Source organism: Chionomys nivalis, chromosome 9 (assembly GCF_950005125.1).
Source record: "Chionomys nivalis chromosome 9, mChiNiv1.1, whole genome shotgun sequence".
In the NCBI taxonomy this organism is placed as follows: Eukaryota; Metazoa; Chordata; class Mammalia; order Rodentia; family Cricetidae; genus Chionomys; species Chionomys nivalis.
The window spans coordinates 26,752,019-26,896,197 of record NC_080094.1 but is presented as its reverse complement, the minus strand read 5'-3'; the positions used below and the strand labels follow the sequence as shown (position 1 = coordinate 26,896,197).

General features: G+C 46.1%; 3 protein-coding genes across 3 annotated transcripts; 1 reads left to right on the top strand and 2 right to left on the bottom strand.

Annotated features, from left to right (window-relative positions):
- The first annotated feature begins 31,325 nt into the window (after positions 1-31,325).
- Positions 31,326-39,447, top strand: Cst7 (cystatin F). The gene is made up of 4 exons (XM_057781745.1): positions 31,326-31,443; positions 36,403-36,575; positions 38,069-38,185; positions 38,949-39,447. The coding sequence occupies exons 1-4, from the start codon at positions 31,353-31,355 to the stop codon at positions 39,024-39,026; spliced, it is 459 nt and encodes a 152-aa protein (XP_057637728.1). The 5' UTR covers positions 31,326-31,352; the 3' UTR covers positions 39,027-39,447.
- Positions 39,448-42,477: 3,030 nt separating this feature from the next.
- Positions 42,478-62,731, bottom strand: Apmap (adipocyte plasma membrane associated protein). The gene is made up of 9 exons (XM_057781587.1): positions 62,572-62,731; positions 58,443-58,559; positions 53,257-53,372; positions 49,196-49,288; positions 47,946-48,062; positions 46,705-46,879; positions 46,073-46,207; positions 45,478-45,670; positions 42,478-43,570 (listed from the first exon to the last, which is right to left on the bottom strand). The coding sequence occupies exons 1-9, from the start codon at positions 62,661-62,663 to the stop codon at positions 43,361-43,363; spliced, it is 1,248 nt and encodes a 415-aa protein (XP_057637570.1). The 5' UTR covers positions 62,664-62,731; the 3' UTR covers positions 42,478-43,360.
- A 16,129-nt stretch (positions 62,732-78,860) lies between these two features.
- Positions 78,861-127,951, bottom strand: Acss1 (acyl-CoA synthetase short chain family member 1). The gene is made up of 14 exons (XM_057781320.1): positions 127,607-127,951; positions 119,096-119,192; positions 100,738-100,937; positions 98,660-98,835; positions 98,178-98,330; positions 92,543-92,690; positions 91,395-91,532; positions 90,047-90,139; positions 88,885-88,997; positions 88,408-88,534; positions 87,546-87,673; positions 87,368-87,431; positions 82,095-82,213; positions 78,861-80,576 (listed from the first exon to the last, which is right to left on the bottom strand). The coding sequence occupies exons 1-14, from the start codon at positions 127,917-127,919 to the stop codon at positions 80,397-80,399; spliced, it is 2,049 nt and encodes a 682-aa protein (XP_057637303.1). The 5' UTR covers positions 127,920-127,951; the 3' UTR covers positions 78,861-80,396.
- Positions 127,952-144,179: the final 16,228 nt, after the last annotated feature.

Below are 144,179 nucleotides of genomic sequence, written 5' to 3'. Positions count from 1 at the left end.
CCAAGCAAAACCCAGGATTGCTACCTTTGTCTGCTACACATTCTATGTTTTTGCCAGAGATCAAAAGCTGACTGAAGATTGCAGAATTGTTGTGGTTTTTTTTAATTCAAAGTAAGTAAAATAAATTTAAAAGATCTGGAGAATAGTTGGGAAAGTGAAGAAGAGTTTTGAACTGAAGTGTAACATTTAAGAGAAATTGGTCTCACCAACAACATATCCATTATTTAAAAAATCATTTCATGTGTTGCTGCATTATTGTAATGTACATTTCTACCTCTGCTTAAGATACTTATATTGTTTATGTATTGATATATATATTTACCATATTGCAATGTATACTTGTACATTGTTTACATTTGGAGGTCATTGTCCTCATTTATTATTGCACAGTTGTTTATTGTCTTAGTCTTTAAGTTAGATAGGTATTGAGAATTATATAGATCAATAGTCATCTATGTTTGTCATCTATAATTAGACTAATCAGGTTCTTTAGATACATAGAGATTATATTCAGTATAGATAATCTTCAACCTCTTCAAAGAGCTGTAGAAAATGGCCTTTAATCTAACTCAGAGTTCCATGGTAGTAAGACACAATTGCTCCTGGCAACACCAATCTATTCCCAAGAGAATGTTGAGCACCAAAGACACTCCACCTGGAGCCTTTCTTCTTGACAGAACTGGCCTTTGGGCAAAGAAATGCCCATACCTCAACCATTGACAGAGATACAGAGTATCCGTAAATGGATAAAACAGGACTGTCATATCCTGCCAAGACAGGGTAAGAGAGTTGTAAAAAGTTTCTTGCCTTTGAAAATTGTATGTCAGTTACGTTAGGCCCAGCCAAAGTTGGTTGCTTCAACGCTGCAAACGTGACTTTGGGTGATTGCCCAGGTAGCCAGTTGTCTCTGTGATTTGTTGCATGTTTTGGAAGTTGTTTGATTGCACTTCCTAATTACTCAGGTAACATTATTATTTCCCTTCTCATATCTTCGAAGGGGTTGAAGACTACATAAATGTAGTTACTTTCCTTTCATGACTCGGCCAAGTTATTTATTATACAAGACTTAAGCTAGTTAGAATAGGATATTTGTTCTTATTGTATATAATTTTGTAGTAGTTTTAGAACTCTGTTATTTAAACAAAAGGGGGAGGTGCTGCAGGAGCTCCTTCTGCTCCTTTAGCTAATAGCCGCTGAGATACCAGCCCACTGGGGCGTGGTCTCTCTTTAAAAAAGCAGTGGCAGCTCTCCACTCGCTCTCTTGCTTCCATCTCCTAGACTCCCTTCCTGATGGCGCAGAGGGCTGTTGTCTGGGACGGTGATCTGTAAGTTTTTCCCCTTTAAATAAATAGCTATTCTATTAATCATAATTCTAAACTGGTGTGGGATTGTTTGTGACTTACACCTTCAATGTGTATCCTATGAAAGTCTCTATTCTGGAAACTGAGGCTCTACACATCCTTTCCCTGTTTGAACTGGCATTATGTTTAAGGAAATCAAATGGTTCTCACTTTGGTTTGGGTATTCTTGAATTTTAGTTGCCAGAGTTTGCGTAACATTGGTCCAATACGAGACTCAAATTCCCTTCCTCACTGCAGGCTTCCAGACCTTAGTAGTTCCCCAGACATTAGCACAACTGATGCCATGATGGAAGTACCATCCAGGCCTTGGAAGCCAGCATGTAGGCAGCAGCACCACCTGCTAGAATGACAACAAAGACATAATCTATCAAAGTCCAAAGTTCTGGGAAAGTCCCTAAATATAAGAATTTTGCATTTTGGCTTCTTTTGTTTGACTTTTGGCTAAATTTTCTCGCTAATTACTGTGGATTGTAAACCCAGGATGTGGTTTTCAGGCTTAAAAGCTCACCCTGAAAAAGGCTTAGGACTGCACTCAGATCCCCAACACCCAGTGTAGTTGCCAGCTGGCTAATAAAAGGTTCTTATTGGCTTGAGCCATGCCTGAGAGGTCTCTCTGGCAGATACCTCACAAATGTAGCATCAGGAATTCCACGTGTGCAGACTTGAGTGCTGGCCCTTGACTCCACAAATCAACATACCAATGTAAAATGCTTATCACTGTCAGAGGCCAATCCTATCATTCCCTCTAGTGCTGCTGGTAATAGGCTGGTCTCAGTGGGCCTCTCTCTCCACATCTGCATACCCAGGAAGCGGATAATTCTATTGTCCCCTTGTCACTCAATGATGAGGCCTCACAGTGTTTACAGATGTAAACAATTCGTAAAATGGAACTGGCAAAAAAGATGAGAGTTCAGAGAAGAAGCAGGAAGAGCTACTGCCGGGGTCAGATGTGATATCGACCAGCATGGAGTTAGGGAAGGGTAAGCAAGTGACTGTGCAGTGTGGGCACCAACCCCCATCGAGAGACTCTACGTGGGCAGCAGATAATTTCATGAGGAATGTGGTGGTAGCAAAAGAAGAAAGATGGCACCATCTAAACCTTCACATTAAAGAAACTATTGCAGAGATCTCCCAGCACCAAAAGTACATACAAAAGGATTAGGTGTTGATCCAAAACACACAGAGGATGATGATTAACAACATAGAAAATATGTCTGCCTTACAGAGCGATGACATAAGAAGTCAATCACTGTTCAAAGTATTCTTCATATGCTTTTCTCCATAAACAAAGGTCAAAACTCACAATGTCTAAGATTTTAAACTGCAGTGTACTATACTAAGAATAATTGTTTTGTATTATTCTTTATTTACAGATTACTGACAGTATGGTTTTTAAGATTGATTTTTTTATTTAAAAAATTTTATGTCACCGGGCAGTGGTGGTGCATGCCTTTAATCCCAGCACTCGGGAGGCAGAGGCAGGCGGATCTCTGTGAGTTCGAGGCCAGCCTGGTCTATAAGAGCTAGTTCCAGGACAGGACCCAAAAGCTACGGAGAAACCCTGTCTCGAAAAATCAAAAAAAAAAAAATTATGTCTATATGTATGTGTAAAGTGTGTGTGTGTGTGTGTGTGTGTGTGTGGTGTGTGTTTGTAGGTGCACAGGGAGTCCATAAGAGGGAGTGGATCCCTGGATAGCTGTAAGCTATGTAGAAGTGGGTGCTGGGAACTGAACTCAGGTCCTTTGCAATAAGAGTATACACTTTTAACTGCTCAGATATGTCCCCAGCCTTGAAGGATTTTAATGTTTGTAGAACCTCATTAAGGTTCACAAGGGGCTGAGATGACTTGGGGGGTAAAGTGCCTGCTGGATAACTGTGAGGACCTGAGTTGGTGTCACCAGAACTCACATAAAGCAGCTCATGACAGAGGGAGTCTGTAAGCCCTGCTGTTCCTCCAGCAAAATTGGACCCACTTTTATAAAGAGGAAAAAGAATGACTTTTATTCCTAAGTTAGGATGGGGCTTATTTGAAAACAGCAACAAGGTTTGAGAGTTTGGTTAAACAGGAATACAGAAAATGGTGTAGCTATGGAGCAGTTAGTCAATCCCATGGTGAGCGTCAAAAGACCCCCTGATGTGCTCATATTGAGTTTATTCCTCACACTCTAGGGAGGGTCCAAAGTCAGGCCCAGAGCCCATTCCTGGGCACCTACTCAGTACCATGAATCTAAACCCACCTCTGGGGCATCAAAGCCTATGCAGAGGAACAACCAGATACTATGAGCTAGTTGCCGTCTTGGGAGGGAAGGCATTAGGAGGTAGCAGAAATTAAGGGTCCAATGCGGCAGAGGAAAGAGAGAGAAATGAGGAGATATGTCCCACTTAATAATTTTCTGACCATTTGTGAATTACCCCTGAATTGATATGCATGCCCTCAGTATATGAGAACCCCATGCCAGAGAACTGTCACTTCTGTCTCCTTCACAAGTCATGACCATCTTTCCTTGTCACTTCTTGATCATAAGCAATAGAAACAGCCCTGAGAAAAGACCACCTATAACTTCTAAAAATGTAGATTCCGCTTGGCCCACAGACTCCTAGCCATCCACTAATCCAGAGACGGCCTCCATGGAAACCACGAAAGTCAGTGCTCCTTCCATCACCCCGTGGTCCACCTCCTTCAGGTCATCTAGGATGCTGTGAATACTGTTGCCAAGTCCTTGGCCTTGCAAATCACACACCTCCTGGGAGCTGGTAACTACCCAAGGTTTCATGAGACTCGTGAGTATGCCGAGCAATGTGTGATAACTCCTCCAGACTCCATAAACCTGATGTTCTGTGGTCTTACCTGACCCTCCGGCTGGCCTTGCCCCTTCTATAACAATCCTTGGACTACCCTCCCTCAAACCTACAGTCAGATCTTCTGTCTCCTGTGGACACAGACAGCAACTATCCACAGTACCATGGAGCTGAGGAGCAGAGCTATGAGGACTGCAGCAGTAGATGCCTCCAGTTCTGGAAAAAAATAAAAGGGGGGGGGGATGCAGAATGAGTCATTAGAGAAGCAACCTGGGGCTTACTTCAGAGACAAGGACATCGTCCCCTGTTAACATGGGCCTGTAGCAATCTAAATGGGTTTGGTGTCAATGTTAGGATTGAAAGCAGGCAATCATGCAGTTCCTGCTGCCAGCATGCTTCCCCTATACCATGCTGGGGTGTGCCACTGTCAACGCTCTGACCCAGCGCCATAGAAGGGACACTATGATCCTCACTGCTGCCTCTTTCTTTGTTGAATGTGGGCTTCTGCCACTACCTGGTCTGTGGGCAGGTCCCTCAGGTATCTGCTGCTCCCAGGGCTGCAAGTGATAAAGGCTCCCAGAGCTGAGCTCAGACCTACAGTTATTAAGGAAACATCATGACTAAATTGGTGGCACTGTGCCCTCAACTGTTAGTACATCCACACGTGGGCATCCCATCCCTTTTTAATTAACTCACAAATAGTACAGCTGGTTCATGGAACCAAACATTTGCCTAGCCCCTGCACTGCACATCAGTGAACACCAACCACAGAGCTAAAGACAAGCAGCAGCTGCAGAAGGAGCATTGTGCCCATTGCACAACGAACTGCCAAGGCCTAAGAAGGCACACGATAAAACACAAAACAGGCTGAACAAAAAAAGGATAGGTTTGAATTCCTGTAAATGACTCAACAATTCTATTTCAGAGTTCCTCTGGGCAGCAACTATTGTGGGACTCCCGATAGTCTGAGTAAGCAGGGTCTTCTTTACCATCCCCTTCCTGGCAGACTCTCCCTACAAACCAAGGATGACTTTTATAACAAAAATTTACCACCGAGTTGTTTAATGTGTCATTGTACCATGAACTTCTACCGTTTTTAAATGTGCCACCAGGGGCTGGAGACCTGGCTCAGCAGCCCAGCACTTGCTGCTCTGTTGGAGGACCTGGGTTAGATTTTCAGAGTCTACATCAGAAGGCTCACAACTCTGCCTGTAACTCCAGCTCCAGGGGATCTCTGCCCTCTCCTGGCTGTCATGGGCAACTGCACATACCCACAAGTAAACACACATACACATAATTAAAAATAAAACAAATCTTTAAAAATTAAATGTGTTTCTGCGGTAAAAGAAGACAAAATACTCTTCAGGCTGTGGTGAGAACACTTGTAGTGTTGTGTCCTTGAAAAGACATTTAGTTTGTCTCGGAGAAATTTGCACACAAGGGACTTCAGTTTACAAGAGCCGCAATACGGCTGAAAACCAAGCACTCTTTTTCCTTGCAGAAACCAGATACTTTTACATGCAAAATACTACGTGTGTTATGTAAGATGTCATCACTTTTACAAGTCTGTGTTTTGGACTTAACTGTTTTCTCACTTTATAATGTGTACTCTTTTACTGTATAAGCTATTTTATTTATAAGTATATCAACTCATTGATTTTTTAAAAAACAGTCTGGAAGCCCTCAACAACTGATAACTGGGTCCCCTTATCTTAGGATAGTCTGTGTAGACTGTGTATTTTTTAAATCAGAAGTGGTCTTCACCCTGTACTTCTCAGCTTACTGATTATAATGGATAAACACCTGCTTTGGTTTTGTTACACTGGCCTTGACCTCTACTGCAATGTGAATTAGTTACCCTGCTAAGTAGGAAGGTGTGTACCTTTTATTTGTTGTTCTTCACATTTGAATTGTTCTGTAAAGACAATGCTTTATTGACACCTTTTACAGACCTTACTGTAGCTTTTTCCATCCATGTAAACAAACTGTTTTCCTACTACACACACACACAATGCGGAGATAAGGGTTGGCAGAGGATGGACTAATGAGCAGGGTAGTTTCCTAATGGGATCATTTCAATGGTTACAGGTCCATTCTGACTATACACATGGCTCAAACGGAAAATCCTCAGCCTCCCCACTTCCATTTCTTCTGCATTAGGCTTAAAATACTTACAGATGAAGAAGCAAAGCATCATGATTTATTTCCACTTTCACCGCAGACTTAACTGTTTCTTCCACCATAGAAATCTATGAAAGAGAAATAAATTCAGTTTGAAATTACATTTAACAAAATTTATATGTAAATTAATCTCCGCCATGACTGATCTGCCATGACTTGTTAGCACTCAGACTTATTTCTGTCGGCACCATAAACAAACTTCCACCCCTTGTCAGTCATTTAGCTATTTCCTAGTGATGAACTAGGAACTCAGGATCTACCTGTTCTGTTCATGAATGCCCAAAGCAGTAGTACACTCTCCCCATAAAGTCTGTCTGTTACAAAATCGGTCTCAACCTGGCACCTGAGAAACTGGTTTTCAGGAAATTTCTAACCATTCACTCAGAAGAGTGGTGCACACCCTAAGCTGTGTGCATAATCAGTGTGGCTTATGTCAAACACCTGCTTCTGTGTGAGTCTGGGTTATTGGTACCTTCTATGAACACGACACCTATGCGACATCTGCATTCGTTTCTAATGTTCTTCATGGGCTCACATGTCACATGCATTCCCACAACTCACTGTCAGAAAAATTGAACAAGTTCTGTGTGACTCTGGAGGAGACCTTGTAGGCTTGGCTCTCCTTTCCTCGTAGGCACCCACCCTCCACTTCTCTGTAATAAATCTTATCCAGGTGTAACTGTGTGCTGAGTCCTGTATACCCTGCTAGAGAATCACCAGACCTGGCACCACTGTGGGAACTCACGCATCATGAGAAGCGTCGGGAGCTTGTCATCTATCGTCTTCCAATCATTTCACTTTTGTTGTTTGTTCCTGTGTCTTCCTGGAGCTCATGGGCAAAAGCACATCATTCAGTGAGTTCTCCAGTGGTCCAGATGTTAGGACAATTGCTCCAATCTTCTTCTCAAATGATTTTGCTCAGTGTCTTCCTTTGGGTTAGATGATGACTGTGAATCAATTAGTCCCTTTTCATAAGGCAGTTCTGGAACATTTTCCAGTTTATTGCTAGTGACCGATACATGTTTTATTTGCTGTTGGACAATGCTCTTGTACACTGTAAAGATTTGTCACTCATATTAGTTTAATAAAATGCTGATCGGCCAGTAGACAGGCACGAAGTATAGGTGGGGCAACCAGACTAGGAGAATCCTGGGAAGAGAAAAGGCAGAGAGAGTCAATCACCAGCTAGCCGCAAAGGAAGCAAGATGAGAATGCCTTATTGAGAAAAGGTACCAAGCCATGTGGCTAAACACAGGCAAGAATTATGGGGTTAATTTAAGTTATAAGAGATAGTTAATAAGTCTAAGCTAATAGGCCAAACCATTTATAATTAATATAAGCTTCTGTATGTTTCTTTCTTTGGGACTGAACGTCTGTGGGACTGGGTGAGACAGAAACTTCTGTCTGCATTTTGTGATGAACTTTGCTTCCAAATTATAGATGAAAAGTTTAATCCCTCCCTGTAAATAAAGCATTGAAAAGTTCAAAAGAAAGCCCTATACTATTCAATTAGTCCACAAAATTGCTATTCTGAGCTGGTCAGTGGTAGTGCATGCCTCTAATCCTAGCACTCAGAAGGCAGAGACTGGTCTACAGGCTCCAAAGCTACAGAGAAAGTCTGTCTCAAAAAATGCTATTCCAATTAAATTTACACACTTAACTTCATATTGTTTTGATAATTCAGCAATTAGTTCAGAGGTTCAGAGTACATCATGTGAGTTCTGGAAGTTATGATTATCCTTTTGATTATTTTGGTTTGCATTTACTTAAAGAATAAAAATTATATCAAGTTATTTAAATCTAAGAATAATAACCAGAATAGTGAAAGATCCATCAATCTAAATATGCCCTTTTATATAGTTGCATCTTATGTGTGATTAAATCACATCTACAGAAGTCAGGCAGCCAGTTAGTAAGGATTAAGGTTAAAGTTGGAACTTTAAAACACTTACAAATCTTATTTTTATCACACTTTTTCCCAAGTGTTGATACATTTACTATAGGACATACACAAACTTTGTCTATGTGAGAGGGGGAAATAATGAAAAAGACTTCAGATTAAAATTATGGATGAATTATTGCTGTGAAGATGGTGAGCCCAAAATTAACTCTGGAGGAATTTCAACATGAAGAAAACAATATTGGTGACAAGTGAAAACATTTTAAGCAATAGACCAGAGGACCAGGTTGAGTGCTGTGCAAAACTGTCCTCCAGGCCTAGCATGGTTGTGGCGAGTTAAGTTCACAGCAACTGTGATGAATGCACAAGGTTGAGCACATCAACTTCCTACCATGGAGACAATCCCCACTTCTTCCTGAAGGTTCATAGGCAATTAGTAGTTGTTACAGGGAAGGGTTCAGGAGACCACGACAGGCCCTGAGGATCTAGAGGCAGTTAATGGTTCTGGGAGAGGGAAATACATTTTCGTCGGTGGTATGACCACAGGTTAAGGTGCCCAAGGTAATAACCTCTTATGCTTCTTTGAGAAACTCTAATGAAACTCATTTGAATACATATACATACGCTCACATACAGGCACAGGTGGGACACATGAACCTCAACCCTGGGGAGCAATTTACAGCTGACAGTGGCTAGGAGATGGAAACTCAGTTTTCTTTAGGAGTGTGGTCCATGGTAGTAGGCTGAGCGTGCTCCAGGGGATGGTCCCACACCCATGTGTATATGGGAATCACTAATTACACTCAATGATTATCTAAAATAGGGGCTATACTCAGCAGCAGTTAGGAGCACTTGCTCTTGCAGAGGACTGGGGTTCAGTTCTCAGCACCCACACAGTGACTCATAACCATCTGTGACTCCCGTTCCAGTGGATCTGCCCTCTGCAGGCACTAGGCACTTGTGGTACGCATATGTACACTCAGGCAAAGCACACACACACACACACACACACACACATTGTTTTTACAAAGTAAATACATCAGGCTGGGGTTGGGGTGGAAGGAGAGAGCACTAAAAGAGACTTCTGGGGTCATTTCAGGGTCAAGGTAAAAACTTGGTACAAGGGAATGTCCCAGGAATCTACAAGGATGATCCCAGCTAAGACTCCTAGCAATAGTGGATATGGAGCCTGATCTGCCATCTCCTGGGACCAGGCAAGACTTCAAATGGAAGGAGCAGAAAATCAACCCAGACACATAACTTTCGATTTACATTCTGTCCCAGCTATGGGATGTGCTGGGATAATGGTGGCCTAGAGATTAAGGGAATGGCAAACCAATGACTTATCTAGCCCAAAACCCATACCAGGAGAGTAAGCCTACCCATGAATGGCCTGAAACACCAGGACCTACAGGTTGGCTGATGCAGAGACCTAGGACAGAGCCAACCATGACTAGAGGACAAAATGTCAATGTAATGATACCTAACGATATTGTGCTATACACACAGATTGGTGCCTAGGTCAACTGTCATCAGAGAGGCTTCATCCAGCAACTAATGGAAACAGATGCAGACCTACAGCCAAACACTAGGTAGAGCTTCAGGAATCCTACAGAAGAGGGAGAGAAAGGATTGTAGGGACCAGAAGGATCAAGGCCACCACAAGAAAACTTACAGAATCAACTAACCTGAGCCCATAGGGGCTCACAGAGACTGAACCAACAACCAGGAAGCCGCTTGGGACTGACCTAGGGACTCTGCATATATGTTAACATTGTGTGGATTGTTCCTCTTGTGGGCCTCCCAATAGTGGGATCAGGGGCTGTCTCTAACTCTTTTACTGGCTTTTGGAATCTATTCATATTGGATTGTCCTGCCCAGCCTTAATACATGAAGGGGTGCTTAGTCTGACTGCACCTTGATATGCCATGTTTCATTGCTACTCATGGGAGACCTGCCCTTTCCTGAAAAGAAACGGAGAAGGAATGGTTGTGGGGGGCGACAGGGAAAGGGGAAGAGACTGGGTGGAGAAGAGCAAGGGAAATCTACTGCCAGGATGTAAAATAAATTTATTTAATATTAAAAATAAAAAATAAATACATCATATTTAAAGTCAGGTGTGAGCTGAGCATAAAAGGAGGCAGGAAGTTCGCAGGCAGGTGCGTGGGCAAAGACCAAAGGTCAACCTGAGGTGTTATTTTTCAGAAGCCATTCACCTTGTTATTGTCCACCTTGTCCTCTGTGGCAGTCTCTCACTGGCACCTGAGTCACCAACTCAGCTGGACTGGCTAGCCAGCTAGCTCCAGAGAAGACTGTCTCCCTCTTCTGAGGGCAAGGACAACCAGCACAAACTACCACACCCAGGCTTTATGTAGTTTCTGGGGATCACATTCAGGGCTTCATTCTCAAAACCAAGAACATTTTATCAACTACCACAGCTCCTCAGGTCCAAGGTATTCTTCAGAAGAAAAGCTATTAAGATTGTATGCTTTTGTAGGGTGAGTTGCATGCTCCTGCAACTGTGTTAAACTCTAACTCCAGAACCTGCTAATGCAACCTTGTTTGGAATTAGGGTTGTGTAGTTATTCAGCATAACTGGGATAAATTCCTGATAAAAGTAACAAGAGAGCTGAGTTAATTATTTCAACTTCCTAAATCAGTGTTCACACTTACTTGGCCATGTGAGCTGAGCACAGGGCACAGTGGCAGCAGAGAGCAGAGCGTAGCAGACACCGCTGTGCACACACATTGCAGGGGCCAAGGAGAAGAGGCCGTCTATGAGATATGTCCATGGGTTAGAGCCATTAAGAGCCACTGTCTTATGTCCAGAAGTTTCCAGAATCTCCCAAAAACCAAGGCTGGAGAGAAGAGCAAACAAGAATCCAAAACAAGAGTCTATATGGGACATTTCAGATTCACACCATAATACGGATTTTTGCAGATGTAACCAAGATGAGATTAGAGTGGGCTCTAAACTGGTGACTTTCCTATGCAAAGTGAAAAAGACACCCAGGAGGGTTTGACAGGAAGACCGGCAGATGATGTAGTAATGGTGAGTCCACAAACCAAGGGACCCCTGGGATTGCCAACCAGCATCTGACGCTAAGAGGGAGGTACATACTCTAAGAGTTCATTTTACCCAACCCTGACAGGACCTGGATTTTAGACTCTTACAACCCCAGTCTGTGAGACAGTACATTTGTTTTACTCCACCAAGTTTGTTCCAGCAGCCCTAGGAAACTCAGTCTCTCCCTTCCCCCGCCCACTCCACCCCACTTCCGCCATGGAATTGACCCCTGGGAAAGCAACACGACTGCTAGAGATTAAATTGCCCGGTATCCTTCAGTAATAAAGAGGAGGAAACCACGACCTAACCTGCTTCAGATGTGACAGGCAGGCGAGGCTGTTAGCTGCTTTACAAAACAAATAAGGAGACAGAACTACACTGTCTCCCACACCTAGCTTAAGAAACTAAGGAGTGAACACGGGAAGTTCACAAAAAGGGGGAGGGCTCCCTGAAGCGAATACTTGTGTTACGTAGAAAACAAAGATTTCAGACATTCACTGCACTACCCCCTTTTCACCTAAAATAACAATGGCCCAGTGGCCGCGGCCTCGAATTTCACCAAAGTCCTCCACGCCAAACAGGAGCAATGCCCACCAACGGCTTCATCCAGAGACCTTTGTGCCGAAGCAGCAGCTCGTCAACGGCTTCACCCAGTGGCCTTTGCGCTCGAATGTAACGGCCACCAACTGCTTTACCCAGAGACCGACTGTTGCTGCCTCGTGCAATGTCCGCCCACTTCTTTATCCAGAGGCCTTTGGGCCCCAGTCAGCAGCAGGAACAGAAGCATGTAGTGCCTATTTCTCCCAGATGCCATTGCGGCGAAAGACTAACGTTATCACTTCCGCCAGAAATGCACTCCAACTTGAGATGGCAGCGAGCACACAGCGAGCCTCAGGTTCCCAGGGGAGCAAGAGGAATTGCAGTGATGGCTTCCTGGAAACATTCAGTGACTTGGAATAAAGTTCATGCCTCATGAAGAGCTGTGTGTTGTGTTCCAATGTTCTCCAGAATTCCAGATGTGCCAAATGCACAGCTGTTTAGGTTCTAGGAAAGAGAGAATTTGCTCATTTGTGGTAGAAAGTGAAATGTCAGCAATCTAGCACAGAAAATGAAGTCTAAATTTCCAACAGCGTCGTTGAGTCGTTGAATAAGTGCTGGGGCACAGATAAACAGTTGAACACGTGCGCTGTGCCCAGTCAGCGCTTTCTTCAGAAGAAAACCTAGTTTATCAAAAGCAGAGTTCCCAAACTGTTCAGTATAGTCTTTATTCTCAGAAAAGTTCAGAAGATCCAGACACCATGGTTATCGATTATCACCATAAATAAATCATGGTTTGGAATACAAACACTTGGAGATAAAGGCTGCTGTCAGAGCATATTCTCCGACATCTGTGGGACCTGAATCCTGGGGTGACATTCTGGGTTGTCCACTAAGCAGCTATATGGGCACAGACAAAGTAACTTCCCTGTATTGCCTGATTCTTCTTTATAATGTCTAAATGTAGCCTACCTCCAGTGACGTTACCACATGCACAGTGCTTAGAATAATGCCTCATGCCTGTATGGTAGGCCCTGGGTATGCTAACTCATTTTTTTCTTTTTCTTTTTAAATAAATAAATAATTCTTTATTAAATAGATTTTTTATTGAATTCTACATTTTTCTCTACTCCTCTCACTGCCTCTCCCTCACCCCTCAACCCTCCTTCAAGGTCCTCATGCTCCCAATTTACTCAGGAGATCTTGTCTTTTTCTACTTCCCATGTAGATTAGATCTATGTAAGTCTCTCTTAGTGTCCTCATCGTTGTCTAAGTTCTCTGAGATTGTGGTTTGTAGGTTGGTTTTCTTTGCTTTATGCTTAAAAACCACCTACGAGTGAGTACATGTGATAATTGTCTTTCTGTGTCTGGGTTATATCATTCAAAATAATGTTTTCTAGCTCCTTCCATTTTTCTGCAAAATTCAAGATGTCCTGAGTGGGTGTGTGTCAGGAGCCCTCACTGCTCTGGCCGTACATAGGTCTGAGGAGCATTGCATGGCACAAAGAAGGGTAATTATGCAGTTCCTGGAAAATCTATTGTTGGGGCGGGGGGGAGGTGAGAGTGGTTGGGAGTCACATTCCCTGGCCCACAGGGTGAAGGTAGGAGTTGCTTCCTGTGAGTTCCCTGGGCCTTCTCCTCTCCTGAGTCGCTCCTGCTGGACCAAATTGACTCTGATGGTCACAAAATCCTTTGTGGCCTTGGAAATGAATCCAGAAAATCTCAGAAGAGGGAAGTTAGTAGAAGGACAAGGCCGGTGGACCAGATATTTTGGGTGATCTGCCATGACTTATACTCCCAGCACGATGGGGAGTATGAGGGTGCCGCCTACCTCTGCCTCCCCAGTGCTGGGATTAAAGGCGTGCGCCACCACCGCCAGGCAACATTTTTTTCATTAGGTCTAGGCACTGTTCTATTGCTGTGAAGAGACACCATGACCAAGAAAACTATTATAATGTATTTAATTGGGGGCTTGATTACAGTTTCAGAGGTTTAGTTCATTATCATGATGGTGGGGATCATGGTAGCATCAGGCAGGTGCTGGAGCAGTAGCTGAGACCCTTATATCTTGATCTGCAGGCCCGAGAAAGAGACACTGGACCTGGTACTAACCCGGTGACACAATCTTTATAATAGTAAGTAGTCATTTATTTATTTATTTCTCTCTTTTTTTTCCTAAGCTGTCTATTCAAGTCATTATCCCACTTGTTGATTAGCAGTTTTCTTGTCTTGGTATTTAATTGCTATGTTCTTTTCATGACACACACACAAGCAAACATATAAATGGGTAGAGTACAACGTGTTGAAAGGATAACAAGAAAGGACAAATGATAGATGGTAAGGAAGGTCTGAATGCAGATAACAGACACTTAAACCATAAAAGATGTCATAAAGCTAACCATTTTTGTTGCTTTAACTGTGCCATGTCTTTTGTGGTAGATGTCTTAGTTTGGGTTTTTATTGCTGGGAAGAGACATCATGACCACAGCAACTCTTATAAAGAAAACATTTAATTAAATGACTTTCTTACAGTTTCAGAGGGCAGTCCATTATCAGCATGGTGGGGATCATAGAAGCATACAAGGCAGATGTGATACTGGATCTGAGAATCCTTACATCTTGACTAGGAAGCAACAGGAAGTCAACTGACAGTCACACTGAGGGAAGCTTGAGCAAAAGAGACCTCAAAACCATCCCCCACAGTGACATACTTCCTCCAACAAGGCCTCACCTACTTCAACAAGCACTTTCTTATAGTGGCTTTGGTTGATGTCAATATTGAATATTTGCTCTCCTGGTATAAAGAAGGGGATGATAAAAGGGCCAGCATGCCTTTAGTAAGTAAATGCCTATCCAAATAGGGGTAGTGATGACATATGAACAATTCCAAACTAGCAAACTGTGTTGGGCAATGAGGTCCACGGAAGCTGCATGAGGGATCTTCGGCCCTTTGTTAGAAGAAAAATCAGAGCGGCAGCAACCTGGTGACAGGATGTGGAAAAAAATTGTATAGTAGGGGACATTAAAAGGGCCTACAGCATTCCCAGGAAGACTAAAGCACAGAAGACAAGATGCCCAGGGTTAGACAGAGCTCCGGGAATAATCCATGCTCCCGTCGCACTTTGTAATAAACCTGGCCAGACATAGTGAGGAAGTTACAAAAGATTGAGGGTTGGGAGGGGAGAAAGGGATGAGAAGGGAGAGGAGAGAGAGAGAGAAACAGGGAAACAGAATGAACAGATGGAGAGAGAAGAGACATTTCAAGAGGAAATGCACTGTTTTAAAAAGAAAGGGAGAGGATACCCTCCATGACTTCTGAGGAGGATTAAAATACGTTAGTAAATATCTTTTCCACCTCAAACTTCAGTTATAGATTCAGCATAGAAATTCTCGACGACGGAAGTGCCTTCTGTGTGCTCTGATGTTTGCATAGAGAGTTTCCTCATTCTGACAATGTGCCAGGGGTGAGGAAAACAAACTCCTTTCTTCTCTCAGGGCTGTGAGACCACTAGAGAGGAGCAAGAACTTGGGTGCTTGAGATGTTCCACTGTGTGGTGGGAAGGGGCCTGGCCATCACAGACAATCCACCGTGTTGAGAGCTTGAGTGTCCAAACCTCCACATCTACACCCCAAAGGGTACTGATTCCATGCTCCTTTTAATGTGGTAATAAGGCATTGTGATTTAAGACCTTTCCATGATCTGTCTCCACAGCCGACACCTGCTCACATCTATACCTACAACCTGATTGGATGATCTCTCAGAGAACCGCTTCTCTCACAGATGCTATTTGGAGAGCTTCGGCAGCTGGAGGTTGGAGAAGGTGTGCGCTTTCAGGAAACCTGACATAGCCACTGCCTTTAATTTTTAGTTTCCTCAGTGTAAACATCTCTAGTGCCTGAGTTGTCCTCTTTCGTGTGTTCCCAAGTGTCGTGACTTTAGAACAACAAACAGAAAGCTCCCTCAGTCTCCTCTGAAACGGTTCATTAGATAGGCTAGCTGAAGGCCCGCTGCCCATGTCTTTTGTAGCAGTCCCCATGGTTTGGAGATAACTTGAGATTAAAGCTTGCCAAGGAAGGTCCAAGTGCTGGAAATTTAGACCTTATTACCTTATTACCCCTTATTACCATGAAATCTTTACCTGAAAGGCTGCTCTGACTCTGGCTTTATAAAATGGCATCCTTATGGGCTGTGAGACTAAGTTCTTGGGAATGGTCACATCTGCTTTGAAGATTCGGCACAGACTAACTGATTAAATTTGATGATTCTTGAGAAGTGGAGTGCTACAGTTGAAAGCCCAAAGTGCCTTTGGCCAACAACAGTCCTTTTTATGGACATCGATGATCCTCTTTTGTGTGTGCCCAGGCATCTTTGCAACAATTAGGTCAAATATTTGCAGTGGACGGAGAAGCCACTAGCTGCCACCAACCCTAAGCTCGACTTGCTGTTAAGATACCATGTGAAACCTCTAGCAGAATTGTCCCCGCTGCTATATGCCATTTGCCTGATGTGTCTGATAACTGCATTGCTTTGGGCTCTTTTTTTCCTGTAACCATAAATGTTATATAGCCACAGGGGAGTCTTGATCACTTGGGGCAACCTGAACCCATATTCCCTGGGATAATCACTCACATTTGACTTCAAATAAAAGGCTGTTCCTTGTGGAGTAAGACCTGTGTTTTGCTGTGACAACCACAGCCACTAGATGTCAGAGTTGACCTGAAAATGGCCACTCAGCTCTTGCCGAGACACAGAAGGCCAGACATGTATGAGCAAGCATCCCAAAGCTCTGTCTAATAGATGAAGAGAAAAGGCCACGAGGTGTGTGCTGTGTTGCACTACTCCTGGGGAGACCTGAGCAAAGGCTGACTCCCTGCAGAGAGGGAACAGGCAGCAGATCATAATAAGGAAACGACCAAAGTCCAACGTGTTCAACCCATGACTTCAATTGGGATGGCAGGGAGGACAGAACCCTCCCATGGAGCAGAAGGGCAAAGGCTCACTTGATCTTGAACAGAGACGGGGAATGTGGGAAACAGCTCTCCTTTGGTACAGGACTTGCATCTGCAGAAGAAGTAAACAGCAATGTGAATGGGGTTCGCTGAGCTCTCTCATCCATATGGGAGTGTTCATTTCCCAGGAAGGAGGGATGGACATGTGACACCTGATCAGGCAAAGATAACCCAGGTGACTTTCTGATGGCCGCCACCCTGGGGAGCTTATCTGCATAGTGAGATCCTCACTGTTTGTGTCTTTCTCTTTCCTTCTCTATTCCTCAGGCCTCTCTAGAGGAACAGAATTTAAACAATGAATATATGTGGGATTTATTAGGATGACTTACCAAGCTGGATATTATGCCAGGATCCGAAAGAAGTAGATTCTAATGACATGAAGAAATGAACTCGCCAGGAAGAGCAAACAGGCAAAGAGAGAGCAAGTTTCCTTCTTCCTGTCCTTTAAGTAGGCTGCCAGCAAAAGGTGTGGCCCAGATTAAAGGTTGGTCTTCTGAAGCACGATTAATAAAAGTTCAGAGACTGATATTGAGGTTCAACTGAAGACCAGAAAAACAAAATAGCCAGTAGGTGGCTCTCACCTCGACCTCAATCCAAAATGGTGATCCTGCCTCCAGGAATCTCAAAATGAGACTGTGTCTGAGAGCTGTCTCCTCCCATTTTATAATCCTCTCTAGGGTTGGAATTAAAGGCATGCACCACCCGGTTTCTATGGCGGTGTGGTTATTAGGATTAAAGATGTGTGTTACCACTGCCTGGTCTGTAAGCCTGACAAGTGGGGCTGTTTAACTCTCTGATCTTCAGGCAAGCTTTATTTATTAAAATACAAATGAAATGCCACTACAATCTTCCCACATCCAAAGATCTGGACTAAAAGTAGATCTTTCCACTTCAAATGATTTAATTAAGAAATAAACTCCTGGCAGTGGAATTCATCTCTACGGCATGTACTGGCTTTGGGGGATCCTATTCTCTTTGGATGCTCACCTTCCTAAGCCTGGAGGTAGCGGGGAGGGCCCTTAGACTTCCCACGGGGCAGGGTACCTTGCCCTCTCTTAGGACTGGAGGGGGGGTGAGGAGGAAGGTGTGGGTGGGGGAGCAGGAGGGAAGTGGGAGGAGGGGAGGAAGTGGAATTTTTGATTGGTATTATTTATAAAGTAACAGAAAAATAAGAAACTCCTCACAGGTGTTCCCAGTTAACTCTAGATATAGTCAAGTTGAGTGCCAAGAATAGCCATCGCCCCTTCCTATCCCCTCTCCAGCAGCACCAGCTTTGTTTGAGTTTCTTTGCAGCCATGAATTGCTCTTTTGAATCCCGTGACGTATTTATATGACTCTGAAGGTGAGCATATCAGCCTAGACAGAAACCAAGGAGTTGTAACTAGGGTTTTAACCATGGAGACACTGATTTAAGCATCTTTAAACAGTGTTTTAGGGCTGAAAGAAAATGACAGCTCTCTATAAACTCTAAAACATGAGTTTGTTCTTGGTATTAGATAAATTAAAATTAGTTAGCATGGGAATCTGATTTTCAGCCACCACATGAACCATTTTCTGAGATTTAGTTTATTTTTTGTTACTACATGTACATGCATGTACCTGTGTGTGTGTGTGTGTGTGTGAGAGAGAGAGAGAGAGAGAGAGAGAGAGAGAGAGGTATGTTTTCTATGTGCTCTACAGAACAGATTAGTTAACAAAAAAAATAGATTTATTATACCTCATATGGTAAAATAAAACCTTTGTTCCATAAATTCTTCTCATTATGAAACAAACAACCAAATTTTGGACCTGTGAGAAGGCTTAGCTGGTAAAATGATGTTATCAGGCCTTGTGACCTGAGTTCCATCCCCAGAACCTATGCTGTAGAAGGAAAGAACAGAATCACACAGTGTTCTCCAGCTTCTATATGTTTTCATTGGTCTGGTTGCACATATATTAGTAAACACACACACACAAAGAAATCATAAATGTGGGCTGGAGAGATGGCTCAGTGGTTGGGAGTACATACTGCTTTTGCAAAAGCCATGGGCTTAGTTCCCAACACTCACATCAGACAGTTCACACTGACTGTAACTGACAGTCCCCAGGGAAGTGACACCCTCTTTTGGCCTCCAAGGACACCTGCATGGTCAGGCACACAAGAACACACACATACATTCAGAGACACACACAATAAAAATACATATTTTAAAAACGCACACTTTAGAAAAAAAAACATTGTGGTTTCCTGTAGCCTTCTTGCCTTCCCTCAGTTGTCTCTGGTGCATCCCATCTGAGGAACATTGCTGGAGACACCGATGTGTGCCACGCAGCCTCGGAGGTGAGCAAACTGCCACTGCGGAGCTTTGTGGAGAGCAACAGGTGACGCAGTGAGAGTTCACAGGAAGTTTCTTACATCATCTTGACAACATGCCCTCCGCAAAGACATGGCTGTTAGCGGTCCAGATCACACAAGCTGCAAAAGCAAAGCTGGTAGTTGGGTTGTGGGTAAGCACTGGTAAGCACAGCCCACTGTGTACCCACTGAAAGTGCCTTTTCTAATCCTCTCGCCTCAGGTGGAAGCATCCTGGAGGACCCTTCTTGCCTCCCTCAGTTGTCTCTGGCGGTCATTCAGGCTGGCGGTCTCACAGTTTGCTATGCTTTGGTTATTTTGTTTTACTTGATGTTTAGATCTCTGAGGCTGAAATTCCATCTGTTTCTTTCACAAGTTGTATGTGGGCATAGCAATGGCATTTCTGAGCAAGGCCTCATCTGTGCAGGTACAGGTAATGATCAGGATGTCTTTCCTATATGGAAGCTTATAGCCAAGGTCCCCATGACTGCCATGAGAGTGGTTTCAGAATCTGGGATGTCAGCTAGTGAGCCCTCTGGTCCCACTGGGGATGGTGCCTGGAACAGGCCACCAAGTTCTTCTGAACACACCCCAAAGCAGGAGAGAGAAGAGAACAGGGTGCGGGAGGAGAGGAGAGAAGCACTCCCAGCATATGTGATAGCCAAGAGCATGCGATCAGAAGACACCTTGCAGACTGGATGGGTACTTGGACCCTGCTTTGTCTCTCACCAAACTATGCAGCTGAAAGCCAGACTCCCTCCTCCTGAGGGAGGTCACTGCTCAGATAGCTGACCCTCTGAAGAGTCTCTCTGAGACGTGTGGGCCCATTTGACATCACTAGTTTCGTTCTCTGTGAGTTCATGTGGATGTTATCTACAGTCACTTTGTAATTTGTAGAATGGGTCCCTTTACTTGAGTCAAGAACTGTTCCTACCAGTAGGTGACAATGAACCTGGACTTGGCATGCGTCCTTTCAGATCTTCTGTTGTTGCTATTGTCACACACTGGAGAGAGTCATTTGGGAAGTGGGATTATCAATTGAGAAAATGACTCCAAAAGACAGGGCTGTAGACTAGCCCATAAGGCATCTTTCTAGTCAGTAAAGGAGAGCCCAGCACATGTGGCTGGTGACAACCCTAGACTGGTGGTCTTAGGTTCCATAACAAAGTCGGCTGAGCGATCCATAAGGAGCAAGCCAGTAAGCAGCCCTCCTCCAAGGCCTGTGAACCAGCTTCTGCCTCCAGGGTCTCTCTCTGCTGAGCTCCTGCCCTGACTTTCTTTAACGATGAACAGCCTGGAGCCCCCTTGTCCTTATCACACTTCACTCCTCTTTGGGAGAAGGGGTAAGTAGCAACAGCAAAGAAAAGAAAGTAGACTCCCCTCTGGGAACGTTTAGAGCTAAAACTCTAACATTAAAAAGCAGAGGTGGCTGAGAAATATGATACACTTCAAGGGCACAGAAAAGCAAGAACAAACACATCGGGTGCAAAGAATGAAGGATCAGAGCAGAAAAGAAAGAAAGGGAATGGAAAGGCAAAAAGTTAGGGAAAGGAAGATATTTATTTCAAAGGACAAAACACTGACACAGCCACTAAGGAGCCCATCAGGAAGGGCGGACTCTAAGCTCAATCAAATCAGAAGAAAGGGTGACGTCACTCTGACCCAGAGGCTCCTTACGTGTAGGCCCATATTTCTATATGGTATGGCAGTTGTTGTTTTCTATAATGGTCTCTGCTGCAAAAGGAAGTTCTCTTGAGGAGGGATTATGTGCACTTATCTGTGCACATAAGAACAAATATTTAGAATGTTAGGGACTATGTAGGTTCACCTCCAAGACCTGTGACAGCACTAGCCCTGCGCTTTTGGCTAGGTTTGCAGTCCCAGTGTGGTTTCCTCTAGTTGAGCAGGTCTTAAGCCCAATTAGAGAGCTGTTGGCTCCTTCCCTTTTTAGGAAGCTTGCATGGAACCTTCCGGTACTGTGAAAGTTAGTGTTTTGGAATATTATTTTAAGAGGTGTTACATTCATTTATGCTGTGAGATATTTGTCTAGTGATACAAAGATGTGTTGCATTTGTTTAACTCTGTGAAGCTGGGTTATTTTTCCTGTCTAAAACACATGGTTGGTCTAATACAGAGCTGAATGGTCAATAGCGAGGCAGGAGATAGATAGGTAGGGCTGCTGGGAAGAGAGAATAAAGAGAAGGAGAAAAAGCAAAGAGAGGATCCGGGGGAAGGGGGCAGAGGAGAGAGGATGCCAGGAAGTCAACCACACAGCCATACAGCCACACAGCCATACAGCCACACAGCCATACAACCACACAGCCATACAGCCACACAGCCATACAGCCACACAGCCACACAGCCACACAGCCACACAGCCACACAGCCATACAGCCACACAGCCATACAGCCACACAGCCAGCTATAGAGTAAGAAGGAAAAAAAAGGTATATAGAATAGAGAAAGGTAAACACCCAGGGGCAAAGGGCAGATTTAAGTTAAGAAAATTTAAGTTAAGAAAAACTGACTAGAAATAAACCAAGCTAAGGTCAGGCATTTATAAGTTTCCATGTATTATTTGGGAGCTGGTTGGTGGGCTCCCAAAGAGCAAAGAATAAAAAAAGAACAAGCTAGTCTTAAAGGAAGAGGTATTCAGGTCAGTTCTAGCTTAGGGTTCTCTGGGCCCTAAGTCTGAAGTCTATGGTCTCTTCAGCAACAAGAATGTACCCAAGATCTTTTATTAAGAAAACTATAAAACTTTGATAAAAAATCAAACAGATAAATAAAAGGAGAAATAGTCTATGTTATAAACCTAGGAAGACTCAATATTGTCAAGAAGTCAGTTGTTTTGTTTGATCAAACCCAGGAATTAAACATTCCACAGAAGCATTCTAAAAACAGTGAGTACTATTGTTTTTCACATGACTTATGACTCTAAGACTCTAAGGTATCCAAAAGTATTAGCCATCCCTAGTTGGATAAGATATATACAACTGCCCAATAACTGTGACTTCAACAGGTTGCAGGCGGAAGTTGAAATAAGGCCCTTCCTTTCTTCATGGTGATTAATGGAGGGAGAACCATCAGGGGGTTCCCTTATGATGAAAAAACAAAGGAGAAAACAGGAATTCTACTGACTTCTGTTGACCACACAGATCTATGGCTCATTTGACCTATACCTTAGGAAACGCCTGTTATATTTTTCTGCACTCAAGCCTGGTCTGCATTTATAAAGAGGCTAGAAAGCATGGCAGGAAAAAGCAAGCCTTGTGTTATCCTGCAGTTCATCTCTTTTTAGGGAGAAGGGTGCTCATTTCTTTCATTCTTTATGTTGTCTGCTTCCATTGGCATGCACATACTAGCTAATTGTGGGTACAGGCTTTCAAACAGTTGGCCACTCCCAAATCCAGCCAAGGAGGATCTCAGGCTGGCACAGGAAAAGGCAGATGCTTCTGTCAGTTTGATACTCCTTGGTCATGTACTTTCAAGATTCTTTAGCTAGGTCCATTGAGGGGTATCCCAACTGTCATACCCAGCTGCTGGTGGCCATATCAGAGGAACAGCAGGGGGCAATTAAACTTCAAATCAGCCCACTAGGAAGAAAAGCACTGTTGGGTGAATCTCAGCTAGGCAAGGCTCCAAAGGCTTTGGCTCCAGAATGTCTCTTGCTACTGCTGTGATTTACTGCTGCTTTTTTCTCTGGTATCTGGCATGGTGTGAATGGGTGTGGGGGATTCCCACTACCTTTAATGTAGTGTGATTTTCTCATGGAAATATCCCCGTCTACCTATGGGTTATTATGAAGATGATTTCCTCTTAAGTTGTACTATTTAAGTGAAGTGATGATTTTATACAATATAATAGTGTTAGTTTAATTAGAATTTTGATGTTTAAGGGTTTTTAACAAATGCAGTAAGGGATTATGATAGAGGTTAGTTTAGTCAGAAAATTAATGTAGGTAAATCCTATATAGGATATATATAGTATCGCCTCCCACCCCTGATAAAGCAAGGGCTACAGAGGGTAGAAAATAAGAAAACAGAAGTAGAAGTACCATGAAGCTAGAACTTATGAGTTTCTCTTGAAGAGCCATCTGTGTAGGCAGAGTTTTTGTCAGGACCACCAGCTTCAAAATAAAGACATAGAGACTTAATATTAATTACAAATGTTTGGCCAATAGTTCAGGTGCATTACTAGCTAACTCTTATAACTTAATCTACATTCGTCACGTGGAATTACCTCTCTTTTATCTTGTACCTCCTGTTTCCTCTGTGTCTCACTGGTCACTCCTTTGACTCTTCCCTTCTTCTTCCCAGTCTGGTTCTCCCGACTAATCTTACCCTGTACAGCTACTAGCCAGTCAGCTTCTTTAGTAACCCAATCACAGCGACATAAATTCACAGAGTGTAAAGGAATATTCCACAATATAGATTATAGCTTAGGTTAATGGTTAAGGAAAACAATTGAACCCCAGAATCTAGGCTAGCTCAAGTTCGTTTAATCTTAATGTTGAGAGATGTGTTCATGGGTTTTGGTGTGTATCATAGCTAAAACAACGCTTTAAATATGATTTAAGTTTAGGTTAAGATGTTTTTGTTAATGGATTTGAGATAGAAAACCTTGGGGAATAATTTAAAGTTTAGAAAGATACACTTTCAGGCTGGAGAGATGGCTCAGTGGTTAAGAGCACTGACTGTTCTTCCAGAGGTCCTGAGTTCAATTCCCAGCAACTACATGGTGGCTCACAGTCATCTATAATGAGACGTGGTGCCCCCTTCTGGGAGGAATGCTGTACACATAATAAATAATTAAAAAAAAAAGAAAGAAAGATACACTTTCAATAGTTGAGAGAGGGACTTGTTAAGGTCAGGGAACAAAAACAATAGCAGCCTGGCTATTGCTGGCTGATACACCTTTCTTGCTAGGATAGGTTGATGATCAAAAGCGATGACAAATTTCTTGTACCCATTTCTGCCCTCAGCTTCCTGATATGATTTAATAAAAAAAAATGTTAATAAGTGGGTATGTGCCCTTGGGACTTCAAATAGAACTGACTGTTTTTCATATGTAAAAGTTTAGATTTGTCACTATCCTGAGTGAGGTGAGCCAGACCCAAAAAGAGGAACAGGGGATGTACTCACTCATATTTGGTTTCTAGCCATAAATAAAGGACATTGAGCCTATAATTCATGATCCTAGAGAAGCTAAATAAGAAGGTGAACCCAAAGAAAAACATATAGGCATCCTCCTGAATATTAAACTTCATCAGGCGATGAAAGGAGACAGAGACAGAGACCCACATTGGAGCACCGGACTGAAATCTCAAGGTCCAAATCAGGAGCAGAAGGAGAGAGAGCACGAGCAAGGAACTCAGGACCGCGAGGGGTGCACCCACACACTGAGACAATGGGGATGTTCTATCGGGAACTCACCAAGGCCAGCTGGACTGGGTCTGAAAAAGCATGGAATAAAACCAGACTCACTGAATATAGCGGACAATGAGGACTACTGATAACTCAAGAACAATGGCGATGGGTTTTTGATCCTACTGCACGTACTGGTTTTGCGGGAGCCTAGGCAGTTTGGATGCTCACCTTACTAGACCTGGATGGAGGTGGGTGGTCCTTGGACTTCCCACAGGACAGGGAACCCTGATTGCTATTAGGGCTGACGAGGGAGGGGGACTTGATCGGGGGAGGGGGAGGGAAGTGGGAGGCGGTGGCGGGGAGGAGGCAGAAATCTTAAATAAATAAATAAATAAATAAATAAATAAATAAATAAATAAATAAAAAGTTTAGATTTGTGACTCTTTTAGGATTTCTAAGATTACCTTTTGAGATAAAAAATAAAATGATTGTTCCTTTCTTTGTAACTGCAAAATGCAGCCTGCCAGTAAAAGAACTGGCTAAGGAGAATATCTTGCTTGCTTAAACTTTGTTAATCAATAATGAGTTGCTTGGACATGAATGGATGTGGGTTCTTGGGGATAATTTGTTTTTCACCTGTCATCCATAAAATGTTTAATTGTGTAAGAGATATGGAAAATATGCTGCTTGTTACTTGTATTCATTGAAAAATAGAATGGAGCCACATTGTAATTCTTATATTGCTTGAAAGATTCTGCTGGGGGAAAATAAAGAAGCTAGAAAGAAGACATCAGACGGTGGTGGAGAAGGAAGACATCAGACGGTGGTGGAGAAGGAAGACATCAGACGGTGGTGGAGAAGGAAGACATCAGACGGTGGTGGAGAAGGAAGACATCAGACGGTGGTGGAGAAGGAAGACATCAGACGGTGGTAGAAAAGGAAGACATTGGGAAATAGAAGAAGGAAAATATCAGGGTAGAAGAACAGAATAGAAAAAGTGAGTGGATCAAACCCCAAAAAGAGTAATAAAATGAATAGCTAAGCTTGGGCCCTCAGAAAAGTCCTCGTGTGTCTGTTTGTCTGTCTAGTAGTCCACCTACTCTGCATCTCCTCTTCAGTTTCTCTGGCCTGCTGAAGACTTGTATTCATCAGCACCCCAGAGAATTAAGTTTTACTCCCTCAGATAAAAAAGTCAATTGTTTGATTAATCCCCTGACTCCACGGCTCCTCTTCAATTCCTGAGCTGCTGAAGGATGGTCCTCACAGCTACATTCCAATTCTCTGGGATCGGCAAAAAAAAAAAAGGAAACACACACACACACACACCTCCAACACACAAGTCTATATGGCTCATCAAGAAAAACCTCATAAGTCCCAGTTGAATGATACTTCCTTATTCCTATTTTTTACCCTCTGCAGCCCTTGCTTTATCAGGGGTGGGGGCGATACTATACCCTTCCTTTACCTATATTAATTTTCTGACTAAATAACCTCTATCATAATCCTTTACTGCATTTGTTAAAAACCCTTATTCATCAACCAGGCGGTGATGGCACATGCAAGCCTTTAATCCTGGCACATGGGTGGCAGAGACAGGCGGATCTCTGTGAGTTCGAGGCCAGCCTGGTCTATAAGAGCTAGTTCTAGGACAGGCTCCAAAGCTACAGAGAAACCCTGTCTCAAAAAAAAAAAACAAAAAAACAAAAACAAAAAAAAATTAATTAATTAAAAATAAAAAATATTTAAAAATCTTAATCATCAAAATTCTATTTAAACTCTATTACTGTATAAAATCATTACTTCAATTAAACAGTACACCTTAAGAGGAAATCATCTTCATAATAGCCTACAGGTAAAAATGCCCAGTAGGATGGGATATTTCCATGAGATGATCACACTAGATTAAAGGCAGTGGGAATCCTCCACACCCATTCACATCTTGCCAGACACCAGAGAAAAATGGCTGCAAGCATGTAAAGTCACAGCAGTAGCAAGAGCCATTCTGGGGACGAGGCTCTCGGGGCCTGGCCTACCTGAGATTGACCCACAGGAGCCTTATTTCCTGGTGGCCCGTTCTCACAAAGCTCGTTTGCCACCTGCTGCTCTGCATGGCCGCCGCCACCCAGCGATTGCTTCCAAGCAGGAAACAGTAAGGTCAGCCATCATCCAAATTCTCCTTCAGAAGGCTGGTGTGAAAGAAGATGAGAACATGACGTAAAAACTGGCAAGACCCCTAAAACAGCAGTTCCAAGAAGGTCTATGAGCTCATTAGCACTTCTGTTCTTGCCATAAATGTCAGAAGGAAGTCTGCATTTCCTGCCCCCTCCACTGTTCCCGGTGTGACCAGGAGTTTTACAGGTAGGCCAGCTGTGTGAATTCCCCGTGCCTCTTCCCAGTTCCTTCTACTGGTGCTAAAAAAAAGCAGATGCTTGACGGAACGACTTCTTGGAACCCACTCCTGCCATCCAGGAGCACTGCAAAGCTTCTATAGACAACTCCAAGTTCTTGTGTGAATCTGAGGAATGAAATTCATGGACAAGAGGGTTTAAGAAAGTAGGTTTGTTACTGGGTGCTTAGGAGAAAGAAGGCAGAGTCCACCTGCATGGAGAGAGAAAGCCTCTGTCAAACTCAAAGAAACCACCACCACTTGTATCCACTTCAGGACCATGAGACAAGTCAAAACTAAAAGGGAAACAACAGCTAAAACCAAGCAATACAACCTGAAAATCCCAGTGACCCATCCCAGAAGGTCCACAGTGCAGTGGAGGATAACCTGGGTATCTAGACTACCACAGAGGAACCTGAGTGTGCTGGACAGGGGTCTAGGCTCCTAACCCACCATAGAAACACCTCTGAGGTTGCTGGATAGGGTCAGAGTCATACCCATGTGGCATCTCTCTTGCCATCCTAAATACAGGAACAGTAGTACCAAAGCAGCTGCCTACAATGATACCTCAAGTGAAGGTGGATTTTTCTTTCCTGCCAGCCAGCTCCCAAATAATACCACACAGAGACTTTTTATTAATTATAAAAGCTCAGCCAATAGCTTAGGCTTGTTGCCAACTAGATCTTATAACTTAAATAAGCCTATATGTTTATTACTCTACGTTCTACCACATAGCATTTACCTCTATCCCATTTTGTGTGTCTGACTCGTTCTGCATCAGTCTGATTTCCCTGACCTTCTTTCCAGCATTATGTCTGCCACAAAAATCCTGCCTAGCTATTGGCTATTTAGCTTTTTGTTAAACCAATCACAGTGACACAGCTTCACAGAGTTTAAAGGAATATTCCAAAAACATTTCCCCCATTTTGTCTAAAGAAAAGGGAAAGATTCATCCTTTTATGAAGTAGATCAGTGATGACTGGAGCAAACAATCTCATTGTTGTGAAAAGCCCTATGTTAACAAAACATTTTAAATGTCATATTCAGTAGGTCTTTCAAGTGTTTGAAGACCATCTATCTAAAATATATCTTTGTATGGTCTAGAAGATATACCTCACATGACTATAAATTTGACTGTTATAGATGATATTTCTTTATTATCCTCAATATCTTTCAAGGACATAATAAAACTATAAACAATAAGAACAAGTATCAGGTAAGAATTGCATTTACAATGTCCAGTCCTTTGTATTTGGCATATTTGGAGAAAATACTCCATTATTTATTCAATCTTGATGAGTCCAAAGCTCTGTACCTAATTTACCTTTTCTTACAACCATGCAAAGGCATAACTATATAGTCTTTAACTTCATCAAGGACCTCAGAAGTATATAATACTACTTGAGTAAACAGGAAGTAAAGTACAAGTCATTCCAAAACTATAGAAATGACAGAGACATCTGGCTGCCTGGACAATCACCCAAAGTTCCTCTGTAATTTGGGGCCATCCAATCTTTGGCCTACAGGCCTAGAATATCTGACAGACTTTTCTATAAAGTAGGAATTTCAAAGGACTGTCTTGCATTATCTTGGCAAAGTTTGACATTTTTCTTTCTGTCTTGCATGTCCAGTTTGTACAGTAAACTGTCAGCATTCAAGGCAAGAGCAATTTCTTGTTCAAATGACTAGTTTTGCCTCATCGAAAGTAAACTCCATATGGAGTTTCTTCAATGCTCATCCTTTTATGAAGTAGATCAGTGATGACTGGAGCAAACAATCTCATTGTTGTGAAAAGCCGTATGTTAACAAAACATTTTAAATGTCATATTCTGTAGGTCTTTCAAGTGTTTGAAGACCATCTATCTAAAATATATCTTTGTATGGTCTAGAAGATATACCTCACATGACTATAAATTTGACTGTTATAGATGATATTTCTTTATTATCCTCAATATCTTTCAAGGACTAATACTTTACATTTTTTAATGAGCTGCATAGGTAGACTATCTTAAACAAAAAAGAAACTTATATAGAGTATAACAAAAAATCTTAAATTTGTATCAATATACAAAACTTCGTATCAATGTAAAATATCTGAGATTAGTGGTTGTTCAAAAGTAGACTCAACAATCCACCCTTATATTCCATCATTTTTATACTATACCTCCCCTTTTTCTCTTCATAAAGAGATCCCTGAATCTAATATCTTTTGTTCAGTTTTTTTTCTGACCATGACCAGTAACAATTTGTAACCAACCCCCTAAATGATGACCAACATCCATGACCCATTGAATAACCAAAACCACACATCCCACCTCTTTGGAATGTAGGTATTGTGTTCTCTAGACATCTTCCTGTTGTTTGAGGGTGCTGGGATCTTTAGGGGACCCTGAGAAATTTCAGATAATGGTCAGATCCTGGCTATAATCATCCATGGGGTTGGATCATCTCAACCAGCAGCCTTGAGGCTGTTCTGGATGTAGAACTCTGAGGAAACTGCAATAGAGGCACTCTGGATCACCTGGACTACCTGTTTTTATTGATGTCTGGTCCCCTTGTTCTGAAAACACATAAACTTTAAAAGGCAGCATACATAACTTCAGTAATACAAGTATGGAATGTTTAGTATACACAAGTCAGTTAAAGATGATTCTTGTTTTATGTTTGAACAGGTAAAATACATGCCACTTGTCTTTATTTTTTAAGTTTATTTTTTTATGTCCACTGGACTCTTCCCATATCCTTCATCCCAACCCACAGGATCCCATTCTTTCACATCAGTGTTCTCATTTCAAAAGCTTCCTGCAGGGCTGGAACTTCTATCCAGACAACTGAGGAATGAGATTGTGTATGTGATTTTTCAGCAATCTTAGCCTTACAGCTACAGGAGACAGTTCTCTTCTATGACTCCACAGAAGCTTTCTGGTCCTTTATGTAGCACATGAGCTGGGAACTCAAATCCCTGGATATGTCCTTTTACTGCATCACACTGTCCAGCAATGTGAAGACCAAGCAGCCAGTCTTGTTTGATCTACTTACTGCCAGTTCCCACTTAGACCACTGATGCTCTGATTACTACTGGAAATACGAAAGCCCTCTCCTATCCTTCGGGGCTATGTTCTGATATATAACCCCTTAGTGGATGTTTGAAACTGAAGTTAGCACTAGCAATGAATCCCATGTACATTGGAGATCTTGTGTCCCAGACCTTAGCAGGCAAAACTAAGGACCTCAAAGCCATTCAGGGAAGTGGTGTGGGAAGTCCTTCTGTGTATGTGTTGCCTTTATTGGTTAATGAATAAAGCTGTTTCAGCCAGTGGCTTAGCAGAATAGAGCTAGGTGGGAAAACTAAACTGAATACTGGGACAAAGAAGGTGGAGTTAGTGTGACGCATTGTAGTCGCCAGAGGAGAAAGATGTGAATGGCCAGTTGGAACCTTGCTGGTAGGCCACGAGCCTCATGATAAAATATAAAATAATAGAAATGGGTTAATTTAAGATGTAAGAGCTAGCTAAATATATGTTTAAGCTACTGGCCAAACAGTATTGCAAATAATATAGTTTCTGTGTGATTATTTCAGGTCTCCGTACACTGAGGCCAGTTAGAGCTTGCTCCACTCCTGCTTTATACTAAGAAGGCTCCCAATACTCCAGCAGTTTCCCAGGAGGTAACTGAGGCACATGGGTTCCTAGTGTAGTGACAGCAGGTGTCACGAAGCAAAGCCTGGGTTTAGATTTAGATAGCTGGCTACAGGCACCTACACCAAACCATGGGCTGGGCAGGAAGTAGAGTCATGGCCAGAATAAGACCTTTGTCCACACAATTTCCTCTCCTTGCACGGCTTTGAGGCTACAGTGGGCCGTGATCCGTAACTCAGCTCACACGGTGTGGGGTTTCTGTCAGAGGTACAGAAGCTACATGCCAATGCTCCCCCTCAGGAACTCCAGGAAGTACGAACAGATTTCCTGCAGGTGAAGCCACTCACACCAAGGGCGACAGGGTTTCTTGTTTCTCGAGGAGGGCTACTCAGAACGACAGGATGCAGGGGGCAGGGGTGACTGTAAATTTAGAGAAGGAGAGTCAAGTGATTCTGCTTCCAAAAATCCCCTGGGTTCTTCACACCAGAATCTCCTGCGTGTGATGGGCGGTGGAAAACTCCCTCTCCCCCTGGGCAGGAGGTAGTGCTTTGCTCACAGGTCTCACTTCTCTTCCTCCTCCCCCTGCAAACGATCACAACTTGGCAACTTCTCTATAGGAAGTGGTTGTTCTTGTGGCCCCAAGTCCTGGAGATGAAGTGCTTCTGGTTAAAATGATTCAACAAGAAACCACGCCCCCATCAAGGATATCCCACCCTGTCTTGGTCCTAAGGCTCTGCTTGCCAAGCACGTCTACCCTGTCAGCCTTGCCCACCACATGCTGCCGTTCACCCAGTCAACCATGTGGCTGGCCATTCTGCTTGCCCTCTGCTGCCTGACTTCCGACTCCCACGGGACACACTCCCCAGGTAAGAGAAGGGTCATCTGGTCCTACCTCAGGGTGCTGTCTCGACCATCGTGTAGTAGTGGAGGCATGGGGACCCTAGCCTGCCAGTCTCGCAACTTTTCCAGGACACTCTTAGAGTCTTGGGAAAGACCCTAGGCAAGGGGCTGTGGATCCCAGCAGTAGCTACTTCCAAGCTGAGTAGATATGAGAGATTAAACATAGCAGCAGCCGCAGGAATCGGGAGAACAACTTCTGTTCTGTTCTGGGCTAGGGCCCACCAGAGAGACAGAGGCAGAGGTAAGGGGTCTCAGTCAAGCAGCCTGTATCTGAAAGCTTTTCTCTCCTGACTGTGACTTTCCTACAGGGACCCCAATAAGACAGTCATCCTTCCCGCAGTCAGCATGATGGTGGCCAGTGAGGGGTGGAGGCCGCCTGTGTTGTGAAGCTGAGGCACAGGCAAGTTAGCTGACTTGCTAGCCCGGCCATGAATGTCTGTTTGCCCACAGAGAGCTGGATAGTATCTACCCCTGCAAGCAGATTCAGCACATAGATTAAGTTTGGGGGCCCTGCCTCTAATGCACAAGAAGGCTGATAGCTGACCATCTCCCGCCAAAGGAGGACAACACACACATAGGCCTAAGACTTCTGTTATTCTTCCTGTCTGAAGTAGGCTAGGTCTAGTCATAGGGGATCAGGCGGAGGGTTCTGGGAACACACAGTGAAAGGGAATACCTAAGAGACACCAGGAATGTGGGATCCCCCCTTCATAGCAAATCAGATGTCAAGAAGTCAGTGGAGTGTCTGTAGAGTGCACAGCCTCAGAATTCAAGACCCGGTGTGTTTGCTGTGAATCAGGCTCTGTGGAAATAGCACAAGAATGAGAGGGGGCAGCTTCTGCTCTGAGTCAAGGACAAGCATGGCAGCCCAAGGGGTGGATGGCAAACAGGTAGTTAACAGCACTGGTGGGAGAGACAGATGAAGCACAGGTCAGGCTGCAGACCTTGCCTCCCTCTGCTCTGCTCCTTGCAGCCTTCACGCTTGCTAGGAAGCCCTTCCTGCCACCCCGTTCCTTTGTCCCAGTTGTTCAGGGAGAGACATAGGCAGAATCTGGGCGTTCATTCTACAAAACCCTCTTAGCCTATGAGAGAGGTCTGGGGAGGGCACTGGCGCCAGCTGTCTCACCTGTCCCGGGGTTTCATTATTCATACTCAGTGTTTGGAAAATGCTGTGCTTGCCTCCTCTGGGACCTCACCGAACAGAGCAGTCACATCTACAGTGTGATCGGTAATACTGGTGGGCAGCCTTTGGGGGAGAGATCTGAGAGCTGCCAGTTCCCCATCTCTACCTGTTACTTTCCCACTGGTGTGAGGCAGAAAGGAGTCCTCCCCACTCCTCCTGCCCACAGCAGCTTCTCTGGGCTATCCGCTTCTGTCCTCTCCGTTCCAGACCCAAATGAACACCACCTTCACACTGGAAGCTGAGAACACCACCACAGGCCCCCTACCTACCAGCTGGGGATTCTTGAATATCTAGCCTGCCCTTTGAAGTGACCAGTAAACTGGTTCTGACCTGAGAGTCTTAGAAAAAAATGGCTCCGTGATAACATTCAAAAGTGCTCAGAGGCCTGGGGTACTCCCAACCATACCCACCCTTGCTTGCAAGTCTGTGGTCAGGCCTTGGCTCTGCTGTGTTAATGAACACCACCTTCACCCACACGTACCACCCTTCCTGACACTTCCAGTAAGGGCCTCAGCCACAACATGGGGTACGCTCGGGCCCCTCTCTCAGGACTCAAACAGCTGGGAACCTTGGCTGATGGCCATCACACATACATGAGCACACGCGCACACACACACCACCTTCCCTACTTCCTGTGGGATTCTAGACCCTTCCATGAGCCCAAGGCAAGGGTAACAGGGAGGCTGATTATGTCTGATCTGAGCACATGGCTTTGTTCTGTGCCCAGGAGTTAAACTGCCCATACCCACATGCAGGGCCCAGGAAGGTATCCCCAGTCTTCAGAATTTAGGAAATTGCCACATTCACTGGCTGTTGGTGAGAATGGAGAGCCTTCTTTCTCAATGTGTCACCTCTTCCAAGAAGAAGGTTCCCTGCTGCTGCTCACCCGCTCCCTCATCCCATGCCCCTCTCCAGTAGGATGTTTGTTTGCTTAGGCAAGAAACTCAGAGTCATGTTGCCACGTGCTCCACATAGCAAGGGCTATGGGCATAACTAGGCCTGGGGATGACAGATTCCCCCCAGAAGGCTCTAGAAGCTGGTGCAGGCTGGGTCTGGGCCTGAGCAGACTACTGGCCCAGCCTGTATGCTAGGATTTTCAGTGACTACCTTTGTCCTTAGAGATCCTTGCTGTGACCATATTGTACCTGACATGGTACTGAATAACACTGGCACTATTGCCTCATACCAACTGCCTCGTTTACTCTTACCCTGAGGTCAGTGTCGTCATCAGCCTTATTACAGATGGAACGTGGAGGCTCAAAAAGGTTGCTCGCACACGTCAGCAGAGCCAATAAGAACAGCCGGGATTCTAGGTTGTGTTCCCGTTGGTAACGACAAAATTAATCCTATGAAGAACCAGCGTCCATGCATGAGGAGGCAATACTGCCTCAAAGAATCCCACCCCACCCTCACAACTCAGGGCTTCAAAGCATAAGAATGACCCACAGAACTCATGGCAAAGACACAGACTTGAGGGGGGTTGCTGGTACAGGTGGGGGACCCTAAGAGGTACATTACATGGGTGACTCACCTGCAGCTGGGCAGAGCCCTCCCAGTCCTCAGACTTCCTTTGGCCTCTCTACGAACATCATAAACAGCCAGAGAGCATGCTGGGACAGCCCAGAGGACACTGCAGGATCCAGCTACGGGAAATCTGCAGACCTGATCCAGTCGCAAAGCCCTATTGGACGAGCACACTAACGGCATGCTCCTTTCTTAAGGATAAAGGGCTTAATGGCCCGTGCCTAGAAAGCCTAGCAGCAACAAGCTGTAACTGAATCTTGTGTCTCTAGCTTGGGAGCCTTTTCCTAGAAACCCTGCCTGCTCACAAAATGGGATACCCCAAAGTCCTCTGTCCCACAGGTCACGACTCTTCTGCTTTCCCACCCTCCCCTCCACCTGTAGTGGGCTGCACAGAGTGGGCTGCAGATGACACTTGCCATACTGTCCCAGCTCCCCCCATTCAGCTCCTAATAGCAATGGGAACAGCCGTCTCTAGTGCTTCACTGGAGATTCTGACAGATCGCTGACATCTGAAGGACCTCCCTGCTGACATGAGCTACCTCCACCTCTCATATTCGGTGTGACTGGAGAAGGACCAACAGGCCTGACCACCACCCCTCCCCCCACTCTGGGCATCAAGATTCTAGCGGCCACATGGACAGCCTGCTTTAAAGACCATGTTTAATATAAAGCCCGACTCCTTCCCTGGCCTCAGATCCTGAAACCTTCCCCCAAAGCTCCACAGAAGGCTTCCAGTGAGGCCCAGACCCTCCTGCCTTCTGATCCTGAGCTGTCATTATTCCTAACTCCCCTGCCAAGGTAAAAGGCATTTCTCCCTCCACTTCCACTAGGCCTCAGCGTCCACCTACTCAATCACTGGGATGGAGGAGCATCTTGTCTTCAAAGGGAACCTGGGATCTACGGTTGCTATAACAACAGCCAGCACCTTCATCTTGGTGTGTCCAGATATAGCCACCCACACACTACTATCTCAGCAAAGTCTTAAAAAGATAAGCTTACCAATGAAAGCCCTCTATCCCATCCCCCGCTAGCCTTGGGCTTTTTGCTTGGATCACATTTTAATTGTATTCACATAGTTATTTACGTGTGGGCACATGTGGACGACTGCTGGGGTCAGAGAATGACCCAAGCGTCGGTTCTCTCCTGCCAGTATCAAACGTAGCTCAGCAGGCTCCACAGCAAGCGCCTTGACCCACTGAGCCATCTCAGCAGCCCTTTTTGATTTTCATGGGCAACTCACCCCTGACCCCTGAAGAAAAAGTTGAAAATAAAAGAGAAACCCAAATTCAAGATGTTAAGAATCACAAGCCACTTTTTGTTGTAGGAAGCCAACTGGTTCACTGATTCTTTTCCTGATGATAAACCCCAGACTCTGAAGCTAAGTGGGTGAATGCAAACACCTGGCCAAGCCCTGCCCCCGTGACTTGGGCCACCCTGGCAGCTGGGATCCTGGGAACTGATCCTATGAATGAGCTAGGCAAGGGGCTGAGTCAGGGTCTCCAGTGAGGTAGGTCTTCAGGACCCGTTAGCTCCATGCCTCTGGGAGCTGGGATTCCAGTTCTACCTGGCCGTAAGACAGACGTCCCTTTTACCATTCTCCAACTTTTTACACACAAATATGGACTCCTTGGTGCTGGAAAACAGGTCTAGGTAGAAAGCAGCTGACCACCCCTCACACCCACAGCAAACCAGACTCTAGACCCAAAACTCAAGGGATAAGGTTTCCTCAACAGGAGGGAGATCTGGATACCAGTACCCCGGGAGCCAGTGCACAAGAGGTAATGGGGTCTCTGGTGTGTCTAAGCAGACAAAGACGCAGGCCACTCTGAGAAGGTGGAAGAGTGCAGAGGGTCACTAGGGGAAGTACAGCCAGCCTCAAAACCCAGACTGGGCAAATCAACACATTTCTTGTCTGGAGTTCTACTGCCTGGGGCCCCACATCGAGAATAAACCTGGGTTCTGGAAAAAGCCATGTAAGCAGGGACTAGGGGACAGGAACTATATATGCTATTGTACAGTCCATGGCATCTGTCCTCAGCGTCAGGTAAAGAACATAATGAGGATGGAGTAAACAGGAGGCAGGCACAGGTGAAGGTGGAAGAGGAGCAAGGGCCGCAATGCTGAGAGGAGTGGGTACCACCAGGGGATGAGACATGACCCATGAATCCAGTGTTTCGCTGTCATCAATGTCTTTTTCTGGTTCGTTTGTTTCTTTCAGATTTTTGTTGCAAAGACTTGAACACCAGTGTGAAGCCAGGATTTCCCAAAACAATAAAGACCAATGACTCAGAAGTGCTTAAGGCAGCCAGGCACAGTGTGGAAAAGTTCAACAACTCCACAAATGACATCTTCTTGTTCAAGGAGTCCCGGGTCAGCAAGGCCCTGGTACAGGTGCGGAGGACCAAGAGCTGTCACCTCAGGACGGCTCTGGCAAACTGGGTCACATAACACATTACCTACAGCATTGGGGTAGAGTTGCACTGCAGACCAGTGTCCCTCAGAGCTGAGCATGGCAGTTGGGGACCTTTCCTTAGCAAAACCACCACGCCTCTGGCCAGAGTCCATCAATAGCAACAAGAAATGGCAGCAGAGTAATAAGGGCCCTACAAGGGTATGCAGAGGCCGACAGCCCAGCAGGGAGGGCACAGCAGGACCAATAGGAGCTGCCCTACCAGGGTCCAGGGTCTGGGCCATCTCCTGTCTTTATCCCTCATTCATAGTCCACAAAGCCATTGTACTGTTTTCCCACTGCATCCATTCATTTTCCTCCTAGAGCTGGGCCACAAACTCACTCTTCCTCCAGCCCGCTCAAGACCCACCATTCAAAGTCAGCCTTCTTAGTAACTGATTATATCCACTCCGAACTTTCCTTCCCTGGTTACCCCAAAGGGGACAGCCTGCCTTGCTAATCCTTGTGTCCCCAAACCAAGTGTTAACGTCAGGAGGGAGACACCTGGCAACCTCTCATTGGCTGTACATAAAGGCCCCATGCAGACCCTGCTGACATGTCAAGCTGGCTTTAGAAGACTGCTGCGGCCTGCAGGGAAAAGGCTACAGAAAGGTGCTGCTCTGAGGAGGATGATGGCTTTACAGCATTCGTGTTTGATCTGGGTTACGGCATCAGGGTGGCTTCTATATTCTTCTTTTGGCAACTATAAACTTTTTAAGAGTGCAATGTTCTATTAGAAAGGGATTATCAGCACTCCAAGGACCAGCCTCAGACAATGAGATCTCTGGGCCCAAGAGCCCAAGGTCCCCCACAAGGGACATGAGCATTCTCCTTCGTATTCTCGTGATGTTGTAGGCTATTTCACAAACTACTTGCTTAAGACTGGAACCAAAAGTTCAGGAACTTTCCTCCAACCATACAGAAACCACAAACAACAAAAGCGCTAAGTCATGGCTGTGTCCAAGAGGAGAAGGTCAAAATAATTAGTTCCCACAGGAGTGGAGAAGTCAGCAGGCTTGACACCCATTTAAACACCACGGCAGGTGACTGGGAGCTGTTGCATAGGTTGAGATAACAGAAAAGAGGGAGAGGGCAGGTCTTTCTCTGTGGCTGTGGCAACCCCACCCTCACGTTTCTCCAGAAAGCAGAGTACCAGGCAGAAGCAGCTACCTAAGAGGGGGCTCTAAGGCACTGCCAGCAGGCAAGGAAGGGGGATGGCTGAAGTCTGGATCTGCTCATATACAGCCTTCCTCTGGCAAGTCCTGAGCGTGCCTCCCCCCCCCCTCGTGCCCAGCTCCACAGCACTCTCCTGACCTCACTCCTCAGCAGCCGGAGAGGCAGTGACCCCTCAGCAGCTGGAGAGGCAGTGACCCCCACCCCCATCCCTTGCATCCTAAGCCAACTAATCTAGTTCTTGGGTCTTTGGTTTCTTCAGGTGGTGAAAGGCCTGAAATACATGCTGAACATGGAAATCAGGAGAACTACATGCAGGAAGACCGCGCACCCCCATCTGGACAACTGTGACTTCCAAACCAATCCTGCCTTAAAGCGGGTAAGACAGAAGAGCTTGTGTACCGAGCCCTGGTCCCCATCACCCAACTCACCTTTCAGGACTGTGGTCCCTTTCTAGCAGCGTACCTCCACACCTCATTCCCAAGGAGACGCTCCCTCCCAGCCATGAACACGCGATAGCAGGGGAAGGTGCTCTCTCAAGGGGCACAGGGCTGACAGGCAGTATCCTCCCGCCCCTCACATGACCTAATCCACCTGGCTTTCACTTCCTGAGGCCTCTGCAAAGAAATACTCTGAATAGGGATAGGGAGATTACAGCATGTAAGGTTTTCAAATAATTCAGAAATCATACATAACACCTACATACATAGAACATTAGATATATATATATATTAATCATATATACATACAATTCATGTGCTATATTACTACATATGATCTCTACAGGGAAAAAGCAAGAGCTGTGTGGGAAACTTCAACACAGCTATAGATAGATAGACTAGATAGATAGATAGATAGATAGATAGATAGATAGATAGATAGATAGATAGATAGATAGAATATTTCATAACTATAGGTGAGAAACATACACTCTTGAATCACTCCAACTTTTAGTAGGTTTGGAGATTTTTAAGATAAAAACTGAAGGTGGGGGTGGAGGAAGCTGTCTGAGCACAGAATATGTTACGCACACAGTCACAGTTCCCAGTTGTCTGGCATGCACAAGGGGTACCAAAAGAGCTGCCCTGGGCAGGCAGAGTCTCTGGCAGCTGGTTCTCAGATAAGTCCTTTGCTTATTTCAGGTTCTACACTGCTACTCAGAAGTCTGGGTCATCCCCTGGCTCCACAGTTTCAAGGTACCTGTTCTCCGCTGCCACTGACTTCTGCCTCTTCAGCAAGACCAGGGCTGTGATAAACTTACACACGTGTGCCTCCTCCTCCTCACTTTCCACCCCAGCCTGGCCATCCTAAAGCCGCAGGGCCTTCTTCCCAATGAGCAGATGGAAGAGCCGGCTGGTCATCAGGTGACCAGGATGGGAGAATGCGGTGCCCTCCTGGCCAGATTAACTGTATTCATATTTTCTTCTAAAATCAACTCTTCTGGTGCTGCACACCCAGAGTCAGGATGTGGGCATGGACAGGCTCCTTTGATGGCATCACTGGAGTATGGGTAGAGCAAAGGAGACCGTCAACAAGGCACAAGTGTGGGGGCTTCCTGACACTGACTGAACAGATTCTGTATCCATCTCTTGTCTACCATTAACATCAGACCACTGCTGGTGAGAATGGTTTGTCATAAATAAAAAGCTGATCATCTCAAAGCAATACTGTGTATGCCACCGTTTATAGGAAGCCAGGAATGTGGGCAGCCTGTGAATTTAGCCTCGGGAGGCTTCACATAGTGATAAGTTGTAAGCACAAGTGTGCTGAAGACCTAAGCGCCTGGCCCAGACCTGGTCATCAACAGGGTAACAGCACCCAGAGAACAGAGAAGAGGCATTTGTGAAGGAACAGAGCCTCTACCCACGTTCTCTGCTACCATGAAGGCTAATAGTTGGGAGTGTTCAACACATGGGGAGCAGGCTCAACACAGAGTAGGGTAAATGTTGGGACCCCTCAAAGCCATGCACTGGAGACAGATGGAGCCTAGGTGAGGGGGGTCTGGGTGGGGATAGACAGGCTGTGTGGGGCCCTGGGAGAAGGAGGAGGTAACCAAGAGCTGCAGGACACTGGCAACTTGGGAAAGACACCAGCAGGGTTTGAGCTGCAAAGTGCACAGGGACAGAGCAGAGTAGACCCAGAATGGGCTGGCAGCCGGGTCTCAGCGCCTTCATTCCCAGGGAACCCTGACTGAGTACCAAGGAGCTCCATGGTGGACAGAGGGGCCACTCACTGGACATCTTCTCTGGGCTCTCCTCAAACTGTAAATGCAAAGCAGAAAGATGTGGGCACCCGGAAGCAATACAGACTTGACAGCAACTGGGAAAGCAAATCTGCATCCAATGCACTTGGCAATATAACCACTGTAGCCCTGAGACGGGACAGCAGTCATCTGTCCCGTGTCCTCCAGGACAGTGATAACAGCAATGCCACAAGGCAGTGACTTCACTTGGCATTTGTGGAGTCACTAAAGCCAATTCTTGAGAAAGGTCCTTGACCCCACATATGAGAGTCACAGGGCACATAGCCAGAGCCTTTGGGACACAGCTGTGTGATATCCACAGTAAAGCAATAGGGGAAGGGTCTCATCCTGGTTTTCCCAAGTATCAAGGACAGCACATCAAGGTCTGGAGAATCCTGACAGAGTTCAACTCTGATGTTCCAGAGCTTTCTCCAGCCTTATCATTGCCACACGTTCCTCACCAGATACACTGTGCCAGCTCCTTGCCTGCATGCTTCAAATATCTGCTCAGCTTAGCATCCCTTGCAGGTGGCAGAGGGAGCTGACCTACAATTATTGCTCCATAAAACACCACTCTCACCCCTGCCCATGGGAACTCCTTGTACCACTGCTGCCAGGCCACCATATGTTATATGATATTTTGTTTGTGTTCTGATAAATAAAGGGCGGAGCTAGCCATAGAAGCCAGATGGTGGTGGCACACAGCTTTAATCCCAGCACTAGGGAGGTGGGGACAGTAAAAGGAGGGGTGCAGACAGGATCTCAGCCCTTTTGGACTGAAGAAGGAGACAGGGAGGAAGCAAGTGGCATCTGCTCCCAGTTCTCTGATCTTTCAGGTTCTTCCCCCCAATATTTGACACTCAACTTTTTATTGATTAAGATTAATTAGATTAACGCCTCAACCACATACACTCAAGGCATCTTAAGGGACTCTGCTATCGTACCAAGGCCCTGGCTCAAGCCTAAAAACTACAACAGCCACTGCCTCCAAAGCCTTGGGAAGGCCACCTGCCTCCTGTCCAGCCTTCCAGAACACTCTTCAATTATAACAAGGACTCCAGCTTAGTCATTTCCTGGTTGAGACCCTGAGCGGTCACCAACCCTTGAGCCTCAGCTCTCATCCATACAAGGCCATCCATCCCTGCATCACTGATTCAACATGTACAAACTGGGTGTATGGTACACACGGTTTCAGCTACATAGGAGCTGAGGTAGAAGAATGGCTCGAGCCCATGAATCCAAGGCCAGCCTGTACAACATAGCAAGACCATGTCTCGAAAAAATTGGTAAGACAGTGTATGTGGAAAACTCTTAAAATTATACACAACTACTCTGTAAGGATGGATATGTCGACCATAAAAATCTCAAAAGGCGTTTCATTACATCAGGCAAAAAACTGACTCCTGACAGTTTTGAAACAGTATTGAGGCAAATTATTAATTACCTGATTAATCTTCTGAGCATATTAATAACTCTGAGAAGATGCCCTTTATGTTCACAAGAAAAGCATACCACATATTTAAACCTCCTAAGACAACCCTCTTTAGCACCTCATCATGTCAAATAACCAGATGAACACAGGAAATGACACTTGGGAGCTGAGAGAAACAGCTGAGTCAAAATCAAAAGTTCTTTGCTAAAAGTACAAGAAAAAAAGTTATACTTTCACCAGGGAAAACTTAGTCCTAAAGGTAAAATTCTCTTCTCAAACCAACTGAGTCAACTTACAGGCCCAGAACATGCAGAGTTCTTACAGACTCGGCTATTCATGCACACCTAAAGGAGGGGACACATCACTGCTATTAAAAGTATTCATGTGATGTTCAACTTTCTCTCCTATAATGTTCTGTAAACAGTACTGACAGTTGTTTAGTGTCATTGGTCTGAAGTCCTTCTTACCACAAACCTACTGTTGCTTTACTTCTACAAAGCCAGTCCCGGAGAGGTGACGTAAGATTAGGAAAGACAACTCATCAAACTCCAGACATGAGCAGTGTGGGGAGGGAAGGGGGCCAGCCAATGGTTTTCATTTACTGCAGCTACTGACTCTTTTTCAATTTTTCTATCATTAACTATTCAAACTACCTTCCTATCAAATGATTTCCAACTCTTCAGAGAGCCAGTCTCTTCAGCGTTCTCACTCCAGGAGAAAAGAAACGTGTGCCGACAGCAGAGAAGGCCAATACCAACTTACCTGGGATGGATCAAAAGGGGGAGGAGCCATTTGAGGACCCTGGGAGCCCTGAGGGGTCCCCTAGCTTCAAGTCTAAGGAAATCAGATAACTGTTTGGCCCTAAAACAATCCCCTTACCAAAACAGTTTTCATACTGACACTGTTAAACAATTAAAGCAGAAAAATAGAAAATTAAAGTAGAGAAGAAATTCCCAGGCCACTTCATCAAAAGGAAGAACCAGCAGCAAAGTGAGATTTATATTATTTATTCTTATCAAAATTAAGACCAGTGTATAAACATACTTGCCAAGAAACAGGCAACTCTGAGCTTATGACATTAGCGCAAACATCACATCAACAGGCCGCTCCTCACATTTGTAGGTCTAAAGGTAAGAATCAAACTATAAAAAGGACATTTCGTAAGCACCCTGTGCAGGGGCAGGCTCGCTGGGTCACCCAATTCCAGTGGAGGAGGTAGTCACAGAAAGAAACCCAGTGCAATCCTCTCGGCCACTGAAACAGGAGTCTTGAAAACGCTCTGGCATGAAAAGAGGCTGAGTCACAGCATGCAGAGGTTCGGAGGGAACCCCTTTACTGTGGAGGAAGATCCAAATATTCTCACACATCTCACATGGCCCTGAGAACAAAGTTTCAGCTTGCGTGACCCCAGCCAGCAACCTCAACATACCTGCACTGGCACTTCCATGCCACTCCCAAAAGTGTGACCCCACTTTTAGAATGAAGACACTGAATGTGGCAGACAGAGCCAATCGCAGCAGAAGGGTCCCTGCATAGCTGATCCCCGACTCTTATCACCAAACCCTGAGCCCTGGGACAAGTGTCTGAAATCTTCCAAGCCCTAGAGAATTTGTTACTTAGCATAATTTTTGTAGAGGAATGGCTTTCCATGAATTGTCTTCTCTACAGCAGATACACTGCTTCCCTCAAAAAGTGACATCAAGTCCAGGTGAGAGGCACTCTTGGAGACCCACACCTTCTCCAGGTTGCAGCAGCGACTCCCACACGCCCAAGGACTAGCAGGAACACAGGGACAAGGCTATGTCCATGGCGCCCTCCAGGCCGATGGTGGCTGATGTGATGATTCCTGGCATGCACAGTGGGAGCAGCTGCTGGGCTGGCTAAACGGACTGGAGGCTGAGTCTGCAGATGAAGGGGGATCCAAAGGAACCCAAGTACAGGTGTCCGTCATGTTCATGGGCCTCACTCACATAGGTGACCACCAGTCCGTCAGGATCATGTAGGCTTCTCCGGAAGGCACCGCTGTCACTGACTTCTAAGACCAGGCTATACCGTGGCACAAACTTCATCACCGTCTCCTGACTGAAGAGCTGGAAGAGAAATATCAGGGAGAAGAGCGTATCTTCTGACTGCGAGCAACTTACCACACAACTTCTCATTACCTAAGAGTAGCCCAGCATCTGGGGATAGGGAGGTCACACAGAGCAGGGGCAAACTCCCATGCAGATCAGACTAAGAGGTCAAACCTGCATAGGGACAGCAAGCAAAGGCTTAGCTAACCACAGAGAGATGCAAGATCACATTTCAAGAGATCACCACACTGAAGTCGAGCTGAGAACCATCTTTGCTCACCAGAATACTAGGTCAAAATCAGTACAGCTTAACCCCAAATCCTCTAGTTGGGTTTAAAATACTCAAAGAGTATAAGAGGCACTAAATGGGAGTTTTTTGTTTTTGTTTGTTTGTTTTGTTTTTTAGTTTGGTGCCTGTCCTAGAACTAGTTCTTGTAGTCCAGGCTGGCCTCGAACTCACAGAGATCTGCCTGCCTCTGCCTCCTGCATGCTAGGATTAAAGGTGCGTGCCACCACCGCCCAGCCGAGATGGGAGTTTTAACGGCCTTTCACAGTCACAAAAAGGCTGGGAGGTTTAAGCGAGCAAGTCCATCCTATGATATGACCTTTTCCTTGAAGCCTGGTCTGCAGTCCTGTGGGCATACCCCTGCACAGTGACGGGCTGAGCACCTCTGAGCACAGCTACAAACATTTGCAGCCTTATGGAGCTCAGGAAAAGCTTAAGCAGAGAAAAGACCCTGGAGAGGAGCAACCTGTGTAGAGTTAGGACCGGGCTGAGTCTCTCAGGGAGGGCAAGAGCTATAGCATGGCTGTACTGTGGGGAACTGGTTAAACAGTAAACACATCTATGCATGGCAGCAAGCACCTGTAGCCCCAGCACTTAAGAGACGCAGGCTGGTAAAAATGAGCTGTAGTCTAATCTAGGCAATTATGTAGTAAATCCTGTCTCAAAAACAAAAATAAATACATGAAAGATAAGGGGACCCAGGCATCTCACTATAAGACAAGGAAGGTACAAAGACGGGGAAAACTAAGAAAACTAGAATAAAGCCCACAGGGCTCAGTTAGACTACAGTAATCTGCATGAACTATGGCTTCTTAAACTAGTAGGATAAATGAATGTAGGTGCAAACATACGCTTGCTTCCTAGCTTGGCCCTGAGGAACCTACAAACAGTGTTGACCAAAAAGATAAACATTTGGCACCCAGAAGCCCAAGTACTCCCCCAGAGAAACGGCCAATTCCAGGACAGAGAAAAATGCAATATAGGTATGTTCATTCCTCAGAATTGAAACATTCCCTTCTGGAGGGGAGAGAGGGGCTCCTAAGATCTGAGAAGCCAAGGAAAGTCATGAGGCTCACAGGGTAGGAGGAGGGCAGAAGCAGGTTGAAACAGCCACTATAGACAGACAGAAGCAGGACTAACAGGTAGGAGGTGGCTCTGAAGTCAGGAAGGTGAAGAGACAAAAACACTCAGAAGCAAGGAAAAGGGAAGAGAGGACGGAGACTCAAATGTTTCAACTTGTATTCTAGGCTAACGAATAAAACCTGTTTATAGTACTAGGGGAGTCCTTTTGTCAGTAAAGTGCTTACCACTCAAGCACCCAAGCCAGAAGTGGCAGCACACACCCAATGCTGGGGACATGGAAACAGGAAGAAGCCTGAAGCTCAAAGGCTCGACAGCCCTGCCTACCTGATGAACTCCAAATGAGAGACCCTGTTTCACAAAATACAGTAGACGGTTCCAAAGGACTGACCTGTATGGTTGATATCTAGCCTTCACACACATACATGTACTTAAAGTAGGTATGATAGGTACCAAATATTCTGACTAGAACTGTAAGTTTGAGCGCTATTCAGGCCAAGGGAAGGAGACCATCAGACTCATCTCCATCTTGCTTTCGGGAATCAGTTTTCATAATTACCTTAAAAATCATTCTCTTAATAAAAGGCTTCTCAGATAAGAAATCCAACATGGAAAACCCGGGGTTAGCACGAATTGTCGCAGCAGCAACCCAGTACCCGCCAGAGCTGCTGGGCCGGATATTGTCAGGAAATCCAGGCATGTTCTCCACAAACATATCTGCCCCTCCTTTCATCAGGCCAGACACATAGACTCTGAAAAACATGCCCAAGTAGGCAATATACAGTATAAAAAAATTTAAGGAAAAAATTTTAGGCAAGCACAAAACTGGTCTTAGTTCAAATATTCATACGGGAAATACTATCCATGCATCTGTAGTGAATGCAAGCACAACGGCTGGCACACATCTTGAGGACCACACAGGCAGGAAGAACCAAAGCCTACCGTACAGCAAAATAGACTGCAGGCTACACAGACGCCATGACCTCAAGACACACTCTGGACTGTGACCCTCGCAAAGGCTGGGACATGAGGAAGGAGGCCCACCCGAGAAGGGACCCGAAGCATTCCAGACACTCATTCAACTCGCTCCTATCCTGCCACAGCCACGACAAGCTCTGGAGAAGAAGTGACAGCTCTGTTCACACCACACACACCTTCGTATCCTGGCCATGGTTGTTTCGGCAACCAGAACGAAGTCTTCCTCAGGAGACAGCTGAACGCCATTAGGGAACCGCAGCTGGTCCAACAAAACCTTGACTTCTTTTGTCACGGTATCATACTCCAGCAGGCTGGGGAAGGCCCAACACCACAGTCACAAAAGGGAAGACCTGAGACCTCCCGTGGGCTTGGGGAAGGGGAGAGTGACTCAGTCTCCCACTGGAGTGATAAAACCCAAGTCAGGGGTCTGTATGGACCTGATCCCAAGCTGGCTAGTAAGGGCCCTTCCTGTTCACACCAGATCCTGTATCCCTTTACTGACCAGAGAATTAGGTCAACACAGTGAGGGTCAGCACACCAACCTTTAGGGGCATGACCTGAAGCTTAGGCCTGCTGGGGGGCCTCAGCCACTCTGTCTAGAACCCCTATGAACAGACTTCACTGTATTTGCTCTGAAGAAGGGAGATCACACTGAGCCATCACCTGACTCCAGAGCCACCACGGTCTTCTTCCTAGACGCTGACACTGTGCTGAGACCCTACTATGGCTTCCAGCAGAAACAGGGTCTGTTGCCCGTCACCCGTGGCTAATCTACTAGCTGAGGGGAAGGCCTGAAAGAAAGACTTGCCGCCCGTCATCAGTGCCCTCCATCACCAGGAACAGGTAGTCCCGCCTCTGCCACTTGCTGCTGGAGTCCGTGAAATAGATCTTCCTCCCATCCCGAGTGACGGTGAGATCATTCACAAAGGACATTTTCTTGCCCTCAATGGGAGTCTCAGAGGACAACAGCAGTTTCACTGCACCTGAAGTCACAAAAAATAACCAAAGATGTGCTGTTATTTTAGGAACTTGTTCCTTGATAATGTCACAATGTTAATCAACTCAACCAAAGTCAAGAGAAAAAAGTAAAATGAGCTTTTCTAGTTCCTAGTGAGAACCATTATCAGCCACTACACGGAAATCTTATGTTTTAAGATGAAACTTTACCAAAGGCAGAATTATAAAGATGAAGAACACATTTTTAATTGATAACAATAAACTTTTTTTAAAAGCTATTTAGAAAAAATTATGTAAAAAAAATCTAGTACTATGTCAGTTGGAGAGAAAAAAATCAAAATATTCTATTCATCTGCTTTTACATTAAGCAGCAACAAAAGTGAGTTTTTCAAACTAGCTAGGAATGAGGGACACAGTGCAGTCCTAGGCAGGAGAGGAAGAGATTGGAGGAAGGCTTAAACTCAGTAACTGGAGGCCAGCTTGGGCAATACAATGAGAGCCCTCAATTAAAAACTCAAATAGCAGAAGGGACATATATTGAGTACCAAACTTCCTAACTAGACTATTAGTTAACCCCGTGTAAGAATCCACAGGCAAGGTCCACTATTAATCTTCCCTACGATGTGGAAAAACAGGAACAGAGAGACCATATAACCTCCCCAGTCTTAACCACCAGAAAGTAGAGACCAGGCTGCAGCGCCCATGGTCAAGCCCCAAGCACAAATCCTCCATGCTGTCCTCCATAGAGTACACAGCACATATTATAATACCAGTTCTGGAAATATCATGTGCAGTTGTGGGAGAGAAAGGAGAAGGAACTGTCTAAGGGGGGGAAAGATTCTCAAACAGGAGGCTGAGGAGTAAAAGTTCTGAAAGGCAGTGGCTGAAAGAGATGCCGAGAAAAACTGGTCAGGGATCAAGGCAGGCTCAGAAAGGGAGCTCTCTGCTGGCCAACACAATACTCGTGCTGTTAATGTAGTAAGAAAGCACGGTAGTGGTCTGTAGACTATATTTAACAACCTTATTAAACATGCTTTATGTGTATACTGTTTGAAAGAGCTGAAAATATCGAAGAAACAAGTTGTCACATACGTTTCTGAGGATTTACTTCGAATAATCCCTTGTATGCATCAACCACAAAAAGAGTCCCATTGGGCCCAGCCCGGATGCCCAGGGGTCTTCCACAGGTAGGTTCATCATCTCGGGTTTCTAGGAAGATAAACAATAGGAATCAGCGGCTGCTCAAAGATTCTACCTGTGCCCTCTTCAGTGTCCAGGTATCTCTTCCATACCTCCCTAAACAGACACCATGTTATACAGAGCAAAAAGACCACAGCATTAGAAATGGACCGGCCCCTGCAGAGGCTCACTGCAAGATGTTCAACATGGGTGCTTACTGTAGGTGCTACCACAGCGTGTACTTACAGAATGAGCACACTATAAGGTGCTTACTGCAAAAGCTACTGCACCACAAGGGGGCTCACTGTCCAGTGCTCGATGGAGGCGCTGAGTGCAGGGGCTATGTGTGCAGTGGACAGGGGAGACGGAAGAGGCAAATACAGAGTGTGAGCATAGGTGTCCATGGACACAACGCTTCCTGAAAAGGTCCCCGTTGAAATGGTAGACGGGTAGACGGTCACTTCTCAGAGGACCCTAAGTGACTTTTATTTTGATTTTGTATGTTTATGCTTCTTTTATTTTGAAACGAAAATGCATCATTTTTATAAAACATCCCAGCTACCAAAAATAATAATTAGGCTATAAATCGTAATGGTAGAACACTTGCCTGGTAAACAGGAAGTCCTGGATTCCACCAGAATACCACAAAAAAATAAATAAGAAATTTACAGTAAGTTAATTAAAAAAACCAATGGTAAGAAACCTGTGGACCAGTTTTTAAACAGTGTGATTGTCTGCTCATCCTTTCCAAGTGTAAAAATTTAAGGGTTCTCAGACTAACACAACTGAAATCCCTGAGGAGCTACTAAGGACATGTAAGCCCCGGACAGTCACAAAGCCCCTGCCTTTACAGAAAGCAGCACCCACAGCAATGAACAGCTGAAGTTCCCACAGGGCAACCAGAGACTGAATGGGAAGAGGAGGGGGTACACCACCAGGAAATACACAGCAGGTACGTGACCAAAGCCCAACTGGAAAGCCAGGACACCAGAGTCACTACCATGGACTCCACTGGGCACTCTGAGGTCAAATGACCACCTGGCAATAAAAAATGGAGGTGACACCAGTGTGTCCTGTCTGTCAAATGATCAGCAGCTTTCCAATTATGAAAGTGACATCCAGGAGAAAGGGACAACCTTCTGAATGATGTGTCACCAACTTACTGCAAGGGCCTGAACCAAATCGAGCGATGGTCTCCACTTCCCCATTTTCAAGTTTTACAACTCTGCCATCTGCTGTGCCAGTAAACATCACATCTGTTTAAGAAAACAGAGGGAAGATCATTAAAGGGCTGGCTGAGAGCTATGGCCACACTCTCTTCTGTACAGCAAGCAATTGGTTGTATTTCAACAGCCAGAAAGGAAACAGCAATTCTGAAGATGAAGGAGAAATGATGTATGGGAAATTTTTAAATCCTTAAAATTTAAAATAACAAGCCAGCAGTGGTGGTGCATGCCTTTAATCCCAGCACTCCCAAGGCAGTGGCAGGCTGATCTCTGTGAGTTCAAGGCCACCCTGATTTACAGAGTGAGTTCCAGGACAGCCCAGCTAGGGATACACAGAGAAACCCTGTCTTGAAAAAACAAAATAAACAAATCAATAAATAAAGTAACGAAACTATGGAGGCTCCCTCAAAGGATACAACTGTCAAAAGCTGTACAAAGTCTGTACAAAAGCAGTATGAACAGACCTATGTGTGTTATAGAAACTGAATAAATAATTAACAACCTTGCAAGACAGAAAGTATCAGTCCCCAATCAGCTGGCTCAATGATGAATTCTCCCATAAGAAATTATAGCCAAATCTCTAAAATTTGCTTCAGAGGACCAAAGTTGAAATAATACATCTTAACTCATTCTCTGAATTACAACTTCTGCACTGCCCTAAAGACATTAAGAGAAACTACAGAGCAGTATCTCACAAACATAGAGGCAAGAGGTCTAGAGACTGTATGTTTCTAATGCTGCAACATTCTGAAAGGGCAAACAATGCGGAAATTCAAGTCACTAGTAGATGAGAGTTAAAGAGGGAAGAACACGGGTGATTTTAGGATGGTGAAAATATCCTCTACGATGGCATTATACAAGTGTCCAAATCCACAGAGCTAACAATGCTAAGAGTGAACCCTAATTTAAAAAGACAGTAGGAATAATCACCCACTATGGTGGGAGATAGCAACAGTAGAAAGGCTAAACCTGTGTGCTGAACCTAACACCCATTCTGATAAAATCTCTACTTTTTGTTCCGTTACTGTAAGTCTAAAACAGATCTTAAAAATAGTTTGCTCTGGTCAAAAGTCCAAGGCCAGGGAGCTATTCACAGGTCCTAGAGGGGAACCTACTGTTGTTTTGATAAATAGAAATTGTGTCAAACTGCCTTCTAAATATGTATGTTTATATACATAGATTAGCACTGCCCTCAGCCTTGGCCAGACCTTTCCTTTGCAGGGGACGACGGCTAATGCTGCACTGGTGTTAGGAGTCTCAACTGGGAATAAATGACTGCGGAGTGCTCAGCCCTCAAAAGTCATCCAGATCACCCCCTCCAACACTCAGGAAACATCCCAGAAGAGGGGACAGAAAGAATGTAGAGCCACAGGATGGAGGAGTATGCTGTGAAATGCTTTCTTCTGCATGTGGCACAGCTGCTGCATTCATGAACTACAGTCACCTTCACAAAACGGGGCTTGTCAACATTTCATCAGGGACGAGGGAGGGACTCAGAGTAACCCCTTGAGGAGATACTGCATTGGTGGCTGCTGAGGGAGGGACTCAGAGTAACCCCTTGAGGAGATACTGCATTGGTGGCTGCTGAGGGAGGGACTCAGAGTAACCCCTTGAGGAGATACTGCATTGGTGGCTGCTGAGGGAGGGACTCAGAGTAACCCCTTGAGGAGATACTGCATTGGTGGCTATGAGGGAGGGAGACGTTTTCTTCAGTGATGCAGCTATGCCGCCCACACTCTCTCTAGGAAATAACCCCGCCAAACTCTTTTAGGAAGCACCCTAGTTAAGCTCAGTGGATCATTTAAAAAAATAAATAATAAAAACACAAGCAAAAATATGTGAAAACATCTTCCCAACTCACTGGGAAGAGCAAGGCATTCAGAGGGAGTGAAAACAGGAGAAAGAGGGTGAAGGCGTAAAAATGGCATATATACATATATATGTGTGTGTGTGTGTTTGCAATTATTAAAGAATAATAACAATAAATATACAAAACTGGAACCATTTTGAGCATCTTTGACAGAGAGTAAACAAAGTAGGTTTTACAAATGTTGAGAGCCATGCAGCCTAGTATTCGGTTAGCATATGAATGCCTATCCAGTGGGTTTCCTTGAGGCAAGACCCAGGGAGATGGTTTCTCACTTGGCGAGGACCAGTTGACCTGGGGTAGCACAGGACACTGCTGGATTTGCACGGATTGAAGGCTCTTTCCTCTTTCATTATGTTGTTGATTCTTTCAGCAGTTTTTAGTTTCACTTCGTCACATGAAAACAAATGTGACAGCTGTAATTTTCCCTGAAAATTCTGTCCTTTCTTGAATGTTTTCCCCTACGACTTAGCAAGGGCTAATGCTTCTCAAATTTCTTATCTGTAACTATTAATTGCAAGTCCTAATCCAGAGAACTTTTCTAACTCAATAGAGGCAGTCAGGATGATTGGGTCATGCTTTCATAATTGTTCTAAGGAAAGGCAGGTAACACCACCTTGTGGAGAAAGGGACTCAGAACAGTACTGGCAGGAAACAATGGTACATATGAGGAGACAGCACCTGGAACATGAGCCCCGTCGCACAGTTCTGGGAAGATTAAGGCGATGCATACACAGAAAAGGGCAAAAGCCTCAGGGACACACACAGTGCCCACTGGTGAGGTTAGGGGCCCTGGATACCAAGCATATGGAATCAATGGTGGGACGTAGTATGCGGCAAGAGGAAAAACTTCAATGCAAACTGTGGGATGGGCAGACCTACCGTTAGCACACACAGGAGCTTACATTGGTGGAAGAAAAACGGGATGGTGGGATGGGAAAAAATGCCTTGTCAAAGTCTGCCCTTTATAACTTATGCCAACTGGCATAGGTGCTGCAAGAACAGGATGTGCCTGGTTTGATATTTAGTTAAGCTTGAAAAAATGTTAAACTCTATATCTGGAATGAGACTATGTAGGAGGTGAGAAAATGTGTTTAATAAATAAACTTTGAGGTTAAACAAACTCTCAAGGTTCATCCTGGACTCCTACTTGCAAGCAATTCAAAATTCACTGTCTAGAAAGAATTTCTGCACTATTTCTGCTACAGAAGTCGATATCAAAGAAATAACAACTGCTGAAAAACATTTTTAAAAATGGACCACTTAAAAACAGATAAAATAAGGCACGCTAATTGATGGCTATTCTCCTCGAGCGCCATCCTGAGGCAGTTAGCACCTGCCAGTCTCCCCCAGGATACTCTCCAAACAAAGCTGCACCAACAGCAGCAGCAGGTGTTCTGGGTGCCAACTTCTAGTTCACAACCACAAGAATAGAAGCAGAGAGGTCCCCTTGGATTCACACCAGAAATGGCACCCAGTACACCCAGCTCCTCAATATGGAGAAAGGGAGAGGGCAGAACAGGTGCACTCACTAATGCAGCGAACAAAGACCACCAAGCAACACTTCCTAAAACAGATGGGTTCCATTCAGTGAAAACAGTGAGAACCACTCCTCTTCACTTCGAAATAAAACCTATGCAAAACAAAGGTAAGCAAAGACCTAGGGTGCTGTCAGTAACACCTATCTAACTAAATAAATGAACTCAATAGCAGTGTCTGCATTGGCCTTTTGCCTCCTCACAACACTGAGCACAAGAAAACATTCTGTGGAAACTAATTCAAAATCACTCCCACGTAGCCCAGCATGGTGGTATGCACCTTTAATTCTAGCACTCAGGAGGCAGAGGCAGACAGATCTCTGAGTTTGAGGCCTGGTTTACAGATAGAGTTCCAAAAGTCAGAGCTACTCAGAAACACTGTGTCTTAAAAAACAAAACAAACAAATAAAACATACAAAAATGGAATGCAAACCAGACAGAGAGAAGAAAGTGAGTTGCTCCCTTGAGATGTTCACAGCTGAGACACAGCCCAGAGCTCCCCAACTGGATCAGCTGCAGCTGATCCCACTCACCCTGAGTAACAGCAGCCTGGAAACCAGCCAAGTGCATTCCCCAGATCCTTCTTTACTTACCCCCAATATTTACCAGAGACTCTGGCCCACTAAGTTGGTTCTCAAATAGCCTTTCTGCTTGTCGCAACTTTGTATTTGGTTGCAGAACACCAAACATTAAAGGGGGTTCTTTGAAGCTGTAAAACAATACAATTGCAAGGATTGAAGCTGTAAAACAATACAATTGCAAGGATTTGTGTGTTAAAATAGTCATGAAAGAAAAATTTCCTGAGGACCCGTGGCATGTCTATCTCCCTGTTCTGACACACAGATTCCTATAACACCCTTGAATATCAGAAAAATAAAGGTTAAGGGGGGAAATTCAAGGATATCAGGAAAGATTATAGTAGGAAATAATTGTGAAAATACAAATATTGCATGTCCCCATACCTCAGACACCCTGAGGATCTCAGGACAGATAGACCTCCTCACACCCTCTGATACAGAGAGCCCTCTAGCGAGTACCTATAGCGTGTGCTGTCTGCCTGACACAGGGAGGGCTCTGCGGACCTTCCACAGCTGATCACCTTCTTGTTTCACATGTAAGGGAAGAGAGGGAGCAAGCCACAGAACAACAATCCAGAGCTCGTGACCTCACACAGGTACATTCTGCTGAGCCCTGGACCATCCTCCCCACCCACAGAGCAACTCCTGCAACTTTCCTCCAAACCCATTCCCATCCACAGGCAAAAGTGCCATAGTTCCCAGCTACTGCTCAGGCCACTTTTAAAGAGAGACGACTGCACCGTCCTCCCAAGTCCTCTTCTGCTGCCTCTGCCCCGGCCAGTGTCTTCTCCCCTCTGCTTCCCATCTCTACAGTCTATTCTCAATCAAGCAGTTCACAGCACAGCGCCTGCCTGCTGATCCCTGCGAATGGCCCTTCTCACTCAGAACCAGAGTCCTTGGAGTGGCTTCTCATGCTGCTACCTTGTTTCTTCTGTTCCCCATGCCAGCCCCCTTTGTAGGGTCCTGAGAACCAAGTATCTTTAGTCCTTAACTCACCCATAAACTTCTTTCTTCCTTGGTGAAGCCTACTCTTAGCACCCAGCTTAAAGTTTGCCCTCCCTGACCCTGGCCCCACTCCTGCTCTAATCTTCCCATCACACTTATGGCCTTCTCATGTACTTTTGGATTCAGTTTCCTGGTGTTGGCCTCTCTGGCCCACTAGAAGGGATGCTGTGTGGACCAGGGACTCCTTCCTGCTTCCCTCTGCTACATCTCAAGAGCCTGGCAGACAGGGAGTTCCCAATGCTAAGGAGGAGGAAGAGTAGTATTCCCATCCTCCCCATAGCCTTGCCATTCAGCAAGGAGAGGCAGCTGCGAATGTGGGGGATAAAGCGCTCTCTACTCTGCCTGCCTCTCAGTTCACAACAATGTACTTTACTCTCTGTTGCCACTTCTGACACCCCCACACCCAGATTAAACTGTCTCTTCTTTCTCCCTTTGCTCAGGCTCTCAACCATGGCTTTCTACCAGCAAGAAAAAGACAAACCCTTTCAGCTGTTTAACTAGGAAGTTTCAGTGCCTGTCTGCTTTGGCCAAGGAGTTCAGTTCGGACCCAAACACCAAGCTGAGCTCGCAAGGCAAACCATGTTTGAGCATAAACCCTCCCCACCTTGGCTTAAGTCCTTCCACCCAGGAAGTTCTCAAGAAGCATTTGCGTGTTTATCCCTGTCCACAGGCAGCCTGAGGGCAGTCCCAGTAGGGAAATAATAAGAAAATTTAAAGCCAAGCATAGTGAGTGCCTCATGCCTCCCATCCCAGCACTCGGGAGGCCAATGCTGGAAGATTGCCACAAGCTTGAGGTCAACCTGGACTACAAAGGGAGACTTTGTCTCAAGGCTTGAGGGCAACAAGGACAGGGATAGGCAGACTTGGATACAAAAGGGCAAAAAGCAAGCAAGGTCCCCATAGCAGTAGTTGGCAGCAGAGGACAACCACCAGGAAGCCCAAATCAGACAATGTCTTGGGGCCTCACCTGGCTAGCCAGGCCACAGGCATCAGTTAAAGTCAGACACTAGGTCGTCCTTGAGTCTACGGCTGTACTGTTCCTGTCGTTATTTATCTTTCTGTTGGTGGTGGTATAGTTTCTCACCAGAACTGTGTGTGCTCGTTCCTCTGGGATCAAGCTTACTGAACCCCTTCGCAGCTCTGTCAGCTCTAAGTGTGCTGAGTCTGTACTACACAAATGTCCACATGCAAGACAGTCGTGAGCCATGCCATCTTAGATCTTTGCTCCACAGCCTCCACTGCAATTTACATCCCAGGGCCTGGGAAAGCAGATGAGTTTCTGCTCAGAAAGGAAGGAAAGGAATGCTTCTCATAAAGAATATGGGTGGCTCTAAGTACCGAAAAGATAAACTTGTCTGCATCTTAGCCCTTCTTGCCTCACCAGGCTCCCCTACAGCACAACCAGTGCTCACCTTGAACAACTTCAGATCCTCACTGAGCTGTTTCTCTGCCTACCACAGCCACACACCCCTTCTCAGCTAACTTTCATTGCCATTCTTCCCACACACAAACTGGCCTTCCCTGAGAGCAAAGGATTTCAGTCACCTGCTGTGTGCCGCTCCCCTTCACAAGGCTGGCTCTAACCCAGCTTCTGATCACCACTGCGTGCACTGCTAACTCCCCTGTCTTAGTCAAGGGGGCCTAGGTCAGTTTACTGGTAGCAGAATGACAGAGCTTTCTACTGTCAGGGCCTCTGGCTGGGCGGAGGCTGCGCACGCCTTTAATCCCAGCACTCTGGAAGTAGAGGCAGTCAGCTACCTGTGAGTTTGAGGCGTGCCTGGTCTACAGAGCTAGCTCCAGGACAGCTAGGGCTATTACACAGTGAAACCCTGTATCAAAAAATAAAAATAAAAACAAAAAACAACAAAAAACAAAGGGCCCCTGACCTCTGAGAAGACTACCGTAAGTCCTTAAGCCTGAGGCTCAGACAGAAGTGTGAAAGAGTACCCACTAGTAACAGATAATTAGAACCAACCCCGGAAGCTGGCTAGGTCAGCATTCCCTCTGAAGCGTAAGATGCTGATGGAGGAAGGTCATTTGTCAATAAACAAACTGCCTTGGCCCATTTGATAGGCTACCCCTTAGGTGGGTGGAGTGAACAGAATAGAATGCTGGGAGGAAGAGGAAGTGAGCTCAGACTCGACAGCTCTGCTCTCTGGAGCAGACGCCATGCTCCCCTCTCCCCGGCAGACGCGATAAAGCTCCGACCCAGGATGGACGTAGGCTAGAATCTTCCCGGTAAGCGCTCCTTGGGGTGCTACACACATGAACAGAAATGGGCCAAGCAGTGTTTAAAAGAATAGAGTTTGTGTGTCGTTATTTTGGGGCATAAGCTAGCCAGGCAACCATGAGCCGGGCTGTGGGAAGAGGCCCGCAGCTCCTACTACAAGATGCAAGCTAATCCTATGTCCAGGGCACTATACACCTTTGTTTGTGGCCAGCGAGTATTTGGGTTTTGGTTTTACAGTGTTCAGGATCAGATTGAAGGTCTTTGCACTTGCTAGGCAAGTACTCTATCCACATCTCCCAGACCCTTCAGTTACTAAAGTTTAGTCATTCTTTTTTTTTTTAAGATTTATTTATTTATTATGTATACAACATTCTGCCACCATGTATGCCTGCACACCAGAGGAGGGCGCCAGATCTCATTACTGATGGTTGTGAGCCACCATGTGGTTGCTGGGAATTGAACTCAGGACCTCTGGAAGAGCAGGAAGTGCTCTTAACCACTGAGCCATCTCTCCAGCCCCAGTTTAGTTATTCTAAATCCAACAAACAAGTGACTCCTGCCCTCATGTCCACCTCACATCAGAACCGAGTCCTCCCTTAGCTGCTGAACATGTTCTAAGTAAATTGATTCCAATTTAAAAATCTTAATAAAATCCAACACAGAGCTGGGCAGTGGTGGCACACGCCTTTAATCCCAGGCAGAGGCAGGCAGATCTCTGTGAGTTCGAGGCCAACCTGGTCTACAAAGGGAGTTCCAGGACAGGCTCCAAAGCTACAGAGAAACCCTGTCTCGAAAAACCAAAAAATAAAATAAAATAAAATAAAATCCAACACATTATTCAGCAGTGTTTATGGTCTTTGCTCCATAGTTAGACAAAGCTATGTATGACGTCCTGAACGCTTTACATGAAGTACTAACTCATCTAAACTTCAGACTTTACTGCCACTAGTATGTCCAGGGGAACCAGGAGTCTTCAAAGGCTTTTGGCATGATGACTTGGAATTTCACTATTGCAGAATCTATGTAAATTCCCTAGGTGAATTTGTCAAACTTACTCAACCAAATGGAAGAGCTAGGATTTCCTTTGATTTCTAAAGGTGGGAGATACAAAAATATTAAGAAATTAGAGATTAAGGAATTGAGAGAGCTCCTTCACAAAAACCTCAACCTACCTCGTTCCCTTACTCTCCAGGCCAAACCACACAACCCTTCTACAAGCTCCAAGTTCAGTGTCAGCAAACACCACACAAGCCTTACTGCCCCGCTGTGGTCACAAGCGTGACTACATGGTAAGGTGTTTTCACCTCACAGACCTCCACTGGTGAATTATAACTTAGCAAAAACAGATACTAATTACACATCTTAAAAATTAGTTACTTATAAAAGTTACATAAGGTGATTTAAATCACTGCAGTGCGCTTCTGCTGCTTCAAATGAGCTAAAGTCAGTTACTTCTAACGCTTACGCTTCTTTAATTCTGATTTTCGTAGCTGGTTTCTGTTACAATGACAGAGACGATTTCACACATATTGAGTTTGTTATTATTCAGGCATCTGTACTGGCTGCCCTTGGGGTCCTGGCAGGATACATCCTCAGTTGCAGCCACTAACAGCACCTCCTGTGAACATTCACTGTGTTCCTTTTTAAAAGGTGGGCCGTGCCCACCTCCCATCTCCCTCCCTCTCTCCCGCTCTCACCCATTACTCTTGTCCCCAGGGACCGGTATCTGCCCTCCCCCCCCCCCGCCCCTTTACTCTCCTCTTCAATAAACTTTCTGTTGCACGGTGAGACTCCTTCCCACCGTTTCTTTTTTAAGTTATAACAGAGTTATAACTAATTCAACATGAAACTCAAATGTTAAAGAAATAGAGTTCTCCTACACATAACCAAGTTCCAAACCACACTGATTCTATTGCACACTCCCACTTGACGGGGGGACCCTTTCCCAACACTGCTGAGCACTTACCTAAGAATCTGGGGATCTATGGGGGACTCCAATAGCATCATGGCTCCAAGCAGGGGAATGACAAGGGAAACAGCCAGCATCAAGAACGTCATTCGGAAAACTCTGCCACTAAAGGAGCTGCCAGAAACAAAACAGAGTGAAATTCAGCACAGCCACACAGTGACAAACCTGTCTGCTCTGGAGCCTACTCTGAAGCACAGCCACTCACCCAGTTTCCCCATTGCAAGGTCACTGGCCTTGTGATTCATGGCTTAACTTTAGCGGTTTGTCAATCTTGGCAGACAGGACTATTTCTTTGTGTACAATCTTGCAGCTGTGTGCAATACTCTGGTCAGTTATACTCCAGATATTCTTTCTTTTAACAAAATTTCAAAAGAAAATCTCAAAGAATTGATGTATACAAAATGCAATGGGAAAGCCAGGCACAGCTCACAATCTATAACACCAGGACTCAGAAGCCGGACGAGGGAGGATTTAAGTGTAAGGCCAGCCAGGACTACATCCCAAGATTCTGACTCAGGAAAGACAGGAGGACAGACTTACAATGATGCAATGAACATAGTCACATATTCAGAGAAGATGAGCAAGGGAGGGTGTGTGTGAAATTTTCCTAAGGAAACAGGAGTCCTGCCAACTGAGCCCCTAATTTCTCAAACTTTTATACCTGCCGATTTTAGGAAACAAAGGAAATCCTTGCGCTTCCTTTGGTGGAGCTCAGCATGTGTTCCTAGGGAATGCACATAGATTCTACAGCTAAAATTCCAAAAAGCTTTATCAGCCTAAGAGGTACCTCTGGAATCTGGGCAGCTTCCAGACAAACAACAGGAATGACCAGAAATCCTCACACGCATTATCAATCTTACCTGGATTCTAAAAAGTGACAATCTTTAGCCTCTTGCTACAGAAACTTCATAGAATCATTATCTGCTTGTATAAATTATATTGTAAGTTTACTAACCACTTAATATCCAGATTAACTTAACAGGGAGGGCAACAGAGGATAAAGGCTCTTGCTGCCAAGGCTGATAACCTGAGTTCAATCCCCAGAACCCACATGGCAGAAAGAGAGAACAACATGCACACTGTGGCATGGATGCCTAACACCTACACATTCACACATTTACACACACACACACAGAGAGAGCAGAGAGAGAGAGAGACTTTTTAAAAAAAAACAGGTTAACTTAAGCAAAAAAAAAAAAAAAAAAAACCTAAAACCATAAACTTCCAAGAAAGTTTCTCTCTGTAAAATTTAAATGTAAACTTAACTTCAAATTTTAAAACCCTTAACCTGGTGATTGAGAGCGTGTGATGCTCTACTTGAGTGTCACTGCCCCTTCACATCATGGTAAAAGGTTCAATTCTGTCCAAAATAAGTTCAGCCAGGACTCAACACAACAGCGCTTATAGTTGCAAAAGTAGCCAAATTCCAGAAATGCAAGGAATGGGTGTCCCATGTCTCCCATCTTATCAAGATCTGGGCAAGCACCTTCTATTATTTTCTTTCTATGGTCCTGGTGATAGAAGCCAGGGCTTCTTACATGTCAAACCAACACTCTTATCACTGAGGGACATCACTGGCCCCTTGAAAAGACTTGCTGGGATCTAACACTACTAGTTTCTTACAGTTAACAGGATCAAACTGGAGAAGAATTTAGAAGTCCCCTGTTGGGTGCTCCCAACTGAACACTGTTCACAGTTTTGTTTGTTTGGTTTGGTTTGGGATTGGGGTGTTTGTTTAAATACTTTAAACAATGTCTGGAGATTCTGGTCTATGGGTCCTGTGGGCCTGGAAACACATTTTCCCATCAGTGTTCTTATGAGGAGCTGGACATGGTTAATCTTATTCAACTTCCGCCTGGACTTCATTATCCAGCTTCTACTAGTGTTTTTGCTGGTCAAGTTTTAAGAAAACTCAGAGTACCACTGTCCAGTCTAATCTGCCACGATGATGAAAATAAAGCAGGCACGGACTAGGCATAGCTACTAAGCACTTGAGATGGAGAGGGTGTGCCACATAAATGGGGCAAACTGCTCTTGCACACTTATTCTGCACTCACTTATTTTGGCCTAAGATTAACATTTTGATTCCTCACTACTGATCCTGGGAATTCAGAGTCCACTTCAAGCCCTCCATGTGTTCTCCATGTGTCTTTCCTCAGAGACTGTGCACCTGCATAAGTTCAGCTTAAAGAAAGAAGAACACCTCCAACTCTGGTCTCACTCACAGAACACCACACACTCCTAGCCTATACTCACATAGTCAGGAAAGCTGGCAACTTATTTTCCAGGTGCAGCTTGAGCAACCTACTTGTTTGTCCAAATTTCTTAAGAAGAGCCTAAAGCAATACTTGCTCCCTTGAGGGCATGGGCATCCTGAATTGCCTGCAGTCCCTATGGAAAGGTCACAGTCAAGTGATGCAACCTGTTTTGACAACTTACAAAATCCTCTGCCATTTCACCAACCAAATCTGAAGGGCATTCTCCAACTCTCCCTGTATTTGCACACCAGACCACAGGGCCTTGAATCAGAGAAAAAGACACCAAGAATCCAAGAAGGAACTGTGAACTTGGTAGGAAAAAAATCTATAGGCTCCAAATCCAAGGGGTACAAGCAACCTTGGGTGTCAAGAAGCACAAAAGCCCAAGAGCAACAAGTCCCATGGTTTAAAGGAGGAAACCACAAATGTGCTCCTTTTCACACTCCTTCCTCCTAGGATCACTTTTCCTTCTGAAAAAAGAAGAAATTAATGTCTTAATGGAGCAACTAAAAATAAGTTAAAAGACTCATTTGAAAACACACTCAGGCAGTCCTGAGTGAAAACATCGTAATCCCAAGTCTCTTCTTCTCCATCTTAAATTGGAAAATGGGAATTAGACCTGACAGATTCTTCTCTAAAAGCCCTCCAAAGTTTACTGAAAACCTGTTGTCGAATTCTCGATGTATCCTTCACTCTTAAGTAGGTGCGTGCATTAAAAAGCAAAGCCTTCTCTTCCTAAACAGAGGGGTGTTTCAAAAGATAGCTTCATCGTGTAAGGATTACTCTTTCTATAAAGGTCCTGAAGCACTGGGAAAGCAACGCCATGCAGAAGCTCTAAAGGGCAGTTGTTCTAGTTTCCACAGCCAGCCTTGGTCGCTCCTTGCTTGGCTACATCGTTAACTAGTAATTAATTCGCAATATCTACAACCAGCAGGGTGAGCAATCTGTCCCCAAATCTACCCACATTTAGCAAGGTGAATCCTAGAAAATGGGACCTCAAAGCAACCTAAAATGGCTCGTCTCCCCAGTCAAGACCCACGCTAGCACTTCCCCGTTCGTTCACAAACGTCTTTCCAAAGCCAAAGCATGGTCTGTGTTTATCTTATCATCATTAGTCAATAGAACCGACCATCAGCAGCAGAAACTGTCTCTCACCCAGTACGTACCACACGCCTCATCACACAGCTAGTGACCAAGTAAATACTTCCAACATTTCTATCACATTAAGCTAACTGCACAACTTCAAGGCTGATCTAGAAATTCACAACATGAAATTTACGTCACAAAACTGGAAAGTGATTTTTAAATGTCTTATATTAAGGTTTAAGGAGCATGCTTCAGCTTTTAGCTAATAGAACATTCTTTAAAAAAACTTAAGGCTGGGGTAAAAAGGAAATTTAATAATCATCAGTAACTACTGTCCCTATCAGAAAAACTGTCAACAATGTCATGTTGGTTCTCTACTTCGCAGCGTGGAATACACACTGCGCGGCGGCAGTAGGTGCAGAAGAGGATCCCCGCAGGAGGGAGACCCCCGTATCTTTTCTGACTTCCCTTCAAGGAAAGTGAAAAACGGCAATGCAAAAGCAGCAGGCAGGGCAGTGGCCAGGTGGCTGTCCCGGGAGTACCAGAGGATCCGGCAAGGGCAAGTCGGGGAGATGCCAAAAGGCGATGGCTCCAGCAGCTGGGGTGCGAGGAGGGACAGGGAAAGGCCGCAGCAGCGCGAGGGGGACAGCTCGGGTGCGCGCGAGACCTCGCCCCGCGGATGCGTCCCTGAGGTCAGAGCCCCGGTCCTCGGTCAAAGTGGGGTTAATGAAGGGGATTCTCTCGTCCACAGAGAGGACGGTCCCAGTCCAGCTCCGGCCTACCTGCCCTCCTTGACCTCCGGGGCCTGGCCATCATCCGTGACGACCTGCGGCCGCGGGGGCCGGCGCTGCCGCAGCCCATCTGCCTCGCTCATTCTGCAGGTGTACCACGGACTCCGCCGCCTGCGCCCGCAATGAGCGGAGCGGCGCGGTGGCCAGAACCGCCCCCACCGGGCGCGAGGAAATGACGTAGCGCCTAGCGACGGAGCTGCATGCCGGTCCCGCCCCTGTCGGGAGATTGGCACAGCCGGGCGGCACAGCCTCGGCGAATGGCGAAGGGGGCCTTCTTCACCCCACCAAGTCTGGATGCCGAAGCCGCAGCCGGGGTCTCCCGCACCTCTGAGTGTTGGCCTTGATGTCTGCAGTAACACGCGTGCCACTGATTCTTAACGAACTGTGTGAAAAATTACGCGTTCGTCCTCTTGGAGTGCCATAGTCCCCGCCTAAAATCATTCTTTCCTGAGACGATTTCCGGAAAGATTCAAAATGTTTCCTTTTGGTTAAAATCAAATGCTGACTACTAGATCTTCAAGTGGTTTATACAACAGAAATTTGATAAAATTTCTTAAGGGAGTTATCTTTAGGTAAAGACAGGCCCAAATAGATAAGACCGCTAATAGCGAAATTTTAGGACTACTGAAGTCAGCAGCCGGTGGTGCTTCCACAGTATTACAACGAGTCAAACATACTTCAGGAGTTGGGGTGAGCAGACCACAGGTAAAGCCCCCCCCCCCCCGCTTTCTGGAACTAATGGGAGTCTGACTTCAATCAATATACATTTTAATACAGTGATGACTTTAAAGGAAGAAATTTGACCTTGTGGACGGGGATTATGGTGGTAAGATTGGGAGGAAGAGGCAAGGAGAAACGTCCTCCAGGCAGCAGAAACCAAGTCCTGTTACTTAGGGCACTGGGAATGATCTCTAGGATACACGTGTTCAAAGTGCAGTCGCTGAAGTTCCCTTGTTGCACGTGAAGGTTTTGCAGAAACAGACATGGCGTTATCTTTTCAGCACTAGATGGCGCTAGAATGCCATCTTAATCTATTCCTTCTAGGTTGAGGAAGTGGAGATTCTTACACTTATTCATTAGGGTTCCAGGGTTATATAATTCAGGCCTAGGCACCATCATTGAAGGCAGACAGTATAAAAATCGTATCGTGGGTAATTTTAACAAATGCTGTGTGGTCTGGAACCTTCCTGCTTGCCTGGATGGTTTACCATTTCTGATTCCATGTCTCTGACCTTGTCATATTCTTTTTCCTTATGATAAATTTTTCTTTCACCTCCACCTAAGCCACTTGTTTCTCGAATTCTAATTGTTCTTAATAATAAAAACCAGGAGTCAGATAATGGGGGGGGACTGAAAGACCAGAGAACAGAGCAGCCAGCCACTAGTTCTTACCTCTACAAAATCCTCAGACCGAATAGGGTATCCCGTCTCAGACTGAATGCCTCTCTATGAAACCTCAGACAGAATCCTAAGCTCCTGTCTCCTCCGGCCTTATATTCCTCTCTCCACCCAGCCATATCATTTCCCATCTTCACCTTCCTAGTGCAGGGATTTGTGTCTGTTTCTTTTTTTGACTGGTACAGGCTCACGTTGCCCAGGATGGCCTTGAACTCACAGAGATCCATCTGCCTCTGTCTCCAGAGTGCTGGGATTAGAGGTGTGTGCCACCACTGCCTGGGTTCTATGGCTAATTCGTGTGACTAGTTCTGCACTGTGACCTTCAGGCAAGCTTTATTTGTTAAAGCACAAACAAAACATCACCACAGCCATTTTTATCATCCAGAATTCACTTCAAGTATTGTTGCTGAAAAATCTCTTCTTCAGTCCCCAGAGGATCTTCCTCTCTGGAGGCTCTTTGAACGTTCCTGAACTGTCACCAGAAGCCTATTGCATCGTTGATGTGTATCCTCTGCCTAGAGTGAAATAAAAGCACATAGACCAAAGCAGCCAGGACCATGCACACTAGAAATAATAAAAGAATTGAGCACACTGAACTTGCTACATAACAGAATTCACCAGAGAGCCCGTGTGAGCCCTTCTGAAAAGGGCAGCTATGGAAGGCTGCTCATAAAATTTGGGGCTAAAGTTAGAGATGGTCTTGAAAGAGATTGGTTAGAATATATAAACCAGGAGGGCACCTGGAAAAGCCAGCTGTCTGTATAGGCCTTCGTTTCAGTGGACGTAGGCTTCATCTTAAGTCCCAGAATAGAAAGTGGTCTCATCCAGTGTTTCTCAACCAAGAACTATTTTGTCCCTTAGAGGACATTTGGCAAGGTGTAAAGATGTTAAAAAAAAAAAAAAATTCACGTGTTTGCACGCTCTTAGTAGAGTTTTAGGTTGTAAGAGCCAGAAGCTCCTGTTTGTAAGAGCCTGTAGCCATATCTCTGAAACACAAGAGTCCACAAAGCGTTACTGGGGGACACACTCCCGGCCTTATCTTGGAGCACATGAGCTGACTGAGCCAGGGTTAGACTAGGCTGAGCTTCGATCATTTGTGTTATACAACACAGCTTAGGAGGTTTTCTGTTTGCGAGTCACGGGAAAGTCCGTTTTACTTGTGTCTTGTTTTCATGCTCTGTTGTCCCATATCACACACTCCCCCCCAGCCCTGCAGCCAATCAGCTTCACTATCTCGTTTTGTAACAGTTATCTGCAGAAAGAGGAATGGAACCGCCGTGCCTACTTAGGTCAGCTTTCTCAGCTTCAGCACGGTTAACATTTTGGACTGGATAGTCCTCTGTTTTAGAGCTGAAGTGGAGGTTTCCTACACAGTATACGATGCTAAGCACCACCCCTAGCCTTTCCCATTTCGATGCCAGTAGCACCCCACCTAGTTTTGTGCTATTTGGGACTCCAATGTTGTCAAAGTTTGGCCCTCGGCATGGGTGATCCTGGGAGGTAATCACTGTACTGAGGTTGGAAGGCCTTAGGGTCACTGGACGCATGCCCGTGATGAGACATATGGGACCTTTCCCTCTTCTCTCTCACTTTTTCATGTCTCCACACTGGAGTAGCAATTGCTCCACCACAAACCACAACGATAATGTACCACCACGGATCCAAAGCAATTGTGGCCAACTGCTGATCGGCTGGAACCTCTAAACCCCGAGCCAAAGTAAACCTTTTCTCTTGTCTCAGTGTATGTTATAGTGACAAGAGCTTACAAATATGTAATCATCTTTTTTGACGTCTTTAAATCTTGCCAAATGTAGCCATTGGTTGAGAAACACCAGGTGAGAGCACTCTCCGTCCTGGGACTTAAGATGCACCTTGCTTCCACGGAAACACTGGCCTACATAGCATTTATCACAACAAAAGGGGTCTATCCCAGCATGGAGAAAGAAGCCCATGGTATGGAAGCCATCACCCAGTGTACTAAACTAGAAAAAAAATAAGCTAAAATAAACAAACCTGAATTCTAGTCCTAGGCTTTACCCTCTAATCCCTTACTATTTCAATTCCTTATTACAGATACTTCCCAAGCCTTCCCGGTCCCAAGTGCTGTTACAAAACAAAGGGTCTAAGATGAGCCAACACTCATTGATGTGAACAGGGAGAAAAGATAGAAAGCATGATAACTATTGTAAAGGATTATAAATTTTTTTTTTTTTTTTTTTTTTTTTTTTTTGGTTTTTCGAGACAGGGTTTCTCTGTGGCTTTGGAGCCTGTCCTGGAACTAGCTCTTGTAGACCAGAAGGATTATAAATATTATAAAGGGCTGTCACCTTCAGGGAGAAGCTGCGCTGACAGGAATAACTAGAGGCGCTTGTTCACCAACTCCGCATAAGTGAGATTCCAGTCGGTGAACTGGGAGGATAGAAAAGGGCAGGAGACAAAGTTGGAGGCTTTGTGGAGCCCTGGAATGGTGACCAAGGGAATGATGACCAAGGGTAGGCTTCAGGATACTAACTGAACAAAGAAAAATGGTCTGAAAGGTACAAATGATTATAAAGTGGAGAGGCCAGAGAGATGACTCAATGGTTAAGCACACTGGCTGCTCTTGCAGAGGACCCAGGTTTAGTTCCCAACAGCCTCATGGCAGCTCACAACTGTCTGTAACTCCAGTTCCAGAAGATCCAAAGCACTGTTTTAGTCTCTGTGAGCACTAGGCACACATATGCGTACATACATATATGAAGACAAAATATTCACATTAAATACATAAATAAAAGGGTTTTTTTGGTTTTTCAAGACAGGGTTTCCTGGCTATTCTGGAACTCACTTTGTAGACCAGGCTGGCCTTGAACTCACAGAGATACACCTACCTCTGCCTCCCAAGTGTTTTGATTAAGGCATGTGCCCCCTTAGTCCATCTTAAATAAGTATTCTTTAAGTGGGAATAGCAGTGGTCTACTGCGAAAGAGCTTCCAGGAAAGTTGCCATGTCCTAATAGAAAGTTCTGGTTTCAATGCAGGTAGGGCAGAAGAGAGTATGAGGCTAAAGAACATAGAAGTTGTGCCCAGTTGACAGAAACAGACAGTCACACAAACTAGCTTAAGATGAAGTTAGGCTAGGCCTGATGAAGCACTAATGTATTCCCAACTAGTCAGGAGGCTCAAGCAGGAGAGTCACTGAAGTCTTGAGTTTGAGTCCAGCTTGAGCAACACATCAAAGTCCATGTCAAACATAAATAGAAAAGGACAATTAGTAAAGTTTTATTAGCAGTACAAGGGGAGATGTTATAGAACCTGGGCATAAAAAGAATAGCCAGGTCTCTTGGAACTGGAAGGGGATATTAAGGAAAGAAGGATGAGGAAGAGAAGAGGGAAGAAGAAGAAGAAGAAGAAGAAGAAGAAGAAGAAGAAGAAGAAGAAGAAGAAGAAGAAGAAGAAGAAGAAGAAGAAGAAGAAGAAGAAGAAGAAGAAGAAGAAGAAGAAGAAGAAGTACAAATAGCCAAGTTCCTCCTAACAACTCAACCACCAAGCCCCAACAGGTCTGGCTTTTGCATTTTCCCCATGCTTCCTACTTCCTTGGCAAAGCCTGCAGCTTGGCTCCTCTCCTTCCATTGTGAAGCAGTAAAACCTCGACTGCTGCCATTCTAGTCTGTGACAGTAAGGTGGCCACAGGTATGCGTCTTGCCTTAAAGTAAATACAGAGGTGTGGAAGTCCTTTTGAAAAGCAATGTTGATTTAAAAAAAAAAAAAAGGCAAATGGGACATTTTCATTTCTGTTCATTGAGAACAGAAAGACCCATGGAATACCAACCCAGTGCCTGCATCACCAACTCTAGGTTCCTTGCCAGCTGAGGAAAACGGTTCCTGATGTCTAAGCCGGGCAATAGAGAAATTCATGCTGCCCCTGAGAACACAGCGTCTGATACACCCACACCCTTTATGTGGCTTCACATCTAGCTTCCCATGGCTCTCCATTTCATGTCTCCCACAAGTCTCTGCACGAGTCCATATTACTGAGCAGAACATCTTGTTTTGCAGCATCCACAGAATTCTGTGGCCCAAGGAACATGCAGTGAAAAACCCATAGAGCAGACAAGATGCTGCCAGTGCAGGCAGGGTTAGACTGGCAGCCCAAGTGATGAGTGATCCATCAAGCAACAGGGAGGGGACAAGATGACAATGAAAATGGACTGCCAAGGAAACTTGCTGCAATTGTGCCATCTATTCTTTAAGTCTGTCCAGTCTCAGCAGTCAGATGCTTGGTTTATTCAGCAGGCGATGTCTCCCAGTGGAGCGGATATTTATGTTTGTTACCTTGTGGAGAAGTGAACTTTCCCAGCCCCGTTGTTCTCTAAGCACTGGTATTTTTCTCAATGGCACCACGTCCTCATTACTTGGGTTTAATTATACAAGAAACCATTTTGGCCTTGTGTTTTATCGTTTGTTTTCCACAGTGCTGGGAAAACAAGCTGTACCCCTGAGCTACATCCTTGGGCCCTGGAAGCCATATTCTGTTTTGTTTTGAAACAGAATCTCTCTGTATAGCCTTGGCTATCCTGGAGCTCACTACGTAAACCACCCTGGGCTTGAACTCACAGAGATCCACCTGCCTCTGCTCCTGAGTGCTGGGATTAAAAGCGTGTGCCACCACCATCCGGCTTAGAAACTTCTTACAAGCAAGTTATCACTTTTATTTTGATGTTTACTATCCTGCCTTTTATTCTTTCATTGAACCATTGATTGATGTCTGTAAGAGTTCAGTGTTTCTGTGATTCCCGGTGATAAAGATATAGATAGTTTAGATTAAGTAATGCCTATCTTTAGAAAAGGAAACAGCCCAAGGTGTGTTTGCTCATTCGCAAAACTGCCAAAAATTTATAGGAACAGAGGAAGAGAACCCAACATCACTCAACTGGTGACATTTTATCAAGAAATTCCACCCAGCAGTAGAAGTTGGTGATGCCTGTTCTCAGCGGGGTTCCAGACTCCTCCGATCCTCACTGGCTCATAGATCTGTAATCTAGGCAGACAGCTAACACCTGGCTCTCTAACCTTTCCTACTTATGGGCTTATTGAAGGAGGATTCCTGTCTCCTAGCTTGTCACCTCCTTGCCCAGTGTTGACACCTATGGCCCAAGTTCCAGAGTCACAACCTGGTGCTTTCGCTAGCAACTATATGGCATAGAAAGAGTATGACAGTGTGTCAAACCCAATCACAGACTTGGAGATCTGATCTGCACCTGGCCAGTGTAAAGGGTGGCAGCATGCCTCCAGCAGACTCTCTGGGGAGCAAACCTGGGGTTCCCTGAACCTCCCCACATCCTTAGTAAAGGAGAAGAGGAAGCCCAACACCTATCAACGTGGTGGCCCTTGTTTCTACCCTAGAGAGAGAAACTGAGGCTTCTTCCTTGTTTCCTCCCCCTCTTTGCCCTACAGAGAACAAGGCAGGTGAAGACAATAGGTTCTCCTTTTGAACTGATGAAGCAGACAAGAAGGTTTTGGTGTTAAGCAGCTAGCTACAGGGCTTTGATCCAATTGTTATGTCCTTCACATGTCCGCCCTGTTCTCTCGTACAGTCATTCCCCTGTATTGTCATATGATCCCAGTTCTCCGTACTGGTGTCATTATCTTAGAATAGAAGCAAACGGACTTCTTGTCGAGCTTGATAGGTGGTCATCAAAAGCTGGTTTCCAGCTGTGTGGTTCACCGAGGAGTTGTTAAAAACACAAACTTAGAGACCCCAGCCTTGTGAGATTCGGTCTCAGTGACTACAATAAACCAAGGACTGTGTTCTCTTAGACAGACAGGGGCCTCATATGATCCCTAAAGATATCTACAAGCTCCAAAGACATCTGCACTTCAGGACCAACTAAGGGACTTTGGCCTTGGCAAGCCCATGGACCCTAAATGCCTGTAACTCCGAGAGCAGTAATCATTGAATAGCTGAGTTAGAGCTAGTTTGGGAAGGAAATGGAACTGTCATCAGTGTCTTAGTGACTTAAAGCAGAAATCTCCATCCAATGGTTCAGAGGACGAAATGGAGAGAAAAGTCACGGGCTAGAGACTGATCCTCTTACATATTCTCGCCTCCTGTACAGCTGATGGCTGGTTTACAATGAGCCTAACTTTTGGGAGGCTGAGGCTGGATAAGCCCTGCAAATTTGAGGCCCGTCTCAGCTACGTTAGTAAATTTCAGGCGTAAAACCTCAAAAGAAATCAAAAGTCCAGGTTACATAACCCCTTCTCCTTAGATGACAGAAAACAGATAATCCAGAGTCATGTGATGGACAAAAATATTTTAAGCATTCACTCAAAGATGCCAGAAAAGCTGTAGGGTGGCCCTGATCAGAGTAGGACCTGGGACAGGCCTGTTGTTTGGAGCCACCTTTGCCCTGAGGGTCCAACAGCTAGTTCTGAGAGAGTTGGTTTGAGATATAGTTGATAAGATCAGGAGTCTAGCAAAATGGAGCCTTGGCTAGGTTTTCCCTCCCTATCGATAAGCCCTCTCCTACTCCGAGCCCTCTCCTATTCTGCTTCTGCTGTGTGTCATGCTTGTTCCTGGAATTGTATTCTTTTCTTTTTTGGGGGGTGGATGGGTTCGAGACAGTGTTTCTCTGTAGCTTTGAAGTTTGCCAAACCTGTCCTAAAACTAGTTCTTGTAGACCAGTCTGGCCTCGAACTCAGAGAGATTCCCCTGCCTCTGCTTCCCTGCTGGAATTAAAGGTGTGAGCCACCACCGCCTGGCCTGGAACGATATTCTTAAGTTGCATACCTACATTCAAGCTTTTATCGCAGCATCTGTTTTCAGGGCAGAAAGAGATAGAGAAAATAGAATGTGATACTTTCCAACTATGGGAAATCAGGGGTCCTAAAAATAGCAGGAGAGAATAACAAGAACAGTATTCAGAGAAGTGACATTTAAGACATTTCCAAAACTGACATACATAGATATCAAGCAAGAGGTCCAAGAAGCCCGAAGCCTCAGCATGATAAATAAAAACGAATCAAACGAGCTGTAGAGATGGGTTGGTGGTTAAGAGCATTGTTCTTCCAGAGACTCTGGCTTTAAGTCCCAGCACTCAGGAGGCAGAGGTAGGAGAATCTCTGTGAGCTCAAGCCCAGCCTGGGCTATATAGTGAGCTCCAGGGCTACATAGGGAGACCCTGTCTCAAACAAATAAACAAGCTAACAAATAAATAAATAAATAAAAGGACAAAGAGGAACACCTCTTAAAAAGAAATAGTGTTTTCTATCAAGATTTTAATAATGGTTTAAAATAGCACATAATATACAATAAACTATACATATATACATAAATAATAAAAGGAAACAGACAAATCCACACCCACGGTGAGAGGTTTTGATTGTGTTTCATTCAGAAACTGCAAATAAAAGAAAACACAGGCAATATGATTGGCAAAACTCACCTAGTAGATGTGTACAGAATATTTTCCCCAGTGGTTACAGAATATACTACTTCCTTTTCATCTCAGCTATGATTGTTATTTTAAAAATTGTCAGTAGAGATTACATATGGTAATGTGATATAGGAGAGAAAGAAAAAGAATTTAGAAAAAAAATTACTTTTCTTCATACCTATTTTTGTCTCTATCATACCTTCATTGCATATATATGTCTGTAAATGTCTATACAATTAATGTTCAAGTTTTCTACAATGAATGATGAATTTTCCTCCAGTAATCTTTGAAGTTTCCAGGAAGAACATGGGGCCCCACAACAACAACGCCACCTGGTTGATATGATGTCATGATGCTGATAGCACTACTCTAAGACCTGTTTTGAGTACCAGCTACTCAAGATGGTTCCAACTTGATTAGCTGAAACGGTGCACTTTTTTACAACGTTCTGGTCAGAACTCTAAATAGGAACCTCAGAAAAACCCTACTGAATACTCAGAGACTATTTGCAATTATACAAGACAGTAATCTTGGAACTTAACCATCATTTTACTTTCACAGGATCCCACAAAAAGAACATCGCCCCCTTGACACCTGGAAGTAATTCTAGAAGACGACGTCCCCTCTCCCAACAAAGTTTGTCCTCAGGGTTAGGGACATCATTTAAGGGTTGATTATAAATGTTATAGGATTTGGGGTTGGGGAAAAATTAGGTAAGCTCAGGGATCTCTTTTTTAAAAAAAAAAAAAAGGGAAATTGGATGGGATAATAGATTAGTGTGAGCTCACTCACACTAACAATAGTGAGTAATAGAGTGAATACTTTGAGCTGTTATTTATAGGCAATTTACATTGATATAGATTCTTGTATATTGATACAAACTTAAGTTATATTGAATATGTTCCTATTTTTGTCTAAAATATTTGTATACTTAGGCAAACTTATTTTGTCATATTGTATGCATGCATGCATACCTTTGCTTAAGGCATTTTGTATATTCATACAATTTTAAGATATATTTAGCATATTGCAATATACATTTCTACCTCCGATCAAGATACTTATACACTGTTTGCATTTTGAGGTCATTGTCCTCATTTGTTGCACAGTTGCTTAAAGACTGTTTAAGATTCTAATATGAAGTCTGAATCCTTAAGTTATATAGGTATTAAGAATTATAGGTCAATAGTCATCCACGTTTGTCATACCTATAGTTAGACTAATCAGGTTCTTTAGATACATAGAGATTGTATTCTGCATAGATAGGTAATCTTCAGCCACTTAAAAGAGCTGTAGAATATGGCATTTAAATAGCTTAGGGTTCTGTTGACGTGAGACACAATTGCTCCTGGCAGCACAGATCTATCCCCAGAGAATGTTGAGCACTGAAGACCTCCACTTGGAGCTTGTTTTCTTCTTGGCAAACCTGGCCTTTGGGCAAGGAACTACCCTTGCATCAACCACTGACAAAATGCATGATATCTGGACAGAACAAGAAAAAAGACTGTCAAATCTTGCCAAGACAGGGTAAGACAGTTTTGAAATTTTTCCTGCCTCTGAAAATGGTCCGTCAGTTAATCTAGGCCTTCCTTTGCCAAAGTTGGTTGTTTCAACGTTGCAAATTAGACTTTGGGTGATTCCCAGGTAGCCAGTTGTCTCTGTTATTTGTTGCACATTTTGTAAGTTGCTTGATCGTACTTCCTGCTTACTCAAGTAATATTATTTCCTTTATTGGGTCTTCGATGGACTTGAAGACTAGATAGTTGTAGTTACTTTCTTCTCATGACTTGGCCAAGTTATTTATTATACAAGACTTAAACTCCTTAGGATAGGATAATTATTGAAACATTTATCACATGTTTCTTGCTTGATATTGTTTATGCTGGTTGTAATTCTAATTTTTATGCCTGATAGTTGTTCTTATTGTATATAATTTTGTATTATTAATCTTAGAACTCTCTTATCTAAATAAAAGGGGGAGGTGCTGTAGGAATTCCTACAGCCAATAGCCTTTAAGTTACCACCTACTTGGTATACTATATATGCTGATGTAATGCACACATCCAATCTCTCTTCTGGTGGCATGATTCAGTTCCTGTTCCCCATTTGTGCAGAGGACTATAATCTGTGAGTATACACCTAGATAAATAACCCTCTTTTATACTCAGTTCTGAGCTAGTGTGGGATTTCTTTTAAATGTCCATCTTCAGTAATGCGTACCTGTAATCTCCAAAATAGTAGCACATGCTTGTAATTCCAATACTTGGGAGATGGAAGTACAAGGATCAGAAGTTCGAGGTCTTCCTACACAGTATACACAGTAAAATCAAGCCCAGTCTGGGCTATATCAGACCCTGTGAAACACACACACACACATACACACACACATATGCACACACATATTCACACGCATACAGACACAAGCACACACATAAATACATGCACACACACAAATAAGGGAGGGAAGTAAGAGAGATGGTTGTCATCTGACGCAGAAAGGAAGCCTCTACCAGCTTCAGAGGACTGAAACCCTGACACGGTATTGTCAGGACAACATGTAAATGAGCTAAACCACTGTGGCAGAGGCTGGAAAATAGACAGAGCTAGTTACACACGTCTGAGGCAGAGGTGTGAGGGTCACGGGTTCCAGGAAAACTTATGCTACATATCAAGATTTTTGTCTCAAACAACAACAACAAAGCCCTGAAAAATGCACACACTTCGAAATTTAGAAGCTCTCCACCAGGTGATCACACCTATCTCCCAGCACTTGGGAGGCGAGGCAGGCTGAATAGGAATTCAAGGCCAACCTGGGCTACCTAGCAATTCCACACCAATCTAGGCTAAAAAGCTTAAAAAGTCAAAAGAGAGAGAAGAGAGAGAGAGAGAGAGAGAGAGAGAGAGAGAGAGAGAGAGAATGTTGTTTGGGTTTTTCCCCTTAGAATAGTCACTATATTAGTTACTTTTGTGTTGCTGTGAGAAAATGCCCCCCACCAAAAAAAAATGGGGGAAAAGAGTTTATTATGGCTGAGGTTCCAGAAGGATAAGAATCCATCACAGCAGGGAGGCAAGGCAGAAAGCAGGTGTGGCAAGAGGAGCGGGGAACTGAGAGCCACAAACTCAACCTCAGACACACAGGAACTGGGAAAGGGTGAGGGAGACTATGAAATCTCAAAGCTGGCCTTAAAGGATGACCTTGCTCCATCAAGGTTACAACCTCCTAAACCTCCCTGAACAGCGCCACCAACTGGGGCCAAGTGTTCAAATACATACCCTTCCAGGGGATATTTTCATTGAGACCACCATAACTGCCTTCTAAACAACCGGTGGGGCGAAGACATCGCAATGCCAATAGAAATTTCAGAAAGGCCGATGCCTCTGCCGGCTGGGCGAGGTTGGAGACCCAGCAGCTCCTCTGTAGAAGGGCAGAAGAAGGGCACCAATACCAAATAAACACAGACAAGGAATCCTGAGCACTAGAAGGTGGAACCGTGCCCAGAAGCCCAGAGCCTCTGTTGATCAACTCCATGGTAACCAAAGGAGCCCTGTTGCAGGCCCCCCGGAATGTAAACAGTCATGCAAGTGTACATGCTGTTTGCCTGATAACTTCCATAACGTCTTTGTATTGAAGTCCTTATCTATTTAGAGGGAGGCAGCTAGCTTATCCTCAGAATTTGAACAGTCTGGAAGCCATCTATCTCTCCAGCAGCCCCCCTTTATCCCCAGTACGGTATGAAGTAAAAACATTGGGTTGCTATAACAGAATGCTGTACACTGGGTGGCTCAAATGGCGGTCATTTCAAACAGTTCTAGAGACTGGAAAAGTAAGACCAAGACACTGGCAGACTGCATGTTTGGTAAGGAACTACTTCCTGGCTTGCCTGTCCTGCAATGTCCCTGCTGTGTCCTGCACAGGGAGGAAGTAGGTGCTTCCACATCTTTTTAGAATGGCACCGCTCATGAAGGTATCACCCTCCTGACCCCATCAACTTCCTCCTAAGACCACCCCTTTATGTGTAGGGCTTCAGCGTGAGCATGGAGTGGTGTCACAGACACTTGGTTCTTAGTCAAAGTTGTTTATACCTATGTTTGATACCATAGTTAAAACTGAATTGGCAGGGTGCCAGGGCTGTCACTAACGGAGGCTTAGTGAACCAGGGACCCTGGGTTCCATTCCCAGCACCAAAAAAAGGAAAGGAAGATAGGAAGAAAAGAAAAAAGAAAGTATCAACAGACTCAGAAATATCCTATTTAATTGGTTTAATCCTGTTACCCAACAAAATATTTGAACAAGATGACAGTGGGAATTCTATACATCAGATTAGATGTAGCTGACGCTCACTGGCACATTTTCTCAAAAAATAATAATTAATTAAAAGAAAAATCACCACGTGTGGGAAGCATCCTCTTGGCCTACATCTCTAATGTGGCCTTTTGGTCTAGAGCTAGACTGCATTCCTTTGGTCCAGAGATAAAGGACAACCCCTCAGTCTACACCTAGAAAATACTCCCTCAGTCTGGACCTAAAAACTGTTCCCTTTGGTCTAGATCTAGGCTACTTTTCTATCCAAATTAACCCATTCAGAAAGAACCTCAAAGTTCATAACAAGATCCCTTTAAAAATCAAGCTATTACTAGGGAGAACGGGACCTGTCCCCCCACCAACTGCACCACTCTGGAGAGTGGGCCCTGCACCTCCCCCAGGGCAGCCCAGTGGAACTCTCCCTGCTGGTAGGGGTGCAAGAGAGCCAGCCCGGAATACACAAGAGTGGGAGAGCTAAGCCCACAGACTGTCACACAGTGGTATGGGAGAGGGAGAGTGATACCACCTTGCTCCTCCTGGCTCACCCCTTGCCACCTACCACAGGCGGGAAAAGCTGGTCGCAGGAGTCACGAGAGTGGGAGAGCTGATCCTGCCCCTCACCAGCTGTGGGAGAGTGGGCGCTGCACCTAGCGCAGGCAGCATCAAAGAACTGACCCTACGGACACAGGTGGTCTCGCGAGTGGGCAATCCGGCCACACCCTTCATCTACCATAAGGGGGGAGAAGAGGGAGAGGTGGCCTCCCCGCCCCGCCCCCACCCCTCGCTGCCTGCAGTGGGTGGGAGAGCTGGAAGAATTGGCACTTCCTGCTCCGGGGCAGCAGCACTGAGGAGAGCACTCCCCGCACCTCGCCTGGGCAGCACAATAGAGCTGAATCTGTTGTCGAGTGGGAGACAGGTGCGGGAGTGGCCGTGAGAGCAGGAGGACTGGCCCTGCCCACCCCTCATCTGCCATATGGTACCATGGGAAAGGAAACAATGACCCCTCCCCTGGGCCCTCATCACCTGTGGCAAGGTGAGAGAACTGGCCACCAGGGTGGGAGAACTGGCCCGCTCCCTCCCCTCCCCCCAGTTTCAGCACATGGGGGAGCAGGCATGGCACCTCGCTTGGGCAGCACATTAAAACTGACCCTGTTGGCAGGGGTGCAGGTGAGCCAGGCCTGTGGGTGTGAGAGCAGGAGAGCTCCCCTGTCCCCTCCCTGGTATGCCATGAGATGACCAGGGTCAGGGACCCTGCCTGGGCAAAACAGTAGAGTTGGCCCTGGTGGTGTGAGTGAGTGCTGTGAGTTGGCCCTGAAGGCAAGAGAGCAGGAGAACTGGCCCTGCTCCTTGTTGTCTGCTACACTGGGTGCTGGAGAGCTCGCCTGGGTGCTGAGGACGAGGGAAAGCTGGCAGGCTAACCAACCCAGCTGCCAAGCAGGCCCAGAACCAGGACTACAAGGCAGCTCACTCTCTATGCGTTATGGCCAATAGAATGGAGGAACTGCAGGAACCACAAACCTCTTTTTCACCATGACTTCAGCTGCTGCGAATATGCCAGGGATGGAGGCTCCCCGACATTTCCTGTAATTTCCTTTTGGCAGTCAAGGTAAGTGATAGCCATTTCATCGCCATACATTTTTGACATTTCTGCCCATTTGCATATGTGTGTCTTTGTGTGTGCACCACAGTGCGCATGTGGAGGTCAGAGGACAACCCGCAGAGGTCTGTTCTCTCCTTCCACTACGTGGGCCCTAGGACTTGAACTCAGGTCATCAGGGTTGACAGCAAGCACCTTTGCCTACTAAGCCTCCTTTGTTAAATAAAGCCACACATTATTAAAGACTAACTAGGACTGTCAATCATGCTTATAAAGCTGTATTTCCTGAGTGTAGTAGCTTTCGTTTTAGTGACTTTAAATGAAACATCGCAGAAGGTGCAGTTGCTTCCTGGGTCTGCCTTTTTTTTTTTTTTTTTTTTTTTGAGACACGGTTTTCATGTGTAGCTTTGGAGCCTGTCCTAGAACTTGCTCTGTAGACCAGAATGGCCTCGAACTCACAGAGATCCATCTACCTCCTGAATGTTGGGATTAAAAGCATGCACCACCACTACCCAACCTGAGTCTGACTTTAATTTGCCTTTATGGGTATGAACATCAAACACATGATCTTTTACACTTCTGAGAGACTCTGTTGAGACTGACCAATCTTAATGTACCCATCTCTCTAGCAGCTGCCTGCTCGTCTCTCTGCACCGCAGTACCAAGAACTTGGATCTTTGTTAGGAATTTCAAGGAGACAAAAACTCAAGAGAGGTAGTTCTCAGAGAAATAGGCAGGTAGCTTTCTAAGGTTGTCATTAATCCCTGGGTCTTTATTCTTCAGACAGGCCACATCATTTCTTGTCAAGCAAGTGGTAGATAAGAGGCAACTTCCACACTGTCTTCATGTGTTTCTTGGTAGCCCTGACAGTGTCACATGACCATACTTGAGTTTGTCCCTTAGGCTGGGTCCCGTGATACTCGGGAATGAGCATTATAACCTCACTCCTACAGACAGAGTTGGCCACTTAACTAAGTCAGGGGGTGGTTTCCCCGCAGAAATGGTGGCTTTTCCAGAAGCAGCGTGATGATAGCTTGACTTCCTAAATTGTTTGCCTTGCAAGCATGGGGACATGAGTTCTAGCCCCAGAACCCGTAGTAAATAGGCAGGCATAAATAGGATAGATAACTGTTCACTTGTAACCCCAGCAGTGAGGGGGTGGAAACAGATTCTCTAGGGTTCACTGCCCAGCCAAACCAGTGAAAGACGCTGTCTTAAAAACAAAAGGTAGATACTATTACAAGGTTGTTTTCTGGCCTCCACATGCACCCACACATGCATGTTTGCACATCCACACACACAAATGCACCTCCACACACGTAAACAAACACACACCCACATGAACACACTTACCAACCAACACTTTTTTGTGTGCTATCTTTTGAGTGAATAGACCCCTTATAGTTTTTCCCTTAGGATTGTATTCAGGGAGGAAAAGAGCCATGGAAGTCTGAGGTGAGTGCTGGCCTCACTAGTGTCCATCTCCAACATCAGGAAGAAACAAAATAGAGCAGCATCAGCTAAAAAAACAAAACAAAAACAAAAAAAAATAACCAAAAAAGTCAAAAGAGAGTGAGCAAAATAAAGCTTTATTTGAGTGTTTCTGTAGATCATTCTGACAGCTTGTATCAGCCACCTGGAAACCTAAGCCATTTCCCAAAGGGTATAGTAACTACAGTCAACCAAGTCCATCACAAGGCATTTTTTATTGCTGATTGTAACAGAGGTCTATTTATTCGATATTTATACATACTACAACCGCTCCGCCTCCCGGAAGTGTCAGCGTATTTACCCCGTTACCCAAGTCAACACAGGTTAAACTCACAGTAGGTGTGCAATAACTAAAATACCCCTGAAATACCCACAGAGCTAAGTGCTATGGACCAGACAGAATAGTCTTCCTCCGCCCCCGGGGGCCCTGCTCACAGAGCGGTCACACGCTCAGGCCTCCCACGCTTAGCCACACCTCGCTACAGAATAAGCTTTCCATGACTTCACAATCTGGATCACCCACCAACGTCCAGAGGACGTAAGGCACATTGAGAGGGGACTTGCTAGGGAGCATCAAGTGTCTTCATTGGACCACAGTGGTTCTTGCTGCCCCAACCATAAAAGATAGGATAGGCAGAGTCTTCAGGAGCCCAGAACCTTAGTAAGACACCTGAGTTTTAGCTGACTCCCACGAACGACCTCACATAGTTGAAGCAATGGCAATCTCCTACTAAGAGGCACCTTGGGGAAAGAAGCTCCTTCCAGATCACAGCTTAGAGAAACAAACCCAAATGATTTCACAAGTGAAAGGGGGGACATTCGCCCTGTCGCTTGAGAGTGAGAGGAGCTGGTGTGTAGCTCAGAGGTAGAGTGCTTGCCTAGTGTGCAGAAGGCCCTGAGTGCAAACCCTAACATGCGAAACAGAAGAATTGTCGAGTCTGTTCTATGGCATAAACCAAATGAACCGAATATGAAACAGACACCGGAAGTGAACGTGGCAACTAGGTCTAGCAGTTGTGTGTAAGACAGAGGCACAAACATCTCCGATTTGGACGTCAAGCACACCAAATTCTAATAAAAAGTACACTCTGTTATCTTCATGTTTCCCTGGGGAGACAAGAAGGGAGAATTTTCCCAATTCCTCTGTGTGTGTATGAGATAAAGAGAGAGAGAGAGAGAGAGAGAGAGAGAGAGAGAGAGAGAGAGAGAGAGAGACTAAATGTTAATGTTCATATTACATTCGAGTGTTCTGTTATTCTCCCCAAATAGAAAAGTACAAAAAATAAAACATCTGCATTTTATATCTCGACACATCTGGAGAAGGCATAAGAGCTTTGGAACTAAGCAGTGAATAGTCCTCTGGAGGCCCTGTGCTGGCTCACTGCCCGTTGTGACTTCACTCTGGAAACCAGATGTAGGACAAAGGCCTCCCCTACAGAAGTGGCCCTCTGGGCTGCAAAAGGAAAACAGGGGCTTTGGCCCCACATAGGGACCGCAGAGGGATCATAGAGAGGTCATGTGCTCAGATGGAACAAGACACCTTCACAGGTCCTTTCCCTGAGGACTGCCAGGGATCTGGCGCAGCCTTGTCTGAGCAGAGACACAGGCACACCTCACTTGGTGGCAGCCCGCTTGTCTTCATACTTCTGGAAGGCGCTCAGAATTTCTGAGATGACACTGGGGTCCTCCAGGGTGGTGGTGTCCCCTAGATCCTGCCCCTTGCTGGTGATGATCTTCCTTAGCAGCCTCCTCATCACCTTCCCAGATCTGGTTTTGGGGAGACGCTTCACCACCTGGCAAAGATAGGTGGTGTTAGGATCTGGACAGCGTCCCCTGTGCCGGCGTCTCACTGTACAGAGATAAGAGTTCTCCCATGGAGGCTGACACTTCTCAATGAGAACTCCGCAGCAGCTGCCTGATATATGAGCCAAACAAGGTCTTAATCCCCCTGCAACCTGACACTGAAGCGGAAATCAACCCAAAGGACATGATCTAACCTGTGACAAAGCTTTGCTGACCCGCCCCCCACTCCAGGTCTGACTGCTGGACCTCCTTTGCCTACCACTATACTTGAGTGGGTTCCTCCTCATCCCGAGCCTGGGACTTAGTTTGGGTAAAAGCCACTAAGCATTGTCTTACAGTTTGATGCAAATGGTAATACTTCAAGAGCTGTGTTTGGGAGGGTGTGTGTGTGTTTGTGTGGTATTGGCAGTACTAGCTGGAGACTAAATCCAGGGCTTCAAGTATATAAGATTTTTAATAATTACTGTCTTTGAAGATAATCCATATCACAAGTTCAGCTGGTAGGCCAGCAGTGTGGGCAATATGAAGGGGAGCCAGACTCTTCCTGCCTCAGAGAATCCCAAACCCAGAAATCAATACGGAGAGGTGTCAGGGAAGGAAGGAAAACCCTGAAGAGACTAAGGGGTGGCCCGGGCCTTCCTGCAGGAACTGACCTCTTGCTGGGAATAGGAAACCACGTGGGGCTGGGGACTCTGGTGCTTCCCATGTCTCTGGAATCTTTCAAATCTGGAATCCGGGTGAGCATAGCTCAGCAGTGGAGCGCATGCTCAGCATTCATAAGTTTCTGGGTTCAGGGTTCAATACTCTCAGGATTTGAATCTCAAGTGCCCTCCAAAGAATATGTTAAAGTATGATTGCCAGTTCATGCTATTATTCGGAGACAGTGGAACTTTTAGAAGGTGGGGCCTAATGAAAGAAAGTTAGCTCATTCAGGAGAGAGCCTTTGAAGGACATGTTAGTACCACAGCTCCTCCCTTTCTCAGCTACCCTGATTTAAGCAGCTTCGTTTTATCCCCATGTTTCACACCAGAACAAGCAATGTGGGCACAGGCCAAAACACAGCCCAACCAACCAACCAACCACAAACTGTCACTGTGAACCAAAATAAAACCTTCTACCATTTAAGTGTATTATCCCAGGCATTCTGTCACAGAGACAGAAAGGAAATGCACACCTAGCCCCACGGAAAGAAAAAAAGAACAAAATTCTATTCTCCTTATCGTTCAGCCCTGTACCTGAAGCCAGCCTTCAAAGGCTGGCATACAAACAGCATCTAGCCTTGCCTAGGGCTGTGTCCTAAACAGGTGTGTGCTGTAAACTTCAAATGCTATGACCCTTTCCAGTCTCGGGAAAAACATGCGGGAAACCCAAACCACCGGGGACAGTTTTGACATTGGTGGAAAAGGAGCCCTAGGCTTGTAAAAGTTCAGCATTGTTTGCCATTTGTGGAAAACAGAGGAGACTGAGAGCCATGCTATCCCCCCCCCCCCGAGGGGGAGTTGACTCACCAGGATCTGGTCAGGCACAGCGTACTTAGCAATCTTGGTGGCCACTGCCAACTTGAGTTCGTTTACTACCACGTTTGTGTCACTGGTGTCGTCTTTCAGCACGATGAAGGCAAACGCAGCTGGAAAGAGAGCAAAGACTCAGCATGCTAGGTCCCGAGTCCGGTTTGAATCTGTGCTCACAGCTGCTGTAACCTAGAGGGTTGCCAAGTCCTGAGACCGTTACAGAGTAGCAACGGCTTCCCTTCCTGCAACCCTGAAGAAGCATGCCAAGGCACAGCAAGTGAAAGCAGCCCCAAGAGTAGCTCTGCCTGCGTCCCGCATGGGTAGTCATGCATGCTTGAGAGTGTGACACAGCAACAGCGCTGATGGCTGCGTGTGACCTCAACCATGTGACCTAACGTTCTTTCCCTCCACTGTGAAAAAAGGCATGGTGTTCCAGATCGAGGACCTGGATATTAATCCACACATCTTCGAACACCTGGTTTTTGACAAAGAAGCAAAAAATATCAAATGGGAAAAAGAAAGCATATTTAACAAGTGGTGCTGGCAAAACTGGATATCAACATGTAGAAGAATGAAAATAGATCCATATCTATCACCATGCACAAAACTCAAGTCCAAATGGATCAAAGACCTCAACATAAAACCAACAACACTGAACCTCATAGAAGAGAAAGTGGGAAGTACACTTGAATGCATTGGCACAGGAGACCACTTCCTAAATATAACCCCAGCAGCGCAGACACTGAGAGAAACAACTAATAAATGGGACCTCCTGAAACTGAAAAGCTTCTGTAAAGCAAAGGACATGGTCAACAAGACAAAATGATAGCCTACAGAATGGGAAAAGATTTTCACCAACCCCACATCAGACAGAGGTCTGATCTCCAAAGTATACAAAGAACTCAAGAAATTGGTAATGAAAAGAAAAAATAATCCAATAAAAAAAATGGAGAACAGAGCTAAACAGAGCACTCTCAACAGAGGAATCTAAAATGCCTGGGAGACACTTAAGGAAATGTTCAACATCCTTAGTCAACAGAGAAATGCAAATCAAAACAACTCTGAGGTTCCATCTTACACCTTTAAAAATGGCCAAGATCAAAAACACTGATGACAACTTATCCTGGAGAGGTTGTGGGGAAAAGGGAACACTTCTGCATTGCTGGTGGGAGTGCAAGCTGGTACAGCCCCTTTGGATGTCAATGTGGTGTTTTCTCAGAAAATTAGGAAACAACCTTCCTCAAGACCCAGTAATACCACTTTTGGGTATATATCCAAAGGATGCTCAATTGTGCCACAAGGACATGTGCTCAACTATGTTCATAGCAGCTTTATTTGTCATAGCCAAAACCTGGAAACAACCTAAATGCCCCTCGACCGAAGAATGGATAAGGAAATTGTGGTACATTTACACAATGGAGTACTACACAGCAGAAAAAAATAATGACATCTTGAATTTTGCAAGCAAATGGATGGAACTAGAAAACATCATTTTGAGTGAGGTAACCCAGACACAGAAAGACAATTATCACATGTACTCACTGATAAGTGGTTTTTAAATATAAAGCAAAGAAAAACCAGCCTACAAACCACAATCCCAGAGAACTTAGACAACAATGAGACACTAAGAGAGACTTACATAGATTTAATCTACACGGGAAGTAGGAAAAGACAAGATCTCCTGAGTAAATTGGGAGCATGGGGACCTTGGGAGAGGGCTGAAGGGGTGGGAAGACGCAGGGAGGGGAGCAGAGAAAAATGTAGAGCTCAATAAAAATCATTAAAATTTTAAAAAAGAAAATAGAAAAAAGAAGGCATGGTGTGGGCTGCCTGGAGAGACGCAAGATTGTGTCTCTAGTAAGCACGTGGGTCCGTGCCCAACAACTCTATAGCTACTTAGCACGGTAGCTTTTTAACTTAAAAATGTGTTCCCTGAGGCTGGGGAAAATGGCTCACTCAGTAAAATAGGTGCCACACAAGGATAATACCCTGAGTTCAAATCCACAGCACCTGGATAAAAAGGCTGAACAGGCAAGGTGGAGCATGCCTATGGTTCCAGCTCTGGGGAAACAGAGATGGTGGCCCCCTGGAGCTTGCTGGCCAGCCAGCCTAGCCAATCAGTGAGCTCCAGGTTCAGCGAAAGACCATGTCTCAAAAACTTCAGTGGAGGACAACTGAGCAAGACATTTGACTCTGACCTCTGGCCTCACATGCATGTGCACTATACAAACATACATGAGTGTGGCACGCACACGTGTGCGCACACACACACACAACATTCCCCCGTTGCACCGCCCGTTGAGCATGCTGGGGCTACTGTGTTAGACAGTATCAAACGTCAAGCTCGAAAGACTCCATCATGGAAGAAAGTTCTGCCAGGCTGCAAGGTGAACGCAGGTGTCAGCACACACACTAGGCAACACTTTTCAGAGTCCTGGAGAGGTCTAGAAAGGATGTACCCTGGGTCCTACTGCCACACAAAGATCTAACTTTACTGTTTGACCTCGCCTGTCCTCCTGCTGCCTTGCAATGCCCCTCCCCTCACGAAGTGTTTGCATACTGTGCAGCTTTCCAGCCACTCATTTGTCTGCTCTGCACTGGCTCCCATCTCCTGAACATTTCCTTCCCCTGGGCTTTCTGAACCTGCTTCAAAGCGGAACGTCCTCGGTGACCGTGCTTACAGTTCAGTGCTTGTCTCTCCTTTCTGTTCCCTGCCTGTCCCATCCGGTGAGCCCATGATAGCAGAGGCCTCACCTTCTTCACGTTCACTGGTGTGTCTTCAGCACCGGAAATCACGCCTGGAGTATGGTAGGTGCGTGTTAAGTATGTTGACTAAAGGTTGCTTGTTGCGCACACTATGTTTGATCTGCATGTAGAGAGCTAAGCTGCTACTAGAGAGGCTCCAGTCTCCACCTGAAAAGCTCTTATTCATCCCTCAAAGCCCTGCTTGGTTAATTTAAACTCTGTGACCCTTTTCCTGACTCTGTCCATCAGTTAGAGTCTTTGGTCTCTGAGAATGGCTGATAGCTTCTCTGTCCCCACCCTATCAGGTTGTGAGGTCTTCAGAGGAAAGAACTGCATTGTTTCATCTTGGCAGTTGACGTGACATTGGAGAGAGACCTGGATTATTGATTCCAGAGGAGGGATAAAGGGTGGTGGAGGAGCAGATTAAGACCCAGACAGAACTGTGCAAGGTCCAAGAGGTCATAAACCAGCAAGGCAAGAGACTAGCCAAAGCCCACAATGTTCAGGCCCTAGGCAAACTAGACCGAAGGGCTTCATCGTTCAGAGGGAGTCGGTACAAGCATGCAAGTGTGTTCAAGCAGTTTGACATTAACTACAAACTGTGAATGGGTTGCCTGTGAATCCCAAATCTGTTAGAAGCCAATGCAACACCTAGCTAGCATCACACATACTATATGTAAATTTTCCTAACAGCCCTGTAAGCACTGAAGGACCGATACTACCTATGCTGAGAGTGGCTGCCAGAGCAGGAAGAGGCCAGAGGACCTAAAGAAAGTGTCAAGCATCAGGGCACCACACTGGAAGTGCCCCTGAAGAGCCCACATGTAGACGGAGCAGCTGAGGCAGAGCACAGCCCAGCATAGCCTGCCCAATCTAAAGCTCTCCCTCTGCAATGCAGTTTCTTTGACCTTGTTCATATTTTCTAGGGTTCATCCAGGTACTACTGATAAGCCCCCAAAGGCAAAGCAGAAGGTGTCTGGATCGCAGGCTGCTTTCAGCAGTTCCTTGCCCTCTCAGGTTCAAGACTTAATCATTGACACTGTCTGGAAACGCAAACTGAACCTTCACAGTTTCCAAATGCTGGGAGCACACCAGCGCACTGCAGATCCCTATACCACAGAGATGTAAAATGCTGGCGCCCCAAAAGTGGTCCAGGTCCCTATCCAAGTAAGGTACCTTCCCAGTCACCCATGAGGACCTGTTCTCACTGCTAACCACCTCCCACCCTGCTGATATCTAGACACTGCCTCTGCTGGAGGCTGTCCCAACAGCTCTCCCACATGCCTGGGTCCCCCTAACAGAGCCACGGTCACATCAGCAGTTTGGTTCTCTGGGAATGAAGGACACTGTTCTTAAAGCACTTAATTGGCTTTTAAATTTTGCGAGACGCCAATTCAAAGGAAGTATTTGATAGGGCTAGAGATACGTCTCATCTCAGCAGTTAAGAACACCAGCCACTCTTCCAGAGGACCTAGATCCTATTCCCTATGGCAGCTAATAACCATTTGTAAGTCCAGGCCCAGGAACTCCAATGTCCCACCCCAGTGCATGCATGTGCATCCCTATCCTCTGTGGGCACTGCACACACATGGTGCACAGGCACACACACAGGTAAAACATCCATAGATGTGAAATAAAAATATAAAAAGAAAAGAAAAGGCAGTGTCTGAGGGGCTAGCGCATGGTGGAAGACTGCAAACTTGACATGACTGAGGGCTTAGGTTCCACTTAGGACATGAAAAGAGTTCAGATGTTTGAGTGAATACTGGGACAGCAGCACACACGTGTAGACAAGAAGCAGGTGACAGTTGGAGCAAGCTGTAACGTGGAATGTCCCCAAGAGGAGAGAGAACATTCAGTCCCAGGCCACTGGGCAGGGCAGACAAGGTCATTTTGTGGGGAAATGACCTTACACAGGCTTAGGATGTGGCCAGGTCACACCAGCGTGAGTGCTGAGGGCCTGCCGTCGCAACACAAAAGTGTCCTTTCCAGACACAGCCACTTAGGAATTGGCTGGCTCCAGGGAGGAGGGGAATCATTAGTTTAAGACCATTCTGATACCTACTCTGCCCTCCCTTGTTATGTCAAAATGCACTTAGCATCATAGGACAAGTTTCCCCAGTGTCTCAGGGCAGCAGTGCAGCACACAGCCTGCTGTAGCCCAGTGCACAGGTACGGCCGCAGCAGAGCTGACATTAGTGCCAACACCAAGCAGGGAGGTAGGCAGGAAAACGTGCATGTGGCTTAGAAAGTGCCCCGAGATATCAGGAACAGAGGTGACTTTCCAGGCTTAGTCAGGGGCAGAATAGGTCATGACTTCTTGTGGTCTAGTATCCTTAAAAGTCAGCAAATCTGGGCATTTCATAGCTCAGACCCCTAATCCTTACCTTGCTCAGTTTTCTCACCAGGAAGGCAAGAGTGTGGCCCATAGGGCCTGTCACTGCATCCTCAGAGACCTGTTGTTCCTTCTACTGGGGCATCCTGCTGAGAATGAACCTCCACAGGAGGGAGAAGGGGACACTTACCTTCTCCCTTGATGTCATGTGGGTACCCAATGACAGCAGTTTCTGGAACAGCAGGGTGGTCAGCCTGTGCGAAACAGAGGGCAAAAGGCCCTGGGGTGACTTGGGGTGTATAATCTCGCCCTGACTCTGAGTGTATCCTTAGAGTACCAGGCAAAGTAAAAGACAAGTTGAGTTTTACCATTGCATCCTCAATCTCGGCAGTCCCCAGGCGGTGACCACTGATGTTGATGACATCATCCATGCGCCCTGTGATCTGGTAATAGCCACCCTCAGTCCGGTGAGCTCCATCTCCAGTGAAGTAATAGCCTATACCATAGTGGGGCATTCAGTGCCAGGGACTCTGACTCTGCCCCAGTACAGTCCAGGTTCTAGTCCCACTCCGGAAGCTAACTCTGAAGTTGACTGAGTTATTCTTGGTCTGTGAGCTCCCTCCAGCAACTAATGTAAAAACACCTCTCTAGGGGATGCCAGGCTGTGCCCTAATGAGAGGGCAAGTGGCACTGAGACTACGTCCCACGAATGATGCCAAGGCGGCAATGTCCAGAGAGCAGAAAACAGACAATAGCACAGCTGGGACGCCCCTCAAGATGAGTGTCCGCTGTAACCTGGAGACTGAAAGCTGCTAGCTCCAGCTAGGCAGAGATGATAGCGGTCATACCAACCTCCAACCCAGGACCCAAGAGAAAAGTGAGAACAGGGATATACACCGTGAGGGCGCCCAGCCTGTGTGACCATTCCCAAGCGTGTTTCTTCCCTCATCTCTCCCAGTGTACACCAACATGTCCATCCCAGACCAGAGCCATGAGTGAACAAATGTGCTCATGTCCACCCAGGTCCCTACAGAGACTCGGCACAAGTCACCCTGCCCCCCAGTCAAGCTAAGGAAGGTCTGGGAAGTGGAGGGGGCTTCAGAGCCAGGCTCGCTTCCATAGAATCATCACATTACACTCAGTTGCCATCAGTTTAACGGGTTCCCTTATTTATGGAAACATGATTCCAGAATCCATGGAGAAGGTACGGGGTCTGCCCTAGCTTCTCACCTGGATATGCTCTGAAGTAGGCATCTATGAATCTCTGGTGGTCACCATAGATGGTCCTTGCCATGCCCGGCCAAGCTTGAGAAATGCACAGGGCCCCGGAGACATCACCACCCTCCACAACATTGCCCTACGGATGAAGGGAGACATTCGTTAGAGACCTGGCTAGCTCTGGGAGAAAAGCAAAGAACTGACCATCAGCACAGTCCTGACTGCTTGGCCTGAGGCAGAAACTATGAAGCACTGACTGGAACTGTCCAGAGCTTCTTCTGCCAAAGTCCAATGAGGGCCCTGACATGCAGCAGACATCAGCAGTGTTGCTTGAGAAAGGGCTGCAGAGAGTGTGTGAGGACCTGGCCTTTATGCTAGGAATCAGACCCTGCATCTTAGCAAGGGACAGAAGGCAGGGCATGTGGAAGGCTTGTCAGATGAGTAGCAAGGCAGATGTGCGGGAGACAATCTCTGCAGGATCCCACACACCTTCTCATCCATGAGTGCTGGGACGATGCCAAAAAAGGGCCTCATGGCCATACCGGGGAGGATCTCTGCCCCATCTTCTGAGGGCCGTGGTGCAATGCAGATGCCGCCGGTTTCTGCAGAAAGGATGAAGAAACACCAATTGACGTGAGAACCAGGGATGGGTAGGTTCCAGAATATGTCCATCTAGGCTTGGACTGCAGTCTCCTCCAATGTGGGCACAAGCAGAGCCCTCAGCTCTGCATTCTACAGATGGGTGAGGGCTACCCTCTGTTTAACAGACCCTCACTGGGTCGGGCCTGTGTTTACGATAGGGAAGGGGGAAAGCCACCAGCTTGCCTAGGAAGACAGAAGAAATGAACTGCTTGAAGCCAGGACTATTTGACGCACAACAATGAATAGTGAATCCATGGGGCCGTTTCTCTGGGACCTGCATCTATCAGCATGTATGGCGTCATCTCATGGGATCCACTGTGGAAAGTTCTCTGTCCCAAGTCTTCCAGCACAGGCAAGAGCTACTCTTTGAATCTGTCTCCTGCTGGCTACTTGCAACACAAGACTAATGATGACTATGTTACTGTGTAGTGGTGGCCTCTTCCCCCCCCCCCCGAACATCCCAAGCAGCCAAATACTCAAAAAACGACAAATTAAAACAAAATAACCACAGGAAAGCTTCCTTTTCCTGCTAACGTTTAAATTCAGACTCTGGATCCCTCGAACAAAAGGACTTGTCCCCCTCAGAAATGGCTGAGCTCAGGAAACTATTGAGCGTCTATGAGATCCTGGGCTTGACTCCCAGCCCTGCACCAAAATAAAAAGGACGGAAGGAAGCCAGGAAAGGGCCGCCGCCTGCAAAGGAGAGTGAACTCCGAGAACTTGTCAGTCCACTGGCCTTAGGCCACTTGGCCTAGTGTGTCACCACACAGTGTCCTCACTCTGGGGCTCACACAGAGACTGAAAGAAGCACTTGAAACCAAGGCCCAGAAAAGCATCTCATGTCCCCTAGAGCCTGGTTGTACCTCCGAGCCTTCTCCTCTCCAGCTGCGTGCTGAAGGGGCACAGGTCTGGTGAGTGCTAAGACAGTGCCCTGAGAACATGAAGAGCCCCTCCTCCAGCCCCTGACTGGTCCCCAGGCCTGTTCCAACCACCCCTCGGGGACACTCACCAGTCTGCCACCAAGTGTCCACCAGCGTACACCTGCCATCACCCACCACCTTGTGGAGCCACTCCCAGGCCTCATGGTTGATTGGCTCTCCCACTGAAACCACACAAAAGCAAAAATTACTTTAAAATTAAAAACTAACAGTCTTAAGCTGGGCGGTGGTGGCACACACCTTTAATCCCAGCACTTGGGAGGCAGAGGCAGGCGGATCTCTGTGAGTTCCAGACCAGCCTGGTCTACAAGAGCTAGTTCCAGGACAGGCTCCAAAACCACAGAGAAACCCTGTCTCGAAAAACCAAAAAAAATAAAAAAATAAAAAAATAAAATAAAAACTAACAGTCTTCAGGAAAACCTGAAGCCAAAAGTAATAAATTATTAGAAAGGAAAAGCTCTATGTCCTTGCTAAAGGTTACATGGAAAGACCTGGAAAGGCCTGTGTTCCCATGTCCACAGTCATCAGAGTAATGTATACTATGATGAGGTACAGTCACCAAGACAGCCCAAGAGGCAAAAAAAAAAAAAAAATTAAGAGTGGGGGAAACAGAATATCACCCACAGTGCAGGACTGAAATCTGGCACAGGGCTTCTGAGGAGCAGCTGGCATTTTTGCCGTATTATTTAAGGGAGTAGACATCCCATACAACCACTTTAGACAACTGTCAGGGGCAGAATCTATTAACACTAAAGATGTCTTTACCCCACTGTCTGAAATTTTGTCTCCTGATATTCATTCCACAGAACTGAGAGTAGACACTAAATTAAATAAATAAATAAATAAATAAATAAATAAATAAATAAAAGCACATGTACCAAGGATCCATCTGTGCGTGCCAGTCTTGCTTATCACGGCCAGAGAGAGACTGCCTTTAAGGGCAGAATGGATAAGGTGTGATATATCTATACAGTGGAATATCTTACAGCCATGAAATTAGCAAGCCATTTCTACCCATGACAATGCATTGTGCAGCCCCATCCACATGAAGCTCAGAAAATAAGAATGCACACTGTGAGAACTCCTACAGAGGGAGCCGTCTTATCCTCTTCTACCGACTAGTCTATATTCTTCTCTAGTTGATCTAGGTAGTGCTTGGTTGTGCTATGTATGAAAGGAAGTCTTTATCACCCTGGCCCCTTGGCATCTGTACATTTGAGTAGATGTTAAGCCTCTGAAAAGAGGTAGTCTGCCCTTGCATCTCAGTGTCCATCAAAGCTCCCAGGCCTAGCACACAAGCCTTGCCCATCAGGTTGGAGCCACCACTGCTGAGACAACGGGGTGTTCTTCCTCCCCAGCCAGCACGGCCTGACCCTCTGAGCCCCAGGCCCATGCTAAGCCACACAGCGCTGTGCTCACCTGACCCCAGTGTGCGCAGGGAAGAACGGTCATACTTTTTTACCCAGGCATCCCCATACTTCAGTAGCAGCCGGACAGCTGTTGGGGCACCATAGAACTGGTTGATCTTTAGCCTCTGCACTGTCTCCCAGTAGCGACCTACAAAAGGGTTACGGTCAGTCAAAGATCCCACTAAGCATGACCTATTTTACACACATGCAAGCTAAGCTCAGAGTAACTAAGGGCTGGGTCTCTGTGTGTGATCACAGAAAGGGAAGCTTCTAGACCCAACCGTGGATGACAGCCTCAGGTAAGGTGTTTGTTCCACGTGAGCCAGCCAGGGATCAGCTTCAGATGTTATTGCTGCAAGTTTTAAAAACTGACATGGAACTTCGATCAGTGGTGTTTAAATGGACCCTAAAGAAATGACTCGTCTTCCCTGGGTAAAAACTCGAATGTGTGCGGCCATGTGTCCAGAAAACACACACCTAATACTCATGACTCCGTTGCCCACACTATTCCCTGAAGCTGCATTTAGGCAATGACCCTCAATCCCTGCTATCACCCCATTATGCTCCCTTGAGTGCCTCTGGCGGGATCAAGAGGCATCAAAGAGGAAATTCATGTCCCAACACCAGAGCAAGAGCCAACCGCAGAGCAGCTGCAATTTGACTACAGTAAAGCAAATATCTGGGGATAATGTGCTGTGTGAGAGAAATACCAAAGCGAGCAGGATGAGGTCATATCCTCAAAGTGAATGAAACCTAACAAGGGTGGCTGCAAGCCATGTATGGTCCCGAGGCTTGGGCAGTGAGGCTGAGGAGGGTGGGAAAGATGGGAGTTGGCCCGGGCTTCAAGGAAAGACTAGATGTAGCCAGGTGGGGTGGTCCAGATATGAGATGGAGAATGTTTAAGTGAAATGAATGGTTTTGAGATGAAATTGTTCCCTGACCAACTCCCTCTGATCTTTCTGCACACAGCCCTAGGCTCCAGTTCCCCTAGCGGGGCTCAAGGCCTGGAATCTCTAATGTCCACTTGGCATCTGGTCAATGGAACCCAAGAACAGTTAGTTCCCTTGCCAGATCCAGGCTTCTGTGACTCTTTCCTCCAGGCTTGAGATCCCTCCCACACTACCCAGAGCAGGTCTCACCAGAGTTCTTGGTCCTCACCAGCATCGGGGTAAACTGGGGTGCTCTCAAAAAGCACCGTGGTAGCTCCGTTGCAGAGGGGTCCATACACCACATAGCTGTGACCTGTGATCCAACCGATGTCAGCCACACAGCCAAAGACATCACCTGGCTGGTAGTCAAACACGAGCTACGGACACAGGAAAGGACGGACCCTCAAGGACTTGCCTGACCCAAGTCACCTTTTTCCTACCCACCACCGAGACATGGTCATTTGCACAGCCGTCTGTAACTGTGACAACAGTCACCACAGATGCCAGGATTGAGGCGTGTGACGGCTGCAGGGGTTTCCCACAGAGCCCAGCAGAAGACAGAACCACCAACACAGACAGCAATATGGCCATCCCAAGTACCAAACAGTACATGGTACATGAGCCTAGGAAAAATACCCCAAGCCAAATAATGCTGAGCTACAGAAGAAATTTGCTCAGGTGTTTATCTGTGAGCTAAAGATGGCCCATGTCCTGAAACAAGCATGCACCAGGTGGTGCCATTTTGTCCCATTATATAGTTAAGGTATGGCAACTTGAAGGGGGAACATACATTGGCAGTAGAGTACAGGCTTGTCATAGACCTCAGAGAAGAAGAAAAAAATCTGGCATATTTCTGAACAACCTTATACCCTGTTTTTAAAAAAAAAAATTTAAAAATTTTAAAAAGTCAAATGCAAGCACCCACTGAACACCATCAACTTCCCTTGCTGATCTTGGGATCCTGTTGACCATTTGAGGAAAATAAAACTTAGAGGGACCTGGCGACAAATGACTAGCAGCCATAGACAGAGTCCAAGGAAATGAAAGGGAGGAAGGGGATAAAAGAGAGCCCACAGGGGGCTGGAGAGATGGCTCAGCAGTCAAGAGCATTGCCTGCTCTTCCAAAGGTCCTGAGTTCAATTCCCGGCAACCACATGGTGGCTCACAACCATCTGTAATGAGGTCTGGTGCCCTCTTCTGGCCTGCAGGAATACACACAGAAAGAGTATTGTATACATAATAAATAAATTTATTATAAAAAAAAGAGAGCCCACGGGTAAAGAAAACATCCAAATACACTGCAATAAGCAGGAATACATATGTCTAGGGATGTGGTTTTGGGGTGACCCTTGAAAGGAACATAGGGCAGTGATGATCACACCATAGAGGACGGGACTGTAGAAGGGCCTCTGCAGGACTAATAGACACTCCATTCCCTCACTACCGTGATGCTCATTTTAGAGTAACTCATGGAACGCAGACTGGGTTTTGTTAAGATTTGTATATTTTTGAAAAAGGCCTGAGTTTCCTAGCCATAGAAGTCTGAAAGTCTCTACACCCAATACTCTAAAAAAAAAACCTCTTAATTATTGAAAAAATGTCCCCTTCCATATCTCTGTACTCCCTTTATGATAGTTTGGATAAGAATAGCCTATATATTGGAATGTAGTTACCAGGGAGTGGCACTATTTGAGAAGAATTAGGAGATGTGGCCTTGTTGGAGGAAGTGTGTCATTGGGGGTGAGCTTGGAGATTTGGAGACTTCAAAAAGCCTACACCAAGCCCAACACTTCTCTCTCTCTCTCTCTCTCTCTCTCTCTCTCTCTCTTTCTCTCTTTCTCTTCCCTCTCGCTCACGCACTCTTGCTCTGGCTTTGGATCAGGATGTAAATCTCTTAGCTACTTCTCCAGTGTCATGAAAGCAACCCTGCCACCATGCCCACTGCCATAGTGATGATAATGGACTAAGCCTCTGAAACTGTAAGCCAGACCCCAGTTAAATGCCTTTTTATATATACAAGAGTTGTCTTGGTTGTGGTGTCTCTTCATAGCGATAGAACAATGACTAAGACAGAAACTGGTACCAGACACTGGACTATGGCTATGACAAGCCTCACCATGCTGTTTGTTGGAGAAATATGGAAGACTTTGGGACTTTGGACAAGAACAGCACTTGAATGTTTCAAGCAGAGTTTAGTGGGACATTCTAGCAGAAGCATGGCGTGCTGAGGGTGATTTGAACTGTGATGGGCCCAGCTCAAGAAGTTTCAGGGGGGGAGAGCATTAGTAAGTGGCCTAGAGACTGTTTTGTGATATTTTGGCAAAGAATGTGGCTGCTTTTCACTTTTGTCCTGATAATCTACCTGAAGCTAAATTAGAGCTTCAGATTAGTGGCTTTGGCAGAGGAGATTTCAAGACAGTCTATTATTGACTCTGTTGTGTGTTTCTAATCGTGTGTGTGTGTGTAATGAAAAGGAGCAAGCTGAATAAAGAAAAATACAAAATGTACAGTCTGAGGGGAAAGAGCACCGGAAAGGTGATGTTGTTCTAAGTCCGATGCTCAAGGAGAGAAAAAGCTAAAAGAAAAGACGGATACTAAATAGAACAGAGTGGGGACCTTAGGGCAAGAGCCCATCCAGATAAGCTTCCCATCCGTGAAAAGGAATTAAATAGCAAAGGGAGCCATCAACAATAGAGAGCTGATGCAAATATAATTGAAAGAGGGGGCCAAGTTCCAATGCCATCAAGCAGCAGAATTTAGCAGCATCAGACACCCACATGGTGTTGGTTTTAGAGTCAGGGACACAAAAAAGGGGTTGTGGAATCTCCCTCCAGCTAAGAAAAACTGCTGAGGCCAGGGGTGTGTCAGGGGTTTCTCTGCATGGCTATCCAGAGTGGCCATTGCTTGAAGCTGTGAAAGTGTAGCCTGCATTGTGTTAGAACTTCCAAGATGTGGGAGCTGCCAGAGATGGGACACTTGCCAAAGAGAGCTGCTAACAGGAAACAGAACCAGCTCAAAAGAGAGAAGTGTATTGTAGTCAACAAAGCTGAAAGGATTCAGAGATCTGAAAAGTGCTTTGACAACAAGCAGGGGAATACAGAATTTAGTTTGCCCTACTGGGTTTCAGTCTTGCTTTGGTCCAGTATTTCCTCACTATGCTCCCTTTCCTCCTTTTTGGAATGGTAATGTGTATTCTGTGCTATCATAAGTTGGAAATATGTGATCTGCTTTTTGAGTTTTATTTTTTGGGAATTTATGATTAAGATATTGCCATGTGTCTCAGAAACAGTGTTGAGACTACTATGATAGACCATGGGGACCTTAGAAGTTGGACTGAACTCACTTTTGCATTATGATATGACTACAATCCTGTGGGGACCAGGGAATGGAATGTGGTGGTTAGAATGAGAATGCCCCCATAGGCTCATATATTTGAATGTTTAGTATTCAGGGAGTAGAACTCTTTGATAGGATTAGAAGGATTAGGAGGTGTGGCCTTAATGGAGAAAGTGTATCATTGGGGGTGGGCTTTAAGGTTTTATAAGCCCTTGCCAGATCCAGTCTCTCTCTCTTTCTGCCAATTGATCAGGGTTTAGAACTCTCAGTTACTTCTCCAGCACCACACCTGCCTTCTTGCCCCCATGACCATGAACTATACTCTGTAACTAAGCACACAATTAAATGCTTTCCTTTACAAGAGTTGCCTTGGTCATGATGTCTTCACAGCAATAGAGCAGTGATGACTAAAACACCAGCCAAGATTTCTCTGGGACTCAAGGTTCTTTCTGGAAGCCTGGCTGGAACTCTGGCTTCATGAGGACAGACCAAGCAAGAAAAGTTGCTGTCAGCCAGAACAGTGTCTAAGCCTGCTCACAGAGACATGGGCTTCCAGGTCACCTGGCCATAGAGTTCCCTTTGCTCTTGCCACTAGTCCTAGCTGAGTTTCCCTTAGGAATAGAGCATCCAGTTCACCAACGGAACCCAGAAACTCAACCCTAGCTGGGAAGTGCCAGCTACTTGCTGAGGCAACCAGGGACCCATGTTAAATCCCAGTCCTCTACCCATCAACACTTTATACACATTTATTGGAATAAAGCATAATCTGTCATTCCACATGCCTAAAGGGTGTCCCTCTGGTGTCCAATTTCTACTTACTAATTCAAATTTCTTTATAAAAGTGTTTTAAGTTTATTTTTACTTTCGAAATGAGTAGCACTAAGAATGAATTTTCAATTGCTTCAGAGACTCAATTTTTTTTTCTTTTCTTTTTAGGGTCAGTGGGAAGCCAGGCTTGCTGATACAGGTCTATGATCCCAACTCTTAGGAAGCTGAAGCAGGAGGAAGACACAAGTATGAGGCCAGTGTAGGCTACCGGGTAAGATTCTATCTTCAAAAATAAGGCAAAGATTGTAAGTGCCAAGGGGGACAGATGACTCCAAGGAGACAGTGCCTTCCAGACGAAAGACTGGGGCTGATAGGAACTCTGACTGTGGCAGCATGAACAAGACCTGCATGGGTTCTCAGCACCGGGAGGAAAAGCATACACGAGGTCTGTCTTAGTCGAGGTTCTGTTGCTGTGAAGAGACACCATGACCACAGCAACTCTTATAAAGGAGAGCATTTCATTGGGACTAACTTACAGGTCAGAGGTTTAGTTCATTATCATCATGGCAGGAGCTTGGTGGCGTGCAGGCAGCCCTGGTGCTGCAGAGGTAACTGAGAGTTCTACCTCTAGATCTGCAGGCAGCAGGAAAAGAACTAGCTTGAGCTTCTGAGACCTGAAGCCCACCCTAGTGACACACTTCCTCCAACAAAATCGCTTCTCTTACAACAAGGTGACACCTCCCAATAGTGCCACTCCTATAGACCAAGTATTCAAATGCATGAGTCCATGCCGGTCATTCCTATTCAAACCACCACAGGGTCTCTCACCCTCAGCAAAGACGTTATCTGCAATTGATACTCACTGGCAAAGGGAAAATCAGTTTTTTCCAACAGGGTATCACTGGGTATATCAACCATACTCCGGGGCAGGCCCCATGCCCAGGCATAGCTGATGAAATAATATGAACTCAATGATATTTTTGTGGATTGTTCATTTTGTTTTTGTATTTTCTTCTTTGTCTCATTGGTATTACACTTTTTTGTTTTGATTTTTGTTTTTGTGGGGGTTTTGTGCTTTTTAGTTTTGCTTTTTGTTTTTGTGGGGGGATTGTTTTCGTTTCTTTTTTAAAAGAGAGAACACAAAGTTGGTTGGTTAGAGGGTGAGGAAGATTTCATGAGAATTGGGAGAGGGGGAAACATAATCAGACTATATTGTACAAAAAAATTTTAAACAATATAAAAACAAACAAAAAACTCTCAAGCAAACAGAAAATAAAAACCAGAAGGAAAGGATGAACTATAAACTTCTGAGTGGAAGAAAATGTGAATTTTAATAAATAATAGCGAATGCATTCATGGTTATACCAGGACAGGGCTGGGTTTGGCTTGGCTTTGATTTTCTGCAATCCTGGAGCTGGAAGCCAGGGCTTTATGCATACCAAGCGTGTATTCTACCGTCCCAGCCCTGGTAAGTTATGCTGTTCAGATCCTTTCTTTTTACAGTGCAGCTGTAAGGTACATGTGTAGGAGCTCAAGAAGTCAGAAATGAAAGGGAGCCCATAAGGGCCCCATCCCCCACACCTCGAGCAGAAGGAGCTGGAGCAGGAGAGAGGGGTTGAAGGGCCATAGCTGGCGCAGGTGCACCGGGTTCTTCTCTCTTTCCCACATCCACCGTACTGCACCATAGCTCACATTAGCACCACAAGCCTGCTTCTGCGAGATCACTATGGTTCCTCCACCCTCTTCCCCTGGGTTCCTACCTTGTGCGTCGTGGCAGCATACAGTAGATAGCCCGCCTGCGTATGAACGAGTCCCTTGGGTGACCCGGTGCTCCCAGAGGTGTAGAGCATAAACAGCATGTCTTCGCTGCTCATGCTTTCAGGAGTGCACACAGGGGCCTCATTGGCCATCTCCTGGAAAGGACAGAGCACGTCCCTGGGTCAAGGCATTTAGCCACTCCCTTCCAGCAGGCCCCTGGAGAGTACCGTTTCCCTAGCTAAAGTCAGGACACTACAATTCAAGTTACAATTTCAAATGCAAAGACTCAAAAAGATACGGATTGAGACCAGTAGTGTAGCTTGGTGTTTGAGCTCCTACTTAGCATATACAAAACTCTGCGTTCTGCCTCCACTGTGGTGTAAGGAAAGGGGGGGGGCACATCCAGGAAACCCAGACCGAAAGCCTAACAATTCCCAGACACAGGTGATCTGATAATGATCTGTATCACATTAGCTAAACCCACCTGCTCAAGAGGGATGTCCAGCTTTCCCATGTGAACCTTGGCATCTGTCCTGTGAGCCACCAGGACGTGCTGGACCGTCGGGCAATTCTTCACAGCTTCATCCACTATTTTCTTCAGCTCCACCACACGCCCTCCCCGGAGTCCTTGGTTGAAGGTGATAACGACCTTGCACTTGGCTAAGTAACACAACACAGACTGTCTGGTCAGTGTAGAACCTCACAGCCCGAGCTGACTTTTTTAGCTGGATAATCCATAAGAGTGTGACAGACAAAGTCCAACCAAGTAAAAAGAACCCACAGGAAGAGAAAAGGTGGAAGTTCAGGGTGTCACAGATTAGTGCCCCATCTTTGTCAAACTCTGAGAGTGAGTGGGAAAGAACCAGAAACAGGCGACCTTGAAATAAACTGTTCTTGCCCAAGTCAGCAACATAAAGGCAGTTTCCCAGCCAGGCTTCGACCCTCTCGCCTTTCCCCAAGCGAAGGATGGTCATTGCCTAGAGTAACCACCGTGGCAGAGAAACAGCAAGAGATGGAGACCAAATCCCAAGGCTTCCACATAGCCAGCCCCGCTAGTGACTTCTGTAGGCCAAGGCCCTTTGCTGTCCAGAGTACAGAGCCAGCACCTCCAGGTGGGTGTCAGGAGCTGTAGCCCAGCCTTGCCTTCACGAGGGCACTCCCTCCCCTGTCACATTCCTCTCTTCAAAGTCCCAGCCAGGCTTCTCTCAGGATTCTCCCTGGAAGCCCACACTTCTACAGCCGAGCCGAGCCGAGGCCCAGGGCAAAGTGTGAGAGACACAACTTCTGAGGGCCTTCCTTCACACAACATTAAGAGACAACCCGTATATGGATGAATTTTCAGTCTGCCCCTGTGTAAGAGTCTAGAACAAATACTTGGCAGTGGTGCTGCCTGCGGGGGTTCCCCCACACCCTGGGGGTTATGGATTGAATTTCTCGAGTGCCTCCCACAGTTTCCCAAGCTGGGGGTGATATTTTTGAGAGGTTCTAGAAACTCAGGAGGGAGAGGCAGACTGATTTTTGAGAATTGAGGCCAGTGTGGTCTACATAGTGAGTTCCAGGATAGCCAGAGCTACACAGTAAGACCCTAACTCAACAAAACAAAAGCGGGGGTAATAGTAACCCCTTCATAAAGAAAAGACCAGGATCAGACAGGTGTACTGGCAAGTGAAGAGCTGACATTTAGGAAGGCCTTGAACCTTGGACAAATGGAGTCCTCTATTCAACTAGCACCAATCCCAAATTCTTTCAGAAATGCATGGAAGGTATGCTTCCAATTTCATTTTATGAGGACAGCATTATCTTAATGCCAATGTCAGACAAAAGCACTAGCTGGATAAATTTCCCTCCTGAACAATGTTGCAGAACCCTCAGTGCTGTTAGTAACAGGAGTTTACCCGGCAGGGAGGCAAGAGCAGCTCAGCAAGCAGAGCCCAGCAATGTCAGACACAATATTAACAGAAAAAGGAAAACCTATGTTTCAATGAGTGAAGGGGAAAGCATTTGACAAATCCAGCACCTTTCATGCTAGAAACATGAAACAAGAAGGGGGGAATCCAACGAAAGCTCCTCAGCCCAGTAAAGAGCATCCATGCAATGCCACGGCTGACAGCATCCTCAGACTGAAAAAATAAAGCTACGGTATCCTCTCTGGGATCAGGACCAAGATGAGCATGCTAGCTTCCCCCACCCCTAGTCAACATGGTCACAGGACTTCTAACCAGTCCATTAGAGAACTACACACAAACCATCAAGAGTGGAAAGGAAGAGGTAAGGCTATCTCCACCCACGAAAGGCAAGGACTGTAGGTATGAAATCCATTTGAAAGCTATGGACGTTAATAAACATTAAATAAACTTACAGGATATAAGAATAAAATTTCAGTTAGTTTGATGGGCAAAATGGTGTTCACCTAGAGTCCCATCTGAAGAGACTGCGGTTATTAAATTTTAAGTTCAAGGCCAGGGAGAAGACTGTCTCTCCTGAACCACAGGTGGGGCTGTGTTGACTCATCACACAAAGCCTGGGGACTCCTGAGTTCCTCCCATGCCCACCCAAGCTCACCATCATTGATCCTCCCAGCCAAGGAGTCAGCACTAAAGCCAGCGAACACCACTGTGTGGACAGCCCCAATCCTGGCACAGGCCAGCATTGCTGCCACGGCCAGTGGGGACACAGGCATGTATATGGCCACACGGTCCCCTCGGTGCACTCCATGCCTCTTCAGCGTGTTGGCCAGGCGGCATGTGGTCTCCAGAAGCTCCCTACAGCATAGAGAAGAGAAGGCAATTAGGAACAAGAAAGAGCCACAGTACAGCACAACACAGAGCAGGACAAGTCACAGACTACGGGCACTGTCTTCCAGCCCAGTGCCAAGGAGAGCAGCTGAACTTGCAGCATGGCAAGATGGCAAGTGGTCAACATTTGTTCATGATTAGCTGCATCACTAAGGCTGACCTCACAGCCATTTCAGTTTCTGAGAGGTCATGTTCCTAAGACTTCTTAAAATGTTGGCTTCCAAAAAAAGTCAGAGTTTTGGCAAGAGAAAAGGAGACTCCCAGTTTTCTATATCAACAGAAGCCAAAGCACCAAGAAACTCTTCTTCCAGCCTAGACCTTGGTGGGACAGGTACCAAATTGGTGAAGCCATAGAGACTGGGAAGAGAAAGCAACAGAAAGATGACTACCCTGCTAGTAACCCCCTGGGCAGAGTTGACAGGCAGAGATCTGTGTCAAGCACTGACTGGGCACAAATGACAAATTAGCAACACACACACACACACGTATACACACACGTATACACACACGTGCGCGCACACGCATATATACACACACACCTACAACCACATGATTTATGAGTTCCTCACCAGGTCATAACACTTAGCCAGCTAATCAGAAGATAACAAGTTGGGTTGACTCAGAGTTAAGTAATGATTCTTTCATAATCATAGCCCTTGACTAATCATAGCCCATGATACTAACCTCCAAGAAAACCACGAGTAGCCAGATGGCGGCGAATGCTTTTAATCCCAGCACTTGAGAGGCAGAGGCAGGTGAATCTCTGAGTTGAGATCACCCTGGCCCACCAAGTTTGTTCCAGGAGAGTCAGTGCTACATAGAGAAACCTTGTCTCAAAAATAGATAGATAGATAGATAGATAGATAGATAGATAGATAGATAGATAGATAGATAGATAGATAGATAGATAGATGCAAGGGGAAAAATTAAAGGAAGGAAGAAAAGAAAGCCAGGAGTATAGCATAGGAAAGTTGTCTCGCTGGGAAGGCAGAAGAGGAGAAAAGCAGAGTATGGGGACAGAAATAAGCTTGAGGCTGTTCTAATACCTTTTCTCATCAAACTTGGACTTGGAAAATGGATACCCCAATCATTTTTCCTCTTTTTTCTGTACATTGTTTGATATTAATTAGCTATTTACAATTAAAAAAAACTAACACAGAAAGCTAGAGTAAGCAGGAACACAAAGACCCCCTTTTTCTGGGTTGAGGGAAAAGCATGGGCCACATTCCTGCCCTCGGAATCTCACGAAGATACTCCAAACAAGGCACAGCCAGGCCTGCAAGCAGGCCCAAGGGGGAACCTACTACAAGCCCCTCAAAGCCCCTGAAAAGCATAATTCCCTATCCATGGGATTTCAAGAAAGGCTGAACTCAACAAGAGGCCTCTCAGTGAAAATGCAGCCCCCATCTCAGGCAGTGTTCAAGGGGCCCTTTGTTTCTTCTGAAACCACCCTGCACAGGAGCCCAAATGAGCCTAAGCCCGGCCACCCTGCTATTGGCCCAGCTGCTGGCCACTCCTGGCCAGCTCAGTCCAGGGCCCCTTGACGGCTTCCATCTTTTCTCCCTGAAGCTCTAAAGAGGACAAAGGCGGCATTCAGTGGTACTCTGCCCACCCTTTCCCTAAGTTAACAATGAAAGAACACTCCAAGGCCAAAGCCACAGAATCTAGGGCCCAGCAACACCCCTACGCCTCTGAGATGCCCGCCCAGTGTTAAAAAAGCAATTGTTATCAGTAATGCATGAGTAAACCAGGGCCCTCCCATCAACTCTGCTTTCACAGCCCTGGGGCTTATGCCCTGGGCAATGCTGAGAGAGACGAGTCTAAAGTGCCATGCCTGATGCCTTTACCCGCAGCCAGCCTGAGGCAGCAGTTTAAAGAAAGGACTGTGCCCTGTCCTTATAGCAAGACCTTTCTATAGCAGACACAGCTCTACTACAAGTTCTGTAATCAACCTGACACTTGCCTAAAGACACACAAAGCAAGCACACCCTCCACCCCCAGCAAGAGAGTCTGAGTTGCGTTCTAACGGAAACAGCTAGAAAGAGAGTTCAGCGGCGGGAGGAGAAGAAGCAGCTGTATCTACGTATTCAATTTTCTTTCAATCAAAGTTGGGTGTCGTTATCGTCGTTGCTTTGAGATGGGGCCACATAGCCCAGGCTAACCGGAAACTCTCTCTATAGCTTAGGCTGGTCTAGAACTCTCCACCTCCTGTCTCACCTCGTGTGTGCTAGAATCACAGGTGTGTGCCGCCAAGCCCAGCCCAAAGCTGTTTTTGTTCGTGTGTGATATTGAAAGTTTCTTTCCTTCCTACTCATTTCCTGATGTCAGCCCAAGGAAGGAAGGTATTGGTTGGTGCGTGTTGTGTTTAGGAAACAACAAACTGACAATGGATGGCTTGTCTATTTCCCACACTGACTTTGGCTATCCATGCTCATGAAATAAACACAAGCTCATCCTCTTTAGTATCTGTCCCACTAGAGTACAAAGACCGCTTAGACATAGCATTGAGTCTTACTCATTGCCTTCTACTCAGCATTTTATAAGGCTGGGTCATAAATATCTATTAGATGACTGTATAAATGAGTACAGCAAGTGAGCATGAAGTGAGAGCTGTACTGGTCCAAGGCGATAAGCTACACTCCCTGCAGCCTACTGGCAGGATCTCTACACCTGCCAATTCTTGGAGGGCCACATCCATGACCTAAGCAGATGCAGAGGACTCTGCTACAATCTCTAGAATATAGTATTCCATTCAGTGCACTTGAGAGAAGAAAGGGCAACTTTTAGTGATGTAGAATGGTGGTGTGGAAAGTCCTTCTGTATACATGTTGCTTTTATTGATTAATAAAGAAGCTGCTTTTGGCCTATGGCTTAACAGAATATAACCAGGAAGAGATTATTATATAGAGTGGGTGGAGGCAAGGAGAAGCCATGTAGCTGCTGGGGACAGATGCATCCGCTGGAGCCTGCCAAAACTTTGCTGGTAGGCCGCGACCTCGTGTTGATGAACAGATTAATGGAGATGGCTTAGTTTAGGATATAAGAGCAAGCTAGAAATATGTTTAAGTTATTGGCCAAACAATATTGCAATTAATACAGATTTCAGTGTGATTATTTCTGGAGTCTGGGCAGCCGGGATACGGACAAACAGCCTCTGCCAACAGTATGGGGCAAGACTGGCCTTCCTCTCCCAGCAAGGTGCAGCAGGTCCCGCATCCCATCTTGAGGAACCAGCCCAGTAGAACAGTTGCTGAGCCATAAAGCCTGGTCTCATAGAGAAAGGATTCGCTCACTCTGCTGCTCACAACCCCCAGAGAACGAAAGTCACAGAAATGGGCTGGACAGGCTCAGAAACCAGTTGTGCCATCAGGTGCCCTTGTGACCGCGACCTTCAGCAGAGAGCTTTGACAAAGATATTGAGCACCATACTTCAATGTGGAAAGCTCCCAAAGCTGCTGCCGTTTGCCAGGGAAAGCCTAAGACACCATCAGGGATCCCACGAGACAGCAGCTGGGCGGCTGGGAGGGATACCAGGACGTCTGCTCACTGGGCCATCCAGCTATGTCTTCTAAATTCTCTCAGAAAACAGATGTGCCTTCCTTGCGGTGCGCTACACTCTGGCAGAGGTACTGACCTCAGCCTTTATCCCCCAGAAGGGTGTCTCCCTGGACACCCAGTCGTGTCTGAGCAAAGATGAGGCTCTGTTGTGGAACAATGTCCTCTGAGTGTAGCCGCCATTGCCCTGTTAACTGGAGCAGCTGTGGATACCTGCAGAACACCCTCAAGGCTTGGTCCCGATGCCTTCTCACAGAAGAGAGATGGTATCAGACCCTCGCCAGAGACTCCAGCCACTCCCTCCTACACCACCACCCTTCCCAGCTGTGCACAATTCTGCTCCAGGTGCTTGTGCTAAAGTGTATAGAGATTGGAAAGTAGCCATCCATGCTGGAGGGGCACTTTTCAGCTATGCAACTGTTTGGGGGTGGAGGGAGCCTGTAACCAACCCCTCTCCCACGCTTCTGAAAGTAACTCTGATAGACTTACTGGTTCACCATGCTAGCCTGGCGTGGAACTGTTGTTCTGCCCATCTGCCTGAGTAGATATATCTACCCAAGAGAAGCTAATATATATTATATTATATGTATATAAAATATATATAATATATATGTGTGTGTGTGTGTATATATATATATATATATATATATATATATATATATATATATATCAAGATCTCACTAGGAATATAATGACTTTATAAAAGAGCCCACCACTAAAAGAACTACAGGACCTAGCTATGATGTCCCAGGCACCTTTAAAGGTATCCTATAGACGGCAACTATAATCATTACAGAAAATGAGCTAAGGGGCTGGAGAGATGGCTCAGAGGTTAAGAGCATTGACTGCTCTTCCAAAGGTCCTGAGTTCAATTCCCAGCAACCACATGGTGGCTCATAACCATCTGTAATGGGGTCTGGTGCTCTCTTCTGGCCAGCAGGCATATACACAGACAGAATATTGTATACATAATAAATAAATAAATAATTTTAAAAAAAAAGAAAAGAAAATGAGCTAAGAGGTAGGAAAGGAGTCTGAACACAGCTCCTTAACTGCCCTTTTCTTTTCTGCACTGCGTACTGCACCCAGGACCTCACACATGAAAGGCAATCATGCTATCACTGACCTACACATACCCAGTGGAATAAAACTTTACTTACTGAGACAGACTATTTTAAAGATATATTTTTACACTGTTCTGGAGAGAGAAATCAGAGCCTTACACCTTCTAGGCAAGCATTCTAACACTGACACGCACCCTTAATTCTCTAATGATTCTTTAGCAGAGACAGGCACCTCGTGTGTCTCTTCCCAGGAAAAAGAACATAAAATGCCAGTGTGTCCTATGTAAGCTGCAGGGTCTGATCCTTGGCTCTGAGCAACTGTGACCCAAGTGTTTGTGGGATGACAATTCACTTGAGTCGTCCACCCGCTACGTGACCAGCAGCCAGGACAACAGCAGGGCTAAGAAGGCTACAAGATCACCCACAAGCACAGCTGCTGTCCCCTGGGGGTCAGGCACTCACTGGGGCCTGGGGTTTAGAGAAACCTAGAGGAAAGCCGGCCCACCCTATACCATCTGAACAACCACCAGCCACCTGCCGTGTGCCACCCCTCCTGCTCCAGCCACACCTGCTAGCCACAGCCACCTTCAGGCCCCTCGTCTCTTAACGCCTCAGGCTGAAGTGGCTGGTGCCCTTCCACAAATTCTCATTTTCCTCCTATGTGGTAGCAGCAGTAGCTAACAACTGCAGTGAGCCCTGTACCCAAGATTGCTCCGAATCCTTCAGATGGAGGAGCTTTTGCAATAGCTTTCTGTCGCGGAAACAAAACACCTGAGACAATCATCTTTTTTTTTATTTATTTACTTATTAAATATTTCTGTCTCCTCCCCACCACTGCCTCCCATTTCCTTCCCCCTCCCCCAATCAACTCCCCGTCTCTCGTCAGCCCGAAGAGCAGTCAGGATTCCCTGTCCTGTGGGAAGTCCAAGGACCTCCCACTTCCTTCCAGGTCTATTAAGGTGAACATCCAAACAGCCTAGTCTCCCACAAAGCCAGTACGTGCAGTAGGATCAAAACCCAGTGCCATTGTTCTTGACTTCTCAGCAGTCCTCATTGTCCGCAATGTTCAGCAAGTCCGGTTTTATCCCATGCTTTTTCAGACCCAGGCCAGCTGGCCTTGGTGAGTTCCCGATAGAACATCCCCATTGTCTCAGTGTGTGGGTACACCCCTCGCGGTCCTGAGTTCCTTGCTCGTGCTCTCTCTCCTTCTGCTCCTGATTTGGACCTTGGGGTTTCAGTCTGGTGCTCCAATGTTGGACTCTGTCTCTGTCTCCTTTCATCGCCTGATGAAGGTTAATATCCAGGAGGATAACTATATTTTTTTCTTTGGGTTCACCTTCTTATTTAACTTCTCTAGGATCACGAATTATAGGCTCAATGTCCTTTATTTATGGCTAGAAACCAATTATGAGTGAGTACATCCCATGTTCCTCTTTTTGGGTCTGGCTTACCTCACTCACGATAGTGTTTTCTATTTCTGTCCATTTGCATGCAAAATTCAAGAAGTCATTGTTTTTTACTGCTGAGTAGTACTCTAATATGTATATATTCCATACTTTCTTCATCCATTCTTCCATTGAAGGGCATCTAGGTTGTTTCCAAGTTGTGGCTATTACAAACAATGCTGCTAATGAACATAGTTGAGCATATACTTTTGTTGTATGATAGGGCATCTCTTGGGTATATTCCCAAGAGTGGTATTGCTGGGTCCAGGGGTAGGTTGATCCCGAATTTCCTGAGAAACCGCCACACTGCTTTCCAAAGTGGTTGCACAAGTTTGCATTCCCACCAGCAATGGATGAGTGTACCCCTTTCTCCACAACCTCTCCAGCAAAGGCCATCATTGGTGTTTTTGATTTTAGCCAGTCTGACAAGTGTAAGATGGTATCTTAAAGTTGTCTTGATTTGTATTTCCCTGATCGCTAAGGAAGTTGAGCATGACCTTAAGTGTCTTTTGGCCATTTGAACTTCTTCTGTTGAGAATTCTCTGTTCAGCTCAGTGCCCCATTTTATAATTGGGTTGATTAGTTTTTTACAGTCTAGTTTCTTGAGTTCTTTATATATTTTGGAGATCAGACCTTTGTCAGTTGCGGGGTTGGTGAAGATCTTCTCCAAGTCAGTGGGTTGCCTTTTTGTCTTAGTGACAGTGTCCTCTGTTTTACAGAAGCTTCTCAGTCTCAGGAGGTCCCATTTATTCAATGCTGTCTTTAGTGTTTGTGCTGCTGGGGTTATACGTAGGAAGTGTTCTCCTGTGCCCATGTGTTGTAGAGTACTTCCCACTTTCTCTTCTATCAGGTTCAGTGTGTTCAGACTGATAATGAGGTCTGTAATCCATTTGGAATTGAGTTTTGTGCATGGTGATAGATATGGATCTATTTTCATTCTTCTACAGATTGACATCCAGTTTTGCCAGCACAATTTGTTGAAGATGCTCTCTTTTTTCCATTGTATACTTTTAGCTCCTTTGTCGAAAATCAGGTGTTCATAGGTTTGTGGATTAAAGTCCAGCTGAGGCAATCATCTTAATAAAAGACAAGGTTTGTTTTGGGCTCATGGTTTCATACTAATTTATTATCTCGTGGTTATTTCTACTGCTTTGGACCTGTAGTGGAGGCTCAGTACATGGTGACAGTATGCAGCGAAATCTTCTCACCTCAGGGTGACGGGGAGAGAGGGGAAAGGATGGGTGGGGGGAAAAGGATGGGTGGGGGGCACACCTCAGTCCCAATACCTCCTGCAAGAGCACAGCCACAATGACCTAAAGACCTCCCAGTAGACTGTACTTCTTAAAGGTTCTACCACCTTCCAGTGCCACAGGCTAGACACGGCACCGTCAACATGTGAGTCTCTCAGGGTGACGGTGGGGGCAGGACAGTCAAGACCTAAACTTCAACTGCCAATCTATGAGCTCTGTTTCTTCATATGAGTGTTGTGGGATATTTGTACACTGTGTGAAGATGTGTCGCTGTGATTGCTGTAATAAAAAAAAAAAAAAAAGCTGGATGGCCAATTGCTAGGCAGGAGAGAATAGGCGGGACTTCCGGGCAGAAAGAGAAAAACTGTGGGGGGTTGGGGGGATCTAAGTCCATGATTTTGCTGGCAGAGCAAGTTGGATATACCATACTAAGAAGAGCCACGTGGTAGAAAGTAGATTTTTAAAAATATGGGTTAATTAAGCTATTAATTAACAAGAGCTAGTTGGGGGAAAGCCGAAGCTAAAGCCAAGCTGTCGTAATTAATACATCTCCAGGGCATTATGTGTAGGCTGGCAGTCCAAAACTAGTCCACCAAGAAAGTTCTGCTATATGTGGGGAAGTGAGCACATGAATGCTAAGCCACATTTTCCTCAAGGCTATTCAATTAAATTAACCAGGGCAGGATGTAAAGCCAAGAATGAGTTCCAAAAGTCCAGCTCTTACCCGGCTCTTCTCATGAACCCCAGTATCCCAATAACTTCTTTTCTTTCTAATATAAAGCTTCCCCAAAGTTGTGATTTCCCCCGTTGGCCATGTTAATGTGATTACCATCCCCTTCAGTTAGTTTGCTTTTAAATATCTGTTAGTTTTGAAGAGGACTAGCTGAGAGGACAGCTCAGCAACAGCCTGTACTGGGCATGTGTGAGGCTCTGAGTTCCATCCCCAGCACAGGAGATGGGGACCGGAGGGAACCAGAGGCTGACTTGTTCAAAAGGGGATTAAGGGGCTGGAGAGATGGCTCAACAGTTAAAAGAACACACTGCTCACACTGCAGAGAACCCAAGTTCAGGTCCCACTACCTCCACAAGACAGCTCACAACAGCCTGTGACTCCAGCTCCAGAAGGGATTCAAAGTCTCTTGACTCTTGGGTCACCTCCACCTAGGGGCACATATGTACACATAGATACACGCGACGCACATAATTTAAAAATAAATCTTTTTGAAAACGGGGAAAGTAGCAAAAGAACAGATCAAAATCCACTAACTTGGAAGTTAAAAGAAGTCTTTCTTTGTATCTACAGAATGGAGAAGAGGTTGAGGGGCATGAAAAACCCCATACTCAGCGCCTTCTGCCCCCCGGTGTTGCCCCAGCCATGTCCAGATCAAATCCCACAGCAGCCCTGACCAAAGTCAGCAGTCTGTCAGCCAAAAATATCCCCCTGCAGGATAAAAGTAACTAGTCAGACCTGAGAAGGACTCTGTTCTCATTAACGCCTGGTTTCCCTTTGTCCTACCTCTTGCCTCTGGAGAGGAAGTTCTCTCTCTTCCAGGCACAAAGCGCAGCTCACAACCCCGAGCAGGCAAGTGCCAAAGCAGTGAGCACTCTGAAGGCTCTCACTGGCCGGAGGCCCAACGAGCTGGTAGAATCCCAGCATGGAAGCCAGCAAAAACAGCTGGGCCTGGCAGAACACTTTACCCTGGCCCACAGACATATTTGCTGCTCCAAAACCACGCAGGAAGTCCTCTTCCTGGTGAGAGGTGAAGAGGGATGTAGCTATTAACTTTCTGAAAATGTTCACTTTCCCTGTGGTAACAAATAAATAAATAAATCGCCCCAGGACATGTCTCGGGTCCTGTTCCGGGTTTACATGGCTCCCGTCCCACCTGGTGGATTTCCAGCACTAACTCTGCACCGGTCCATGTGGCAAAACAGAGAAGCTGAGTTCCCACAGAAAGTTCCAGACTAGACACAAGCTGGGAGCCACTCTCTTTCGAGGCTTTTCGGTGAACTCCACAGAACACTGCAGTTTGACACTTAGAGAAACACTTCTGGGAAAGATTCACTCCAGCAGACATGGTCACCAGGATGCCGCCCCAGGAGCCACAGACTGGGGTGCTTTTCCCTGCTTCTGGGAGCAGCTTGGTAAAGCATTTTACTGTAAGAAGGAGAGACAGCTCCTGTGACCCCATCGCGTTGGCAAGCGTTCAAAAACCAGCTTCCTTGGGAAAACAGTCCTGTAGCATGTGCCAGTGCTCGCAGCGTAAGTCTTGCCTCTCTGGCTGATTTCAAACCTCCGACACGACTCCCTAAACGAGGTGTTGAAGGCTGAGCATGGCATGAATGGCGTGGGAACTCACGCAAACTTGCCTTGCTGCAGCGGGCAGCCCCTCGGAACAAGCCTGTGCCCTCTGACCTCCCTGAGAATGTGTTTAAAATTAACTTAAGCTGGTTTTTCTTTCCCTTCCCTAGAAACTGTCAATCATGTCATACTTTCTGTTTAATGCCTGGAATGTGGGGAAGAGTAACTGTATGCCTCTTTTTATTCCAGCCATGTTAACTCCTTGTCCACATGCCTCCTCACCCCGGCTTTCAGATACCAATGAGTTCTGTAGACGCTGAGAGTTTGGACCCACTGCACTTGAGGACATAGGGCAGAAAGCACACTAACATGGTTCCCTTGGGAAGCCCTGTCACTTTTGTCAAGCAGCTCATCCCTGCTGAGAGGCACTAGCCCCTGAATGCTGGAAACTTTATCAGATCTGGTACCCTTTCTGTGGGCTCAAGGCTTCCTTCCAGTTCCACAAAAGCATCTCCACTTGCACAGGTGGGGAAGGCTCCAACAACCTCACAGAAAACAACGAAATCATCCACCTTACCAACTAAAGACCCAGATCTCTTCTTCAGGCTTCTCTAGGAAGCTCAGCCAGCTTAGCAGATGCTAAATGTTGTCTCCTCACCAAATCAAGGCAGTGCCAGGCAGAGACAGCCAACTGCCAAGGCCCACTTCTGCCCGGACACTATGAGCTCTGTTCTTCCTGACTTACGAAACCCTCTATCACTCCATTGATAGAGTGACCTTTGCCCTCTCCCACCTCCCATTCCTTCTTCAGCTAGCTCTTTGTCCTTTTCCAATGTCTCTCAAGTCTTCTGGTGCCATCAACCCTGCTCACACCAACTGCCCTCAGTGCCTGCTTCTCCTCCAGACAGTCAGTGAGCCAGACACTTATGTGCACACAGGATGCTGACCAAGGGGTGTTGCCAGTATGCTAACTGTTTTTCTCACTGCTGTGGTCAAATACCTGACAAGAAGCAACTCAAGGATGGAAGAGATGGTTTTGTCTTACAGGTCAAGAGATTGCAGTCCAGCAGGGAAGGCACAAGGCGGGAGGAGAGGAAGCCAGAGGGGCACTACGCCTGCAGTCAGAAAGCAGAGAGAAGGTGTTCAGCTCCTATTCTCTTTATACCCAGTCTGGGTCCCCAGCCTAGGCAACAGGTCTGCTGTAGCTAGGGTGGGTCTTCCCACTCTGATTAACCTAATCTCCAAACTTCCTTACAGACAAACCCAGAGGTACGTACGTCTGCTAGGCAATTCTGGATCCTGTCACATTGACAGCCAACACTAAGCAACACAGGCAGTACGTCCCTGGGCTGCAGAGCTGCCCTGAGAAAGGCAAGGGACACCAGAAGAGTTTTTCTATGCCTTGCAGAGGTCAAGCTGAGCACAAACTGAATAATGGCTTTTCCAGCTGTCTGACACTCCAACCAGCCCCAGCTGGGAGTCCGAGCTGGAACCTTGAATAGTGACCTGAGGTCATCCCACAGAGGGGGCAGAGAGATCATAGGTTACAAGCAACCGGAGGAGAGCAAGGCTAGAGACTGGACACAAAAGAGATGATAAGAGACTTCTGGAGGCCAGAGGGCCAGGTGGCAAAACCCTCACAAACTGCCCTCACCTTCCCAAAGCTGCACTCTATGGCATGGCATGCTGTGTACCCCACATAAGAGGAGGGCAAGAGCGAGGGGGATAAAAAAAATGTCCCTGGAGGTGGAACAGAGAATGCAGTGCAGGATGTGGGTACAGTTTCACACTTCTCGACAAGCAAGAGGTCTGTCTCATCCACTCATCTGCTGGCCTAAAGGCGACCCCGCTGGCAGAGTCACAGGAAGCCACAGCTGCACACAGCAAACCTGCCAGTCGGTTAACTAGTAAGCTATCGTCTATAGCGGCTGCAGAAAAAGGAAGAAAAACACAAAACAGGAACAAGGAAGCTCTCCACCACAGGCTTCTCAAACAAGGACAGAGGCCATGCCCCTCCCCTTGAGAACTGAGTCCCTCTTCTCACCCCCAGCAGAAGCTTGTCTATCTTCTGCAAGCCAGCCACCGCCACCTAGCAGAAGGGAGCTTGCAACATGGAGACCCAGCTGCAAGGGAGCTCTTTGCTTCTGTGTGCTCTTCAAACTGAACTTTGGTCAGGCCTGCCCCAGAGAAACCTCAAAAGGGTTCCCTCAAAGAGGTTTCCTAAGACATAAATAAACTTTCTTAGCGGTCCAAAGATCCTTCCATCTAAAACATAAACTTCTGAGACCCTTCGTGTCCAAAAGAATGACAAACAAAATACAGCAGTAGTCACATATAAGATTCCAGCTTCAACATAAGAAACCAAGGTATTGAAGAAAAGTTTGAAATCAATATATTCAAGACTGAAGAGTTGGCTCAGAGGTTAGGACTGCATACTGCTCTTGCAGAGAAACAAGGTTCCATTCCCAGCACCCACATGGCAGCTCACAACTAATTGTAACTCCAGTTCTGGGGGATCCAATGACTTCGTGACTTCCATGGACTCATGCACACGTAGTGTAGATACATACATACATACACACACACACTAAACCATCACATGTGGCACACTCAGCACTCAACTCCATCAGACAGATCCCACTTTGCTACTGAGAAAAACTGAGAGTCAGGGGACTGATGTGCCTTGCGACACACACAGTTGGGGAAAAGGCAGAGCATGGACCTAGCCCTCTGAAGACCCTGGCACCAGATTACCTATATAGACCCCTTCACAGTTTGTCTTCATCTGTCTTTCAACCCAAACCCTACCAGAACCTCCCCAATTGATGTCCAAGGAATGACTTCCTGTTTCCTATCATTTCAACCCAGAGAGACCAGTTTCTTCTGGTCACATTGGAAAACACTCTGGTCCAAGACAGAACGGGTTCTTAGGGAGATGACTCCAGATGAAGGTTCCCCCATCTCCATTCTGATTCCAGTATGTGCTATCTGTCAGTCCTGTCACCTGGATAAAGGGAGGTCCCCCCACGGCCCAGACACCATTCCGCACTTCCCTACGGCCCTCTACAGTAATGCCCAATGCCCAGGCCAGCATGCCAGAAGGACACCCTTCCCTAGATGCTCACTGAGGCCTTGGAGGCAGGCAGGCAGCATTCTATTGGCCCCGTTGCAAGTTTGGACCCTGCTGCCTCCCCAGAGTGTGTTGTGGGCCTGCTACAAAGGCCCAATATAGGACCACAAACATCAGCACCATGCAAAACATGGCACAGTCCCATGGGGCTTCTCCACATGTACCCTGAGTCTCTGCAATGCCCACCTGAGGTGTTTAGGGTTGTCATATGAGAGACACCCAGGGGGATGAGATGGGGCATTGTTCAAATGCCACCTGGCCACCTGCCTCAGGAAGGACCAGATTATCCACACTCTGCCTGGTGACGTCTTTCAACCGCTATTCACAAACGTAAGGGGAACTCAGCCTGTTGCTTCCCTATGGTCACACTGCCAACCTGCTGGGAGGTGAACCCAGGACATCCAAGCTGAACTCCAGTCTCAGGTGCCCTGTGGCAGAATGTGCCTGGGAACTGGCTTCATCTGCCTCACTACTCACAGCTCTGAGTTTATGGCCACATACAAAAGGCCACGTGAAGTGGGTTATTATAGGCCAGGGTGCAGAATACATATTCCTGAAGGGCACAGGTGTGTCCCATAGGCCAAGGCTAATAAGGCACGCAGGGTGTGTCTTCTCCCAGGATGGTGACATAGCCCACACAAAGCACAAAGCAGCTCTGGAGCTATGCTGTGGGGGTGGGTCTAAAAGGTGGTGGGTGGGAGTGTGGGCACGTGTGAGTTCACCCCCACACATGGCACACTGTGGTGACTCCTGTGAGTTCCCAGGATGGTGGTGTGATTCCCACCTCCTGGGTAAAGGAGCTGCCAGTTCACCAAACCAGATACCTCAGAATTACACTTGTCGAGAGGACTCATTAGAACCAGTGGTGAGAGGCCCTGGGCACCTGAAGAAGGCCACACATTGGTGTCCATTCTTGACAAGCTTGATCCCAGACCAGATGCTGACACGGCTCATTCTGATGGGCTTCATCCCAGGATCCATCAAGCCTCAGAAACATCTGCTGACGTGGCCCTTAGCACTTGATGTGGGTTCATGGCACTGAACTTGCTGATGCAGGGTCTAACTGTGGCTCCCCACCCACACCAGGCATTTGCCCATAAACAAACAATATCTCTCTGAATCTGTCTCTTATCTATAGGGTTGGAATAAAAACTATGTCAGAAAAAAAAAACCTGATCAACAGTATTTGGGGAGCTAGATAGAAGAACTAATAATCCCTGAGGAGTAATTAAAAATATAGGTTTGGGTTACACAGCATTTTCCTTGGCATTTTCCTGGGTCAAAATCCAGCAAATGGGTTCATAGCCAGTAAATTTCATATCAAAAGAGAAAAATAAGCGTGTCCTGGCTATTCTCTGGTTAATCACATGCATGTTGGAGAGCTTGGGAGGAGAGCACCCGACAGGCTCGAGTGACTATGGCATCCCCCTCAGAGACTTGTGTGTTTGGACCCTTGTTTCCCAGCAACCGGTGCTGTTTAGAAACATTAAAAGGCAGAACCTTGCTGGGGTAAGTGGGTCACTTGGGAACAGGTCCTAAGGGTTATAGTCTGGCCCCACTTCCTTCCTGAACTCTCTCTCCCGCCTCCACACAATGTGACTGTCTCAAGTTCCAACCCCCAGACAAGAGCCCACTGCTATTCCTTCACCAGCACGAGACTGTATGCCCTCAAATTGTGAGCCAAAACTAAGCTCCTCTTCCCCTCCTTTGTTTCTTGTCATATATTTGGTGGTAGTGATGGGGAAAAAAGGTGGCTAATGCAGTACTGATGTTCACAAATCACTTTGAAATGCATCAGAAAAGAGGATGGATAACAGACAAGGGATAGAGATACCGCACCACAAAACAACTGCAAAATCTGAATGACAAGTAGATGGCTGCACTGTCTGAAGTTTTTCATAACAAAATATTGAAAATAATAAAAATTGGCATGATTATTCTTATCTAATCAAATCATACTCTTTAAAGCAATCCTGTCATGGCGTTTTGAAGGATACTCACTGGCCAGCTGTTGAGCGTAACCATGGTAGCTATCATGGGTATTTCTGCAGCGCTAGGCATATGCTCGGGCCAGCTTCCGTGGGTCAACCCTGTAAAGTCATTTTCACTGCACTGACCACTCCAGGTTACAGAGAGGGAGGTGGTGCCCTGGGAGACCACACAGCTTTGTCAGATCATCATCCAGGAGGATATTTTGAAACCAAAGGACCAAGATAAAAACATGACAAAGACCACCGGTGCCAGTCAGGGAGATTCTCTCTACAGATCACCTGAGACTCCCAGGTTCTGTTTGTATGCAGCCGTCTAAGCCACCTAGAAGATTCGTGGAACCAGAAAAACATGTTGCCATCACCATTACCTGTAACAACTACAACCCCTCTGGGTTCTCATCTGTTTTCTTTGCAGTAGCAGATATTAAATTCAGGGCCCGCTGCTCCACCACTTAGCTGCATCTGCAACCCTTGTGTTTTCTTTGTGTATTATTTTGGGGTGGTGTGTGTGTGTGTGTGTGTCTGTGTGTGTAGACAGCGGCTTTCCAGATAACACAGCCTGGCCTCACACTTGCTGTTTTTCCGGTTCCCTATCCTATGTGTTGAGGTTGCAGTGTGCACCACCATCCCTAGCCACATGGCATATCTTTAAATGGTCAGGGGTAGAGTGTAGCTCAGTGGCAGGGTACTTGCCTGGCCTGGCATAACCAATGTCCTGAATTTGATCCCTAGCAGAATAAAACACACACAAAAAAATTCTAAGAGTCTGGAGCTTGACCTTTGAGTCTACGGGGCTTGTGACTATCCTGAAGCACCTTGAGTGCCAATACCACTGGGACATCTGCAAGGAAATCACATTATTTCCAAGGGAATATGGTAAGCACGTGTGTCTGTCTACTGGCATGACGACCAGAAGCAAGTCAAACGCCTAAAATGGCCCTGGAAAGCGCTAACTGGCGGCCTGCACACACTTGCTGCAATTACAGAGTGTGTGTAGCACTTTGTCCTAACGACAGACACAGCCTTCTAGTTCTAAGCCATCAGAGACCAACCAAAGCACCGTGAACAAACTCCGCATGTTTATAGAGGGGCAGCTTAGCAAACACTTCACTCGTACCTAGTAGTGCGGCTGGCTGGCTGGGAGCTGCTTCGTTCCCGTCAACCTCAAGTCTCCCTTGACTTTAATGAGCTGGCTGCAATCCTGAGCATTCCATGTGGTTTACCTTTAACTTTCAACCACAAATTTCAGCAGCTCACAGACTGCCGAGTGGACCCAAAATCCTCAGGAAGCAGCAGCTGAACTAGCCAGTTCCCACAAGCAGTGTTCCCAACGAGCCCCTGTACAGGAGCCACCCAGGAATCTCTTCATACCAGGCTCCTGGTAGTAAAATGCTGTTGGTTAATGGGGCACAAGGAGGCTGAAGCCAGGTACCAGAGGATAGAAACAACACAGGCCCCGAACTCAGCCCAGAAAGGGAGAGAGCGCCAAAGTCTGCTACAGCCCTGTAGCTATGAAGGCTACAATATGCCTGAGGACTGGTGGGGTAAGTGGATAAGGGATGAGTGGACCAGTAACACCACCAGGGGCTACATGTGATTGAAACTGTCACTGTGGAACTGGAGAGTTGGCTCAGTGCTTAAGAGTGGGCACTGTTCTTGCAGAAGCGTTCAGCTCCTAACATCACATCAGGTGGCCCCCAACCACCTCTATCCCTGGCTGCAGGGGATCCAATGTCCTCTTCTGGGGACCTGTATTCTCTTGCATATACCCACACACATATATACATAATTTAAAAATAATTAAAATGCCAATATTTTAAAGTCACCTTGCTTTCTACAAAAGGCAGCCTGAGCACTTATACCAGGATTGAATATGGTCTGGAATAAAACTAGAATTCCAGAAGCAAGTGGAAAATGAGTGTCTGGTTGCCCCTCGGTCACCTGAGCATCCACAAGTAACTGCGATGTTCAGAACCCTGAGCTGAAACCATGTCTATGAACACTCCTTCTGTGCCACCCCCCTCTACAAGCCCACCTCCCTGCCCCAGCCCCAGGACGTGGCATTCTCCTCACACATCAGTTGAATCTCAACCCAAACAACCTCACTCTGCAGCCTGAGCAGTCTGCCATGCTTTGGTTGTTATTGCAGGCTACTCTAGCCAGCAGTAACTGACTAAAGGCATGAAACAAATTCTTGCTAGATGACTGACTGGATTTAGAAAGTCTGAAGCTACCTGGAGGAGAATAATCATACTCAGAAGACCTGATGAGGGAAAGACACAGAACCCATGACTTGAGGCACATGGTGGACCAGAGACATCACCAAACAATTAAACTGTGTCTTTAGCCAAAAGGATATTTTTTTTTCAGTGCTAGGGATAGAACCTGAAGTCTCATATGTGCTAGGCAAGCATGCTGTCATTGAGTTACAACTATCTTCAGCTAATGAGACATCAGTGAAAAGGCAATCTCCTCCCTGCTGTGCCACAGCATCTGTGAGCAAGACAACCCAGGGGCAGCAGCTTGCCATAGGCCCATCTAAATCGCTATCAGTCAGTGGTCATACTTACCTGAATGATCCCTACTTCATCAAAAACCTTGATACTTCATCACATTCTTGGTACTCGGTGCCCAGATAGTGAATAGGCTCCACTTACAAAACCAAGGAGCAATATTGGCCTTTGAAACTTTGAACTAATTATCACCCTGGCCACCACCCCCATCATAAGGTATATAGAGAAAGGTCAGTAGCTGGCATTGCTGACATAGTAGTTCTTGGCTTCCAGTTTAGACCATTACAAGATAACAAAAGAGGGCAGGATGGTGGGAGGGATCCAGGAGCTAAACTGAGTCAAATCCAGGTCTGCTACCATGTGACTGACCTTGGGCAAGCCACTTAATCTCTGTGTTTTTCACCTCAGTGATAAGAGATACTGATAGTGAGTGCCCCCGAGGCTTCCGCCCACGTCCTGGCTCCCAAGGATGAATTTGCCTTGTCTCGCCTGGGTATCTTCAGCCCAGGGATTCTGTTGGGCAGATGCTCTGTGTGCTTTGATTCCTGCCACAGCCTGCCTTGCCCACATCTCCTTTTCCTGGGATAACAGAACATCCCCAAAGCTGAAACATCTTTCAATGCTTAGACAAAATCTCATGTCCTGAGACAGACACAGCAGCAGAATTGGGCCCATGCCTCCCCAGTCCCTAACATTACTACAGAAGTCTTCAGACATCAGATATCACCAAGCAAACACCAAGTCAGGGTCCTTCCAGACTGGGAACTCTTTGTGTTAACGGCTGCAGCAGGGGTCACATACCTTCCCCAAAACAAAACTATAGAAAGGACCAGGAACCCCCTAGAGTGCTGAGAGTCCCAGATGACACACAGTACCTGTAAGTGATCCTCACTTCAGTCCCAGGCTCATCTCTCTCCCAAATCAAAGCTACGTTCTCAGGGGACTTCCGCACGTGCTGATCCAGGCAGTTGACTATGCAAAGAAAAGTAAACAGATGTTATTCCGGATGCTTTAGAAGAGGGTGGAGTGGGATTTGGTCTGCTGTAGTTTACTATTCCTGCAGAGTGGGGATCTCCTCCCTCAGATAGGGTGATTACCACAACAGCAAAAAAAAAAAAAAAAAAAAAACGGACACAAGATCTGTTCTACAAGGTGACCTTCCCCACAGACTCTAAGGTCATCATGTCATTCCAACGGTCACCATACTGGCTGCACGTGGCATCACCACCCAAGACTCTCTGCGTGATAGGTACTAACCTAAACATGCCTGGCAAGAAAGTTCTGATCCCCTCCCCCTCTGTTACCCAAACTCAGTTCACATGACTTACTGGAAAAAACACAAGGTCAGTGGGCTGGTTTACCGTAAACCTGAGGATTAGTGGGTTCCGTTCTGCTGACGTCCTGTTCACTGATTATTTGATTGTAAAGGTGAGCTTAATCCAAGCTGGTTCAAACAGTGGCCCCTTCTCCCCAGCCACATTCCCACCATCGTCTGAGGTGGACTGTGGCAGGTGTCACATAACTTTTTCCAACAGAACTCTGGGGCTGAAGTTACCCAGACTAGACAAACCCACTCACAGAAGCTAAGAGCAACTTGCAACAGTAACTGCACCAGTCAGCATCTGGATGTAGACAGCGCTCTCGGGGACCCACTGCCAGTATTTCTCGTCACCGTCACCAATGTGAAAAGTACAGAGATTGAGCAGCATGTCCAAGGTCACACAGTCACATCTGGATTTGACTCAAGACTAGTTCCAGGGTCCCTCACACCGCCCTCCACAGTCTCCCTGTAATGGCTCAAACAATCAAGAACTGTTCTAGGCAGCAGATGGAAGCAAGCTGAGCCCAGGCTGTGGCAAAGGGGAAGGGGGATGGGAAGAGGTGTGATTCCACAGACAGGTGAACCTTAGAACTGTGCACAACAGCGAAACAATGGGCAGATGAAAACAGGTGCAAAACTGTTGGGGAAGAAATTAGCAAGCTAGCTTCAGAGGGCAGCTGACTGTGCTCCCAGGCTGAGTCTAGCTTATCAGTGTGGTGCGTGTATGCGTGCGTGCGTGCGTGCGTGCGTGTGTGTCTGTCTGTGTGTATGTGTGTATGTGTGTCCGTGTGTACACGGATGCCCAAACACCAAGAGTTTTCATTCTAAACTCAGGGTTTTATGGTTTCTAAGCAGCCAGCGAAGAAGTTTCTCCTTGGTACAGGGCCACGTCCTCAGCTGCCTGGCCATAGAGGTGACTCTGAGCTGGTTTTGACAAGTTGGAAAGGGTCACCTGAGAATCAACGCCACAGAAAGTCCTGAGAGAAAATCAGGACAGGACTGGTTAAGTGCAGGAAGTCTGCGCTGCTCTAGACACCAGGAAGCTAGCGACAAATTGAAGTCCTTCACCCTCCTAGCTGTGTTGAGAGGCCACAGGAGATGTGTGCCCATATTCTCTCCAGGGAACCTCTGCTCTAACCCACCCTGACTTTTGTCACCCTGAGGAGTGGAGTGGTCAGATGCAACAAGAAGCAACTAGGTCCTGGTGTCCTAGTGAACCTGCCCAAACCCCAGTCATGAAGCCGAAGGAAGGGGCTCTGACACCACAGAACATTGCCTGCTCCCAGGACAGTCAGGGTACCTCGCATCCTTCCTCCCCGGAGAGTGACTGACTCTGAATTAAGACCCTCAGCATTGCAAAGCCCAACAAGGTATCCCGCCTGTTTTATACCAAGAAGGAAGGCAGGTTGAGAAAGGGGATGAAGAAGGCCTGGCACAGGTGGTATAGCTGGGTGGTCCCCTGTACTCCTTCCTGGGGCTGATGGATGGCACAAATCTAGGCAGCTCAGTATAGATCCCCAAATCCAATGTTCCCCCAGAAGAAACACAGGAACATTAGCCTGTCCCAGTCTATGAACCCACGCTTCTCACACTTGAGTGGTATCAGACTCCCCAAAGAGCTTATTCCCACATAGGCCCCATGAAGCACACCAGTCCTAGCAGAGTCTGTGCATTTTAAGCAAACAGTCTTGCTCTAGCCTGTCTTAGGACCACACAGAGGTAGCTGCCTTTGTGTTTACATGTACACCCACTACATATGTAGCTTCCAGAATCAGTGGGGATTCCATTTCTCTTCCCGGTTGGGGGTGGGGTGTAAGCAAAGGTCCTTGCTAGCCCTGTGTGACACCTGGCCATGCCTTACTGCCTGGCAGCCTTGGAGCTGCCTGAAAAAAAATCCTTAAGTTTGGCCCCTGGCCAGCCACTTACTAACTATGGACAATGTCCTTGTCATTTATATCAAGCCTCAGCTTTCTAATCCAGGTGGTATAGAAACCCCTGACTCTAAGAGAACCTAAGCAGGACAAGCTCCAAAGCCACAGAGAAACCCTGTCTCGAAAAACCAAAAAAAAAAAAAAAAGAGAGAGAGCCTAAGAATTAGTTGCCCCCAAGTGTGTCTTGGAATTGGGTCTGAGGAAGTCACAGTGTTCCCAAGGAACATACCAACAGAATAATCCCATTCCTTAGAGCCACCATAGTATGGATCTGACAGAACCATAGCCCTAAAATGCCATGCTCATGATGGTTTTTAGTACATAGTTACAATTCCCTCTGCTTCCTCAGTTACAAGGGAGAAGAAAGAAGGGAGGGAAGGGGGCAGAGAGAAAAGATAAGAAGCAGAGAGGAAAAATAGGAGAGAGGAAGGTAAAGGGGAGGGAGGAAGCAAAGGAGGAGGAGAAAAAAAGAGAAGTGGGGAAAGAGGTAAGAGGGAAAGGGAACTCATGGGGAAGGAGGAGTGAAGGAAGACATGAAGGATTTACCAAATCTCTATGTTTAAAAAAAGTAACAATCCAAAGAACTGGGCAGTCAGACAAGAAAATTTCACCTTCAAGCATTTACAGGAAGATTGGCCAGGACCTAGCACAACTAAAGGCAGAACTCAAACCCCACCTCCTACTTTGAGCCTTCCAAGTCCCCAGCACACAGTGAGCCCCTGTCCTCCCACTTCTCAGTGGCCCACACCATGTAACACTTCCTTCTTCTGCCCAGGAGGTGCCCATTCAGGGCCCATGCTCCTCCTCCCACCATCTGAGTCACAAGGGCCATAAGGTTCCTTTCTCATGGGGACTGGTTGAAGGCCACAGTTCTTCCCCAGTCCTGTGGAAATCTTGAGCACATCATCCCAATATAGATTTACTTGCTTACTGTATTAAATAAAAATTACAGGAGACCACTGTTTTGGTTTAAGCTCCAGCATAAACCAGACTAAAAATCAAAATAGAGCTGTTCATGCTAAAGTTCACATCACCAAGCTGAAACATGACTGCTTTATCAGCCCGTTGAAGAAATCAAGATGGGAGACAAAAAAAATTGGAGCCAAACTTTCAGTGTGCCTGGTTGTGAAGTTCCCCCACCTATATGCTTATACACAAAAGGAAAGCCAACAGAGCCTAGGTGAGCTGTTCTTTATTTTCATATTATCCTATCTGCCTGTCTCTGCCTTTCAAGGGAAGTGGCTGAAAGAGCCAATCAGTTTTCTGATCTCTATTGGGCTTTTCTCAGCCCTTCTCTATCTATAAAAGCCAGCTCTCATTTGATACGTTTTACGAGACTTAAGTGTTGTCCAACTGAGAATGTTAAACCACATCATTGCAATTCCACCTTCCAACCATAGATTTGTAATCTGTTTCAGCTCAGGTGCTATGACAATGGGCATTTTCCACTGTTTCTGAGGTTGGGCCTTTGTGCCTCCATCCATATATCAGGACACTAACCCCTCCATGTTTGCACCATCAAGAATGGAATATCGTCCTTGAAAGTAGGATAGGCACCCTACTACACAGCCATGTAATCTGTCTCAGTCACTGTAGCACATCAGGCCAGATCCTAACACAATCTATGAGCAATTAATATTTGTTAATGACTCAGAGATTTTATTTTCATTTTTTTCCATTTGGATGTTTATATTTTATTTCTTGTTCTCTTTTGAAATAATTTGCTTAACACTGACCCTCTAGTTTCCTGGCAGTTCTTTTTTTCTTTCTTTTATTTATTTGTTTATTAAAAATTTCCATTAACAACTCAAAAATTGCAGGAGTGCTGTTACCGCCTTTAGAAAGATGACACACAATAATGTAGGAATTTTCAGACTCCCACCCCTGACTCCACAGGGCTAGGAATGGAATGCAGGGTTTCTTAGTGCTACCTAAGTACTAAACTCCTAAGCCACACCCCTAATCCAAAAGCTCTGATTGGTTGTTTAAATATATCCCCCTCACACCCAGCTCAAATTTAAGTGGCCCCAGAACACAAAGCTTCAATCGTCATGAAAAGAAACTGGAGTTATTACCACACTGAGGATTCACAATGGCTTTCTTTAAATAGCGAGCTTCCCTGGCACATTTTGAGAACTTTCGTTCTGAAAGTTGTGTTTGCCAACTTTCCAGAAGCAATTGCTATTTAAAGCTTCTGACAAGTGAGAAGAATTCGGATTCTTCCAGAAGCTCCACCTCCATGAGATTGGAGCTACATTTTCACTTGGAGTTCCTTAAAAAACTTAGACAAGCTTTGTCTGCCATCGCAACATCTCAGCATCAGCATGATGTCTGAGTCACTGCCATCGAGGAAAGAACATCAGCAATGTGACTTCTATTTGTGCAGTGTTCCTAAAGCATCGAGAGGGTTGTGGGTAGCACTCAGTGGCAGAGCACCAGCCTAACCTGCCTGAGACCCTATGTCCCAGTCCTAGCATAGAAGAAAAAAGAGCACTCAAGAAGTCTCGGTATTCAATGGTTAGTTAAAAATAGTTTATTTAAGCCAGGCGTGGTGGTAATATGCCTTTATCTCAGTACTTCAGAGACAAAGGCAGATGGATCTCTAGGAATCCCAGGCCAGCTTGATCTACATATGAGACCTTGTCTCCAAAAAGTTCATGTGCATACTTTTGCTAGAGTAAGAAGGCACACATTGAAATAAGTCAGACTCAAGGTCTGGGATTTAGAAAACAGAACTAAGAAGTGTATGGTGAAAGCAACCATAGACACCATGACCTCTGGTTTTGGATTTGCAGTTTCCTGGCATCCTGAGTGTACATACACAGAGCAAAAATAACTGTGGAGCCCTACAGAGAGCAGAGCCAAATAATCAAGGTCAGAGAAAATCCCCTTTACAGTGTGACTTTCCAAAGACCCTACTGTGAAACACTTTTTATAAAGCATTAGAGGCAAGTCAAGGAAGGGCCTGGAGACTGTACCCTCCCCCAAGCCAAGGGGCTTCCAACATCACAGCTCACTGTCACAGCTTGGGGTGGACACAGTCTGTGGCTCCTTGAGAGCTATTCAGGCACCTGCGCATCCTCCAGCCTCTTGCTTCCCACTCACACCAGGCTATGGGGCTCAAACACACGGGGTCCATCACAGTACTCAGCTGCATTCCTGAAGGACAAACTCAAGGTCACTGCTTCCACCAAGGGTTTCATTAATGATTAACAGCAATGGGTGACTAGGGTTGCAATGTGCTAAGGACAGTGTCAAGAGATTTACAGGCTTCATCTCATCTAATCCGACCAAAAGCCCCAGCTGGGTGTACTGAGAACCACATCTGATAGGGAACAAGTGCAAACAAGTTCCCTCCCCGTCTTCAAAAGGCTGCTCAGAAGAAGCCTTAGCTTCTGCATGGTTCTCTTAGCCCTCTGAATACAGAACCTAGCCAGTAAACTATGAAAAGCCTTGTGTGTTTAGGGGAACAAGATTCAGTTGAGCCCAGCCTGAAATTTCACCTATCACATCTGTAGCTGCGATAACAGGGGCTGACTACCTTTACAAAAGAAAACAATTATTTATATCACAGTTCAAAGGCCTGCATTTGGTGATTTTTTTTCTGCCGACCAAGGGAGTTCTAAGTCAATGCTTCATACAGCATGAGACATCAATTTTTTCTTCTGGCCTCTCCCTCTTATTAAACACCACGATCTGAACCTTATGCCTCTGCCCTGATTACCTCCCTAATCCTGGTTACCTCCCTCATAAGACCTGACAAAGGGACTTCACTGCGGAGTTCAGGGGATGAACCAAGTTCTAAGCATAGCACCAACTCAGGCCTGGGTAGGAAGTGAGAAGCAGGCAGGCAGATGGCTCCAGCTTGAGCCATCAGGGAGAGCTGACCCCGTGGGCCCTGTCCAGAGTCCTGACCTAGGACCTCTGAGGGTAAGAGATGGTCTTGTAGCCTGCAGCACCACTAAATTGAAAGTATGAAGCAGTGATAACTACCACCGGGGTCCAGAACACACTCCTCTCTTTAGTTCACATATAAGGAAACATGGGAAGCCCAGCACAGTAAGAACTGAGACGTCAATGTAGCGCAAAAGACATAGCTGAAACCCCCAAAATCTACTTCCAGCACCTGCAGCTGGAAGATGCCCAGCCACACAGTTTCTAAACCTAAAGGGCCCCAGAATTTGCATTTCTAAAAGCTCCCCGAGAAGGCTACTGGTCCAGGACCAGGCTTTGAGAAGCATTCATTAGTCTGGAGATCCCAGAAAGGATAATAGTGTCACTCCAGACTTTCTGGAAGAAGTTGGCACTATCGCATGTGACAATCAGATCAGGCCCTAACAGTTCAACCACTTCACAACTTTCTCGGGGCAGCTGCAGTCTGTCCCCTTTTCACACTGTGACCTCTGGGCTTTGCAGCCTGGTAAAGGACAAAGATGCTGCTGACAGACAGGCAGTTGGGCATGTGGAGAAGCTGCCTTCCCGCAGGTTAGCTCACTGAAGCTCAGCCTCTGGGCTCACACAGCTCTAAAGGTGGAAGAACAGAGGCCAAAGAATCCCTTGAAGACCACACCCAAGCCTCACCAGAAGGTCGATAGCAATCCTTATCAGCTGCAAGCTTGGGTGTCCCAGTGCCCTTGGCCTCTTAGCCCTGGGAGGTTCCCAAAGAAGCTGCAGCTTTCTGCCCTCCCATGCAGCAGGCTGTTTTACTCACTTCAAAGGCACATTCCATCAGTTCTGCAGACCCAAGAACTTCTTCCCCCAAGTTCAAGATGTTGCTGACTCAAGTCTAAAGGCAACGCTTATCTAGCAAGAGACTCATTTAGATTAAACTTGTCAAGTAAAATATAATATGGAAAAAAAAGACTGGTCCAAAGTTTCTTTGTGCTTTGAAACAAAAAAGAAAAGAAAACAGACACTACCTATAACTTCTGAATATAGTAAATCAAAATTGATATGGCTTATTGATTACCATTAAGCCTGGACAAGGTTCAATATCTCCCAGCGCTGTGTTAGCACAGCCAGCTTAACAAGTGAGTATTACTCTAATTACAAATGGGGACATTGCGATGCGCCAAATTTAATTCAAGTGAACCCAGCAGACAACAGATTCCACCTCTAACTTTGGTCCTTGAACAAAGCATCACCTTGTCTGATGACCTTGGATTCCTTTCTGAAGCATCTCTGACCCACCCAACCCTCACTCCCACCCCGTTGAAGGCAGAAGTCCCTGAACTCCTGCTATGCCCCGGAGACTCAGCCGGAGTCTCCCCAGCCCCTCCTTCAGTTCTTGGCTCACTCAGTGCCTCAGTGAGCTGTGTACGCCCCTGCCTCCAACCTGAGCAGTAGGGAATCCAGGTTCATCAGGAAACAGACACCTAGCGACTGGTGTGTCTCTTGGAGAACGAGGAGGAGGCTACATGGCCCAAACTGGCCTTCAGTCAGCTTAGCTCTGCTCCTCCCGACTCAACCTCCAGCATGCTGGGGTTACTTGCAGACGTTTGTCTTTGGGGTGCAGTTCTGAGACCCAGAACTTCCTGCCCACACACCCCTAAGGGAGGAGATAAGCAGTTCCCTCCCAGCGGCTAGCGCTTTCTTCTTCCTGCACCCACCAAGGCACTGTTTACACTGCAGGGCTTGTCCCCAGGGGAGCCGCTAACGTTAGCTAGCACCCTAGCACCGTAGCTGATGGTAACAGCCTACACAGTGCATTTATCCCGCTGACCTCGGGGCTCCTGAGCAGAAAAGTCTGACCTCTTGGAGAATGTGTTCTCTCTACCGAGGCCTATCTCCGGTCGTGAACTGTGTGCCCACCGCGCTGGAGATCGAGGTTAAAGTCTGAAGAAAGTGCCTCCAGAATCTGCACTAGAGTAGGCCACTCTGACCTCCAACCGGCTATCCGGCTATCCTCAAGTTTTCCCGCTTGAGCCAGCCCTGCAGGTTTGGGCGCGTAGCTGGTGCTCCGCAGGCTGCAATCTCTAGCCGGGTGGGATGCAGAACACGGTGACGTGGCACAAGGATTAGAGTAGGTGGTGAAGCATACTGGAGAAAGGGACCATGGCCTAGGGACAGCTGCTATTGACAGGGGGCCTCCCGAGTCTCGGCGGGACTGAGTTGGTCCCCAGCAACCCACTCACCAGATACATTCAACTGGCCTCCCAGGAACCAGCCGATCTTGCCCGTCCTAAAGTCGCAGTCCCAGACAGTGTGGTAGGGGGTGTCCCAAACTAGTGTGTCACGGGCCAGAGGCCCCCAGAAAGCGGCTGGCTCCTGGGCCGCCTGAGCGCTCAATGCAGGGTACGAGCCTGGCTGCGCTGCCGGGGGAACGCTGCCTAGGAGCCGAGTGGCGGTCGATCGGGACAAGTTCAGCAACCACCCCGATTGTCCGGAGCGCCCGTGCAGGCCACGCAGCAGTCGCCCCACACCGCTGCCCAAGCTGCGCGCCGCCATCTCGCCCGACGCCCCACGCGGGTGCGGGAGCCTGGGCGCCCCTAAGAGTCTCCACCGCCCCGCCCCGGCTCCGCCCCCGCGGCCACCACCCACTACTCCCTGGCTAAAGGGAAGCGTTTCCTTGAGCCTGCCCCGGCCCCACCTCTTCTCCCGCCTGGAGAGGGGTGCGCGCAGTGTGGGGGTAGGGACTGGGGGTGGGGTTGCTGTGCGCCCACTGTCAGGCCAGCCCTCGCTCTCGACTTCAGGTTCCTGGGTTTCTGCGATCGCTTTGTGCAAACCAGAGAACTTTCCCCGTTCGCTGCTGCAGCCGCAAGTACTTGGTCTGCCCAGGCTCCCGACCTTGGACGTCGGCAGCGTTCGAGCTAGGAAGGACCGAATTGGAAAAGCGACTAAGGAGAGCGAAGAGCACACAGATGGTGTGGCTCAGCATTCCAGAGACTGAAGTCAAATCTTTCCTCCCTGGGTGATCGCCTGAGACCAAACCCCTCTCCCAATGGTGCGGGCCTGTACCACCATGCCACTCACACAGAACTGACCCCTGGAGGGCTAAAGGGCTGATGAACCAGCCTGCTGTCCTTCAAGTCGAGAAGAAAGTGCTAAGATGGCCAGAGTCCGGTGACAGTTACTTACGTTACCCAGCTGCCGACCCCTGTCCTGGCAGGTGTTGCTTTTTACTCTGGAAACTTTTGGTGCTTGGAGGTGGTGGGAAGCTATGGTGAAGACTAAAATCAATGTCCACAGCACGGCTGGCCTGGTTAACACTATGCGCCATCAGCTCCGTCATGGGGATGAAGGTTTTATTATTGAAGAATCAAGACTAGAAAGAAATGTGTCTCTAATAAGTACTTAAGAAGTGGTTTTCCAATTTTGTGGAGTACAGCTTTTTGAAGTATAGCTTAATGATTCTCTGGATTTTCTCGGTGTCTGTTGTTACATTCCTCTTTTCATTTCTGATTTTGCTAGCTTGAATATTCTCACTCTGCCTTTTAGTTAGTTTGGATAAGGGTTTGTCTATCTTGTTGATTTTTCTCAAAGAACCAACCAAGAAATGAATACATAATAAAAAACAAACACTAGGGGTGGGGGATTTTCAAAAACTGGTTTGTTGAGTTCTTTGGGCTGGCAAAGACTCCTTCCTGTTGGCTGACAGCTGTGGATAGGTCATTCCCTTGGAGGGGGATACTGCGGATGAGCTGCCGAAAGAGGAGGGCAGGCACTTGCCCTGCCTGCCCTCAGTCAAGCACTTGCCGCTAACTAGTTGGGCACAGTGGAGCACCCGTGGGGTCCCAGCTATTCAGGAAGCTGAGGCAGAATTCACTCACTGGAGACATGAGTTTGAGAGTAGCCTGGACAGTATTGAGAGACTCCGCCTTAAGAAGCAAAACAAAACTAAAACTTGGCGAGGGCCAAAAACAAAACATGGTAGAACAAAAGGTTATACACTGCTGAAATAAATAAGGAAACAGTCCAAACTAATAAAAGAGACTTACAAAAGAACATGTGGCTGACTACTGGAAGAAAAAGGTAACACCCAGCACCCCCAACTATACCATCAAATCCCCTTTTGAAATGGACATACAGAATTATAGGCAGGAGAAAGATCTGGCTCAGCCAGGCGGTCTGAGAGATGCCCACCAACACTTCCCCTTCTAGTGTGTACTTGGAATTTTCCTGTTCTATTGGGATGGGACAAGGAGGCTGAGTTAGGGGTGTGACCCAGTTACAGAACTTGTGCTTAGCATGAATTCTATCCCCCATGCACCGAACCTTCTAAAAAGATGAGGATCAAGCCTTCCTCCCCCTAAGTCTGGGTTGACCTAGCTTTACTCCATAGGACCAGGCAGAAGTGATGCTTTGACAGTCTTTGGATAGACCCTGAAGCCTCAGCAGCCCTGAGTACCACTTTTTTGTTTCCCAGCTGCCATGTCTTCCGGAAGCAGCGAGTCCACAGAGAGGAGGGATGGCGCTAGCTCATAGCCAGGACCAGCTCTGCACAGAGATGCATCCCCTTTGAGGCTCTATACCAGGTCTGAGGGCCTCACCCTCAACACAAAAGATCTTCCAGGCAATTTGCATGGTTGGAAGAAGTCTCAAACAGCCTTTACTTTCTAACTCAGCCATTGCTAGCTGACATAGAGATACTCCTAAAATGTGAAGCTCTTTTTTTTTTTTTTTTTTTTTTTTTGTGCCAGCTTCTACATCTCATTCCTGCACTGGTTGCATTTTCTCTCCTCACCCTCAAAGTGCTAGCATGTCAATTTCCAGTTGCCAACTTTCCCTCCAGGTCCCTGGAGACAAGAGTTAGCTCTCATTCTCTGACTTTTAAGCTGGAACCTGGAACCAGAACTTTTCCTCCAATTTCAGTCCGTATTCAGATGTTAGGTTTTGGTATTGATGTTTGGGGGTAGGGTCGGCCTCAGACTTGAATGACCTTGAACTTCTAGCCTTCCTCCCTACCTGTATGTCTTGAATATCACAGGATATGTCACCATACTTTGTTAACAGGATATTGGCGACCAAACCTAGGGCTTCAAGCATGCTTGGCAAATGTTCTACCAACTGAGTGCATCTGCAACCCCTATTCAAATGTCTAATCAGCCTCTTGGATATCCAACATCCTGAAGACTCTTTCTCAAACACTGGCCTTCCAGATTCTGATCTGGAAGGAGAATATATTTTCTCATTGTTCAAGTGGCTTATCCCCTTGTTATCCTGGACTCCTCTCTCATACACGGCAGTAGCACCATGACAGCAAGCACCCCCCTGGTGCCCTGCTCAGGGGATCAACTTCAGAATAATACCCCTCACCTTCCCTCACCCCCTACCTCACTCATCCCCCACATGAACCACACTCACCTTTTTTTTTGGTTTTTTTTGTTTTTGTTTTTTTTTTTTTTTTTTTTTTTCGAGACAGGGTTTCTCTGTGGTTTTGGGTTTCTTTTGGTTTTTTGAGACAAGATTTCTCTTTAGCTTTGGAGCCTGTCCTGGAACTCACCAGGCTGGCCTTGAACACACAGAGATCTGCCTGTCTCTACGTTGCTTTTAATTATCATTCAGTGGACTTTCAGTTGTGTTCACTCCTTCCCTCTATGGCCTAGTCATCTAATGCAGCTTGTTTAAAATAGAAGCTAAGGGCTAGAGCTGTCTGGAGCTGTGGCTCAATGGTAGAGCTACTGCCTAGCATGTGCAAGGCCCTGGGTTCCATCCCCATTATCAGGGATTTTAAAAAAAGAAAGAAAAGTAGGATAGAAAAGGAAAACAAGGGTCAGATGAGGTCTATCTGAACTCAGAACACACCAGCGTCTCCTCCCCTAACTCATAACATCATGGTCCTTTTCTATGAAGTCTGAGACATGCAGAATGCTAGACCCTGTCACAGGCTTGAGGTTTACATCCAGCATGTTTCCACATTCCCAGAAGACATATGTGCACAGTCCAGTATGAAAAACGCCATGCTGGCCAGGGACAGAGGGTTATGCTTATAATTCCAACTATTTGGAAATCTGAGGAAGAAGGACCTCTTGCCAGCTGGACAGTGTAGCAAGACCTTGTCTCGAAACAGAAAAGAGAAGGAGAAAGGGAAGGAGTGTAAGAGAAAGGGGGAAAGGGTCTACCTGCTCCATCCTTGCCTCCTCCGGGATGTGTTTTCTCTACCCTCATTTTTCTCAGGCTGCAGCCACACTGGGCTCCTGTCCTCCAAGCAGCAGGCACATTGCTGCCTCAGGACCTTTACACATACTAGCTGTCCTGCCAGGATCACTTTGTCCTAGAAATCCACAATCCAACAATCCACGCAGACTACCTCCCTCCATTTCCTTCAGACCTCTTCAAATCCCCTTTACCCACAGGTCTTTTCTGTCACCTCCATGGACTCAACACTTTCACCCACGTCCAGCCTCTGACCTCACTGTTCTCTGTAGCATGTGGATGGGAGCTTTTTGTGTGTTTCTCTCTCTCTTCTTGGAAGTGGGAGATCTAAGAAAAAAAAGATGCCAGTTTCTGTGCTTCCAGCACCCAGAATCTTCCAGCACATATTGCGCAGTCAGTAGATATTCGTCGAACAAATGAATGAGACAGTACAGACGGCTTCTCTGTGATTGGTTGCCATGGAACCCTCTACCATCTTTGCTTCCTAAGAAATGTCTTTTAATGATATTAAAAGTATGACCTCTCTCTCTCTCTCTCTCTCTCTCTCTCTCTCTCTCTCGCTAATTTTCACTAGGGAGTAAACCCAAGTTCTTCTGTGTGCTTACTATGCACTGTAACACTGAGCTACAATCTGGACTCTGGCTCTATTTCCAAATAAAGAAACACCACATGGCCCCTGTTTCCTCTTTTGATTGGATGTGCACATGAAGCAGAATCAGCCAGATGGGGCGAAATTGCACTTTCTACTGCCCAAGTGAGAGGCCACGTGAGGCCCTTCCTTCAGAAGACAGCCTAAGGCCTAGGCTGTCCTTCTGGAACTGGAAGAAGGGTGAGCCTTACCTGCCCTGTGTCCACAAGTTTCTTTCCTGGGGCTCTCAATTGTGAGAACGTGGGTCATCTGGGCAGTGTTGGCCACACTTTTCCCCTTCCAGAGTCTGGCTTTGAAGTCAGCAGAATCCAGGCCTGGAAGCCTCGGGGTGCAGGCCACGAGCTGCAGGAAGGGAACCTGGGGCTTGTCTTGCTTCTCAGCACTTGTTCTTCTAGCAACATTATTCCCGAACCTTTGAGCCCTGGAGCTAGATGCGCTTGTTTTCACTCTGCCTGGCGGCAACAGAAAGGAAACAAGGGGTCACTGGCAACTCTAGGCCTCCAGGGCTCATTGGGTAGTTTCCAGAGGTTATCTATCCTGGCTTATCTATCCTGGCTCCCACTCTACATCATAAAGAGAGGCGAGGAATTCCAATCCACTTAGATATGAAAGAAGAAAATCACAACAACGTAAAGATCTTAACCAGCTTTATTTCCAAATGATCTCTCCTTCTGTGAAATACACCAGTTTTTCCAATGGGCCGGGCAGAGAAAGTAGGTGGTGTGGACAGAGAAGAGCTGGAGAAAAGCAAAGACAAAATTCAAAAGGTAGATTATCTTTTCAAAATCCCTTTTCTTGTAAAATAGGGACAGGAATAGAGAACAATGGGTGAATGACAACAGTGGTGCGCCCCAAGCCCCTTCAGCTTCCTGTTCTGTGCAAGGAAGAATGTGGATGGAGCTTCACCACCAACCCGCTAAGAATAGCCTGGGGTGGGACACATGGTTGTTTGCTGGCTGCTTCCTCTGAAGATCAGATTAGCAGCCCTGTTTCATCTTTGTGACATGAACTTTAGCATGAGTAACTCCATTTAGCACGTGTAGGGCTGTGGGTGTGTGCATGTGCATGGTCAGGTATGAGTGATGTATGTGTGTACAAGTCTGCACATGGAGGCCCAGAGCGTAACTTCTGTCATCTTCCGGAACATCATTCATCCCCTTTGAGACAGAGTCCTTCATTGGCCTGGGACTTAGGAGTCAGGCTAGACTAGCTGGCCAGCAAGCCCAAGGAATTCTCCTGTCTCCCCAGCTCTGACATGACAAGCACACACAGCACACACCACCATGCATGGCATTTCTATGTGGAGTCTAGGAACCAAGCATGATGTGGGAGTGTCATATCAATCTGTTGATTTCATTGGTTAAGTAATAAAGAAACTGCTTGGCCCTCATAGGTTAAAACATAGGTGGGTGGAGTAAACAGAATAGAATGCTGGGAGGAAGAGGAAGTGAGCTCAGATGCAGGGCAGCTCCTCTGAGAGACAGACGCCATGCTCCCCTCTCCCTGGCAGACACAATAAACCTCCGACCCAGGATGGACGTAGGCTAGAATCTTCCCGGTAAGCACACCTTGGGGTGCTACACAAATGAATAGAAATGGGCCAAGCAGTGTTTAAAGGAATACAATGCGTGTGTTGTTATTTCGGGTATAAAGCTAACCATGCGGGAGCCGGGCTGTGGGAAGAGGCCCACAGCTCCCTACTACAGATGGCACCCAGACATGGGGCACTGAATCTACAGAAAGCCTGAGAAAGCTTGGGAAAGAATAGAGTAAAGCATGTTTTCTTGGTAGCAACAATTTCTCGGGTCTGCTCTGCCTGCTAGAGGCAAGCAAGCGCTCTCATCTAAGAGAGGCTTCCTGACTCAGCTTCAGCTGCAAAACCCTGCAGCTCATTAAGAGGTCCTGCCACGAAACACTTAAATGGTATTGATAAAAGCTGACTGAATGCTTGTTTGTTTTCGGCCGTAGCAAAACAAAACAAAACAAAACAAAAAAAGTTGTGCTGTTTTAAAATGCTGGCATTCTGGTCCATCCTGCCAGGGCAAACTCTGACTGTTTGAGGCAGGAGGGCCGACTACAGAGAGAGGACTTGATTGTTGTCTGTGGACGTAATGCTGCAGTTTGCTTGTTGGCAAAGACCTTGAAATGCCACAGAGTTGTGGTGATAAACACGGCCACAGCTGGTATCTCCGCCATGAGGCTGGAAAGCTAAGGAATGGCTGGATCCAGCCGTCAAAGCCACGGCTTTCATCCTACTGATATTGCTTGGTAAATTAAAGACTCATGTGGTCAGAAAAAGAGAGATATACAGTAAAGAGAGATTCAAAGACAAAGAAAATTTTAAATGATTTACAGTGTGTTTAAAAATATATACAGGTTGAAAATTAAAGTTCTTAAAAGTAAAATAAAGAAGAAAGAGAGTAGTTGGGTGTGGTAATGCACACCTTTAATCCCAACACTTTGGAGGCAGAGGGAGATTGACCTCTGTGACTTCAAGGTGTGGTAGCACACGCCTTTAATCCCAATGCCTGGGAGGCAGAGACAGACGGATCTCTGAGAGTTCAAGGACAGCCTGGTCTAAAGAGTTATTTCAGGACGAAGATATACAGAAAAAATAAAAGTAAAAGTAAACAAAATAGAGTTAAAATAAAGCTGCACAAAGATGGAAAATACACATAGAATCTTGATACTGTATGCTTTTATGCTCTGTTTGAATTGTTTGAATGCTGAGGAAGGAGCAACAGCTGCTAAAAGATATTTGTTTATAAATGCTGCTGAACTAATCCAAGATAGATATTTTCAAAATACCTTGACTTCAGAATTTGGATCTAAGGATATGATACTTTGGAAAAGAGTTTCTTTTTTTTTGTTTTCACAGAGGATGAGACCCTGTGGATTTCTTCTATTTCAATATGGTATGATGGACCACGTCCTCCTGAAAGATTGCTGTGAACACCTTCAAAAAATTACTTCACTCGACTGCTGACTGAGAGGAACCTAGCAGACAGGTTATACCATGAAAGACTTGATTAACAGCGCCCCCATTCAGCAGGAAGCAGTTTGGAGAGAAATAACTGCGCCCATATTCCCAAATATTGTTTATAAATGTTCTTTTACATTTAAAGGGGGAAATGATATAGGTATGAATAATTTGCATTGGTATGGATTTTAAGGTCAATTCTGTTATATGTATATGTGTTTCTGCTCTTTATTAAGGTATTGTGATTGTGTAGCTCATGTAAAAATGTTATGTATATAAGTTGTTAATGAATAGTTATTTATAATAGTCAAGTTTGTAGTCATGTTAGATTTTCTAGATGTGCATAGATATATTTTAGATAGACATTCTTCATATCTTTCAAAGATTATAAAATATGGCATTTTAAGTGTTTTTAATAACTTAGGGTTTTTCGTAACAATGAGACACGTCTGCTCCTGGCAGCACCAATCTACTTCAAGAAGAAGATGGGCATCGAAGAGGCACCTTATGGAGTTTGATAGCCATTTGGGCAAGAAACTGCTCTTGCCTGGACTGTTGCATAAACTGGACACAGAGAACCCACAGAGAGAGGACTGCTGAACTTGCCTAAAGGTGAGATGATCTTTCGGGGTTCCTGATTTATGAAAGAGTCTGCGAGACATTCTGCAGGACCTAGCAGATAGTGACTGAACTACCTTTGAAATTTCCTGCTTCATGGAAACGTCTCTGGATACTATGGGCCAGAAGGCTGAAGATTGATGCCCCAACGGTGCAGAGGAACTTTGGGTGACTGTCCAGGCAGCGAGATGTCTCTGTCATTTCTAGAGTTTTGAAAATTGCCTACTTTGTGTTTGCTTAGGTAATATTGTATTCTTCTGGCGTCTTTGATGGAGTTGAAGAATAGATAGTTATAGTTTTCCATTGTTATGATAAAAGATAAAATAGATATAACTGTTTTGTCATATGTAATTTTGCTATGTTAAAGTTAAAGCCTTCCTTTTTTTATTTAAACAGAAAAAGGGGAAGTGATGTGGGAGTGTCATATCAATCTGTTGATTTCATTGGTTAAGTAATAAAGAAACTGCTTGGCCCTCATAGGTTAAAACATAGGTGGGTGGAGTAAACAGAATAGAATGCTGGGAGGAAGAGGAAGTGAGCTCAGATGCAGGGCAGCTCCTCTGAGAGACAGACGCCATGCTCCCCTCTCCCTGGCAGACACAATAAACCTCCGACCCAGGATGGACGTAGGCTAGAATCTTCCCGGTAAGCACACCTTGGGGTGCTACACAAATGAATAGAAATGGGCCAAGCAGTGTTTAAAGGAATACAATGCGTGTGTTGTTATTTCGGGTATAAAGCTAACCATGCGGGAGCCGGGCTGTGGGAAGAGGCCCACAGCTCCCTACTACACAAGCACATGTCTTTGCGTTCGCAAAGCAAATGCTTTAGGGACTGAGCCATACGTGCGGCTCTTTGGGAATTTTAGCTTATCTACTGTGCCAGTGCAGAAGAATGGCTTCCTGTGCTGTTTATGCAATGTCAGAAACAATCCCAGGCTAAGGATATAGCACAGTGGCGAAACACTTGCTGGCACATAAGAAGTCCCGAATTCCAGCATCTTGCAAAACTAAAGAAATGATCAACCATTTTGGTTGGTCATAGATTCTTTGTGATTCCCCCTCCATTATTAAGGCCTAGCATGGAGTCACCAAATCTGCTCACTCTCGAGTCAGAGGCCCGCAAAGAACCTTTAAAGCTCCTACCTCTTCTTTCCTGCATGTCCTCCATCTTATTCATCCCCTACTCCCAGCCCACGTTTCTTTCAATCAACACTCCTAGGACATCTATGGGCCACTCCTGTACACAGCACCCAGAGCTGAGGGGCACCCACCAGGCAAAGGTCCTCCACTAGATGAGGTCATAATTCATGCTCAGATCATGGGGGTGCAAAGCAAAACCGAAGCAAGGAGTCCATGACAGAGCATGGGAAGGGGTCAAGGGAAGGAGAGAGCCAGAAGCCAGCATTCAGGGCGGCTTCCAGTTTCTCACAAGCTCCGTGATGATGTGAAGGGATGAGGTCACCTTATATACATGTGCCCTATGGTACTGGAGGCCTGATGGTCCCCACCCAACAGTAGCAGCCCCAGGGTCTCAGCGTACAACACTGTGGGTGTATATAAGCTGTCTACATTCTGCAGGTTAGCCCACCGACGCTCAGATACACACAGGACAAGAGAACTGACCATCCAGAGCAGGAGGAAGCAGGAGGTAAAGAGCAGAAACGACTTCAGGGAGAGTGACTGAGTGATGCCTCTCTGGGGCCTGGATTTCCCGTCTTCATGCACTTCTGCTCCTGATAATCTTTTTTTTTGTTTTGTTTTGTTTTTTTTGTTTGTTTTTTCGAGGCAGGGTTTCTCTGTAACTTTTTAGTGCCTGTCCCGGAACTAGCTCTTGTAGACCAGGCTGGCCTCGAACTCACAGAGATCCGCCTGCCTCTGCCTCCCGAGTGCTGGGATTAAAGGCGTGCGCCACCACCGCCCGGGCTGCTCCTGATATTCTGAGAGTATTGCGTGAGGCATTCCATGGTAAATCAGCCCCAACTCCAGTCACACGCTCACCGAAGCTGGACAACACCAAAACACGCTAACTCTATTAGCACTGGGGCGGGGAGGGGTGGTGTGTGGTGGAACCCATGCACTACACACGCTAAGCACATAGTCTCCCACTGAGCTACGCCTGTGCGTGGGAACGCATTAGCTCACTAGCATCCCACATCAATCCATTTGCTTTGTTTTGTTTCTGTGTAACAGCCTGGCTGTCCTGGAACTCCATTTGTAGACCAGGCTGACCTCAGACTCACAGAGATCCACCTGCCTTTGCCTCCTGAGGTCCCGTGTCAAACTAAAAAGTCACTCCCCTATTCTGAAGACCTGAATGTCTCCCGAAGTCGAGACCTTCATAGTTTTGTACTGGGGGTACGCTTATGCAGCAGCCTGAACACATGATTTTTTCTGAGTCAAAGGTTCTAATACTCACTGCAGCCCCCCCTCACCAACACCCCCCCCCAGGTGTACTACTCAACTCTCTGGTATATTCTTCTTGAAGATTTATTTTTGCAGCAAATTCCAAGGTTCCTGGGCTCCTCTGTGACAAAAGACTATAAGGGGGAAAGAAGTGACCCAGAGAATGGAATTTTGACAGATCTGAGCTACCAGGTCAAAGTCTTGCCCCAAGTGGTAAAGGAAGCTGGAACCGCCATCACCTTGCAGCCTCAGAACCTTTGGGCCTCCTAGTCTTTCAGCCAAAACCCAAGTAGGAAGATTTATATAGTCTGGGCATGACTTGAAGACAGACCACAGACATGGATGAGCAGGAAATGCCTGCTGGTTTTCTGGGCAGTCCCAGCAAGAAATTAAACATTGCCAAACCCTAACGACCTCAGCTGGAAATCCCTAGAGGATGTATGTTTGCCTATCAGGAGCTAAACAAGTTGACATTTCCAGCCACCAAGGAATTGTAAAAGTGACCAACACTGCCCCCAAGTGGTAGACGTCCTCCTTTGCCTTCAAAACTAGCTGTGTCCGCTAGACATATCAACCAGAACATAAGACATTCCTTAAAGGATGCCACCATCAAAAGGAGTCCTGGAGAACTACCTTAATACTAGATGCCCTGATAGAAGGCAGCTTGACAGTTCTGACCTCGAGAATTCTGACTGTGGGTAGCAGATGAAAGATCGCTTCTCGAATGCTCAAGACACATAGTTAATACAGTCGACTAAGTATCTGAAATTTATCTGGTTAATAAGTGGTTCATTTATGCATGAATAATTGAATTTACTTTAAAACATGATAAATTGGGACACATGGACTCTGAGATTGAAAAGAGACTGGGGAAAAATCCCCAGTGGGTGACAGATACGTTTTGTGGAAAGAAAGAAAAAAGTGCATCTCCAGATGCATGGGGAAGCTGTGAGTGGCTTCAAAATGACAGAGGTGAACAGAAGCAGAGGGCTTGGGGAAACATTCAGGCTTTTAGCTGAAAGTCTGGGAGAAGAAGCATGCCAAAGTCCTTTACCGGATGAAGGCATGGTGTGACTCCCTTACAGCTCTAGATGGTGGGAGGAACAGGTTTGTAGGTGAAAATATATGCAAACTCCCAGAAAACTGAAACCACTTCACAACTTCCAAGCGGCCAGTGAAAGGATAGCAGCAAAAGTTTGTAAGCAATAACAACGACTAGTCAGAGCCAACTGTGCAGGGGGCTGAGGTCAAAGGGTCCCTTGAGCCCAGGAGTTAAAGCCCAGCCTATGCTTCACAGAAAGACTCTGTCTCAAACACCAAACAAAAAACCAAGAGTGGCCATATACGGTGTCACATGCTTTTAATCCCAGCATTTGGGAGGCGAAAGCAGGTGGATCGCTGTGAGTTTGAAGTCAGCCTGATCTACATATCAGTTCCAGGCCAGTCAGAGATATACGGTTGAGTCCCAGCCTCAAAACAGCAGCAACAACAGAAAAGAGTAGGTGTAATGGGGAGAGAAGAAATAAGGATAGTAAGTTAGAAAATACAAGACAGGATTAAGAAACACATCCTAGCTCTAGCCTAGGAGTAACTATGAACAAAATAAATTTCCCCATCAAAGTCAAAAATATAGCAGAGTCAAAATGATAGAAACTTTGAAAAAGAGGACACAAGACACAGAATGTGAAACATACACACGCACACACACGCACACACACGCACACACACGCACACAAGTTGATGAAAGCAAATGTTTAAATGTCGACGCTTATAATTTACATGACTGGACTCAGTTCCCTTTTCAAGGTGAAGCTATTTATAATAGTTTTTTTTAAATCCTAACTGTATACTTTATAACTAATTTAAGGCCTATTAAGAAATGTTAGTGGGGCTGGACAATGGTGGTGCACATCTTTAATCCCAGTACTCAAGGGGCAGAGCCAAGCAGATCTCTGACTTTGAGGCCAGACAGGTCTACAGAGCGAGTTCCAGGATAGTCAGGGCTACACAGAGAAAGCCTTGTAACGCCTGTGTTACTCTCTAACATACAGTTCGCGCTACTGTACTGTGCACGAGCTGGGCAAGGGCCTAGAGATTAAAGTAACCCAAAAGAGAAGTGGGCCAATCGTGAGAAGAGAATACCTAAAGCCATTTATTCAAACTTAGAAAAAAAACTTATATACCTAGCTGCTGCACAATGGAAATCCCCCCCAGGTAGGTGGGAAATTACCAGGCTCAAGAGTAAAAAAAACCTCTAAGCTAACCACCAGTGAGGGCAGAGGGAGCACAGGAACAAACAGGATGTTTAGCCGGAAACTGCAACAAGACATTCGGGCAGAAACTGTTCTCCAGATGAACCCCGGGAGGAGGGGTAGTCTGTGGGCCCTACAACCCTATCTCGAACAACCAAATGAAAAAAGAAGAAAAGAAGTGTTAGCATAAAGATGGCGTGGTGGTTTGGATGAGAAGGGCCATTAGAGACTCACGTGAATGCGTGACACCAAGTTAGACGACTGCTTTGGAAGGATTGGGAAGTGTGGCCTTGTTGGAGAAAGTGTGTCTCTGGAGGTGGGCTTTGGGGTTTCAAAAGTTCCCCCCCCTCCACCTCTACTCTCAACCTCCTGTCTGCCTGTGAATTAGGATGCAAGCACTCAGGTACTGCTCCAAGGACCACGCCTGTCTGCTATCAAGCTCCCCACCGTGATGATCATGGACTAACCTTTGGAAGCTGTGAGCAAGCCCCAGTTGAAGTTTCCCTTTTATAAGTTGGCTTGCTCATGGTGCCTCTTCACAGCAATGGAACAGTAGCTGAGACAGATGGAAAACGTATACTAAACAAAGTTAAATATCCGCTCTGTAAGAGAAGACCTAAGAGGAGAGAGGCTTGGAAGCAAGGCACAGTGAATGCTTACTGGGCAGGCCAGGAACTCCAACAAGCACCCTACTGGAGACCAATGAGCAGGAGGTGACAGAAACTCAAGAAGAGATCTGCAAATTGACCCTCACAACATTTCATAGCATGTGTGCATAATCCCAAAACTGGCCGCTGAAGCCAGACAATGACAATATCAACTATCTTTCCAGAATTGGCTGGATTGATGGGTTCAAACTTGGCTGACAAAACTGAATTAGTTCGAATTAGCCAACATGCAGGTAGGAGGTTAGGCCTGATAGTCCCCCCAGGTTCTATGATCCTTCTGTCATGGCCAGGCTTACAAAGCAGCTTCCGTTTTACCGCGGTCCTCTTCCCACTCCCACCCCGTCTTTGCCAGAGGCTGCTTTAGGAGGTGACTCTGGAAAAATAACGGGAAACAGACCTGTGGTCTGGGAACGAGGGAGCACCAAGCAAAGCCCTGTTCTGCAGCTTCTTACCTCTCTGTTGAACTGGAGCTGGGTGCTACCAGAGCCTTCGTACTGCGGTGTGCCATGGCGTCAGATGTCTCCAGAGCGCTCACCGCAGGATTCGCCAGTCAGCTGGTGTGTTGTTTTTGTAAAGACTCAGGAGTCCAATATTGGGGAGAAAATGTGATAGATCAAAGAAGCAGCAGAGGGGTAACCAGTTGACCTCTCTCCACACTTTCTGGATTGAAGAGACCATGAAATCCCTAAGTCCCTCCCTACTCCTTCCTATGTGTCTTCTCTATCCATATTCCTGGCTTCTCTATGGCTAATTCCAGACAGCCAGTCACTAGCTCTGCCCCCTGATTCAAGGTTAACCTTATTAACACAGTCTTGAGGTGTCACGGTGAACCAAATATCCCACAGCACTCACATGCTGCACACTTTCCTCAAAGAATTTCTTCCAGGTCACTCAGGTAATTATACTAGCATCCTCTGAAGGCCAAGGAAGTCCCAGGGCAAAAGTGGACCACTGCAGAAGCAGCTGGGGTGACAATTATTCCTAAAGATGTGATAGAAAGCTTAGGAGTGTTCCAATCAGAAGCCACATGAAGGAGCCTTCTTCATGTTCACTGATAAAATGAATGAGGATACATACGCATGCACACACACACACACACACACATGCAAGCAAAGGTACATGCATACACACATATACACATGCACAAGCTCATACATGCCCGTACACACACACACATATATATGCACAAGTACATGTCCACAACATGCACACACAGTAATTCCTCTACAAAATTGGACTTATGTGGTGATTGTTCCTGAATCTTTGGACCTACAGGAACTTCCCACCAAAGATACGAAGAGACTTCCCAGAATGCCTCACCTTTGCTCATGATTAAATGTTACTTTAGTATTGGCACAAAACTGGCGGTGTGAGCCAGGAGAGACAACTCAATGATATAGGTGCCTGTTTGACTTGAGTTCAATTCCCAAGATGCACATGGAGGAAGAAGAGAACCAACTCTGGAAAGTTGTCCTCTGACCTCATGTGTTCCATGGTGTCCAAGTGTGCGTGCACACACACACACTAAACACGTGTAAAGATCAATCGTATCGAAGAGGGATGCACAAGAGTGGTGGTGTGCCCGGTGAAAGGACACATAACTGTTTACGCTGCAGTTACAATAGATCCACTGCACACTGCACAGCACGGGGACTATAGATAATAAACAACCATGCTCTGGAGATGACCACTGCTGGTTACTTTTCTAGCTGCAGTTTGAGGGTACAGGCCATCATGGCAGGAAAGTCATGATGGCAGGAGCGTCAGGTAGCAGGTCACATTCTGACTGCAGTCAGGAAGCAGAGATCAGTGGTGGTATATGGCTCACTTTCTACATTTTATTTAGTCTGGGACCTCGACCCACCTTTAGTGTGGGTCTCCCCACACCAGTTAAAACAGTTTAGAAACTCCTTCACAGACGTGCCCAGAGGGCTGTCTACTAGATGATTTAAGGTCTTGTCACACTGACAATATTAACCATTATATGGTCTAACGTGGATTTTAAATTATTACTATAAAATATGATAAATATTGGAAGCAGAATTTACATTACTTTATTCCCTGCAGGCAATCTGCATTGTACATATTTTGAAACCTCGTGCTTTCTCAATTATAGATCATTTTTATCCATTAAAACTGTGGTGGTTTGAATAGGAATGTCTCCCATAGACTCATGTCTTTGCATGCTTGGCCTATAGGAAGCGGCACTATTAGGAAGTGTGTGGCCTTGTTGGGGGAAGTGTGTCACTGTGGGAGCAGGCTTTGGGGTCTCATATGCTCAGGTTATACCCAGTGTGGTACACAGTCTCCTTTTGCTGCCTGAGGTCAAAATGCAGAACTCTCGACCCCTTCTCCAGCGTGGTGTCTGACTGCACACTGCCATGTTGATACCAGACCAACCCTATGACACTGTAACCCAGCCCCAATTAAATGACCATGGTGTCTCCTCACCTCATAGCAACCCTAACTAAGACAGAAACGTAACTAATAGGTGGTAAGGAGGTGGCTGGGTAGTGGGCAGCACCAGTTCCCTTGCTCAGTTCCTAGCACCTACGTAGCTGCAACTCCAGCCTCAAGGGATCTGCTGCCCTCTTCTGGCCTCTGGAATTTGCATTTGACACAGATACACAGACAAAAACATTCACAAAAAATGAAAAGTAAATTTAACTAATTAAATCCTAGAAATAAAAAGAAAAGAGGTAGAATAGAGGGTCTTTGCAGGAAGAGAATGAAAGAGAAATTCTGAAATGCCAATATAAGACTGAACAAAATCTGCAAAGGGTGGAGGGTGGGCGATAGGCCGCACGTGGAAACCAGGACGTTTCAAAGCCTGGGTTTTGAAAACAGGCTTAAAGGAGATCAGGGATCAGAAATAAAACATGGCTGGTGGTGTTGAGGGTGACTCGGAGGGTGACTCAGAGGACTGGTAAACAACAACAACAAAAAGTCAGAAATTTTCCCTAGTGCCGAAAGTGCGACTTTAGAATGGACAGCAGGTGGTGCCAGTGTGCCATTTGCGACAAACTGGGTCCTAAGGCTT

Bases quoted from the DNA above. Each gene is read 5' to 3' on its own strand.
- Cst7 (XM_057781745.1), top strand. From the start codon at position 31,353: ATGCTGCCGTTCACCCAGTCAACCATGTGGCTGGCCATTCTGCTTGCC. The intron at 31,444-36,402 runs GTAAGAGAAGGG...TGTTTCTTTCAG, and splicing joins CCACGGGACACACTCCCCAG to ATTTTTGTTGCAAAGACTTG. The intron at 38,186-38,948 runs GTAAGACAGAAG...TGCTTATTTCAG, and splicing joins CCAATCCTGCCTTAAAGCGG to GTTCTACACTGCTACTCAGA.
- Acss1 (XM_057781320.1), bottom strand. From the start codon at position 127,919: ATGGCGGCGCGCAGCTTGGGCAGCGGTGTGGGGCGACTGCTGCGTGGC. The intron at 91,533-92,542 runs GTGAGGACCAAG...ACCCTTTTGTAG, and splicing joins CCCAGTTTACCCCGATGCTG to GTCGCTACTGGGAGACAGTG. The intron at 80,577-82,094 runs GTGAGTCAACTC...TATCTTTGCCAG, and splicing joins CTGTGCCTGACCAGATCCTG to GTGGTGAAGCGTCTCCCCAA.
- Apmap (XM_057781587.1), bottom strand. From the start codon at position 62,663: ATGAGCGAGGCAGATGGGCTGCGGCAGCGCCGGCCCCCGCGGCCGCAG. The intron at 58,560-62,571 runs GTAGGCCGGAGC...TGTTTCTGGCAG, and splicing joins CCGGAGGTCAAGGAGGGCAG to CTCCTTTAGTGGCAGAGTTT. The intron at 43,571-45,477 runs GTAATTATGAAA...TTTCTCTTCCAG, and splicing joins TTAAGAGAATGATTTTTAAG to CTCTTCAGTCAGGAGACGGT.